Here is a 144,179-nt window from a genome sequence, read left to right on the forward strand (position 1 = left end):
CACAAAAGCGATAGCAACCGCTGCGATCGGAGAAACATATGGATGATAGCGGAAGCTGAGGAAACGCACGTCCGAAGGCTTCGCTTCGTCTTAATTAGAGAGCTTTATCGGAGCCGTTTGTTCCCGAACCAAACGACCGACTCTGCCTATTCGAAAAGCGAATGGGAAGCGAACTACACAGACTAGAGATACAATCGAGACTAGAGAGAAACAATCGTTCATCTGCAAATGTATTTGAAATGGATTTGAGTAACAGCTGGATTTTTCGCATCTTTTCTTGTAGTAAATATGACATAAACACTTTCAGGCTTTCTCTTTGCGGAAGGCTGCCGTTGAGGAGAACTACGTCGGCAACCGTGTTGTCAGCGCGCCGTTAAGCAGACCCTGGCACAGTTGGGAGACTCGATCCCACGTTCATGCATCACGATGATCTTGGAGGCAGTTTTGCTTTGAAAAGGATTAATCACCCGTGTTCGAGCCTTTCTCGATAGTTAGACCAAACAGGAGCGACACGGGACGAGCACATTGCATAGCTTTAATGCGCCTTGCATGTCTCAAGCAGACTACATGTTCTGACACCGCAACCGGTTGCTGATGCGTGTGAAAGGTTACATCCAACAATTTACCGCCGAGGATATACGCTCGTACATCGTCGGCTACAGTAAACATCACGCAGTCGCCCCGCAGCTCCGCTACTGTAAACAACATCCACCATCGTGCTTGCGATGCCAATCGGTCGTGCTCGCCGAATACAACGAAACGACTCAGCGCGATTGGGTTGTTCGTACGAAACCGCGCTCCCTAGGACTCGTTTACGGATTCGTAAAGCGCTTGCGCGACACTCGAATCGGTCGTTTCGTTCATGCGAAAACGACTCGCTAAGACTCCCTATTATTCTTGCTTCTATCCAAATTATCATTTTTAGGCATCGGCAGTTTACCTGGAGTACTTATCTTGAGTTACGTAAGCTGTTTCTGTTTTGTATCTTCTTCCTCTCTTCTCTCCCGGTGAGACATTTAGGTATTATATACACCGAGGGGTAGCATACCCCTGTCTCTTTGGGGGTATACAGGGTGTCTCAGTTAAATCCCCGGGCTAAATATTTCGCGAACGGGTGCACCAATCGAAGAACGTTCTTTTTTACAAGTATCTGTTGGATACCACCTACAGGCTGCGCACCGTGTGAATGAGCGGGAGGCGCTCATTATTTAAATAAAAATTCAAATGAGTTTTGTGAAAAACATAACTTATAAAGCAGGGTGCCGTCGGCATTAAAGCGCGTACTACCCCTTTTGGGACTTTTAGTGGACACCTTTTAGAGAAAAATCTGCCACCGAAGCGGGTCATTGGTTGCGGTAATTAATTGGTTTAGGTTTACATTTTTTTGTCGCGGCTGGTCGCGCTGAAGCGCAAAAGCACGCTCTTCCACTCCCTTATCCATCAATGAATTACGTGGTCTACACTCTTAAAAATGAACTTCGCCTCATAGCACGCTCCTAGCCAACCATAATCTCAAATGATATCGCTATCTGCCCTGATTTGTTGAAAACGGGGGGCGTACGCCTTTTTTGTGACAATTGTCACAAAATTGTCACATAATTGCCACAAAAAAGGCGTACGCCCCTCGTTTTCAACAAATCAGGGCAGATAACGATATCATTTGAGATGATGGTTGACTAGGAGCGTGCTATGTGGTGAAGTTCATTTTTAAGAGTGTAGAGCTTACTTCGCAATGGGGAGTGCTGAAGAAAAAATGGAAAGCATGTGATACCAAGATACTATGTGACTAACTGTGTTTCGTCCGTGCGATCATAACAGAGAAAGGGCGCATATCAGTCAGATAAGCGGGACGGGGACTGGCGGAGCCTGTTTGACGCTGTTATTTTTTCTCCAGCACTCCCCGTTGCGAAGTATGCTCACGAACAGGTAATTCATTGGTGGATAAGGGAGTGGAAGAACGTCTTTTTTCGCTTCACCGCTACCAGCCGCGCCAAAAATATGTAAACCGAAACCAATTAATTACTGCAACAAATGACCCGCTTCGGTAGCAGATTTTTCTGGAAATGGTGTCCACTGAAGGTCCCAAAAGGCGCAGTACCCATTTTAATGCCGACCACGCCCTGCTTTACAAGTTACGTTTTTCAAGCAACTCATTTGATTTTTTTATTTAAATAATGAGCGCCTCCCACTCATTCACGCGGTTCGCAGCCTGTAGGTGGTATCGGACAGATACTTGTAAAAAAAGAAAGTTCTTCGATTGGTGCACCCGTTCACGAATTATTTAGCACGGGGATTTAACTGAGACACCCTGTATAAACCTTATGTAGTTCATATATGCATATGAATGTATGAAAAAACGGTTGTTTTACATGAAGCAATAGACATATCTGGTGTAATGCTACTTTGTGAAAGATATAAAAAAAATGTACTCGGTAGACGTCGCGTAGATTGTCTGTAGTCGTCCACGTTCCAGTGGTTTCTAAAGAGAACTTTCTGGGAGGTCATTATACCGTATCCCTGCGTACAGTGGCGCCAGCGGCCATCCGAGCCAACCGTTGTGATGAACGGTATGCCCGCCCCTGGAATTTCAATTTCTCAGTCTTGTAAGACTATCTGCGCAGAAGTGATGTCTTACAACACTACTGCGTCACGGTTTATGCTGGCACGGTTTATGCTGCCCTCTGGGCCCTTGAGGTGTATGGAAATAAATAAATAAATAAATAGTCCGTTGAAGGATATTTGTGATTTCAAAACGACATTTCTGGTTTTCGTGGATGCTGTTCACATTTGTGGCGATGTATAAATTGTTTTCGACGTGTGTAAAAACTAAGTCATCTCTGGCGTATAGGGTGCATCGAACGTAGTGAAGCATTGTGTCCAGGATACAACGTTTTTCTTTCGATCCTTGTCAGTGGCAATTCTCGCATGACAGGATACCATGTCAGGGAATGAACGATAATGTTTATGTTAACTTTCTCACGCAGAAACTGTGGCAGATGTTTGAGAAGGGCAGCCTGATGCGGGTGTCCATCAAAGATCTGCAAGAGGCTCTTCCACAGGTGGGTTTCTTTCGGTAACTCTTTTGCGTGTTGCAAATTGTACCACATTATACCCGCAAAACAAACTGGGGCGGTTAGCTTTTGTATAGGCTACTAGCACTAAACAAAGAGGAATGCTTTACGGCTTTGCTGCTACAAACCCATTCGTTGATTCATTGATATTAGAGCACAATTACTCACCGGAATAAGCTGTACAACTAGCTGTTGATCATTATTATATTCGTATTATTCAAATAATTCGTGATATTCATAATATTTTTTTTTTCGTTTTCACGTTTCCTGCTATTTTTTACATCGTTCCTTTGTATTGACTTCATTGGCTTTACGTCGTACGTTGCACTTCCAACTGGTGCCAGTTTAGTTCTGTTACTGACTTTTCATTTTGGCGAAACTCCTTCCCGTAGTTTGCCTTGCAAAAAGCGCGATGTTACGGCGACTGCAGGGGCAGGGAAGCAGGGTGCAGGTTGCTAATAATGATGACTGTAGAGCCTATGGTTTCCAGTATTTATCGCCCTCCCCCGCCAACTTTCATGCGACTTTTTCATGTCCTCACCGGAAACATGTAGTCGTCGATAATTGAAGTTCTGTATGCAATAAGGGGATAAGTCGAAAAATCCCAAAATGAGAAAAGGGGCCTGATAGGATTGTCCGTCCCATTGACACACATGCATTTCCCGCTTTTTACCATGCTGTAGCGGGCCAACAAATCGCAATAAGGTCCTAGGTTGTCATTGGCAGGTGCACACTGGTATGTAGATGTCATTGCAAAAAAATAGCAGAAAAAGGAGAAGTCGACTTATCCCCTTATTGCATACAGAGGTTCAATTGCCGCGAGTATAGGGTACAGATTCCACATCTGCGCCGTCCCTATAACATCCAGCGACCCGCGTGACCTTGCGACCAGCGACCAGGACCCTTGAGGCATTGTCCCATCCGTCCCGCTCGATTCCCAAACTATAATGCCGTTTTGCTCCTCGTTCATCCAGTGGCGGAACCGGGGAGAGTGGGGGGCACAAATCACTCCCTCCTTGGCTACGCACTTCGGCGAAGCAACCGCCCCCAAAAGTGAGGGTCTGGATCCGCCCCTGCGTTCATCACGCCAATGTATCAATAACGCCGAATATACAGGGTGTCCGGTGAGAAAGTGTCATTAAATTTCTAAAAATAAGTTTAACTTCAGAAAATTATGAAACTACTTGGAATACACAGACAGGGACTTCTGCCACAGATTCAGGCAGTTTGCATTCGCGTCACACATTAATTAAGCTAATTTTGCTCATTGAACTCGAAAATTAGCCAAGCAAAGGTAACGTTTTTCTTGATGAATTCGGAAGCCAATGGCCATAGCACACTATTCCAACCGAAATCACAGTTTTTTTCAGAAGATTTGTACAAAAATTTGACAGCCGCAAAACCGTAACTTGGCAAGCCGTACTCCATGAAATTTGCGTTTGCGTAAATGGTGGCTCTGCCTTAATCGAGAGAAAGTGGAAACAGCCACACCCATTACAGCGGTAACCGACGTTATCAGTGGCTGGAAACTGACGGTATTCACGTTGATAAGGGCGGAAGGCGTGATTATGTCCTTGTTCGCATAGGAGGGAAGGTATTTGGATGGAACGAAAAGTTCCGCGAACGTAAATATCAGCAAGCGCACCTCGCAAGGGGACGGTTTTGCGGCTGTCAAATTTTTGTACAAATCTTCTGAAAAAACCTGTGATTTCGGTTGGAATAGTGTGCTATGGCCATTGGCTTCTGAATTCATCAAGAAAAACGTTACCTTTGCTTGGCTAATTTTCAAGTTGAATTCATTCGAATTCAGTTCAAAATTAGCTTAATTAATGTGTGATGCGAATGCAAACGGCCTGAATCTGTGTCTGTGTGTGTGTATTCCAAGTAGTTTCATAATTTTCTGAAGTTAAACCTATTTTTAGAAATGTAATGACACTTTCTCACCGGACACCCTGTATATCCGACGCGCGTTAGTGGAACAGTTTTTGTGCAATTTGATGCAATGCGTGGCAAGAACACACACCACGTGATGTGTCGAGTATTTCTCTCTTGAAATCGGAGAAGACATAAGGAGGTCGCGTGGAGTCTGTGGAATGTCAATTCTGGGTTAGCGTCGTATGTGTTCGTACAGCAAGGAACGTGATGCTACATCATTGAAAGCCGCGAACGCGTGTAACTCCTTCACCACTTTTACGGTTTTCGCGACCGTCTCGTCCACACTGTGCTCCGAACGGCGGGAATGCCGGAACGGCCGGTTTCAAACCGTCCTCTGCTTCAAAAACTGATCTGTTTCATTCTTCGAACTGGACTCAAGCTCCGCACGTGTAATACGTACGAGGGGTGTTCAAGTCAAACCAGGACTTTTAATTTTTCGCAAAAGTAAAATCAACTTACAGGCGAGAAATTAGTTCTATTTTTCAACGTAATCTCCAGCTGCACTAATGCACTTGTCCCAGCGTTTCATGAGGGCTTGGATGCCAGCAGCGTAGAAATCCTTATCGGCGCGCAGCAGATATGATCGGACCGCATTCTTGACCTCGTCGTCGCAGCTGAAGTGGCGGCCCCCAAGCAAAGCCCCTATGCTTCGGAAAAGTAGTATAGGGGCATACACTCTAAATCCGGCACCCGATATGTACCGCATGAAAGAGGGCTAGCACCTGGGCCAAGCGGTACACATGAGGTACAGTCCTCAACCAGCAGGTAGAGTTCGCGACCACTGCGAAATTCAAACGATACAAGGGCTCCGAGACCCATCCGTACCGGCTAGGTACCTTTTAAGCGCGATGTGTAGCAACTGTACCTCATGTGTACCTCATGTTTCTGGCGGATTAGTACGAACGCCTTCTCACGATCTCCATGCGCTGCAAAAATATTTCGCGTGGTTTCGAATACCAGTTTATAAATTCCCTTATGCAGCAGTGCCGTACTGGATCAGCACTATCATTCTATCAAAGAAGTGCAATAAATTGAGAATCTGTGACCGTGAGGGATCGCACGTTTGGGAAGAATGCGTTTCTTGCTGGCAAATCAGTTTGTTTTGAAACGTCGGGGAGCGAGGACGAGTCTGCTCGGTCTTTGAAGAAACTCGTTCGACGATTTCAAGATTGGAGTCATTTAAGGTGCGTATTATATCTATGAAGTAATTATTCGTCCGCACGACGCATTTTCGTTCATCTTCGCTCTGATTCCCAGTGGTCCTGATCACCGGCAGGCTGGACACAACGACTGAGGGACGGAGACAACGAACTTTGCGCTTCATGCACGAACGTTGATGCGTGTATTAGAGAAGCCTACATTGCACTTTACACCTGGATTACACAAGCAAGTAGGGACGTTTTTCAGGCAAGCTATTTCGGTTGTTGGATTTTCTCCTAGGTTACGTCCAGGTGATATCGCAAATGGGTGAGTCAATCATCTTCTGTGGTTTGTGTTACGTTCTGCGGAAGAAACGAAAGTTGGGGAAGAACAGCAATCCAAAGGTGTGGAAGAGATAAAGAAGCGTGACCACAGAGCAGCTGCCACGATGAAAGAGAGATGCAGTGGTCAGCGTCCACCCATATACGTTGTGCAGTGTGTTCGGCGTTTGTGGATCATGACATGCACGCTCGCGATGGACAAGCATCGCCCCTGAAATGAATGTAATTTTCGAATAAAGGTATTTGTTTGTGATATTTATCGTACAGCGTAGCTTACTGGGGCTGTTAATATATCGTAGAGGAGGGGAACCACCCCAACGGGTAAGCCTAAATCGCTGCGCGCTATCCGTTACATGTACCGCATGTGAGGGCGCGTGTACCTCTTAAATTTAAGAGGTACATTTTTTAAAAAATGTGCCTCTTGGCCAAGCGGTACTTACCCGTTACATATGCGTTACCTGGTTTAGAGTGTACATCTGAGGTTCGTCGCTCTCCTCCTCTCTCATGCGGTATACTGTGTCTCGCCTCTTTCATTGGGGTTTCGCTATAACGTGGAGCGGAGCCTCTTTCGGGGCCGCTATTCCTGCTGCAGAAAGCAGAAAGGCTTAGGTAGTACCAATGGCAAACCATGCGACTTGCTTTTTTGTGAGTCTTCCTGCCATTGTTTTATGCAAACATTAGTTGCTGTGCCTTCGGGTGCCATACCAGATATGGCGATGGCAATAACTTTTTGTGTTGCCTTTCATTGCAAGAGTATTTATAAGGGAACGCCGCCATCTTAGCTGTGCAAGAGAAAGGCTTTGCAGTCCTTTCAGTTTTGTCAAGCACTTATTGCTTTTATCTTACCTTACCCTTGCTGTTGCCGTGCAAAGCTTTCATCATGACCGCGTAGCCACATTTTGCGTCTGATTGCCCCACTGTAGTGATTTTTTGTTTGTGTTCAGGACCATTTCACGGATGCGTAACGCTTATGCGGTCAGTGAACATAGCAAGCATACTTGAAAACGTACGGAAGAGAACGAACTTACGAAGAGTGCGGAGTACTTACCGTACAGTATACCGTTATCCTGTTTCGAACTCAACGTACCTCGCAGAACAGTGTCGTTTGTTGAAATTCTTGTTGACGTGTGATGCCATTTTGACAGTTAATTTTTTGTCCCGAACCACTTCGCCTTATTGAAGCAAGTTAAACCAACTCGTTTTTAGCCAAGCCAGGGTGCTGTGTGGATCGAGCGCCTTTTCAATACATTAAAAACACGGCAGGCCGTGCAAAACCTCGAGATAGTTCGAATTAACGCAAGGTATGGCTTATCGGTGCTTTAACATAGCACACCTTAACTTACTTAAGCAATATCCTACGACAGCTACTCCTACATCTGTTCTTATGCCATCGGTAGGTCCCTACTTTGGGAAAGAGACGTATTATTTTTCAGAGTATATACTTTCTGAACCGACAAACTGAGAAGCAAAATAGAACAAGCAAAGGGGTAAAGGGCGTCCTATCAACCATATTTTTCAATGAGGAGTTTGTAAAAATCGATAAATAATCCGTCAAGCGGTCATCACCTATACAACGCGTTTGATGCCTCACTAAAATCTATCTGCTCATTGCCACAAACAAGTCAGCGCTTCATTTTATGCGTTTAATTATTTTTAGAGCTCTCTATTAAACGCATAAACGTCGAAACGTTTAAACGTTTTCTTAAGAAACGCATTTTGTAACAATTTACACAGATTAAACGTTTTCTTAAAACACGTTTAAACGTGTTCTGCAAGATATACGTTCAACGGCACGTATACTTGTGTAAACGTTTCCCCAGGATACGTTTAAACGTTTTCGTTTGCATAAACGTACAGTGGCACGTATACGTATATAAACGTTTTCCTAGGAAAGGTTTAAAGGAACTGTAAAGTGAATTCCAACCCAGGGAAACCTTATGATCTTTTGAAAGTTTAGGAACTGCACATCTCAGTTCCGAAATATTTCTTTTGGAATCGCTGTTTTCTTTGAGTAATCGAATTTCAAAGACTGCATTCGAACGAAAGGCTGAGTACTCCCTCGCAACAACACTGGGTCGGCTCGTGTCGGCTAGCTAGCTTGTGGCTACTTTCGGCTTAGTCATTCGCGTCCGGGTTTGCGGCAAAACCGAAAGTGTTTTGGGAGACGCGCCCTGCGATGTCCAGCTTACCAAACCTGAGTGCCCTCGACCTTCGGATACTTGAACGGTCACGCCGACAAAACTTCTGTTCATATGACAGCACGCCGGAGAGTCAACATGAGACTATGCCATCCGCGGAGTCGTCGACAGAGGACGAATTGCTTCCATCGCCGTCGCCTGACCGCGTTGGGAAACGTCTTTGGTTAGTGACATGTGCAACGAAACCGTTGAGAGGGTCACAGTGGAAATTCGGTATTGCTTATTCATGTTCAGGTGTACTTGCGGCAAATGTGTACCGATGCCGACAGCAGAGAAATGCCTTGGTTGCCGCGAAGTGAACGGGGCGGTATAGAAGCAACGCAGCGGTTCCATAACAAGAAATTAGTATTTTGAAATACTGTGCCTGGACACTGAGGTGCTCCAGGTGTCCTACTGCTCTGTGAGAGAAAGCGACGACTACACAGTTATCCGGAACAGCGAAGTCAACAAGTGAGTTCATTCACGTGCGCGTTCAGTTTCTGTTATCAGAAACTTACATGTCATAATTTATACCTGCCTATGGTACATGCAGAAAGTTTAGGCACGTAGCCTACAAGCAGCTGACCACGTGGCTCTGGGGACCGTTAGGAAAACACTGCAGGAAGGTCCTCCCAGCATGTGCTGTACATGCCATAAGGGACACTTTTCCTTCCGAACTGTACAAAGGCTTTCGCCTTCCTGATGTGTGATGCAGTAGGTGTTCTCTTACAATGTGGGTGTTCATTCCCTTTCACTGAGGTGAAACTTTCATTTTTCTTTAATGTGTTTGTGGACAGTATTCAATGCGTGCCACGTAGACAGGTACACAGAATGGTTTGGTCGAGAAAACTGCAAGATAACAACACTATCCCTTTGGCACAGAATACCGGGTCAGGCACATGCCCTACTGTAGTAACCCAACAACCACTACACAGTAAAATGCAGTCTACAAACAACGAAGAATGTAAACATTTTACGCTTTATTGGAAGAACGCTTTTCAAACGCTTCATTGAAAGAACACATGAACGATAACAGGAAACAGACACAGGATGTATATCAATTTGCTATAGTTTCACTTCCCACCGATCAGACACAAATGAATGCATGATGTTTTCCTTTTCAGTACATACATGTGTGCTACAAACGTGTCCATAAGCTCTACTGGAGTATACACGAAAGTCCATGACTTCTTTATGAGTATAAAAAGAGCCTCAAGTTGGGACATGCCAGTGACATCAATATAGGCTTTTCTTCAGACGCATCCCTGTCATCATGAGCTCCACAAGCATGTAAGAAAAAATTGTACACCTTCTTTGTGCACATTCATCTTTGTAACCCTTTCTCTATTTCTAATTATATTTTTTTTTCATTTTTAATAGGTGTCCAATTCCTATGTAGATTTGTACAGCTACAAAGGCAGAATAAATATGACTTTCAACAGCTTCATCTGTATATTACTTCTGCACTCATGAATTCCCTGCAAAAAAGAAAGAGAAGTATGTTAGGAAATGCACGTTTGGCATGTGACACACCTGTTCGCAGCCGTATGGCCATGCCATACGCCACGGACTTCATATAGGCTACTTATCCTTCGCTTTTGTCATCCTATCCCGTTGCATACAGTGTATGGCGTGGTTGTTGGCACACCATGCTGGAACCTGGCCACCAGAAAAATTGCCAAGGCAAATTTATCTCAGCTGTTCCAAGGACAGCAGCATCTTCAATCAGAGGGGTAGATATTGAGCAGTGCAAAGTAACCACGATACCTCAAATGAAGAGCCTACAAGGATGGCCAAACGCTCCCTAATGGCCAGTGTCATATCCCATCCTGTAGAATTTCCGCGATGGAGACTAGGTCTGCATGCAGGCTGAAATGACACGGGGCTTCATTACTGGTTCACATTCTATGGAGCTTTTGGGGCTATGAATACAGCGTAAAGCTTTCGGGATTTTTTTTTCTAGGTTTGTGGAGCAAAAAGAGAACAAATAAACCTGTGCTCTGAATTTATGCAAATTTGAGTGGAAGGACTTCCAGTACGGTAAATTCAGGGAGATATCAGGCTCAGTCACTCAAACTAACAGGTACAAACTAAACTAACAGGTTGTACCTGTTCGGTACGAACGACTGCATCTACATGTGACTGCGTCTGCCGCCAAACAGTTACTCAACAAAGCATGTTAGAATGTACACATCCATACACAGTATGAGCCTACTGCACTTTGTGTGTAGTTATTGGTACTTCCCTCTTATATTTGAAAGGAAGGCAGGTCATTGTGGGCAATCAAGTATTTGCAAGTAGGCTTCATTTCACTGCTAAAGCTTGCGTCATGGGTCAGCTGAAAGATCACACAAATGATAATGCTAGAGAACACGTACATGAAGTGATGAATGAACATTACCTCATTGTCATGGATGGAGGGGCTTTTTCTCTCAATCAGGCTAAGTTCCAGTTAGAGGCACATGTCACGGCAGCAGTCAGCTAAAAATCAGAAAATTATACTGCTACGAGAACCCATGACGTGATGAAAGAACAGTACCTCATTCTCATGGATGGAGTGGCTTTTTCTCTCAATCAGGCTAAGTTCCAGTTAGAGGCACATGTCACGGCAGCAGCCCGCTAAAAATCAGAAAATTATACTGCTACAAGAACTCATGAGGTGGTGAAAGAACAGTACCTCATTCTCATGGATGGAGGGGCTTTTTCTCTAAATCAGGCTAAGTTCCAGTTAGAGGCACGTGTCACGGCAGCAGTCAGCTAAAAAATCACAAAATTATACTGCTACGGGAACCCATGAAGTGATGAATGAACATTACCTCACTCTGTTAGGAACCGCAGCATTCTTCTAGCAATCAAGACCTTCTTTGGTTGTCGTTGGTACTGTGCAGTCATTGGTGCAGGCTCGGGGCTTTTGCATTTACCATTTCACTGTAGCTCACATCTTGGCAAGTTGTCAGTGCTTCCCTCAAAAGATGGTCTACATACTCTGCCAAGAAAAGGAAATATGGTCATGCCTAAATCTCTTCCCTACACTATGTATACTAAAACGAAACCCGCTATGAGTTGCTTTTGTCTTCATGGTAGCAACTACCTCCGTGCCCTTTTTCGTCTTAACTAGCTTTCTCCTGTACATCAGGCCACCATCCTTTCGACGTGCAAGTGGGCGGTCAGCATTTTCATTAAAATGCAGGATAGCGATTTGCGTCCTAGGTTCATGCACATTCACAGGGAAAAAATGGCACTATCAGTAAGAGTAAAACAAGTATCCTATGTGATAAAGTTTGCGGTACCTGTCTGAATCGTGATAATAACATTAATAATTGTATAATACAGTTCAAGTGATGATTGAAATCAATAAAAAACAAAAATCATGTACACTGAGTGTTAGATTATACACCTTGCACGCATAACGTTTGGAGTGTATGCCGTTGATTTGGGAGCAAAATTCAGAAGCACTTTGCACGCCGCACCGCAAGTCCTGCATTTCTCGAACAGTTCTAACAATGGAGCTTCAAATACGACGTACTTCTTCTGATCAATTGGTCAAGTAGAGGGCCCACCACTGCAAAGTGGAAGAGCTTTTAGTATCTGCAAACTTGTATGAGCAGGCTATGTACCATTCAAAACTGTCGTCTTCAGATATGCGGAATGACTCATCGGCTGACTCTATCACTGGTGAAGACGTACATAGTCATATCATGCTCCTATAAGGAATGCGGAAGTTCAAAATTTCTGTGTAGTCACGTCTGCGTAGTGTCAGAGACCACTCCTGCTCGGACTCCAACGGAGTCTGCAGTATTTCATAAATAAAATAAAAATAAATAATTAAATAAATTTTAACCAAAACAAATGCATGCCCTACCTCTGGGCATGATGGTGTACGGACAATAGGTGTCGAAACCATCACTGGAAGCATGTTGACAGGTGTTGACGGTGAATGATCCGTTTGCGTGCTTCCACCTTCTTGTCCGTTATGATGGAAACCTGTGTCGCTCATATAAATGAAGTATACAGTCAGTGTTTACCACACATTTTATTTCATACTTACATTGTGAAAACACTGTAGGTCTACATTATGTGTGATCGCACTCTGGGAGACTAGCTTCATTTGCATTAACACGCTGTGAAATTGAGATAACTATACTTCCCTTTATTCTTCACCAACCACTGTTCTCTACTCATAGACACCTACGTTAGAATTGCTACCAGCCGATGTAGTAGCCAATGTGCAGTCATCTGCCGTGGGTCATCTGCCTACAATCATGCACAGATTGCTAAAATCACTGCTATCAGCCTGCAATCACAGGAACACAGCAACGTCAAACTTTCACTGGTCAGACAAGAGTCAAAGCTCCAGCTCTACAGCAAAACCTACCAGAAACCACTCCTGCGGCGGGTCCGGGCCACTGCTCGCCTGTTCAAGGAGGAATTTTTTGAATACAACTGTAGTCAATGATCCCGTTTGGTACATGACGCCAGCGTACACATCACAAAGGTCAATTTCAATTTAGTCAACCAATTATTCCTATGTATCGGTAAATACATACCTCGTGTGCACTGATCTTCGCGTCGTCACACGTCCGCGCAAGGAGAGACACTGGTGTTGGGACTGCGTTCGGTTTGAGACGTCTTCGACCGTCCACTGTTACCACTTCGTACGCCTCGTCAGAGAAATGCGTTGAACAGATACGGCCTGAATCACGAATGTCCTGGCCAAGCGCTTCGAACCAGTTTCGTTTTTTCACATTATCCCTTGGAATCTTGTGGTACACAACATCCCTTGTCGAAAGAGCACGGTTGGTGCATCCCCGAACATTACAGTAGATACCCGGCATTGCTGTCAGGTGAAGTTCTGCTCAATTTAGGCTGGAAAAGAACCTTCGCAAATAGGAGCGCCGACGGTATTTTGGATACTGGTTCTTCGATATTTTGAAGAATTGTCCCGGTAATTCTTGTGATTCTCAAAGTAGTGCTCACTAGTAATTAATAACCAGTCATAGGTTCATCGTATAATAATTAAGTACCACGTGACTGGAGTACTCCCATCATGATTTTTTTAGCTGTCGTGGTGCGCGAACTACCGTCCGATTTAACTTTTCTAACTTATTTTGTGTAATAATTAACGCGCTTTGAACGCTTATGCTCTGTGTGCAGCATCAGACGTGCAAACACTACCAGGTCGCACACAGAATCAGGGGGGTCAAATTTCACTTTACAGTTCCTTTAATCGTTTTTGTTTTACACAAAAGCTCTCACGGTGCGAATACGCACGTAAACATTTCTTCAGGAAACGTTCCCTATTTTTTCCTTTTTTTTACTACTACTATAGATCACATGTGCGTTAAACACACGTTATTTGTATATGTTACGATGACCACGAGGGTGATATTATTATACTAGGAAGAAGTGAACTGCAAATTTTCTTTTTTTTTTCTTTCCTCCTCTAAACACTACCGCTTACTCTCCTTGAAAGACAGTGCAAGGTATCGTTATAATGGCATGTTACTTTGTCCCGCTCATTTGTGATCGTCTTATATATAATAAAGAACAGTCTCAGCGCAGGGGCATTTTATTCCGTTTCTTGGTGGTTTCTTGGTGGTTGCCACGACCCTGTTCGCAGCGTGTCGAACTCCGCTCCGCGTGCACTCATGGCATTGGGATCGCTGACACTTCAAAAACGGAGTATCTCATCGCCATCGTCCGGCAGAATTACAATTCTGGGTGTTATCCTTTTCCCAATTTTTTTCATAATGGGATGTGTACGCCTCTTTGTGGGAATTCGCGTGAGTGCATGATGCCACAAAATTCCTGCTCATCCCTTTATTCCCACTCTGGCGCAAGAATGATATCATTGGGGACAGTGATTGGTTCGTACGCATAATTGGGAAATATTCTTGTTTTAGAGTGCAAAAGTGGGAACCAGTAGGAAAGAGCAGGTTACATGCTTCAGGCTAAAGTAGTCGCTCAATGTCACAATCTTCCGCGTTGGTCATTTCACCAAAATGCTGCTCACGTAAAGAAGATAAATGCGGAATTCTTAGTATAAACTACCCAAAAGATTCAAACGTCATCACCGCCATTACGAGCTCGACATGTTTCAAACTGTAGTGAAACACGTCGGTTCATAATGAAATGTACGACAAAAATGGACACAAATAGGTTTGCTTAAAGGCGAAATATGAACTGAAGTAATAAGCTACTTATAAGACACTGAGAAACTGGCGTAGTTGGCAATTGCTGATGGGAACCATGGACGCGCAAGACATAACGGGGACAACTTCTGTCTCTGTCCCCGTAAGAATGGCGCGTCAATGTTTCCCATTAATAAAGACAAGAAGTTGCTTAAATAGCTATCCGTTTCGAAAGGCCTTGCGTTTCGTATTAACAAGACGTTTAAACGCTTCTCCTTGACACAACGTTCAACCGCTTCATTTTAACAAAACGCTTAAACGTTTCGCAATCACAAAAAGTTTAAACGTTTCGCATTAAACAAAACGTTTAAACGTTTCATACGGAAACATTTTCCAGGCTATACGTGAATCTAAACGGCGTATAAAACGTTTAAACGGAAACGTTTTAAACGGAAATCGCAAAAACGTTTTAGATCCCGAGCCCTATTATTTTCCCCTGTGACACTTCAGTTTTCATAGCGGGACTAAATTTCACGAGGTCATCAGATGAAGACATATCCAGAACGCGTAAACCAAGCAAACAGTAATGCTCTGCTTGCCTGAAAACGGCGATAACACGGCTGTCGTCTACTACGGTGCAGCAATCCAGGCGGCGCCACTGTCGAGGCGAAGGTAGAGAAGCATGTGTGGGGGAGAGGCAAGGAGGAGTTGTCCCTACTTTTAGTATTCAGGGACTTAACCCCCAAGAAACGCTTTTAGTGGCCCGAAGAGATGGAAATCGCTGGGGGTGAGGTCTGGACTGTAGGGGGATGTGGCAGACACTCCCAGCCAAATTCTCGTAAGGTGCGTGTCGTGAGATGCGCGGTATGCGGGTGTGCATTCTCCTGTAGGAGGAGGACTCGTTTACTGATGAGGCCCGGCCGCTTTTGCTTCAGCGCCTTATGCACATCCTTGAGAACCTGGCAGTAACATGCACTATTGATGGTGGTACTGGGCAGAAAGTCAACAAGAACAACGCCAGCCTTGTCCTAGGAGGCGTGGCCATGCCCTTACGCGCAGACGGGGTGCTTCGGAACTTCTTGGAGGCCGGCGATCCCGGATACTTCCACTGTTTTGATGCGCGTTTACACTCAGGAGTGAAATGATGCACCCACGTTTCATCGCACGTGGTGATCCGATCAAGGAACGGCTGTCCTTCAGAGTCGAAACGATACCTTAGCTCTTGGGAGATTTCCAGTCTTCTCTACCGGTCAAACACGGAGAACTCCCTCGGGACCGAACGGACACTATCTTTCCGAAACTGGAGGTGTTCATGAATGATAGTGTTCAACGTTCTCACAGAAAGGTCCGTCTTTCGAGCCAGTTCGAGACACGTTATCCGTCGGCCCTTGAGGATCATGCTCACCACAAGTTGGATGTCCTCAGTAACTCTCACACTAGGCTCTGAGTCGCCCCGGCCGGGATCGTCCTGCACTGATGTACGGCCGTCTCGGAGCCGTTTGCGCCACTCAAACGCTTTGCCGTGGCTAACTGTATCGTGGCTAAGTGTATCGTGGCCATACTGAGCCTGAAGTCACCTGTGAATTTCAGACGACTTTACGCCTTCATTCATGAGAAACTTCATGACAATTTGCTGCTCGATGTGCGCGCTCACCTCGTTGTCGGCCATCTTGTCCAGCACGTGTCTTCTGTTCTGCAGAAACGCGGAGGCCTGTCGCGTGTGAAAATGACGAAAAAAAAAAAAAAAGTCGCGTTAGTCATTTGTACACTCAGGAGACAGAAAGTCTCGATTTGACTTGAACACCCCTAGTGTTATGTCGTTGTGATAAATCAACATAACAATTGCAAATCACGTGTTTATTGTATGAAGCGAATTGTCTCAGCACGAGAGCCGCCGATATTTCGACGCTTCTTCCAGACACTGTTTTCATCATTGGCACGGTATTTAAAGGGTTAGGTATGACGTGTTAAAGGTTCATGCGAGTTGTGGGTCAAGAGGTGTTCAAGTCTGTTCAAAAAAGTCTGTTCAAGCTTCTACGGCCTAAGTGAACGGCCGCTTCGTTATAGTGTAGAGGGGATTATGTGAATGAAGTCCCCCCCTCCACACTTTAACAAAGCAGTCATTCACGTCGGCCGTAAAAGCCTATACGGACCCTTTCTTCCCCAGGGGCTCTTGACCCACAACCCGCATGAACATTTAACGAGTCATACCTAACTCTTTTTAAAAACCATGCCAATGATGAGGACGGTGCCCAGAAGAAGAACAGTCTCCGTTCGAAATAAAGGCGCTCTCGTCCTGAGGAATTCTCTTCATATTGCCCTACCGGTTCACTCAATTTTTCCCCGTCTACGTATTTATTGTGTTTACATTCAGCCATTCGAAAAGCAATGCACGCTGCGAGCAGCAGGCGGCGATCCTCGACACATGCCTCCACACTTACTTCCTCGTCTTTTCGCAGCAGCTGCAGTGATGCGGTCTTCCTATCTAAGTTTCTGGGGTCGGATTCACAAAAAGCTCGTGCGACGGAATCTGTGGTAACTCCGTGGTACGGGAAAGTCACGACGAAGTGTAGATTCACGAAGGGCGCGCGTCGCAAAATCTTCGCAGCTTACGGCGGAATCCTGCGAGAGATCCCGAGCGGTCTACGAAGAAAGATGAAGGCGTATTTGGCAGCGGTGGATTTGAAGACGGCAAACAAAGACTCCGTAATACGCGCCCACACATTGAACTTTCCCAGAGAACCTTCAGACCACACCCAAAGCGTCAATGACGCACTTTTTTGCCTGATAACCTTCGACAAATGCTTCAATTTTGTGCTTCGTAAAATCGGGTCGCAGGGATTTTTCAAGCATCCCGTACACCCCCCTAAGACATCCCCAAAAATATTGTAACACCCCTCCAAATTGTCTGCAGGAAAGGCTAAAAAAGCCATAAAAGCTGCAAATATGGGTTCCGCACACCCCCTGCAAAACACCCTCCCCTCCTCCGAGACGAACATACTGGTAATATCCCTGCTGGGTCGTCGTCGAACGCGTTTTGCCTGTGATTACATGGCATCCATTATGGCTACAGAAAGACCGAGAGCACGTGCGGTAACAACACAACTGGGGACGGGCGACTTCTTCTTCTAACGGGACGATTATTATTGGTACGATTGCAGATTTTCGTCATCGTTACTATAGTGAAAACATAGTCTTGCACCCGTTGCCTGTTTCTCTCCTGGTTGCGTGTGACAGGAAATGAGCAACTTCCTCTTCCTCGTCAAAGGGGGTACCCTCTCCACTACGATAGCTTTGTGAATCGCGCTTACGACGCCGTCGTACGCGCGTCGCAGGCTACGACGTCTTAGCGCATCTTAGCGTTACTTACGATCGCGTTTGTGAATCCGACCCCTGCTCCTCTTGCGTTTGCTGTCTAACAATATTTAGCGCTGCATTGGAGCCTTGATTATTGCCTTGGTTATTGGAGCCTTGATTGGATTATAATTTCGTGGACAACCATGGCCATTTCGAAGGCATCCGTCATGTTTGCTGTCCACTGCGCTGCTCTTCCTTCCCGACATTCTCGCTCGTGGAGAGCGCCGATTGGCCCACACTCGCGACTTGTCCGGTGCTCACGAAAGTAAAGCAATTTCAACTGTCGCGTCGAGGTGTTCGGCGCCTTCGCGGCTTTCCCGGCGCTCGCGGATTGCTGTGAAAGTGACAAGTTGTCCGGCATTTCCGTTGCTCGCGGCTTTTGGTGCGTTCAGTGCTGTAGTGTGAACGTAGTATAACACTCTGTTCCACGGCACAGGCATCGTAACTTCAGAACTCACGCTCAAAGGCACTTCGCAGAGTTCCATGTTTTGCATGTTTCTTGATGGGTATTCCCGATTTCCAACAGAGGATACGAACGGATGCAATAGTACCGGCTCTAAAATGCACGAAAACTGAATATTCTGTAGGTTCGTGCATGTTTGGATCATGTATTTTTTTACATAAATACATGCTTCAACCGCCAAGATGTGGGAAAACTTTAACAAAAACATTGCCTGTGCGAACGGCAGTGCATCTGATGCTCAGAATCATGATTCTACAAGATACTCAGAAAAAGTATTTAAATTCAGTTACTGATCAACGCGCAATTGCAGTAATTGTGTACAGTACTAAATATCCATTCTTGAACAACATTTAAGATATAGTATTAAATGCTCTTAAAGTAACTCGCTACTTTCAAGAGTATTTAAGAAATAAGTAGACGTGACAGTTGGAATTCGCAATCAAAGAAATACGAAGAGCGTGAAGTCGAAAATGGCATTAGTAAAAAAACTGTATTACCTCGCAGGAACAATTGCTTTTCAAGATTACTGTTTGACAGCCGGCCCCGTCTTTTTAAGACTACAACGATGAAGATGAAACAAAGAGCAGCAGCGGTCAGGTTGCAGACCGTGCGAGGCAATAGAGAGCGATGTGCTTTGTGCAGCACGAAAACAAAGCGAATACGAACAGACTGGATATGCACAGCTTGTCAGGTGCCGTTGTGCATTGCAAAGAACAGAAACTGTTTCCAAAAGTGTCTTTTATAATATGGGGCCCTCATGCATAGTGGTCCCAGCAACGTACCACCAAGGCAGTGCCTAGCCGGCGGATGTATAACAAATGTCCGCTCTGTTGATGCTGCGGAAAGATTCTACCAGCAGCTGTTTGAAGTGAAGTTTTGGCCGAATATACCCATCGCGCAGTCAGTGCTTCATGTTGCATAAAAATGTCGTGCTTCAAAGAGTTAAGACTCTAACCGGACGTAGCTCTGGACGGACGACCTTCCTGTAGCGGTAGGCGGGAAACCTAGTCAAGTGACTTGGCTGTTCAGTTCTTACTGATTTTGGAGCACAACTGCCGAGGAAACTTCGCTCATTACAAATTGCCGTGATTAGAAAAATCAAGTTCAATTACTCTATGAGAAACAAACCACGTTGTATGATGCGGAATTTCATAATGTAAAAGCGCCAAAAAGAGGACGGACACAAGACACGTACAACATCGAATCTTGTGTCCGTCCTGTTTTTAGCGCTTTTACGTTATGAAAGTCTGTCACCAAGAAGGCCCAAGAGATGTTTTAATGATGCGGCATCTTTATCAGTGAGATATCGGCAGACTGCACTTCAAGGGATATCACTGAATAATGATTTACGGCTCTTAAAATCACCAGGCAGCATTTTTCGATACAACTATAGCATACGTTTATTTGCAATGAAGCTTTATGGTCAGCACTTTCTGTGCACTTGTGCCACCACATGTAGCTTTCCTGCGTTGTTGAGGGAAGGATAAATTAATCATTAAAACTTACCAAAAGTTCAGAACCTAAAGTTTACCTAGCAGCAAAGCCTAAAGCCGATATGTTTACGTGATTTGCCACGCATGTGCATATTGGAAACAGCAGACCCTGCGCAACATAATTTTGTTTATTCATGATCACGTGCCCTGCTGTGCGGCAAGATTTTGCATCTCCTACCTTGTGATGGGTACCATAGCTTGCCTTTAAGCTAGAGGTCTCACACGATAATGAATGGTTTGCATACCGCGCCCTTTTGTCTTTATTCTGCGTATACTTTGGTTGGTTTATCTAGGCATTGCAACTTCGCAGTTCCAGGAAAACCAGAAAACAATTCCAGGTGCATTATAGTGCGATATTCCGAGTGGCTTTATACTACATGCATGTACCACATTTGGAGCGTTGCACGAATGTCCCTACTGACTTTCTTTTTCTGTTTTTGCAGGTTCATTGGTCTCATTTCCTGAACAGCATGTTCAATAAGGCAGATATCACTATAGCTGATGACGAACACATATTTTATGTTGCTGTTCATAAATTCAAACGGCTTCTGGAGTATCTTGCATCTTATAAAAGGTAGGATGTAGTCGCTACTCTGGTTGCAACCTGGTCAAATGAAGAATTTGAAAACGCGGAAAATATTGAAATGGCTACCTAATGGGATGAAAATTTCATTTAAAGAAACATTTTTGGGAATAATATTGAATTGACATTAGATCATGAATGGACATGGACTCAGTATAGTATTCCTGAAGTCTAGCAGGAATTGCACTAAGAGCAGAAAAGGTTACTTATTGCAAATACTTCATGTTATTAGAGTATATCCTTATTCGGGCCCCACGATGCCGAGCGGTTTAATGGCTTCTCCGTTACGTCCCTGCCAACTGTGTATACTGCGCTTCTGTAGTGGTAGCAAGCGGTAGCAGTTCAACAAGAATGCAGTCATGAGTCCTCTCACTCGTTGACCCGTCGATGACGCACGTTCTGCGTGGACGAACATCGCCTAGGCCAGAAAGTAATCAATGCCCCATCTACTGCGCTTGAATGTTGAACTGCGCTCGAACTCCACTGTGTATTTGTCGAAGGTACAGATGGATACATCAATGTGCCCTGCTTTCAACTTAGAAACGGATACGCTTGCCGTCACCACAAACTGTCAGTGCTATGAGAGGCACCGTACCACACTCTGGCACCGCCTTGTTCGTCCTAGCGATATTATACTTGGCAGCGCCCAATACAGTGACGTCCTTGTGGCGCTACACAAGTTCCTCAAGGAAACTTCTTAAAGGAGCAGTCTAGAGGCACACAACTTTGTTTCTGTTTTTGGTCGGTATGGAATGTTAGGCAGCCGAAAACAGTTTTCCCACAGTTGTGCAACCGTAGCGAAATTGGGATGCCTGCAATAGCCCCCGAATTTCCCGTGCGCGAAACACCCTCCTGCGCCTTCACGATAGAAACGTGATGAGCGCCGCGACGCGCGTCACTATGCGACGTGGTTGGCAGGGAGGCTCCTCATCGGACCTGGGATCACATGATCGAGGTGAGCAACAGCGCGCAGGCCGGAGCGTCTGCTACCGCTTTGGAGACGCAAGGCGTTCTACGGCAGCGTGATATCCGAAATGGAGGATTTCAAGGCTATCAACGACACGACCTCGATTTTTTGGGACCGCTGACACCACGGCAAGAACGAGTGGTACAGCACGAATCTAACTGTGTGTTGTACAGTGATACCCCAATGCTTCCCAACAGTGCGCAGCCTGTCTGATCGTTTTCACCACACAGTTGGTTCAATGGCTAACAGGTGGGGCCACAGTAGCACCGTCATTCCTTGCTTTCTGCTACTGTGAGTTTTGAGATTGCACAGAAGCCACGCATATATTACTCTTCTGATCGGAATCTTATTTTGTCGGGCTGCCTGTATGCCTTGTCTTCTTTTAAACGCGATATAAATCATATAAAGAACAGAAGTCAACAAGAAACATCTCGCAATGTTCGTAGCAGACGGTTTTTCCTACCAATGAATGAGGGGGCTCCTTAGCGCAAACGTCACAGTAGACTGGGTGTGGTGTGCAGTTGGAGCGCTCCGACCTGTCACTGCGGCACCGATTTTGCAAATTAATTGCGCTACTTTGGACATAAATATCTTGTCTTGTGGGGCTCCTTTTCACATACTGCTTTACAAGATGACAGCGGTTTTTGCCCATGTTAAATACCGTAGAAATTGTCCTTTCACTGCTTGACAAACTATGATGGGTAGACCACCAGTGTACAATAAACGAAGAGTGGGCCAGGCCATTTTCTCTATGTTTCGTTTTTTTTTCTTTTTTTTTATTAGGAAGGGTGAATGACAACCCAACTCTTTTGTAGCTAACATCTCGCTTCGTCGTTCTTTGCAGTAAACATAAGAGGGGGTTAGGGTGACAGTGTAGTTAGGGGGAGTCAAACCCTGCCACATATAGAGGGTGCCCCAGCTAAAAGCGATCATATTTAAAAAAATATATATACATCACTTATTCCGAGATTAAATGAATTGCAATATAGCATATGCTGAAGGGCACTCCTTAGGACGCCAGTAGCAAACTCCTAAGGCAATATCTTCAGGGTCATTCCACAAAAAGCGACCCAATCGCGTGGCTCGACCATCACGAATTTCGACACTATTTTTTTCTCAGATTGGTATCATGAAGATAGAGATTCCCAAAGAATATTTTTGCCGGATTCGGTATGGTTGAAGCGCAAGGCGGTGCTGAATGTCAACTCTCGCCCTAAAAGTGGGGTGCCTATGCGTAAGTCTCCAGAAAAAAACGGCTGAAGATATTAGGGTCCGGTCAGCGTCAGCGAGTAGAGGAACCATGTTTCTTACATTTTTGATGAAAAACATCCAAGGCGTAAGCGTGTTTCGTATCGGGCTGTGGGCTTAAAAGTATACATTTTTACCAGAACTTCAGCATTTTTTTTTTTTTTTTTTGCTGCTCACTAGGTCGAGGTAGGAAGATGAAACTCGGTGAGCTGGTAGTTAGGGAAATGGCAAACATGTGAAAAAAAGTAATTAAATTTGCTAAGTGCAAGGAAAGGCTGTGAAATATTTACCCGAATATGGCAATTTTACCAAAATTCGCAATATTGGTAAGGGGAAAAACGTGATGTGGGCATCGTGATTCGGACGTTCCGTCAACGGCAAAACGAAGTTTTATCTGCCTACATGAAGCCTGGTAAAAACTAAAAGGCTTATATTTTTTGTCTTTTAGTAATCATATTTTTAAGTGAGCATGTGAGCCAAGGCTACCTGTTAGCGCACCAGGCTCACTTTCGGACATTACTGCTCCGTATGTCGCCGAAATTTCGGTTCAGATGCGTGTCTCACATTTGGAGCCTCCCGGCCGCAGGGCGTTCTTGTTGAAAGACGCGTTTGGTGGTGGGCAGAAAAAATATAGATGTTGTAAAGATATAAACACCATAATCCAGCTGTCGTCGAAAGCGAGCACTCTTACGCTCTCTGTGTCGGCAATTATTGCTGGTTATTACTGCAAGAAGATTATTCTGCAATACACTGGAGGTTGAGGTGTAACATACTGTTGTAGAGGAAGCATGTTGCTTCCGATCGGACTTTAGCCCTGAGACAGGGTGCCACGGGCAATACACTGCAACAACAGAACGCAGCACCCAGGTTGCACTGCCTCACTCGCAAGCGAAGTCATGTCGATCCCTCATTGCTTACAGCAGAAGGATAGGCATTCAAAGCGTTTTGCGATACCAAACCACGTTCTTACTGGCGCTCCTTCTGGGAGCAGCATTTCTTCAGGCGTGGCTATAGATGTGGCATCGACTTCAGCGCAGGCTAGCGATGACCCAGTCTGCTCCTTTGGTGCGAAGGGGTGCAACACCTACGCACGTACACCTTCCTGAGCAAGTTCAGCTATCTTAGTGAACATGACCAGTATTTGATATCCGCACTTGCCAAGCGCGCGCCTTCTTCAATCAGTGCTGTGTGCAGAGGTCATTATGCGCTGGACATCCGAAAGTACTGCTAGAAGGTGGCATCAAAGTCCTGTGCCAACCCGTTCGGTAAACACAAGAACATGCGTGGGACAAACATAATACCTTCAACATTGGCTAAGCGCACAGTGTCGCTTCAACAGGTCCCTGGAGACAAGCTGTGTCGAAATTGTTACATGGAATGTTAGAAGCATGAAGAGGACACCACATCAGGTGAAACTGAACTGGCGTTGAGCCCTGGAACACCATCGGGGAGCCTACAGCAAGACTCACTCCATTCACTGAACAAATCAATGGGAACCCTTGGTGAAACTCCTGTAACACGAAAAAGGGCCATAGCACAACGACAGAGATAGGCAGAAGCGAAGCGTAAAATATAGTCCAGGGCAAGAAGAGCTCTAGAGACGTCTCTACGCATCGGCATAGCAACGCCGTCGACATCAGAAGAGCCGTGCCCCATCCTCGACGCTGATTATAAGACCTTGCTGCGAGAGTTGAAGGAGAAATCTCAACAGAACAGAGCGCAAGGAAAACGCAACCCAAGAGCGCATCACGAAGAGCGATGATATTAAATCTGGCACCAGCGTGGTGGTCCAGACAGCAAACCACGGATTACTTCGGAGCGTCTGACCGCTTGGTGCGTAAACCATCATGAAGAAAGGCATCAAGAAAAAGACTTGCGTCCTCAGTGAACCAACATCCGCAAGTGGAGCTTCATCATCAACATCAACCACTGGATAATGAAACCAAACAATCAGTGAGCGCGACGACGACGAAGACGACGAAGACGATTTCATAGCATACTGCTTGTCAGGAAAGAAGGATGTCTGGACGGAACATCAGAAGCGCTTGATGATGGCTGGATTAAAGGAAACTTTCGAGCTGTGGAAGGCCAGCAATCCTGCACAGAAAATTGAATTTTCAAAGTTCGCTTCTTTGAGACCTTCCTGGTATGTGCTTGCTGGGAGCCCCGGAACGCATTCTGTGTGGGTTTGCAGTTATCACCAGAACGTGAAACTGATGCTCAACGCAGCAGGGATACAAGAATCCTACAAAGAGCTTCTGAAGTTTGTGGGAAAACTACCGCCCTTGCCCAACTGGGCACAGGGCTCCCACTCCCTTCCACATCCGTTCGCCTCGCCGGAGGTAGTACGAAACAACCATTCACATAGCAGAGAAACAACCATTTATTACCATACTTGCATACCCTGCGATGCCAACGATCCGTGACTAGCTCGAGGATCCCCCGGGAAGTCCCACAATACAAACACGCCCGCCTTTTTAAGGGTATCGATGACAGACTTCAGCGCCCCCTACTACTACACGTGTACGGTATCAACGGACGATAAGCGGCTGCACCGGCCGCGAGATAAGTCACTATCTCCAAACCCAACAAGTTGATGGTATGTAGTATCTGTGAAGAAACATGCATGCTGGGCGATTCCCATGACTGCCCTGGGCCCGGAGCGCTTCATGACAAGATTGATGAACATGCACTCCGAGTGTCCGAGTTCTGCGACCAGATCATGTACGAGCAGTGGGTAGCTGGGAACCGCAACACTGGAAACCTTCGTTGCAACACCTGATTTTTCACACCGCATTTTCCCTCTGTGGGTCTCCGGCTCTGAAGTTCTGGAAGAACAGACCAGGCTGAAAGGACGTTACGAGAGTGTCAAAGCAATCCGCCACGCGTGATTTTCATTACTTTCAACCACTCTCCACACACGAGGTCCAGGTGCGCGTGACGTCACCCTCTAGTGAAGCAAAAATGCTGCTGCAGAATGTATGCTGTTAGGCCCCCAGCTCGATACGAAACACGCTTACGTCTTGGATGTTTTTAATCTGAAATGAAAGAAAGATACTTCCTGTACTCGCTGACGGTGACCGGACCCTAATATCTTCAGCCGTTTTTCCGGGAGGCGTACTCATATGCACCCCACTGTGGATACCTAGCAGATAATAAGGAACATAGGTCCGTGCTGTGCACCTGCCAGGTAACAACTGGCCGGCGCGTTTATTGCGTCGTCGTCATCATGATTCCGTCCACAGAGGGCGCTACAGGGCTCCCCCCTCTAGAGCGTCGTCCGGCTGGAGACGGTCGGAAGAGAGAGACCATGTCACAGTCCTTCGGCCTGTGTGGGCTACGGGCTTCAGTGTGGCTGAATAGGCGGGAAGGTCCAAGTAGGTGTTAAAGCGGATGACGGAGGAGACGTACGCTGGCTTCACGCGATCCAGGGCTACCGTGTCGTGTTTGCCACCGAGGTCGACGACGACGGTCTTTGAGGTGCGGGAGAGCACAGGGTACGGTCCGGAGTAGTGTGGCGTAAGGGGTGGCTTGGCGCGGTCGGTTCTGATGAACACGTGCGAAGCGTTCTTGGGGTCCTGGCTGACGAAGACGGTTCTCCGCGTCGGCATGCGCGGCGCAACCGGGGTGATGGAGCGGAACAAGTCATGGAGCTTGTCGATGTACGCGGTCTGGGATGGATGGGGCTCGGCGGGGCTGGGGGTGAGAAAATCACCTGGGAGCCGGATCGGGGAACCGTACACCAACTCGGCTGAACTGCAGCTAAGGTCTTCCTTGACGGAGGATCTGATGCCCAGCAGCGCGAAGGGAAGGTGTTGGCTCCAGTGCGCAGGGTTATCGTGAGCAGTGAGTGCGACCTTCAGCTGACGGTGTAGTCGCTCGACTAGCCCATTCGCCGCGGGGTGATAGGCAGTCGTGTGGATATGGCGAGTTCCGAGTAGCTGCGTAAGGGCAGTGAACAGTGAGCACTGAAACTGCCGTCCGCGGTCGGTGGTCACGATGGAGGGGCATCCGAACCGCGCGATCCATGATGCGACAAAAGCTTCAGCGACTGATTGAGCGGTGATGTCGGTCAGCGGGACTGCTTCGGGCCACCTCGTAAATCGATCGATACAGGTTAGAATGTACCGGTAACCTTGAGATGGTGGCAGGGGACCGACGATGTCCACATGCACATGGTCAAATCGGGCGCGAGGTGGCAGGAACGGTTGAAGTGGAGTTCGAGTGTGGCGGCCGACCTTCGCGCGCTGACAAGGGATGCAGGTCTTGACCCAGCGTTGGACATCCTTGTTCATGCGCGGCCAGGCGTAGCGTTGTGTCAGGAGCTTTTGGGTCGCGCGCACTCCAGGATGGGAAAGGCCGTGGGTCGAGTCGAAGATAGGCCGGCGCAACGTGACGAGAATGAACGGTCGATTAACGCCTGTGCTGGTATCGCAAATGACAGTCGTCGGTGTGGCCGGGATAGGGACTTCGCGTAGCACCAGTGACGTGTCTTGCGTGGCTAGCAGTTGTTGGAGTTCGGAGTCGTCAGCTTGCGCCGCTGCGATGTCCTCGAGACCGACGGTGCATGGCGTAGAAATGGAATCAATGCGAGAGAGGGCGTCCGCGGCACTGTTGTCCACACCGTGCACATGACGAATGTCCGTCGTGAATTCCGAAATGTACGCCAGATGCCGGACTTCGCGGGCGAGGTAGTCGGTGCGGTTGGTACGAAAGACGAATGCGAGGGGCTTATGATCGGTTAAAACATGAAATGTGCGGCCTTCCAGGAAGTACCGGAAATGACGGACTGCTGCGTAGATGGCCAAAAGCTCGCGACCAAAGACACTGTAGCGAGTTTGCGTGTCGTTTAGTCGGTGCGAAAAGAACGCCACAGGGTACCAGGCGTCGTCGATATGCTGCTGCAAAACTGCGCCCACAGCGGTGCTAGACGCATCTACCATGAGACGGCTTGGGACGTCGTGCCGGGGGTGGACTAGCATAGCAGCGTCCGCTAGGGCCTGCTTGATATTCGCAAAGGCGGCGTCAGCGGACTGCGACCAAGGGACGCTTGACGATGGCTTCGGGTTGTTGCGGAGCATGTCCGTGAGTGGCTGAATGATGGCGGCACATTTAGCAATGAACCGACGGTGAAAGTTCACCAAGCCAAGAAAGCGACGTAGTTGACGGATCGTCGTTGGCTTGGGGAAATCGGTGATGGCGTTCACTTTATGCGCAAGAGGATGGATTCCGTCGGAGGACACGTGATGCCCGAGGAACTCGAGCTCGGAGACTCCAAAAGTGCACTTCTTGGCATTAACCACTAAGCCGTATGTCTGGAGACGGCTGAAAAGCTGCTGGAGGTGCTTCTCATGTTGTTCTTCGGTAGGACTGAAAACGAGAAGATCGTCTATATAGGCAATTACGAAGTCGAGGCCTCGGACAACTTCGCTGATAAAACGTTGAAACGTTTGAGCGGCGTTTCTTAGTCCGAAAGGCATTCGCACATACTCAAACAATCCAAAAGGCGTTGTAATTGCTGTCTTGGGTATGTCTTCAGGCTCGACTGGGATTTGGTGATACGCCTTTACTAGATCTATCTTTGAAAAAGTAGTGGCACCGGCAAGGCGTTCCGCGAAGTCGTGGAGGTGTGGCAGCGGGTATCTGTCGGGGATTGTTCTTGCATTAAGAGCGCGGTAATCCCCGCAGGGCCGCCAGTCGTTGGGCTCCTTTTTGGGCACCATATGCAGCGGCGAAGCCCAGCTGCTAGATGACGGACGGATGATGCCCAGGTCCAACATATGTTCGAACTCACGACGAGCAATGGAAAGGCGTTCGCCAGATAGTCGTCGAAAGGTCGCCGTGATGGGAGGGCCTGTGGTGTCAATGCGGTGCGTAACATGATGCGCGGCTGGCGCTGAAAGATTGCAGGGCTTGAGCAGCTCGGGAAAGGAAGCCAAGACGTTTTCGTAGTGCGAACCGGGAATAAATGCACATATGCCGGTTGAGTTGATCGTCGAGATGCCAGCTTCAGTGGTTAATTTGGTGATGTTGTCTTTCAACTTTCGTTGCCTAATGCTGACATCAAGATGAAAATTATGTAAAAAGTCGGCTCCAATGATGGCCCGGTCGACTTCTGCCACAACGAAAAGCCAACGAAACGTCCTGCGCAAGCCGATGTCCAAAGTTAGTGAACGCAGTCCATATGTGCGGATCGTAGATTTGTTCGCAGCTTGAAGAGGGGGTGTGAGGCATTGACGAATTTTCCGATCGGAAGGCGTCGCCGGTGTAACGCTCACCTGGGCCCCTGTATCAATAAGGAAACGCTGCTTCGCGATACGATCCTGTACATACAGAAGGCGGGCAGGACGTAGGCCGTGGTCGGTTGCCGCCATTATCGACCGGCCTGAGGGTTTTCCTGCCAGTCGCAAGGCGACTCGCAGCGCGTTGATCGGTGGCGAAAACGACGGTGGTACCAGCAGTACCGAGGGCTTCCTGGAGCATGCTGTGACGCTTGCGTTGGGCTCGAGGCGCGTCGACGACTCGCAGACCGGTTTCTTGATTGCCCTCGATCTCGGGATCGGCGGTGCAACGCTGTGCGCAAGTCGGCCATCTGCGATGACATCCTACACATCTCGTCCGTCAGGCGGGCCACTGCCGCTTGCAAGTCCGGCGTCGAGGGGCTGTCTGGAACCGCGGGCGAACGGACGGGGGCAAGGCTTGCGGAAGCATAATCTGTAATTCGATCCGCAAGTTCGGCGAGTCGATCCAACGACACGTCGTCATTGCCAGCAAGGATCATCCTGACCTCGTGCGGAAGCCTATTCAGGAATAATTCCCGTAATATCGGTGCATGGTCGTCTGCGGAGTGTCCAAGCAGCTGCTTCATCCGGTGGAGAAGCTGCGACGGGCGACGGTCTCCTAGCTCCTCGGATGTTAGGAGCTGCTGGATCCTGGCGCGCTCCGATATCTCAGTACGAGAGAGGATGGCGGATTTCAGGGTATCGTAAGCTCTATCTGCCTGCACCGTGGAGAGTACGTCGTCGATGTCGTCCACCAGGTCAGGAGGAATCAAGGGGAGTACCTCACAGTATTTAGTCATTTGACTTTGGATCCGGCGGGCGTGGAAGAGTGCCTCAACTTGACGGAACCAAGTTTTTGGGTTTTTTGGTCCAAAAAGGCGGGAGGCGGACTTGCTGGACGGTTTGTAGGACAGCTGGGCCTGACGATACGTCGGAGGCTTCACCCTGACCGCTTAGGCCGCTCTGTGTCCCGGCGGTGTCCATGAGTCGGGTCACCAAGTTTGTGGATACCTAGCAGATAATAAGGAACATAGGTCCGTGCTGTGCACCTGCCAGGTAACAACTGGCCGGCGCGTTTATTGCGTCGTCGTCATCATGATTGCGTCCACAGAGGGCGCTACACCACTTTTAGGATAGGAGTTGACTTTCAGCGCCACCTTGCGCTTCAACCATACCAAATCCTGCAAAAATATTTTTTGGGTATCTCTATCTCCATGATACCAATCTCAGAAAAAAATTGCATCAAAATTCGTGATGGTCGAGCCACGCGATTGGATCGCTTCTTGTGGAATGACCCTTCATTAACGTTCAATAATTAACTTTTTAATTATAAAAGGTACGAAGTTGTCCCAATGAGAACATCTGTTCCTTTCGGTCACCTGATATCATAGCCGTTTCCAGAACAAAGATCCGTTCGATAGATCGTCCTCAAAAAACTCGCGAAGAAACACAGTCTCTTTTTCTTTATTTTGTTCATTGCGCATCTTCGGAGACGCGACTTTTCTTCACCCACAATGTGAGAGCGTGAAAGACTACACTATCGCCTCCTCCGTCCTGCAAACAGATTAAAAGAAAACAGAAAATGCAACCCAAGATAAGGGCAGTTCCGATAGAGTCACCCGATACATTTCTTTTTGTTTTGTTTCCGCAAGTTAAAGCTCATGTTCGACGAATGAGGGGGCACAGAGCTCCTTCACCCTCTCACACTCTTAAAAATGAGTTTCACCACATAGCACGCTCCTACCCAACCATCATCCCGAATGACAACGTTCTCACCCCTGATTTGTTGAAAACGGGAGGCGGAGCCTATTTTGTGACACTTATGCAGTTCATAATTGTCACAAAAATGGCGAACGCCTACCGTTTCCAGCAAATCAAGGGACAGAACGATGTCATTCGAGATAATGGTTGGGTAGGAGCGTGCTACGTAGTGAAACTCATTTTTAAGAGTGCACGTTAGGGGTGTAGGAAAGCCGCGTCTCCGAAGATGCGCAATGAACAAAATAAAGAAAGAAATGTGTTCGTTCACGAATTTTTGGTGGACCATCTATTGAACGGATTTTTGTTCTGAAAACGGCTCCGGTATCAGGTGACCGAAGCGACCAGATGTTCTTATTGGTACAACTTCGTAGCTTTTATAATTAAAAGTTAATTATTGAAAGTTAAGACATTGCTTTAGGACTTTGTTAATGCCCGCCTAAGGGGTGTCCTTCAGCATATGCTATATTGATTTCATCTCGAAAAAAAGTTATACATATATATATATATATAAAGTCAACCCTCGATTTATGAACACCCTCGGTTCCCGGAAAAATGGTTCATAAATCGAGGGATTCATAAATCGAAAATTCCGTTAAGTCAGTACCATCGAGCTGACGAAACAGTATTTGCGAGTTGGGATTGTGTTTATAATGCAATATATATTGTAATTTTGCTTTCGACCATGCCTTCTGGTTTACACTTGGTCGTCCTGAATGTGTCCCCAGAAAACCCGTTTGTTGTTCGGATTTCGAAGGGTTAAAAGTCTAGGGTGCAATTCCAGGAAAAAGTTCGTCCATCCCGGCATCATTCATAAGACCACGGAATAATTCATTTGAAGATTTTTGTTGACCTCGGAACGATCAGTTCATAAATTGAGGGCAAAAAACGCAGGGCAAGTCCTAGTTGGTTCCCAGAAATTCCATTCATTATTCGAATATCAAGGTTCATAAAACGAGGGAAAAATGTAAGTAAAAATTTTGGTTCCTCGTGCTCCTGTTCATAAAACGAGGGAATTCATAAATTGAAGGTTAATAAATCGAGGGTTGACTGTATATATATATATATATATATATATATATGTCTGTAACTCAAACATCGCCCTGCCAGTACTGGACAGCTGTTTCGGCCTTCTTGGACCTCATCAGCAGTACGCAGGCAGGCAACGTTTGACTGGATGGCGTCAGAAGGTCAGAAGGTCACGTAACACGTGATTCCTCCCGTCAGGGTGAGATAACTCACTCACTGAAAGCCCAGTGCAAAGCCAGTGAAGTATAATAGGAAAAAAATAGCCGGAGCTCTTTGGCTGCACGTATAGCATATGTCTGTAACTCAAACATCGCCCTGCCAGTACTGGACAGCTGTTTCGGCCTTCTTGGACCTCATCAGCAGTACGCAGGCAGGCAACGTTTGAGTGGATGGCGTCAGAAGGTCACGTAACACGTGATTCCTCCCGTCAGGGTGAGATAACTCACTCACTGAAAGCCCAGTGCAAAGCCAGTGAAGTATAATAGGAAAAAAATAGCCGGAGCTCTTTGGCTGCACGTATAGCATATGTCTGTAACTCAAACATCGCCCTGCCAGTACTGGACAGCTGTTTCGGCCTTCTTGGACCTCATCAGCAGTACGCAGGCAGGCAACGTTTGAGTGGATGGCGTCAGAAGGTCACGTAACACGTGATTCCTCCCGTCAGGGTGAGATAACTCACTCACTGAAAGCCCAGTGCAAAGCCAGTGAAGTATAATAGGAAAAAAATAGCCGGAGCTCTTTGGCTGCACGTATAGCATATGTCTGTAACTCAAACATCGCCCTGCCAGTACTGGACAGCTGTTTCGGCCTTCTTGGACCTCATCAGCAGTACGCAGGCAGGCAACGTTTGAGTGGATGGCGTCAGAAGGTCACGTAACACGTGATTCCTCCCGTCAGGGTGAGATAACTCACTCACTGAAAGCCCAGTGCAAAGCCAGTGAAGTATAATAGGAAAAAAATAGCCGGAGCTCTTTGGCTGCACGTATAGCATATGTCTGTAACTCAAACATCGCCCTGCCAGTACTGGACAGCTGTTTCGGCCTTCTTGGACCTCATCAGCAGTACGCAGGCAGGCAACGTTTGAGTGGATGGCGTCAGAAGGTCACGTAACACGTGATTCCTCCCGTCAGGGTGAGATAACTCACTCACTGAAAGCCCAGTGCAAAGCCAGTGAAGTATAATAGGAAAAAAATAGCCGGAGCTCTTTGGCTGCACGTATAGCATATGTCTGTAACTCAAACATCGCCCTGCCAGTACTGGACAGCTGTTTCGGCCTTCTTGGACCTCATCAGCAGTACGCAGGCAGGCAACGTTTGAGTGGATGGCGTCAGAAGGTCACGTAACACGTGATTCCTCCCGTCAGGGTGAGATAACTCACTCACTGAAAGCCCAGTGCAAAGCCAGTGAATAACTTATAAACTTATGTTCAACGTGCAGCCAAAGAGCGTATGCTATTTTTCTTCATTTAATACTTTACTGGCTTCGCACTGAGCTTTCAGAGGTGAGTCATTCACCCTGACGGGAGGACATCACGTTCCACGTGACCTTCCGACGCCACTCGCTCAAACGTCGCCCACCTACGCATTGCTGATGAAGACCCAATAAGGCCGAAACAGCTGTCCAATGCTGGTGTGGCAACGTTTGGGACTTGGGACCTTCAGTGGACGCCATTTACAGAAAAGACTGCTACCGAAGCTGGTCATTTGTTGCAGTAATTAATAGGTTTCGGTTTACATATTTTTATCGCGGCTGGTAGCAGTGAAGCGAAAAAGGACGTTCTTCCACTCCCTTATCCACCAATGAATTACGTGTTCGTGGGCTTACTTCGCAACGGGGAGTGCTGGAGAAAGAACATACTGCAGAAAGACAGAAGTTATCGCAAATTGTATTTTCTATTTTTTTTACAAGTTAGGGGATGGTTCCAGACCGTAGGCTTAAAATCACAGTGTTGTATTGTTTTCACTATTAGCACTCCTTTGAGGTCAGATAGCAGCAACAGGCTGCAGCGACTACGTAACAAACGCTTTGCTCTTTAAATTGAAACACCTGAACCACTCGCTCAACTGTGTCGTTGTTCACAACCCTGCACAAACCTGATTATCCACATCGGTTAAGAATTAGCAGTCACTGCGCATGGTGACTATTGATTATCCTATACCTCTTAAAACAAGTTTCATACAGTCCGACTGAACAGCTGACTTTATTGAATTTTTGACCGGGATGAATGTTTTTTTTTTCTTGTTTATATTAATTTTCTTTTGAGGTCGGATGAATTGTCATGTGCAAGGTGGTGTCTTCAAGAACCCACCCGTCTGATATTTCATGTACCGCGGATAGGAATGGGTTCGTGTGAATTTCCGAACTGAGAGAGAACGAATTCTCATTACCGGGGAGAGAAATTGGAATGTGATTCGATACCAGAAAAGCTTCCTGAAAATCGTGCAAAAAGCAATTAAAAAGGTATCTGACAACAGCAAAGACGTGTTGCTGATGTGCTGGCTGCTGATACTGCTGCAGAATTTAAGCAGAATTTAATCTCTATCGCTTTAATATGTCCTGGCCGCAACAGGCAGGAGACAGACTCCTAAGCAGTTTCACGCTTTGAAAAAAACATGTCAGGAAAGGGTTTCCTATCAGCAAGATACCGGACTAACGCCTGCAAAGCAGAGGCAAACCTGTACGTATAGGATACGCGGCTACTGGCCCGCGATGACTTCGCTGCGCTCTGACTACACACCTGCTAAACGAGCAGAAGGTCTCAGCTGGAGGCTTGCTTGAGGGCGCGTTTTTTTATTCAACCCGAGTAACCCGCGAGTTTGGTATGACGTAGCATCACGTGGACCCTGGAGTAGGCACCCTTCGCCGGGAATTTTCCAACGGTCTGAGTCATTCTGCGCTCAAGATGGCGGACATTGAAGTATCGATCTCCGCCAAATTGTAATCTGTATTCAGAAACAGGAATGGGGACAACAATATGTTTCTGTTTTCTCTGGAATCCGGAATGAAATCGGGTGCTATTAACACTTAGGTGTTTTCGTTTGTTATGTCTGAGTTGTTTGTTTGGCACTTACTGTGCGGCAGTCCTCAGTAAAAGCTTCATGTTCCTGGTTGTCAAGCCTGAATTCCTCGAGAATTCTTCGACGGTGCAGGTGGTTGTCGGGCTCATCTGACCCACAGGGTCTCAAAAATTAATGAAAGCGTTTGAAAGATATACTGCATATGCGAGTAAAAGAAGGTCATATACAGAAATTAAAAATAGAAGACCAATAAAATAGTGTACTCTAGAAAATGTTTTATTTTTTTTTTTATGCGTATGAATAATACAACCTGAACCACTTTTACTGCAGGAGAACCCGGCTCGAATTTGAAGGGATCTCGTTAAATGTAAAGCGTCAGGTTAGGTTAGGTTAGGTTAGCGCGACCCGATTAGGTTAGTCCAGTGTAGGTCAGGGCACTTGCGTGTGTGTGTGGGGGGGGTGGAGATGGTCTCGCTACAGTCACTAAATAAGCTACGCTTTAGAGTATCGACACTGAGTTCTAAGAGCGAGCATGCGCCATGTTGTTTCCGCGCCAACGCTACCTACGCGCACGCGCACTGCGCACTTTAGCACACGACGCCATCTATTGTGCGCGGGTGAAATTTTCCTTTCGTTTGCTAGCAGCAGTTGACGGCCTTGAGCTCGCCTTGACATCCTCGGGACGCTCTGGTTGACAATACATGGATTATCGCACAACAGTCAAAAACCCTTCTCTATCCTACAGGGAGCATTATATTAGCCGTCTTTGATCCTCAACTTGCGACGATACCGGTATGGTGCTCTCGCTTGGACCTCAGTGTTGATACTCTGAAACGAAGATAATTTAGTGACTCTCGGTCTCGCCAGCACCGCGGACTGAGACGTCGACGTGCCTTTCCCTCCTGGGCCAACATGGCAGATCACATTGAAGAAATCGACGTAAAAACACTATTTTATGTGTGTTACACAAAACATGACGCCCATTCTGTGACCAACTGTGACAATTCTCTAACAATTCTGTGACTGTTTACCTGTTTAACCCCCCCCCCCCCAAAAAAAAAAAGAAGAAATAGATGTCCGGTGAGTCCAGAATGTCATCGTCGGGAGAAACCCTGCGAGCATCGGCCAGTAGTTGAGGTTGATATCTGCGCCGAAGAGCGACTGCAGCAGCAACGTCTTCTGGGCCCAAGGCTGTCGGTGCCAGGTTTTCATGCAAGAGTCTACTCTGGTGCAGAGCTCCTGCTCGATGGGATACTGGGTAGATTTCGGCGAACCAGCATAGTTGGCAGAGTCTAGCAAGCTCCTCAGAGGTATGGGAGGCAGGGGCTCAGTAGGATATCTTTTCTGCAAGGTGTAACCCCGAAATGACTCTGGAGTCGAATACAAGGGATCTCCTCGAGGGGGCGGAACTGGTCCCTCCATCGTCTTCTGGAGACGTAAGAGACTGTGAGGAGGCCTACCAGCACCGTGCAAGTGGCGACATGGTGTCGCTCTATCCTTCCGCTCTGGGAACTGGTCTTCGAACGAGGTGGCGGCCGTTCCGTGCCGGGTGTACGTCCCCGACCTTTGAGCGAGAGATACGGATGAAGGGGCCGTCCGGCCTGTCTCCCTCGCGTCCTGCAAAGAGAAAAGAGGGAGGGTCACAATGAAGCCTGATGCCAGGCTGCCCTCCACGCGGCTTAGACTTCTGACATATCGGACAGCTGCGTGTATACCGCAAAGTATCCTATCTCATGTTTGGCCAAGTCGCGGTACGACACAACTTAAAATAAGTCTTGCTGCCGCTACCGTGACCCGACAATGCAGAATCATAGAAGTATTTGAGGAACGACTTACGTAGCTTCCTTGCAACTACGATCCGAAAGGGGCTATCACCAACCTCCTCGTCGTCGGCCTGGGGAATGTACCGGACCAGGAGACCATCCTCGCTCAGATGATAGGAGTCGTACCTTTCCTCAGCGTCTTCAGTATTTACCGGGTTTGCGCTTTCCAGCCACGTTGACACACGCTGACAAAGGCCGTTGGTCCTCCGAGCTTCCAGGATGTCTTCCCTGCTTACAGCCTGTCCCCACGGGAGCTTCTCCGCCTAGATGGTCTGGTTAACCGCGGCCACAAGCTCCTGTCGCTGTTAGGTGTTCTGGGCCGGAAAATAGCTCAACGGGCGTTGATTGTTTAGCTCCGGAATCCTGGGTCTCCTCAGCAGTACGTTTCTACTGGGTTCCCGGCGTCGTCCACTTCGTGAAGGTGTAGAAGGTGAAACCGCAAGCGTGCTGGTAGCCTGATGCGAGCCTTAGGCAGGCCCTGATTGTTCGGACGAAAATGTTCCGCTCTAAAAACACACACGATCAGAAACACCCGAATACTCTAAAAACTTTCACCGTAGAACATTTCCCCTGTTATAATGACACTCTCCCCCAGTCCTTGAAATTGCCATTTCCCATAGTGATTTACGGCATGCCACAGTATTTCTAATTCTTTATTGTAGTTTCCCGGTTGTAGCAGAAAAATACACGATTGTTTCCTGTCACAAGGCGCAAGACATAAATGCTGTACGGCAACCGTGCATCCTGACATACAACAAAGATGAGCAACTGTTAGACTACATGATGTATAGAATGCTGTATCGCATGTATATCCCGTGTCCTGTGATAGACAACAATAATATGCGCTTTTGCTCATGCTACCCAGCACAGGCGAAATGAGCTGCATGTGAGTACAACAATATGAAGCCCGAGGCTCGGAGGAAAAGGCATGACTATACCATATTGTTTCATTTTGTAATTGCGTACCAGCTTGCCTGCACCTGAGAATAAGTTTGATGCACTGTGCATGCACCTTATAGACATGCGGTGTGTGGTGTGTTGCGATAGTAATGCCACTTCTAGTTGAAAAATAATGCTCCAGGTGTATTATTTCGGTACAATCTTGAGCTAAGCAAACCAAGGAGTAGGGCATTTGCGTGACAGGCTTATCCGAAAGTAGCAAGGTAAATGTAAGCCCAAGTCATTGAATAATTAACATGATCAATATACTGCTGCACATCATACCAGTAATAGCACACAAGGTGTTCTGCAGGAATGTGTATGTAGTCACAATATTAGTACAGCAGCTAGAGAAAGGTATAAAAGATGTTTTTGTATACATGACACCACTTGAATGCAACACAAGCTTCGGTTGCATTGTCAGATTACAACAACTCACAGATTTACCTTACTTAAACCTGAGAAGAAGAATCTACTGCTGCACACATGATGCTGCTCGAATGTAATACTGAAACGTCTCGAAGGGCACACAATTTCAGACCGAAGCACATCAGCGGGAAAATTTAGATTTACATTACTCAACACTGAGAAAAGATATGTGATGTTGCACACATGAAACTGCAAATGTAACCGTTGATAAATCTGAAAGAGTACCTTATATGTGACCATAATGCAACAACTGAACCAATATTCAAAATTCATACCATGCTCAAAATACACAAGATGTGCTGCCATGCATATGATACTGTTTAAGTGTACACTCTGAAATAACACAAACATTTCTGGCATGGTTGCCTGAAATGCTCGTAACGCTTCCAACGGTTCTCATTTATGTGATGAGCCATGGACGGTGAGCCCTGAGTTTGCATCTCGTTTACTTGGTCGGCTGTTGTCTTGGCGGCGAGTGCCTTTTCATGGCACCGTCGAAGTTTAATTCCGGTTCGGCGAGCAATCGTCGTTCTGGCACTTCATCGCGTATTTCGTGCACAAGTTGGTCACGTAGTATTTCGCTCAGTTTGGATCCGAATCTCCTGTCTCCTGCTAGTCGGGGTAAGCCAATGTGTAGTGATTCCTTCGTTGGAACGTTGCACGCTTTTGTGGAACTGGAAGCGGATGTATATTACCGATGGCTTCAGAGTGAAAAGACATTTCAGCAGTACGATCAGTTCATCGTAGGATTTGTCGGATGGAGTCGCTGGTGAAACGAGGGATAGGAAAATTCGAAGCCTTTTGATACCAGAAGCAGCGTAGCAGTTTTGTTGGAGCATCCGTGATAGCGGTATCTTCGTAATAGAAACGAGGTTGATCCGCGTAGACATCCCACGAGAAGAATTTGAAACATCGAAATCGCGGATTATTGCTATAGCTGCCATCTGAAGTCCCGTGAATTTGTGAATGGGGCGCGATTACGAACGAAAGTCAATCTTCCCAGGAGATCGAGTCTCAGTAGCTCGCTTCCTCATCGCCAGTGTTGAGTTTGGGGAGATTGGGGTCGTTTGGATTACAATTAACTCGAACTTTTATTGGGTACCGGAATACATGACGCTTCGTGATAGTATTTACCTAACCAGAGATCAGGAGCTCCGCTCCCGATACATGATCTTCAAAGGTTTGCGCAAAAGCGGCGCCACAGTACCTGGTCGAACCACACCCCCGGAATTCAACACAACATTATTGCACTTGCATTGAACAAAAGTCGGATCACTGCACGCTGGCATTGGTAGATTTTGTTGGGTGAGATACAAGTTACACGCTGTAGTAATAGTATCCTCATTATTTTCATTTGTTCCAAGTTTTCGAAAAAAGCGAAGCATGAAAAACTCTTTTATTTTATTTTATTTTTTGGGGGGAGGGAGGAGGCTGAAGCTTTTCTGGAATTGTACATCCCTAACTGCACCCGTCAAGTACGTGAGATCGAAATTGTTGGTTTAGCTTGAACTAATTGATATTACAATTGCCATTCCCATAAAGGAGTTTTTACGACTTTTTCGTGACGCTTTTGAGCTTCCATGAACGTCGACAATTGACGAAACTATCCCATTTGATTCAGGAGCACCATCCAAAACTACTTCGGGTGGAGGATAGTTCAAAGATTCAAGGATTTCGCACCGCAATCGCTCAGACACTACAAAGCACGAACCTCGTTGCAATGCACCGAGGACCTTTCGGAGGAGGCTTCTACGATCTTGGGAAGGCTCTACGTAGATCACTTCTTCACACTTCAAAGCAGGGAACAGGTAGGTACTAATTCTTCTCTACATTATGCTAACGTCCTGCCCGCTACAAAAATTTCGCTGCCGACAAACTTTACTATGTTGAAACGCCATTTTGCTAGCTCTCTGGAAAGGCTTTTTCGTTAGACGCAATGGTTATATCAATGTTTGAATGCTCTGAAATTAAATAGCACGTAGTACAAATGTGCGTTTCGTCTCAAAATTGTGTGGCGAATATGCGACTTAACGATTTAATTTAACGAATACACTCTAAGAAAAAAATGTGTAAATTTCAACCTTTTGGGGTAGAAGTGCGTTGTCCCCAATTCTCAACCCTTTTGGGGTAGAAAGAAGTGGGGTAGAAACAGTTCTACCCCTCCACTTCTACCCCAGGGGTTGAACTCTTCAACCCGAAGTGAGGGTCGGCGGTTCTCCCCCATTCGTGCCAAAGTTCTCCTCGTCCGTGGTGGAATGTCCTCCCTCTGTGGGTATATGTTTTCTGCCTTTTATGGCACGCAAATCTACCTCCTTAAAGAGAAAGTTGGCACCGTCTTGGTGATAAATGCTGCTCCCCTCATGAGGGAACATTCTACCGTGGCGGCAGGAATGTTTTGCCCTAGAGGGGTATAGTCCTCTACTTTCTTGAAACAGTAGCTTTACCCGAGAGGGTCAACCCTTACACCCCGTGATGAGACATTTCTACCTTATAGGCAGCACATTTCTGCCTGTAGAGAGGAGCGATTTACATCCTTCGGTGAGGCGTTTGCCACCAAATTCATGCTGCTTTTCTACGGCTATAACGAGAACTGTTCCCCAATGTCGGGTTGTCCCTGATGCCAATATTAATGACGACTTTGTTACGGTGATTTGTGTGTGTGGATAAGAAGAGAGCACATCATGAAGACTGTTTCACACTCAATATTTTTATTTTAAAAACCTACTTGAGCGATGAAATCGCTGCTTTAGCACACGGGTTGATGCGAGCAAGGGGTACATCAATTAAAGTGCAGAGCATTTGCAGTGTCGAAGCGCACTTCGGCAGGAACTCAATGTCCATCACCAAGTAACGGGCGATGAGCGTCACAACTGCTTCCTTCAAGCTTGATACAGCTATAGACTCCGCCTCCAGGCATACCAGCACTCGTTCTGGAGAGGGCAGCTCACCGGAGTAGCACACCACAGGGTAGATGTGCTCGTCGTTCGCCTGGAATGTTATAATAGGGTAAAATCTTAGAAGTGTTTCTAAAACAATATCGCCTTCAAGGTTCGCACCAGCCGCAATAACGGAAAGGCACGCACAGTGCCATGGTAGGATAGCCGAAAGTCACAAAAGAAAACCTTTCACTATGTGATGTCTAAAGCAGAACTCAGTAATGCAATCCAAATTGATGAAGCATGAGCCAGAACACTCACCTGCGGTTTAATGAAAGACTCGCATCTTTCGCGTAGAAGACTGGGAGCCACCAGGAGTGTCGCAGTTATTGCTGCATATATTGAAAACGTGAATGTTCAATAAATATACACAGGGAATATTCCACATACCTCTTTTAACAGAAACTACGGATATTATATAGAAGCCATTTTCGCAAGGTCATTTAGCGTTTATGTCGGAGGGCCGATTCTCATAGCAAAATCGCAATCGGAAATTTCAGACGTGGACCCTTCTGACAGACTGGTAAACTGCCAAAATACTAACCTGACCTAAGAAAAATAGTGGTACCTAACAAAATTCCAAGTATTTGTTCTTCTTTGACGCCGGCTTCCCTGCTAACCCTAACGGTCAGCTATAAGACCTCGCTTTTATTCGCGGCGATGACCTCGACTGATACCAAACACGCGCAATATGCGAATTCATCGTGTGAGGAATTCAACCTCTCCCTTTTATTTTGTTAACATCAACAATCAACGACAATCAACGCGCAATACTGAGAGAATTATCAGGGATTCTGGGTATTTCAGCACGATACATAGATTGATACGTCGTCTTGATACTCAGAAAAAATACGCATGCACTACATATATTATAAAATGGATAAAGAATTCGATATTCATAATATGAATTATCTTACCGTCATTTCCTCCCGAGCTGTCCAAAAGCGCAAAGAGACCTCTCAAATGACGCCTGTTCCTGCCATACTTCAAAACTGCCCCTGAGATGTCCTGGAGCGCTTGGTCGAAGGCAGTTTCAATATTGATGCCTGTCATCGCGTTAAATACCTGCCGAACCTGAAGGACCAGAAAATAATTGTTTTCCAGACATAAACTATGCGATCCGTGCAATGAGCAAAAGCTGACATTAATTAGAGCTAAATACAAGTCATAAGGCAATGATAAGTACCTGCTTGGGATCTTGAAACGCCGGGTACGTTTCCAGCACCTCCTTGAAGGATGGACATTTGCTCACCATCCATGCACGGCGGTGATCCAATGTGAAGCCCATGCTGCTTTCAATTAACAGAGCGCTTGGGTGCTCCCTCAGCATTTCTTCTTTCATTAATTCCATGTGCTGCTGTACAGTCTCGGGGGTGTCACTGGGTGGCGCATCTGTGACGGGAACCTAGAAAAGTAGCAGTAAGCTTTAATAAGGATAGCTTTACCAAATAGTCTCACAGAGAATATAAACGCGTGTAAAATTCAATCATACAGAGCACATAGCTCAAGCAGATGACACATAGGCTATCATAACTTCCATAAGTAAAACATTTTGTCTTGCTCGACCTTCTTACTCTGCACGTCCGCTTCGCGGTGCCTTCGAGAGCGTTACCCGCCGGCCTTTTGGCCCCAGGACTGGACGGCCTCGTAGCTTCCGCGATGAGAACGGCGTCCCCGGATCGTGTCATTTTGAGACGCTCAAATTTGGCTTTGGAGCGCAGTGCAGCTTTCCATGATCCCTGGAGAATGTATGAACGGGCAAGATGAAATAACAGCGTACCAAGCTGGGACTGATTAGATGACTGATACTACAAGGTTACGACAGTGCAAATTCATTGATTCCCACCGTCCATTGCTCCCAGTCTAATGAGCAACACCGTCAAAATGCTGCACATAAACTTACATTCCCTGAGCCAATTGTGTCTGAGAGACATGGGAACCGGCGCACGAGCTCCCGGGTCGCCGTCTCATACAGCTTGTCTGGGAACCTGTGTGGATAAGAGAAATAAGAAAAAAAAATTAGTTCGAAGTGAGAGTTTTCTGCTCCTATCATTGCTGACAATGCATTTTTGTTTCAGTGGGTGCCCGTCACACAACCAACTAGTATACCCGTTGAGGATGGTGAAAGGCATCACAATTAAAACATTAATTAATTCAAACATACTAAGTGCATAATCGTTCGTTGGGCAGTAAATAAGTTGCGAAATAAAATTAGGTCTACCGTCTTGCATGTCGCCATAAAACACTCCGCAGGAAAACTTCCTACCGACATCAAAACGAGCTCTAATTGCGCTATATATTTGCGTAACAGCCTGACAAGTTCAGTAAATTTCTTGTTACTGAATACTAACCTCATATAGTTGCAAAGATCAAAGTAGATCCAGGACACAACCCTTGAGCGGGCTTCAAATATGCTTCCCTGCTGATGATTCGAAATCGCTTTTTGAATATCAATCAGAACAGGCGGGAACACGTAGTCCTCCGTACGGGGCTTTGACGCACTCGGCACGGCCGCAGTGTTCACAACGTCTTGTATCCTGCGAAGATATTTGTATTATGTACGAAAAAGTCAGCAGTGATATTAACGTACAGTTGGTAATACTCTGCAGCAGTCACTTATTGGCACTTGCAATCTCGCTACAGTAAAACGGCAAAGAGGTAGGCAGTCTTGTGATTGTGGTAATCTGAACAACGCGATGAGACTGGGGAAACAAATAATGACACGAACAAAAACTGTTCGTGTTGTTCTAGCAAAGGATCTTAATGGCGTTACCTGAGAACTTACTTGTGTCACCTGGCCTTGCCTCAACAAATAAATTGCATTTCTGAGAATTACTTCGTATCACATCATTCAAACGATATCAGACGAAGAAGGAAAGAAATGCTCTCAGCTACAAGGTCTCTGTTTCCAACAAAGGGCCAACTCACATTAGGCTTTCAGACTCGTTATCTTCGAAAAGGATTCTGTCCATTAGCTTGAACTCTGGCCGATAGCGATGTTTCTACGTATGTTTCAAAGTCACCATCGTAAATCTGAAAGAAAGGACAAAGCAATGGACCTTTTTCGCAATGGCCTATGCGCATGCGTATGACCTTGAGGCGCCGGTGAGGATTATCTCCGTCTTCACTAGATGGCACACTATGGGGACGACAGAAGTGGGGACCAGTGGGGAGAGCGCACGAATGGCGCGACCTTGTCGGCCCCACTCCGGACCGGTTTTGGTCCTTTGTGCTACCCACGTTGATTTGTTTTGACGCGCGCCGAGCATGGTTCGTTGAAGAGCCGTTAGGATACGACGCGTATGTGAAAAAGGTCCATACATCGTAATATCGGCAGCTTCTGTCCCGCAATGTTGTTCCAAGAAAAATGTACATTTACTACTCACCATAAGGCGCCGGAGCCTCAATTCCTCTTCTGTCATGCTTAATACAGCAGCAGCCGGACCAATTGCGTCATCAACGGTCGCGATTTCGTCTCCAGACACTACCGCTTTTCGTACTCCGTAACTTACAAGAAGTTTCACAGCGAACTTGGCTGCGTGCACGACTGTCTGAAATCGACGTGGGCCGGAAACTGACGCGAATCTACTGGTCCTCTTCCGAACATAGATTTGCCTGCACACGGGCCTTAGGACTCCTGCCTTTCGAACCGTGACCTCAAAAGCGGGCGAAGCACATTCCTTCCGGATTAGCGCTTTTGTGGTAGCATGGTTACCCTTGTTCCTGGAATCCCTCCGAATGGACAGCACAGATATGGCGAATGAAACCAGACTGCCCAAAGACCTATGGCGTGAAGAACGGACAGGCAGCCACCTCCAGGGACTTCAAGTATATTCGACTGCCCTTAGTACCTTCTCGAGCGGCCACGTGTTCTAGTGTAAAATATACGGGGATGCCACGATATTCCACCGTTTAAAATCCTAGATGTCAAAATCCCAGATTTCTACATTTAAGCTTCAATATAAAGAATGGCGGAATGATAGTGTTGAATAATGCATATTACTGAGAAACCTCGCGGCATAGCGTGATTTTGACGTCGGTTGAAGTCATTGTCGTGAATAAAAACACGGCATTTGGAGTCCGTGAGGCTTAGCATGGCGGTCACATCAGAGCAGCAAAAGTTATTAGAATTTGGATAGGTTAGGTCAGTTTTCAGAGGTTATGTTAGTTTATGTATTTTTGACAGTTCACCGCGCCGTTGGGGGGCTCCTCACAGTTGGGCACGCACGCAACGCTACGCTAGCGCCGTTTGGAATTTTGAGGATATGGGATTCTAAACGGTAGATTCTTAACGGTTGCATTTCGGGATACCCCCAAATATACATAGCGGTATCATTTTGAAGCGGAACTTTATTTCAACGGGCTTGAAATTCACGAGGGATGTATTGGTCGCCCGGTCGCGACAGGAGGACGCCCTGCTTGGTATTTCGTAGACAATGATTTGTGGAGCCATTTAGAGCGGTCATAAGCTTTCGATAAAATTGCGCTGGATAAGTCGGACTCCACGAAACGGCGTTAGGTGGAATGGCCTGACACAACCCTCATACAAAAACCTCACATTAAAACTGCCGCCCAATCGACCATGTAATGAAAGATGTCCTTTCTAAATTTCAGTGTTTTTTAGTATCGTCTTTATATTGTTTGCATACACACACACACACACTTTTTTTTTGTCTTGTGCGGCCGTTTTATCGCAAATCCTGTCCGCTTACATGAATTTTAAGTGAAGTGTACATACATAAACGGGAACGGCTAAAGAAGGTAGGGTTGCTGTTTATGAAAAAATAAAAATACAAGAAGCTATGGCATCGATGCTGTTTCTTATTGAACAGCCTCTCGGTAAGTTCATCTTTACCGCAAGGTGGGTTAGGCTGGACCAGCAAGCCGTCATCCACTGACTGACCTTTCCTTGTTTGCCAAGCTAATAAATACGTATATCAAAGTTTATAAACAACTCGGAGGCAAACATTATTGTGCGTAACGGCTGAATCTCTTGAGCACGATTACAAAAAGGAACCCCCCTAATCTCAACGACCCTAATCTCTATACTCGTCTTAACCATGTTTCTCAGGTTCCTCTATCTCCTGAAATAAAACATATAATCAGTAGTAATCGAAGCACCACGGTAAGCACTTATACCTCTTAACATCGGAAGAAGCATTCTGTGCAGTCCGTTTGGCGTTTCATCGTCCGGTTCTTCTCCGGAAGCCGTGTCTTCCTAGCGTCGAAACTTCTCCGAGATATCGCCAATATGTTTCACATGACTCATTGTCATCACGTTGTCTTGGAAAACGCACTAAAACCACGTAAATAGTGCACAGGAGATGCCCGATCTTTGCCACGGCAACCGAAGAGAAAAAACGACCTCGCAACGACGCGTCAAAGTTCAAACTGACGCCTGCGCCCTGCGCTCTCTCTGCTCCCTCTCGCCTGTCGCGGCCCGCCGTTAGAATTTGAATTGAAAGCCTCCCACCGCACCGGAGCGCCCTCGTAATTATTGCATCTGCTTTGGGTCAGCCCGTGCAATTACCTGTTTGTTTTTAGTTCTTCTAATTGTTTGGCGGAGTGTGTCATCTTTTGATTGTGCCTTTTGGCATTTTGCTGGTACATTTTATGACATTTGCCTTTAGATGAGAATATGAGCACGAATTGAAGTTACAGCATATATTTTATCGAAGACGTAAACGGATAAAAAACAAGAAATATAGATCATACGTGTGCTAAAATACATCAAAATAATGACTTAAAAAAGCAAAAAAAAAAAAAAAACAAGGGTATATGGCAAGAGTGGCCTCTTCTTCCCCTAACGGATCTCAAAGGGGGAAGCTGCCCAGCTTGGAATCTCAAGTGGTTCAATTGACCATTGTGGGAACAAAATGGTACCTGTGAGGCTCCCACTGTAAGTTCTGGAACCATTTGAGGCCAGAGTGGTACCACTGATTTCACCAATGTGGAACCAACCACCCCACTTGCGAATCCAGCTGGGACCATCAAGATTCAACTGGAACCATTCCGCGACCATCCACATTCAAATGGGACCAGTCCAGATTCAAATGGAACCATTCTGGAACCAGTCCAGATTTTTGCCTGGGAATACTTTCCCTTATGTTGGTCCTCAAGAATGCAAGTTTTCGGATCAGAAAGCAAGCTTTCAGCATGTTCCCCTTGGACCGCTGCTAAAATGTCCATGTGAAGTGCCACAGTTCTCCTCTAACTTTGTTGAGCGACAGGACACAAATGGACATGACAGTGAAACGCTGCTCAAGAACTTCATGGATGGCGCACTCTACCAAAGAACTTTTGGAGACTTGATGTCAGAACCCGAGCAGTATACTCTCTTCCTGCTCATGAACACTGATGAACTGGAGATTTCTAATCCTTTGGGTGCAGCACGTGGTAAATACAAACTTGTATGTGTTTACTTTTCGCTGCTAAGCCTTCACCTGAAATACCGATCACAGCTGCAATCCATTCATCTTCTTTTGTTAGCACGCAATGTGCACGTTAATAAGTTTGGCATGGACGAGTTTCTGAAGCCTTTGCTCGAAGACATCAGAGAGCTCGAGCAGCACGGGATATCGATTTTCCTTGGAAACACCCAACGAAATATAAAAGCTACATTTTTTGCTTTTGTGGAGACAACCTCTCTCTGAACCGCCTTGGAGGTTTCACTTGCTGTTTTAACGCAAGCCGGTTCTGCCGGTTCTGTCTTGCATCATCCAAATCCATTCCAAGAATTTCTACAGAACAAGTCTGTGTTATCAGGAGCCTAGATGCCCACAAGAGGCATCTGTCTTGCGTACCAGTGAACAGCAATGCCAGCAAGAGAATATATGGCGCGACAGGGCCTTCTCCATTGCTACAATTGCCACGGTTTGATGTCACAGTGCAGTTACCACCGGATATCATGCACGACATCATTGAGGGCTCGTTTGAGCATGTTTTGCGACAGGTTCTTGCTGCACTTATTAGTGAAGGTGTTCTCAAGTTTGATGGCTTAAGCAAGATAAATACATTCCCAAACAGCTTCCATGACAGGAAGAATAAGCCCAAGCCTGTTCCAAAATCTTTCATCAATGGCAACGCTAACCTGAAAGGGACTGCATCACAGAAATCGTGTCTCCTGCGGCTCGTGCCTATCATTTTCGGCGAGAGTGTTCCAGTTGGAAACCCGGACTGGGAAATACTCCTACTTTATCGTGAAGTGGCTAACCTCAGTTTTGCTCCCGAGATACCACATGACTTTGTAGCATATCTTCAAGTTAGAATTCAAGAAGTTTTGTGTCACTTTTTAACCAGATACCCTGACGTATCCATCAAGCCAAAACTGCACTTTCTTGTGCATTACCCTCGCTTCATCGAGCAACTTGGGCCACTCAGCCAGTAGTGGTCAATGAGATTTGAGTCAATACACCAGAATCTCAAGCAGTGGCATCAAAGATCAAGAACTTTAGAAATATCTGCAGTACACTGGCATCAAGACACCAGCTGCAGCAGTGTTATGAGCTAGAGTCTTTCTCCTATGGGGATGAGTTGGTTACGTCAGCTGCAGAAGAGCATGTCCTCCTCTCCGCGCACCTTTCGGACTGGTTTGGTGCGCCGTTGAACACCCGAAACTTTGAAGCCTCAATTTCGGAACTTTTTTTGGGCAGTTCTATTTGCAATATCGAGCAAATTTCTTGGTGGACCTGACTAAGTTCGCTACGGGCTCTCTAATTCTGTAAAGAAAACGTTAGGCTGACTTGGGAAATTTTGAAGTTCAATTAAAGAAATTCAATTTCTTTTAATTAAAATCAAATGAAAATATTTTTGCAAGATGGCAAATTCGGTTGCCACACAAGTGCCCTTTACCTCGTATTTTTCCGCCGCCCCGTTTTTTTATAAAGTCCGAATGACACGTTTTTTGAAACACCCTGTATATATATATATATATATATATATATATATATATATATATACAAGGAAAAAAATAGCCGGAGCTCTTTGGCTCCACGTATAGCATATGTTTGTAACTCAAACGTCGCCATGCCAGTACTGGACAGCTGTTCCGGCCTTGTTGGGCCACATTTTTCCTTGTATACTTCACTGGCTTTGCACTGGGCTTTCAGTGAGTGAGTTATCTCACCCGGACGGAAGGAATCACGTGTTACGTGACCTTCTGACGCCATCCACTCACACGTTGCCTGCCTGCGTACTGTTGATGAGGCCCAACAAGGCCGAAACAGCTGTCCAGTACTGGCATGGCGACGTTTGAGTTACAAACATACAGGGTGTCCCAGAAAACGTGTCATTGAATTATAATAAAAAAAACTACACCACCTGGAGTCATGCGGTCAACGGCATTTGTTCTTACTGGGTTTTTGCCACCTCCTCATGCGAATGTCGTGTAACTTAAGTATAATTATGTATATTTTTGCGAGCTTAAGTCGGAAATTTGCCTAGCAAAGGTCACTTTTTTACCCCACCAATCTAAAGAGCGTGTCTAATTTAGTCAAATTAATGATAATTGACAGGAATATTCAAAAGCTGTCCCATCGGAAAAAATAGCCGAACATCATGCACTACGGAGGTCGCACAGAATAGCGCACGGTGAATTTTTCAGCGCAATCTTTGTCAGTCCGACGAAAGGAGGTTGGAAACCCAGCCCTCCCCGACATCGCAGAAAGAGATAAAACATGCACGGCTTATCACGTCCGACTTTCGCTGGGATAAATGCTTTCCCTCTCCCAATTTTAGGAACTGTTGCTTTTTCTACTATCACTCTGTGGGCTGGCTTCGGATCCTCCTTTCGTCTCACTCAGAGCGATTGCGCTCAAAAAGTCATCGCACGCTATGGTCCGGTGCTCCGAAAAGCATGATATTCGGCTATTTTTTCCGATGGGATAGCTCGTGAATATCCCTGTGAATTAGCATGAATTTGAGTGAATTCGGTACGCTGTTCGTATTAGTGGGGTAAAAAAGTGACCTTTACTTGGCAAATTTCCGAGTTCAGTTCGCAAATATTTACATAATTAAGCTTGGAGTACATGATATTCACATTAGGAGGTGGCAAAAACCTAATAAGAACAAATGCTGTTGACCGCATGATTCTAGGTGGCGTAGTTCTTTTATTATAATTGAATGATACGTTTTCTGGGACAACCTGTATATATATATACAGGGTGTCCCATAAAACGTGTCATTGAATTATAGAGACAGTGCTTCTACAGGACACGGTATAAATTTGGAACTTTATAAAAAAGTAAGAGGGGGTATTCGACGTTTCGACAGCAGCGCTGTCTTCAACAGGAATGAGATATGGTGACGCAAGACAATTCCAAAGAATGAGAGGGGAATATGTACAAGGGGGAGAGGGCAGCACACGTGCTTTGTCACACAAATGGAAAAGGATACAATGAATCACCGGCTGTCATGTTCTTCGCCGGAGGGCAATGATTTCCTGGGGTAACCAACCGGGGAGTCTGAAAGCGATACCAAAGAGTGCATGTATTCTGAGAGAATTAGAAATTTAGGTTGCGAGCAGTTGAGAGGACGCCGGGGTACTCGTTAATCTGGCTTTTAAATTTGTAAATCAGGAACGATTCTCTTTGTTTTCTAAGACGTTGGGATGGAAAACCCGATTGCAGAACGAAAATAGCTATGTCGTTAACTGAGTGGCCGGGTTTACTAAAATGTCGAGACACTGGTAAGATTAGGTTTCTTTGAGACGTCAGACCTGTGGTTGTTAAGCCTGATCTCCACATCATGCGCTCGAACCACTGATGAAGCAGAAAAGGAATCAAAGCGCGCGCTGCAGACCGAAGTATTTTACTTCCGTCGTCTGTGTGAACAGCAAATAATCGGCAAAGGAGCTACAGTTACGTAGATATATCCGCCCTCACTTAATATCACAGGAAAACGTCATACGCAACGCTCCTCAAGCAGCACAATGTACTGAAAGTCGAGTGCAATAGGGGTGGACGGTATGTGTCTAATATATTTCTTTAGTTTCACGAGCCTGTTCAAGGTCGTCCACCAACCCGTCCACCCCTGTTGCACTGGACTTTCAGTACATTGTGCTGCTTGAGCCATTTCGCGGTATTTTTCACGATCTTTGTTTGCCTGCTTTAATTTTTGCTTGCAAGGAGCTTTGTGCAGCACCGCTACATATCAGCGCTTATCGCACCGAGGAAGGGTGAGACCCGTGCCCAGCAGAATGAAAGGAGTCATAAAGCGAGCGACTCCGAACACATGAAGTAACCCAAGCAGCACAATGTACTGAAAGTAGAGTGCAATAGGGGTGGACGGTATGTGTCTTATCAATGTTCTTTAGTTTCATCAGTCTGTTCAAGGCCTTCCACCTACTCGTCCACACCTATTGCACTCGACTTTCAGTACATTTTGCTGCTTGGGAAGAAAAGAAAGCTTAAAAGAAATACAAACCAAAGATCGTGAAACATACCGCGATAAGCCGAGATAAGTTACATCGCGTCCCAGGCAGCACAATGTACTGAAAGTCGAGTGCAATAGGGGTGGACGAGTAGGTGGAAGGCCTTGAACAGACTGATGAAACTAAAGAACATTGATAAGACACATACCGTCCACCCCTATTGCACTCTACTTTCAGTACATTTTGCTGCTTGGGAAGAAAAGAAAGCTTACAAGAAATACAAACCAAAGATCGTGAAACATACCGCGATAAGCCGAGATAAGTTACATCGCGTCCCAGGCAGCACAATGTACTGAAAGTCGAGTGCAATAGGGGAGGACGGGTAGGTGGAAGGACTTGAACACACTCCTGAAACTAAAGAACATTGATAAGACACATACCGTCCACCCCTATTGCGCTCGACGTTCAGTACATTGTGCTGCTTGGGGCATGACGTTTTTCTGTGCGGTTAAGTGAGGGCGGGGATATCAACGTCGCCGACGTTCTTTTTGCCGATCACTTGCTGTTTCCAGTAAACGACACTGCTCAAATACTTCGGTTCGTAGCGCGCGTTGTGATTACTTTTGTGCTTCATCAGTTGTTCGAGCGCATCATGTGAATGTGTGTTCTTAATGTGAATGTGTGCATGCGCATGTGTGTTTTTAATATGTGGAAATCAAGCTTTAATATCGCAATTGCAATGTGCTCCTTCAAGTCAATAAATAAAAAGTTGATTAAAATATATCTGGTAACTACTCCCCTAATTGAGAAAAAATACGGTTTCCTAGTAGCACCCCGGTCGAGTAATCGAATGACAAAAGTAAAAGCGTCCCAAGGCAACTCCCCTTTTCATGAAAATTCGTTGCAGATAAAAGGAAACACCCTGCATATATAATGGAAAATGCGATTTTACTGAGCGTACAGCGGCCACTACCTCACCCAGCTCCTCGCATACGAGTGTTATAGCATACCTATATTATACCTCATTCCATACGAATGTTGCCAACAGTTTACCGTGAAGTTGGCCCAGGATGCATGCCTACCCCCTGTCTGCCCCTCTGTCCTGCTGTCCATTACCACCTCTCCAGTTCTGACATCTCTAGTCACAGGTGCTTCGCGAGGCTAACACGCAATGAAAGTAACCACCTCAGTCGTACACCCTTGTGATGCTCGCCGTGGAACCGACACAAGATGTGAATATCGTACAGAGGGATGGGCCAACCGAATCCGCGGATCCTCGAATCCTAGGCAGGGATTCGAGATTCGGGAATCCGAATCCCGATGCCGAAAACGGCGAATCGAATCTGTCGAATCCACCAACCAGGTTTGCTTGTTCCTTTCTGAAATTAGCGCTTCCGGAGTTCACTGAAAGCCTGATGGGTATAAGCCGCGGCACGCGGCATACAGCATACAGCTCCGACATTACAAGTTCAAAAGTAACATAAGTAAGTAGCCCCCCCCCCCCCCTACCCCAGCCGCCATGTTCCTACACAAACTCACCGACGAACGAAAAACAAATGAACGAAAAGTAACATCGTCTATTTCCTAGTTAAAAAAGTCAGACACGAGAGTTTATGTACATATTTCCTGTAGTCGATGAACAACATGTTAAATAAATTGCATTCAAGAAGTAGTATATAGGTACGTTTAATAACTGCTCTTTCATTTGTGTTTCATAAACAAAGATATCAAATTCTGCTTCAAATCACTTTTCAGTGCAAGCGTTTTTCCGCTTGGCTTTTTAAACTTTTAATAAATAATTCGAAACATTCGCGATTCGTAGTATTCGTGGATTCGCCGAACCTTCCTTGGATTCGGATTGGAAAAATTCTCGATTCGTCCCATGGATAATCTAAACAACGGGAATTAGCCGGGGCACAAACTCGTAAGCCTCAAGCGCCAAGAAATTAACGTAGTTGCTTAAGTCGTTAATCTGTGAATATATCGTTCGGTTTTCTTGCATATCCTACGACGCTGAGTAGCGCGAAATGTACTCTGCATCTACTTGTAACTTATACTGTACATGTAAGTCGCACTTAGCACTATACCTGCAACTCTAATATCAAAGTCAGTCTACAGCTCGAGACTTTCCATTCAAGGTGTCTGTGATTTTGTACACTCTCATAAACATTCGCAGCCATGCTTCGGCGCCAACGTCACCGCGTCGAGAACACGGTGTCGTCAGATTGGGGTCCGTCGATTTCCTTTGGGTTTTGAAATAAACAAAATGACACATCGGAGGTCGCCGTTTCCATCCTTTAGCGAGATCTGATTCTGCTACCTCCTATGCAACATACTGATACGAACATTACGGCACCGGATTATTACAACCCGGATCACCGGATTATTATAAACGAATACGTTATGGAAAAGGTCATCCTCCAAAACCGTATCAGGAAGAAACCAGTAGTGCGGGCAAAGGGCGCCTGGTGACGTGAGCCCAGTGTTACTTTCAGAAGCCACCCACTCTGTACTAAATTTAATCGAGGATTTTGTGTTTAGTTTTGGAGGGATGTAATTGGTACGCATGTTCCTGTCAGCCAAAAGGCGACATATATACCGTCACTTGTATTAATTTTGTGGCGGAGACCGAATAACTTGGTAGACAAGGTGCCTTAGCAAAAAGGGGGAGTTTTGGTTTGCGAGTAGCAGTCAGGTACCTTAGGAACAGGTGCGCCTCGCACACTCCGAGAGAGGCTCGCGCGTCATGGTCTTGTAATGACTCCTGGAGAAGATCTTAGATTTGCGAGAACCTTCGCACGCGTAGGCGTTGGCCTTGCACAGTCACAGATATCCCCAGTAATTCCTGCACAAGTGGAGGAGACGGATCATGCACCCCCCCCCCCCCCCCCCACTATCCCGCCTCTCTGCAGACGGCGGCAGTGTAGCACCCCATTAAGGACAAAATGTCATACGACAAACGTGGTCAGCGTGGAAACAACCGGTGGCTGTGGAGGACGAAGCAATTCTTGAGTAGGGTTGCGGTAATGTCCGGACGGTTCCGTATTAAGTTGATCCACGCACGATGCTCCTTCCGAGCAGCGTACCGCTGTTTGGGGGAGGCAGAAAGCACGACATACAAACGGTACTATACCACCAATGACATGTACGCATCGGCGTAACGGGTTTGGTATAGAGGCCCTTACAAGACAGCTGGGATCAGATGTAAATATTTCCAAAAACTCAATGACTAACACAGTTCAAGGTACCGAACTTTGCAAGAAGGCGATAGTCGTGGCGTGGGAATTAAAATCGCGCAAACTACTCTGCTCTCCAACTACTGTTCTATACTATAACTACTATAACTACTGTTCTATACACATACACCACCCAATATACATTTCTACCCCGTTGACATGTCCGTTTGGCTCTTGGAGGTTCTATATGTTATGTTTGTCCGTGTATGAATCTTGCCTTGTACCATTTGCCTTTCCACACGATTTTCACACCTGTGTACGTTTCACCTTTGTTATCCTCAAATGTTGAAATGATGTCTGATGCATTTCCTTCCAGCTCAGAACAATCGTAGAAGACATAAGAAGCGCAATACGAAAACTTGTCGAAGGCGCGTCTTGGCTCGACGACAGCACCAGAAAGAAGGCATTGGAAAAGGTGTGTCTCCTATCTCAAATATGCTACTAATGCTTACGTGATGTTGACGCACATAACTTTATCTGTTCGTTATCTCGTACATTCACCGTCAGATATGTTTTTGAGTACTCCTCCGCGTGCCATTGTCATATTCGTAGTCTTCTCTCTTAACTCGAATTTGACTGCTACGAAATGCTAAAGAGCGAGCAAATTCGTGCCACGGTTCGGTGAGGAAAAATACCTGAGACTGCGGGCAAAGAGAAGAAACTTCGTGCGCGTATACTTGTCTGCTCCTTGTCTCCAGTGTTTTCGTTATGAACCGAATTTGACGATGGTTACATTTCAGGTACGAGGTAGCCACATTCCATGTTGAACATAAGCTAAATTATAAGGAGTTTTGGCGAGTAATACAGGCCTGCATATTTCTAAAAACTGAATGATTCGCAAATAACATATGCCATTTCTCATTGGTTTGGACGTGCTGAATTCAAGCATGACAACATAACCATTCAACTAGATCCGCGGTCTTTATGGCATTGCAGATTTTCCTTACTACACTACGTAAATCGCGTAGATAATGGACATAATTTGAAGCATTACTGGAGCATTATTATTTCTGGAAACATGACGTAGCACATTGTGTGCTATATAACTTTTTTCCAAAATTTATCGCTGTAATTAAATTTATCTAAATTGTCTCGACACTACTGAAAATGACTTCACAAAACTTTGTTCACATTCGCTGGCTGAACGGCTTTACGCGTACACTGCGTAATCACTTGTTGCTGCAGCAAAGTAGTATGAAAGCATTTACCATTACGCTTTTTTTTTTTTTTGAAGACGCAATATTCTCGTCCCCCATGCTCGTGACTACTCGAATCTGGTATACGTTCAAATGTTTACAACGTTGGAGAGTCTGCATCGGTTTCATTTTTAGCGGTAGTGGTCTTTCGCTGACGAGGCTGTGTCGTGATCTTCAAAATCTCGAAGATTTGGCATCGAATTTCCACGATGCACCTTTGTTCAAGATTGCACCTCTATGTCGCGAAGATTAGTGCCAGTGAGTAATTTGAAGCATAATTTTCGTTTTTAGCATGCAATATTTAGTTCGGTTTAGCAGTTAATCCGAACAATTATTACACTGACTGGATGTTATGAGGTATTTGGAATTCTGCTCTTCAAACATGGCAGGTATATTAGACAACCCTTGATCTTCACGTATCTTCTCAACTATGCTATTAGCACTTCAGAAAAAAAAAAAGAAAAGAAGAAGAAAAAAAAGAAGTGGTATGGGAGTTTAACCAATGTGTACTTAACTTTTTCTTTCATTGTTCATTCGTTATTGGCCTGTAATCAACTGCAGCGCTTTAAGTAGGCAGCCTGAAGTTTGTCTTGACGACTATCGCTGTAATTTGTTTTGCGAAATCGTCAACAGTATCATATACATTTTTTTTTTCGAAGCAGTAGATACGTTTTTGTTCGTGCAGTGGCTTCTGAAGTGGGAACGAGGGGACGTTATACACCTGGTCACAACGAGCAAGAGGGTTTATTATTTTCTTGAACAGGTTGACAAGATGGTGATGAAGGTCGGCTACCCTGACTGGCTGAAAAACGACACGCACTTAGAGGAGCTGTACAAAGACGTAAGTGCTTAGAGACGAACCATTCACAATGCATGCGCCTTGCGCTTGTAGCGCCATGAAAAGATTGTTGCGGAATTCATTCCGTTCACGCGGGAAATTCGTTTAATCTGAAAAATCCAAGTCTTCATAACGCACACCGGTTGTGAGTTTCTCACACTAAACCATAGGTGTGCTTCTTTCTGTTCTGTTACTCAGATCTAGCTCTCTCGTATAATGCCGCGCCGTGCGAGGGTTACGTGAGTTTACTTTGGGTATTTTCCAAGATTTAACTTATGGGCACATCTCCAATGTGAGGTCGTTGATAAGCGGAATTACATCGTAAGTGCATAGTAAAAGGTCGAAATCCAATTTTCATGTGTATCAGACATATTTGTGATACATAAAGAACGGTCAAAAAGCAACCGAGCTCTTAACATCGCAACAGAGCCCGACTGCGGGGACGAGAAGAAAAACGCACAGCAACAATGTACGAAACACAGTTGAGAAGTAATACGTGCTACAAACAAAATATTTACAAAAGCATGCCGAGGACGCGAGGCATCCCAGTGACTTCCTTGCATCAATAAAGACATAGTCATTTGTCTGAGACGGGTAAACGTATTTCTGTGTGAGCAACAACCTGCGTGATCGTACCTCAATTTAACTCTATCGCCTCTTGCTGACCTTATCTATATAGATTGGATGGGTGGACCCGAATACGCCGTACTCCATGATCCGTGCCAGATACCTGAACAACAAAGCAGTACATCACCTGAAGAATATACGTAGGGCTTTCAACAGGACAGAAGGGTATGTCCATAGTTGTTCTTTGTTTATAAAGATTAATTACAACGTACGTCCATTTTTCATTAAAACGCAACATGCTTTCAAAATCTGAACATTTTCAGACGATTGACACAACAGCGATGACTAAAGCTCACTTGTAGTACGCGCGACAGCCCTACGACCTTCACATAGTCCAGTATGCCCCGGTGCCGTTCTTCTTCTTCTTCTACTTCTTTTTTTATCATGCGCACCAACATTACTAGATTACTGACACTTATCAAAACTGCGCCCCATGTCCCCTTTCCACGGCGGGCCGCTTGCCCGGTGTCCCTGGTACAGGAGCGCTAGATTCATCGCGTTTTCGTCTGTTTTCTCTTGTGCGCTGCTTTAAGGTAGGGCTCTGGCGCCATTGTTTCATTGTTTCGAGTACTGGCTGGAAAAGATTCGGACTCATCTAGGGCTGCGAAAATTCGGTGGGAAAGTCAATGGCTCGATGATGTGTTTTCAAGCTGTTTTCTGTGGTGTGCTCTTTCATCAAAATGACATACCAAAAGAATGTGTACAAAACATTCATAGCGTTTTGGCTGTCATACCGCCCGACGAACCGGCCGTCGAGGCCGATGCAGCTCCTGTCTTTCTGAATTGCCTCCTTTGAAGGTAGGTAATGAAACACGTGTGCTCTGCATTATGAACAGGAACTGGAGCTACGATTCACAGACCAATATAGACAACGCTCCGCTAACAAGAGGATTTACTTGCACTCTACATATACTTAACGTAGAGAAAAACACGAAAGGCGCGCCTGAAAAACACTTCAACAACTTTTAGTGAATAGCAGATAGCCCCCTATTGTGTGATACCAGTCCAGGGGCGATATTTCTTTCTGAGCAAGCGAGAACGACGACTGACTAACGCCTTTAAGCGTGGCCTGTATATGAATTAGATATGTCCTCGGATATTTCTCTTTCCGTTCTACCAGCAAAATAGCCCCTGATAATGGTGTGATCGGACACGGGAGCACATCCGCAACGTAGCGAGTGCAACTGTTAGACGACGGGATAGAGTTCCTCTTGGTGTTCACGTCGTGCCCCCTAAGCCTGTCGTTTACGCACCTTCACGTTTGACCCACTTATCTCCTACCGCAAGAGAGCTTTATCTTGTAGAGCACGCGTTTAGTGCACGGCAGGAAGAGTTCGTATGAGCTGTAGCACAGATCACCTGGTTAGGTCTACTGTTACGGGAAGGAAGGACGGCGACATTAAAAGTACTTTTAGAAGCAACTAGAACTCAATGTCTTACGGCAAACTCCTTAGACCGATGGGAGAGCCGATGTACACACGGGATAACTAGTGGGTCCTTCGTTTGATGCTTCCATGGACCATTAAAAGTACTTTTAGAAGTAACTGGAACTCAATGTCTTGCGGCAAACTCCTTAGACCGATGGGAGAGCCGATGTACACATGGGATAACTAGTGGATCCTTCGTTTGATGCTTCCATGGACCTGCTGCCGTTTCTTTAGTTCCCTTAATTCCCTTCTTAAAAGGGGGCTAATACGGGTCCTTGTAACGCCCGCTGCTTGTAGTCTCTCCAATTGTAGACGTGCGCCGAAGTGTATTCTGTGGTAACAGGACTTGCCCAGTGCGTCCTTAAGAGACTATACCAGTCGGTGAGCAACTGCGATTCACGATTTTCCAGATTCTAGATGGCGCCACGCTCGCCGTCCTTATCACGCCGTTCGCCTCCGACTCCGAAATAATCCGCATTGTGCATGGTTGACGTGGCTAGTTTAAGCGGCCCGCACCCTCTGCGCTGTTTTCCAAGATTTAAAGTGTCGGACTTCGACACGAAAGGTCCGCAGTTCGATTAGAAACATTCACGTTTTTTGGCTTGTCTCCTATTGTTATATGAATACTTTGTTATTTTTATTTTGTTGTAATATATGTATGCTATAGTTATTGTTTTCACAAGTCATCTGCGTCTGTACTGAGTGATTATAGAAGTTTTAGTTGTTCTTCGTATTGGTTTACTAGTGCATACTTAGTGTATGCCGACCGTACAAGTGTGATCGGATAGTACGGATGGCAATATGGGCAGTACACACACAGACGGTATTATAAACGAATGTTGCCAGCAGTGAGTCTGAGCACAAGGAGATTGCCAATTAAGAAATCAGGAAATGACCAAGGAAAGGTAACTTCATATGCTATCAAAGGTCGCCCGAGATGTCGGTATCTCGAGGCTCAACTGGGTGTACCAGCGGCTGTAAATTAGGCTATAAACACACAGCGCTCACAATGCCAGTCAGGAAAATCTAGTGCTCGAAACAGTATTCCCCAATTTTCTCTTTGCTTTTTTTTCTGCACTCGCTTACATGCAATTCAGCTTGATAATAACACTGTTATTCATGCAAATATGACATTTCTGGTAAGTAAGCATTATCAAATATTTGAATTGATCTACAAGGCGTTGGTGCAAAATACTTTTCAAAATTTTTGTCGCAGAATTGACTTCCTATTATTGCCCGGAAATACTCCTTCCATCCATGTTTCCTCTTCTTTTCCTTTCACATAACAACGGCTTAGAAAAATGATGTCAGTCGAAGACCCCCAGTGACAGGGGACTCCCTTTCTTGTCGCCTTGGTGTGCTAGATTGCAAAACCGTACGAAGAAGGTGAAGGGCGATAAAGGCTTCTGATCGACACACAGGAAACAGTACAATGTAGCAAGCCATCGACTCTGGCTGACTTCACTCAACCCATATGAAGAAGAAGAACCAACCAAGGAAAATATGGAAAGGTCGAGCGGCGAGGCCTCGCAGCGGGAGTCGCGATATTCCCAACATAGACTTTATTTTCTTTCTGGACGCCAAGAGGAACGATTCGACAAGAAATAAAAGGGCACAGAGTAGATGTTTCTTACTCATGTTTGTATTGTTATCAATTACTTTTCTTCAAATAACAGCTTAGGATTTCGGAATATCCAGTTATAATGTGATGAGGATGACGCGACGGACTCAGGACGGTGGGCTGTCAAAAACAAGCCTAAACTAACCTAACCTCTGAAAACTAACCTAGGACCCGGTTCTAACCTAGGTTCCCACAGGTGACGATTTCTCTGGAGACGGTTTTTCCGTATCCCGGGAATTACAGGAGCGCCGTTGTGAACAGCTCAGGAAACGGATCATAGCCGATCAAGTGCTATCACTTTATTTGTTTAAATTGGGAGACGGTATTTTTTAAATTAACATTCGTGCTAATGCATAGTAAAACCATTGAACAACAAACATAAATGCGGTTACACCCGCTGCACCGCTTGGATTGTGCCGATCACATCATTTCTTTCTTTACCTCTCTCGCAAAGCTGAACACAGACAACGCGGCAAGATTAGGAAGCGGTTCTCCAACGACAAATCAATCTTGACTATGATACGAGGTAATTTATCACTGGGGATTTTCCAAGGTCCTGCTACCTTCTACGTATTTCTGGCAGATATGTTGGAAAAATGGTAGCCGCGTTCTTTTATAAAGGGGAGTACTCCAGAATACTGAGCGCAATGGAGACACATTACCTTCTGTATTCGTAACAATGAAATGAAACGCATATGACAACTACCCTGAGGCTCTGACTTCACGCTCGCTGAACGTGGGTATTGTCGGATGTAGTTCCCAACTCAACTGGAATACTAGTTCATACATGGTTCTTTTTTGTTGTTGGTGGTGGTCAGACAATGATGTTGTAGTGGTTCTCTGATACTTTCTATGTTGATGAACCGTATTTTCAGCAGAAGCGGAGTTGTAAGGGCAATGAAATAACTGAATTAGTGGGTGTAGACCTTTTATAACCCGTAAATATCGGCACAGAAAAAGATGTAAGGACAACTGTAACACCTGTGTCTGACCGACAGTGGAGAAATACTAGCATATCCAGCGAACGATATCGCTAGCGAACTAATGCAGCAAACTATATTCATTTTGTGTTTCTCTTTGAATGGAATGTAGATTTCATTATTCATTAACACATGAAAAAAAAAAAAGAACCCTATGTCTCCCAATTTCAACAAATCCGCAAAGCGAACGATAACACTCTGTCGGCTGTGATGTGCTTCATCGGCTATCTAGATTTCAATTCTTGCTTGCACCTATATTTCAGGCGCTTTTAGTGCACAATTATCGGCACTTTACCCACAACACACTTTCTTTTCGTAGTAAACTTGTTGTAGATTATTGTTTTTCATCTTCGCTGGCTAGTCCATTAGCGCGCACCGAATGTTATGCATTCCAGTTATTTGATTTCTAATACAATAGCCACAAAACTTTTTTCACAATCTAGACCATCCCATTCAGTGGTCATTCACTGGAGTGCTCACCCTGTGTCTCTTTGCCCTTTCCATATTCAGCCTTCTTATTTTCGGCCTACTGACAGTTCGGCGTTATGATTTTTCGGTCTTTTGGCTTTTGGCCTTTTGATAGGCTCAATACTTACACTAAATCAGCCTAAATAAATGTATTGCATTTAGCAATAGCTATTCAGAAAAAAGGGAATAAAAAGGAGAAGAAGGAAGCTCCTGAAAGACCTTGCACTCCGTCTTTATGTATAAATGAACAAGATAAAATGAAAGGAACTTGACGCGGGAGGAGGTCCCGGAGCACAAATTCCGTCTCATAATGCGCTGATTATTACCCGGAAACTTCAGTACTATATTTTTACACACTCCTTGGCTTTCACAGGGTACTTCACATTACACCAGACCTTTCGTTCAGCGTTGAGTCACTAGTTCAACAGAGAATCCCCAGTGACCTCAAGCTTTTCCCTATCTTCGTCATAAGGCCTCCCTTTATTTGCGGTTCAAAGACAGACGGGTACAGGTTTTGGGTCATCCAACGGGCAACCGGCATGGAGTGTCAAATGATTGAAAATACAGGGAACCGGTATCGAAAAATTAGGCGTATGGAAAAATTGGGCGTATCTCAAAATAAAGTGCTCGACGTCCCCGTTGAAAAATAAACTACTGTAAATAAATGTTATCTGGAAACACCGAACTTTTACTAACCTAATAATCAACGAACTAACGTGCTGTTTAGGGGTGCGAATATTCGAAATATTCGATATTCGCACCGAATAACGGTACCGCGCTATTCGTATTCGAACCGAATAACATTTAATCGAATACTCGAATATATTCGAAATTCCGCAAGCTGGCTTCAACTCATGCCTCTGAGCGTTTGGTGAAGCCTACTTTACAATTCTGCGCCTCAAATATATTTTGCAAGGTGGCTTCACCTCATGCTTCTGAGTGTTAGGTGAAGCTTACTTTACAATTTTGTGCGTGCGAACTTGACGATATCCTGCAAGTTGGCTTCGCCTCATGTCTCCGAGCATCAGGGGAAGCCTAGTTTACACTTCTGCCAGTGCCGCGGGGTTGCAGGCATGGTTTAAAAGTGCGATTTGAAGGATCACTGAACATTGCCACTTTTGAGAAATATCTTAGCAAATGTTGGCAGGGATGTTTAAGCTAGTTTAATAATTAAACTTTAATTATTTTGAGCCTTGGGTGGACCAGCTATGACGCCATAGAAAGAGGGATTTAGTCACACAGCCAGCTACTTTATGTCTGGAATTACAGTTTTCAGGACAATTCTAGCATAAACGTATTCATCAATGAAATATGTGTCTATATAGTTCGCAGTCAGTCTCACAAACCACAACTGAGCACCACGTTTCAATGCAAGCTTTTGCTTACTACTCAGCAATAAGCACACATTTTTGTGTGGTATTCGACATTACTCGATTCGCTACTATTCGAAGATTCTACTATTCGATTCGTATTCGATTCGAACCCAAAAATCACTATTCGCACAGCCCTAGTGCTGTTCCGTCGCGTCCGCCTCGCTAAGCCCAAGCCTACAAATATGTGGATTTCGTTCGCTAAAATGACTTGGACAGACATCGAAATTTGTTGAGTTTGTGTGGTAAATAGTGATGTCGGACTTTTAACCACGGCAGTTCATCTTACGAAGCAATCGAACGCTGTCCTTGGTTTTCCTTGTTTCGCGAACGTGAATTTGGGTTCCGGAAAAGACGGTTCCTCATTGCGTGGGCGGCAATAATTGTGCAGCGGTCGCTTGATCGATTTTTCTTATTGGTTCACGTGGAGCGTTGATGAAAGAAAACGAAAAAAAAAAAAAAGCAAAAATAAATCAATCACTAAAAGAAAGAAAGAGAAAAACAAAGAAGGCTGAAGTTCTAAATGCCGTTATCCTGAGGAACATTTGTCTGTGTGCAATCCGCTCGTACGCTGTTTCAACATTACGAACATTACACAGGGCAGTCCTGTTGAACGTTACTGGAATGTTGGCCTTCCACTAACCATATACAAGAGATTCTCGTTAGCCTTTAGCCTTATGAGACAGTTGACTGAGTCAGCACAAACCCGAAACGGCAAAATCGGGCAAATTGACGTTTCACGTGAAGCTAATACACCCATCTCACTTCTCTATGCGCGCACCAAAAAAAGAAGACTGTTGTTGGTCTCTGTTGGTCGCTTTATATTACGCGGGCCGCGACAATGCTGTTTCAGACGATAATTCCTTTACGAGCAGCTAAGTAAGCTTTTGTTCTGGTCTCCAAGGCAATGCCCTAAATCAGCGGTCCATGCAAGTAAAGAGGAGACAGGAACAAGCCGTACGGTGCGCACGCGCAAGCCTAATCGGCGGAAGGATACGGTCAGTTTTGCTTTCGTGTCACCAGATGGCAACACAGAATGACGTGTTTCAGACGTGTTTCGCTGGGCTTCGGTCGGTGTTTACGCGTACTCACATTTCATGCTTTTTTATAAAAAGTAAAAGTGGTAGACATATAAATTTGGTGTCTATCGATTACTGAAATATTTCGAGAGAAAGTAAAGGGAAAGTTTTTTTCGAAATGGCTATAGAAGTTTAATAAAAACCTGTTCAAAGAGGGAGGAGAAAACGTGTATTATTTTTTTCAGATTCCTGACGTCGCCGTAAAATACGACATGTATCAGAAATCTAATGACGTTATACCCTTCATCTCGTCTTCCTCTTTATGGCGAAACCATCCGCGTCAAAATCTGCGTGGTGGTTACAGAGAAAAAGCATAAAATTTGTTCCATAGGAAATACATTGGGACGGAGAGCTGGTATGCCCTCTTAATGCACGATAAAGCCAGTCCGCAGTACGAGGTTGAAGTGCTTGGTGCTGAACGGAAGGAGAGGCTTCTGGGTTTGTTGTCTGAACTCCTAAAATATGCATATGTGACGGGGTGCAGACTTAATCTTAAGTTAAGGAACTGGATTTCACCCTCCGCGGGAAGCTCAGCTGTGAAATACAAGCCCTGGAAACGGTCGCTAAAGGTTCCTGTTGTAACGGACCCTCATACTGTATTAAGTATAATCGTCCACACATGTGAACTCTTTTTTCAGCTCCAATGTGGGGGAGGCTTCCACTAAAAGTACTGTTCGTTTGGGATAGGAAATTGTGCGATAAAACCGGCGCACGCAGCAACCTATGCAGACTGATTCTCTCTGGATAAACACTCCCCTATCGTTAAAGCAGAGAACAGTATACCCTAAGTACAGACGAAGAAGACCAACGGACTCCTCACTGCACAAACCACAATTACTCTCAAATTGCACCAACCCGAACAATTGTGGTGTATGCAGTGAGCACGTCGTGAACCTTGTTCGTCTGTACCTGCGGTCTTCTGTATACAATTGGTTGCAAACTTCATTGGCGTAGCGTGTGTCTCGGAAGATTCATGTTGTCATGCATTTCTCAGAATATATTGTGAATAATTTGCTGCGAATTTGTTCTTTGTCACTCTAGTAAGTGGGCGGATATAGAGGTTCATTTACAAGTGGTCACTGTAGCTGTGACCCCTAAGTGCAAAGTGTAATGACAATAATTTACATGCCTCAGTGTTTAGCGCCGCTCTGCACACCTAGGCACACTTTCAGGCTTTCAGCTAATTCTATTGATTTTACAGACATTGAACGTGAATGCCTTTTGTTCAAATCTTTTCGCAGGTACCTTGTTTCCCTGCTGGAATTTAATGCTGTCAATGTGCCCTTCGAAAATTCAATAGGTAAGAATCATTTCGCTTTCTGCTGCACTCTTTTGAAGCTGGTATGGCTTCGATGTGCGTTCTACTTCCGTTATTTAGCAGCTGTTTATGTTCTGCTGCCACCGAAGTCTGCGTTTCTAACAGAATATTCAGATACAGTGAAAGAAACGCTAGGTTCACTTGGGTTCATATATCGGTCGTGCATTATCAAAAGGCCCCACTCTTCACCTATTTTCGTTCCTTCGCGACAATGAATCGTATGCGAATGACATGTTACGTCGTTGCGTTTCAGACTTGGGTGACAAGCTGTGCGGCGGTTGGGTACAATCTGTCAAGAAGAAGTACATTGACCTTAGCACATCGTACACAGCCATACATAATATGTGCGACGAAGGCATACCTTGAGCTTGAGGGAACGATAACACACGAAGAAGTAGACAAGACGTTATAGACGATAAGTGTGTTATCGTTCCCTCAAGCTCAAGGTATGCCTTCGTCGAACCTTCACCAGCTCGCTTGCCTACTCACCCTTATTTCACATAATATCTCCCAACAAAACATGTGGACATGTCAACATAAGTGCCCGTATTCACCAGCCGACATGAACCGTTGGTTTAGTGACGGCGGGTTTAAAATCGATCACTTGATCTCTGGACGTGAGAGCGGCCCAGAAGGGTTGACCACAACGCGTGCGCATTATTCGCATTGTCACGAGACGGTTGAGGGGAGGGAGAAAGTAGCATACGGCTGAACAACTGTGAAAAGGAAGGCTCCCGTTTGGTTTTGTGATTATGAGGTTGTTATCGGAAGAAGAGTTCGGGCGGCCTGGCGCTGTTGTGTGCTGCCCAATGTCGGTAATCGGCGGTAAGGCCTTCCTCTGTATTTGTTAATGAAGAGCTCAGCGACATGTGGATGATATGGTCGCTAACACAGTGTACAAAGAGAACGTTTGCCATGGTACTTGAAACGCAGCAGTACGTATCCTCGTGATCATTGGGCTTTTGCCAGTGTTTGGTCGTCTATTGTGTGTCTGCATTGACCATCGCTTTTTTATCATCTGTTGTGCGACCTGTGTGGTGAACTGCGACGATCAAAATGGCCTCTAGATTGCTGGGGCATTCCAGCGGCGTGTTTTATACGCTTTCGAACCTGATGTCATGTTTGTAACGTGTGTGCAAGCCCCTGATCACGGTTGGCTATGCAAACAGAAGGAACATTGACGCAAGGGTGGCCTTATCCTGCATTGGACTGCCGCATGCATAACTTTTACGGTGTTATATTTTTAAGAATTCGACGTGGTACTTTGCAATGTGTCACAAATCCGCAGCGCATTAAAGCATCGCTTGGTTGGCTGCGTTCCTTTGGGAGCACGACTCATGCGGACGACCTAGACACTCAAGGTGCTGTCTTGTTTACATCCACATCACGTTTGTGTGCGTGTGCGTGTTTTTAGCACTGCTTTTGCCATGCTACCTCCGTGCGAGCTTGTGAGCGTGGAAGTGGCCAGTGTCATGACCAGCATGTCAGTGCGGTGCTGTCCTTATTTCTTACCTCTTTTATGTGTGCCTCTCCGCAAATAAGATTAGTGTGCAAATCATCAAGTAGTGAATCAATTATTCTGTTCAGCCAATAAGATTCATTATTGCGTTGTGACTGTTTCTTGCTGGGATGAAACTTCAGAAAATGGGAACATAATTGCAACCTAATGTACGTACTTGTCATTGCAGTTATTGAACATAATTGTCATCTGATATGACGAACTTGACATCACAGACGTCATCACTGCAAAAATAATACATATCACTTTAATGCCATTGCAACAGATCCGAGCCATTCAGAATTTGTTGTTTATTGAAACCATGTAAACAAAATACAAACAATCTTCTCCTTAATGTCCAAATTAACCAATTGTCTCGTGAAGAAGGCATTCAATAATGTTTTTTCAAGGATGGAGCAAACAGGAATGTTCCAAGGCAAACTCATGCAACAGCTGCAACATCAGCTACAAACAAGCGTGTGCTGCTATTTTATTCATCAATTGCATTTTGCTTATTTGTTCGAAGCCATATATTATTCGGGAAACACTTTAATGGACCTGACACGTGATTTATCTATTCTTCCATGCTCATTCTTTACAAGCGCCTCTCTCGAGCTCGTACTGGCATTGTAAGCAATTTCACTTCCATTATCATCGCGCCATTACATGCCGAACCATCAACACCACGAATGCCAAAAATCCTCACAGCTCATGCCATGCTATAGATAGATAGATAAGTGCTTTATTTAGACATTTAATTCATTACAAGTTATAATACTATAATACTCCGGCTGCCAACAGCACATCATACACTATGCTGTTTGAAATCACTATTTACTCAGGTTTCTAATGGAGGCTTCTTCTTCAGAAAAATTGCATGGTGATGCAGTTGCAGTAATCACTCCACCTTGACACAGATCACTCAGCTTTGACTGTGGTGTAACATGAGAAGCCTGTGTGACCTCCATGACAAACATAACTGCTTCCATTAAAAAAGATAATTGCCACTGTACACTTGTATAAATTCGTTTAGCGAATCTTTACATTTCGATGCATTCGGCGCCAACCGAATGTATCACGCCGTTGTGGCATACCTCCTGGAGCAGGACGTTGAGGGATCAGCAACATTTTTAACAACGTCTCGATGTCCCAGTGTTAATTTGGAGGGTTTTATTCACGATAGAGTTTTACCCTCTTTGCTTGTATAACCCCATTTGCGTACACTGGTTGTTTATGAGATGAAACATTCAGTTATTTCCCACTGTGTCCTACATACATCAAATCCGGTGGATGTCAACAGGTAAACTAACTAGATTCTTCTATGATAACCAGAAAACGTCGATTTACTGAACAAAGGTTGAACAACGATAAGCATGCGGCGAAGTCACCTGCGTATTTACATAGCACGGTGATAATAATCACTGAAAACACTGAACACTATTACCAGTGGTTTTACGGTAGGATGACATGTATTATATAGGTGATACCTTGAGCGCACTTAAAGGAGCAGGAATGGGCGCTGACTACATTAGGACTTGAGCCACCAGCAACTTTACCAGGGGGGGGGGGGGGCAGGCTCATAAGAAGATTACCCAGTTGACACCCTAGATGAACGTTTAGGAAAGCCAACGAGATGCCAGCATCCGGCAAGTGCTGTGGCGTTTTCCAGAACGGAATTCAATGAATGCTGTCCTGGAATTCACTGAGCCCGGACCTTATTCTCTATTCAGCCGGTTCACTACAAAAGCTTCGAGGTATAACCAAACAATCCATGAACCCGAGGCAGTGACCATTAAAACAAGGGATAAGGTCTGTCGCAAGACACGGAATCTCAGACATCCTGCACGGCATCTATCCATAAAGAGGGCTGCGCCGGCAGAGGCACCGCCGTGTATACCCCACCACCCCCACCACCCCGTTAGTCCAATTGAAAACTCCCCGCCCATGCTAGTAGAAACAGCTCAACTGATACAAATTATGTTAGCAATTGCCAACTGTGGTATGTCAGGTCGCATGTATTGGAATATGCTCTCTCCGATACACGTTTTCTGATCATCGGACGCTCTGCATTTAACTCAGCCGATTTCAGCTCGGAGCCGCTCTGCCTTTTATTTTACTAATGGCAATAACAGGTAGCGGAATGTTTATTGTTGTATAAATATTTATAACGAACACTACAGCTAAAATGTGCTAGTCATATCACTTGCCTGCTTATACAACGTGTTTCACTTTAGAGTGACCCCTAATTATTTAAAAAAAAGTACTTGAGACAAAATTTAGAAACCTTCTGCACCATATTTCTGAAGCTTTTTGCCGCCCAAACAGGTGGGTTCTATCAGTGTACCTCATTAATTTGTCTAATTAGCTTAATTGAACTATAAAAAATCCCAAGAAAAGGTAGCGTTTTTTTTTGCGTTTTTTTTTTTTTGCTAGTTAGAAAGCCCATGGCGACAATGCCCCATTTCAGTCACAATTACGGGATCTTTCACGATCTTTCCACACAAATTTGACACCCGAAAACGCGTAAGGACAGCCCGGAAAACCCTCGCTCATCAAGGCGCGCTCGTTCAAGTTTCCCCGCCTAATGTATGGGGAGGAGGAAAGGACAACACAGGAAACTGCACAGAACATCCGATATCGGTGATCATCAGTAGCTGGTGGCTGCGAACAGAAGCTTGCGCAGACAAAATGCGTGGTTGGGACGGTTCCAGCCCACACTTTTTCTTTCTTTCTGTTTTGCCATGCTGTTCTCACAAGCAGTGGGAGTGTCTTCGGGCCTTGCCGATAGCGCCGCCACTGATGAAATCCGAAAACGGACTTGCAGATATGGCAAGTTTTCAGGTGTCGAATTTTAGTGGAAAGATCCTCTAATTGTGACTGAAATGGGGTGTTGTGGCCATGAGCTTTCTAATTAGCGCTAAAAAAGAAAAAAAGACCGTTACCTTTCGTTAGGAATTTTAGTTCAATTAAGCTGATTAGGCAAATTAATGAAGTACACTGATGGAAACCACCTGTCTGGGCGGCAAAAACTTTCACAAGTATGACCCAGAAGGTTTATAATTTTTATCCCAAGTACTTTTTTTAATAATTAGGGGTCACTCTTCAGTTTAACACCAAGTATTGGCGATAAAACACCCCAAGTATTATCACTAAAATGAAGTTTTTGTTGATCTTCTTTTCTTATCTGGTGTGCACTTCTATCAGGCTGTTTCAAGGCGGACATTCAAGTGAATTGTCTTTACGCTTCCGCAATAATGTAGTATTTGCAGTTACCTCTTGGTACAGATATATTGGGAATACGATTTTCTTCAAATGCACTACGAGGTACTTATAATATTACACCTCATTGCCGAGCTTAGACTACATAGGTAGTGTAGCTACCATCCTGGCTAAAGCTACTCAGCAAAAGCAGTCGTCACCCTCCCATTGTCGATGTCCGTGTGGTCAGTCGGAAACCGTTACCACCAGATGGCTTTCCTTCGGATTGAATGAACAGGCGACTGAGGAGATAGCGACTGAACACCATGAGGATGATTCCCGGTTTCAAGTAGACCACAAATCTGCGGTGCTACTCTGATCAGAACGCTACACCTTTATTACATAGTTCATTGCATTTGTCCGTCTGTTCTTGCACATTGCGATTTGAGAGAAACGATGTGCCACCACACTGTTTGAATGCCACTAAGCTGACATAAATTACTTGTCCAGGAGTTGACATGTACCTCTCGATTTCTCCGCAGAAGTGACACCGGCGATTGCCAGTGGTTTGCTGTTCGAAGAAGGGCTGCCCCCGTAAGTGACGTCAATTCCATTGATATTATCACTTAAAATGACCCATAATAAAGAAACAAAGAAGATATTCTCGTAAATTGGATGACTTGATTTTAATAGATCCACATAACACTTCCCCCCTAAGTCTCTACGCACACGTGTAGAGGAAGTGTGGGTTCGCGTGTAACGCACTGTCAGCATAACGCAGTACAACAGCTTACTTATGGCATCTACGAGTAGCAGCCACCGACCCTTCGAAAGTGGGCGCGTGCAGCGCGTGCTCTGTCTTCAACTGGTCAAAATGGAGTGCTCTGACAACAGCTTCGGTTTCTTTCATCCATCTTCTTTCTTCCTCCAACTTGTTCCGTCTGTGAATCGGTACCGCGAGTCCGAGATACCATTGGTCTCCTTGGATACCTTGGTGCCTTTACGTAGGAAAAGGAAAGCGGAGAAAAAGTTTGAGTTAGCTGAGATGGCGCACGCGGAACAGATTTTGTTTGAGATTGTGTTAGACTTCATGTTGAGTGTATGGCACCAAGAGTAGGCCCTTACAGTGAATTCTCGGTTTCGGCGATCCCCAATGTACTAAGTGTCTTCTAACTGTAACCTATTTAAAGCTGCTTCTTTGATTAACGAAATTATACTGTGATTTATCTCGAGACGTTGCAGCCTTTGTACGTGCACCTATAACTTCTACTCGTACATGCGAAATAAACGAGCATCAGCATTTGTCGCACACCTTGTGATGTCGACAAGTGGATTTTGGAATATGGGGAAGGATTGGATGTTTACCAGGGTTGCCAGGTTGTCACGCCGAAGTTGAAATGATTCCGGAATCACTCTAGATGTACCAGAGCCTGGAATGGAATTGGCATGGAATGGCGGAAACTGTCCGCGGAATTGAATTGGAATTGAATTAGGCCTTTTTTTTTACCAGGCATGGAATTGGAAAGGGATGGCTTCGGTGCTCAGGCGGTAGTTTTAATTTCAACCAACTGGTTTTTGCCCTCGCTCCCTGTGCGCACACGCACTGCACCTTGAGACGGTAGAGAGCGAAATAACATTGTTGAATATTTCGCCTGCTCCCTTTCTCCTTCATTTTGTCAAAAACAATACAAGGGAAGATCTCTACGGTCACCCAGAACTCCTATACCACCTTCTGCAAACGTAGTACGAATATTTTCCACAGCTTCGAATATTATGACAGCACAGCGAATTTGGTTATCAGGCACCCCTATCCAGGACGTCATGCTTGTCAAACGGAACACACGATATCCCTCATCAACAAGATTCCTCGCATGTCCGAATTAAAAGAATGTTTATTATCACAGTTACTAGTGTATCGATGTTATTGTGATGTTAGGAACCCGTCTGCACCTTGTCTTGGTGCTTTTTCACTGCTCGGTAATTCCAATCTCCTGTAATAGTGCTGGGTGACCGACACCTAGCTGTTACCGGTCCTTCTTTCTTTTTTGTTTACTGGTGGGGTTAAACGAATCGAATGGGGTTTCCGAGCAATTCCAGAAGTGAGAATGCACCACACCTTTCCATCGCCAGTAATTGATAACAGTGGAATTACGACCTCCATTCCTCGTCCAAACCTCCATTCCTCGGAATGGAATTGAAATAGAATGGGTGACAGTATTCCGCAAGCCTGATGTTTACGAGAATGTGTGTCAGGAATCTGGTGTCAGGACGATTTCTTGTCGTGGTGACGAATGAGAATGCGTGCCGTGAAACTAGACTTGACGGGTGTTTTTTTTTCTTTTTGCAGATCTGTGAATTTTGGTTCCATTGGATTTACTACTGGTCATGAAATCACTCACGGCTTTGACGCTGAAGGTATGCAGGAATGGCTGGTCCATCCAAATATTGTTCATAGAAGACGAAAAAACGGCTATAATTCCAGGCTCCCCTCCCCTCTCCTTGTGATTCATGAGCCCATGTGTGTGTGACTCGACATGAAATATGTAATTCAACTAGCATGAGCACACGACCATGGCTTCTTCTGCGATGATGTAGTCTTTACCTGACTGATAACGCGCGATATCGTCTGTTGTGGACTTGGCTAGTTTCTAGTTGGCACGACAGAACGCTCCGGTGCTCTCCTTACTCAATCGCTATTTTAAAAGCAATTTTTGCTCTCGTTCCAAAGGGAGGATGTACGACGCCATAGGAAGACATGTAAACTGGTGGAGCACCGAAGCGGATGCTGTGTACAAGAAGAAAGCTCAATGCTTTGTTGACATGTATGACAACATAACTGACAAAGCAACAGGTGTCAAGGTCAGTGTATGCAGTGCACGTGTTCTATTCCAAATACACCTTGTTTTCGCATATGTCAATTGTTTACTCTCCATGCACCATCATACACTCCATCCGTCTGTTTAGTGTTTACTAGGTAAACGCCTGGTTCAAAAAGTTCTGCTTTCTTATGTTATAACTTTTGGCACGAAAGAGATTATCACGTCATTGTAGGTTCACTACAACCCCGAGCACTTGCAGATGGTAGTGTCTCGAAGCATGTTTTGTAACGTTTGCTTTGTTTCAGTGGCTTTGCATAGTTTCGTGTAACATAGAAAGAGGCACCGCGTATGACACGTTATATTTAAAGAGCTAACCATAAAGGGTTTGCGACAGGCCATACCATGGTATTCCTGATAAACGTAAACATATCGTACTTTGCAAAGCCATGAGGGTAATCGAGACGGAGAAAATGCGCACCGCGGATACCGAAACTAATGCGGGTGCGACATCAGAGACCTCACGGCCGCCAGTGAGGCAGCGCACGAGAAGTTGCGTGCTTACGACTTCCAATGGGAGTGGACGCAACTCTGAGGTCTGGGACGTCAGCGCTTTGCACGGGAGGGCTTGTATCCCGCTAAGCATGACACATAGAATATTTCTTTCCTCTGTGTTCTGTCTTGCAATACGTTGCGTCCATGATGTAGTGAACAACATGTATGAAAGGGTCTTAACCTCTTTATCTCAAAATCTTGTCTGCAAAGAAAGTATTTAAGACGTTTATGTTTGTAGAAAAGAAGGACAAAAATTGGAAGGGACGTAGAGGAGATTGCGTTCCCCTACATGTGTCCTGATAGGCGGCCACGGAATGTCGCTTTGGGCCGAATATGCTGGACAGCCACTCAATCCGTAACTTTACTCGAGGTCGTTACCGGTAAAACTGACGGGCAGGTGAGATGGCCCGCAGTAGTAGTCGCGCCGTCGTCGTTGGCGCCCCCCCCCCCCCTCGAGAAGCGAGGCGCGGTGGTTGTGAGGTGCTCTTTGAAACCACGAAGACTAGGACGGCATGCGAGCGATCAACGGCTGGGCACACAACTTGTAATTGTGGCAGTGGATGCAAGGGGATGGCGTGGACAAGCGTGCTGTGAGCCGGTGCTGTATTCTTAGGCTTCGTTCACACGGACCAATTTTGTTCAACTCGAGTTGCTTCGAATCGGACGACGAGCGAAAATTCCAGAAGGCTCGTGGTATTCCTGCCAATCACAACGAGAAGTACTGTCACGTGACCTATACGTGACATACTTACGGCACGCACGTCTCCCAGAGCGTTGTCCGGAGTGTTTAGCAGGGTATCCAACATGTCTTATGAACTAATTATCCATTGTGAACAGCTTGGTATAGATCGAAGCTTGCACAAATTAATTTCGCAGCAAGGTACTAGCAAGTATCCATGCAAATATTTAATAATGGCGAATTCCCTCAGCCAAGATGTGCCAACATGGCATAGAGCTCAGAAATCGATTACCTCGCGCTCCGTCAGGTCACGTGGCAGTCGTCACCCGAACATGAGCGCCCATAAGGTTGATATTTTAGTCGCTTTGATCACGATAGTGGTCGCTCGTGTACCGGTAACGTCGTCTGCTCACGCAGGCCGAAAGTTCACCCGCCAAAGTTCCCATGGGTTAGCAGCTAACCCATGCCATCTTCGACGTGTGAACCCATCTACACGAATGCGTGCCCTCATGGTGCGGATGCGACGATACCGGATATAGCTGGGTAACCTGCTGCCCGACTGTCGACGCCTGACGAAAAAGAGTGCTAGCTTGCAAACTTCTAGGCCAGGGTAAACATCACGAAAGCATGCGCGATTGTAAGGTTTCACCAAGAGAATACAATTGCTCAGAACCTTGTACATACAACTGCCAGGAAATGAGCAAGCGAATTCACCATTATTAACAGGATATATACCTGCTGTCGATTGAGCAAGTTTGGTCGGTGGTGCATGAAAAATATCGCATGAAACGAAAAAAGAAAGAGATTCAAATCATGGTGTCTGCAGAAAACAACGAAAGAGAAATGCAAGGGGACGTAGAAGAGACGGTGTTCCTCCACGTCAGCTCTAATCGGCCATAATGGAATGTTCAGGAGGGCCGGATGTGATGGGGTACGTCTCAGCCCATGACTTCACTCCTGGACGTTGCCGATAGAACTGGATGGTTGATCTTGCATGACGAGCCATGGGCCGAGCCATGCATTGAGCCATGGTGCGCTGTGGTAGTGCGGCGGCGTCGTCGACCACGGGCATCCAGAAGGGCGTTCAGTATTCCGCCGGGTTTTGAGCCCGATCCGACCACGACTTTTTAAGGTCTGGGAACGTGGCCCACATCAGGAAACCGGAGCCTGCAGTTCAGATTCTGACTCTGCAGTTCATGTGCCTTTGGGTGTGGACCGGGCTTCGGCCTGGACTCATGACACTTATACTCAACTTTCGCCTCAACTCTATGCATATTTGCATATTTTTGATCCGCAATCTGGTACAGAAAGGTTACGCGTGAATGAAGTTTTGTCAATTTTCTCTGGTACTTTACTCACATACATTAATTAAGCAACTCAAAGGCAATACGGAGATTTCACTTTTGTATCCTGACGGCACACGCATATGATGGCACCTCGGAGAACTGTATGCAGTTCCTCATTGGTGGCATGTATAAAAAGTGGGAGGCGCTCGAAAAAGTCGCACATTACGGTTAGTTGGCAGTACGCTGACATCAATGTCGTAACTGTATTCCTCCGTCGTAAGTGGAAATCACACGACTCGATCGGGGTTAAGGCAAGTAGCCCTATTTTTCCTCGCTGCTGGAGCACAGAAAACCGCTTACGGTCTTCCTCGGGCTTGTGATGACAGAATGAGAGTGCACGATGCGGCTTCTTGGGGCTCCACAATCTTCATATTGGAACCAAAATAGCATTCCATGTCTATCGTGGATACGAAGAGGGGGAGGTATTGGTGATGGTGAAAGGGCTCGCCGTTGTCGGCCTCACATATGTGGGCACGAAGAGAACATGCTCACGCGGCTACGCTCATGCCAGCCATTCTGCTTTGCGGGTTGGCAGCATGACGGCACCAAACTTTCTCCTTTTCTTTTCTTTTTCTTTTTAGTTAGCGCCGCACAGCAACTGTGGCTATGAGCGGCGTACAGTTGTGGAAAGATGGAGAGTGGACAGTAGGACTGAGTTGGGGACAGGGGGCCAATCTTTTCCGAAATAGCCTATTGTGCTACTGAGTTGGTGACTTTGACAAGTTCCACAAGAGCAGACTGCTCTGAATAAGCTAAAAAAAACTCAACTGAACGCAAATAAAGGTAGACGACGTCGACGGACGTTGCTTGGTGACCGAGCTTATTCTGATAGCCTCGGGACAAAACTGGTGAAGGAGTCGTAGACGTAGAAGGCGACTGCGCAGATATTAGGGAGTTTTAGTTCCCACTACGATAACACGCCGATCGATACGATCTCCGAAAAACACATACGACTCTCGAGTCGGTGAGAATGATTCGTATAGCGCTTGTCCGCAGTTTTAGTTTGCAGACGAAGAGACCCCACCGATACGGAAAATCAAGTGGGACGCCATCTGTCCGCACAAATCTTAACTTCGTTTACTCGTATCATAAGTTAGGTTCCAGGTACATTATGTGCATGCAACGCGTGTTCCAAGCATCTATATCAATGGTTGTGGAAGACGTAACGTTCCTAAATGTTTCGCTGCGCACTTATGCAGCGGCAACAGTTCTTCGTCGAAAAATTGTCTGCGAAACAATGCACATCTTCACTTAGGCTTAGGCGTCCAGACGGAGGAAGTGACACAAGGTGTGAAGTACGCACGCTACGCTTCGTCAACAGTCCGCTGTCATTTCTTCAGAACAACCGCTACTGTACCCGTGGTTGTCGCCGAGCCATGCTTTGGGGAAGTTGCAGACCAAAATCGTTCGCAGTGCACGCCGCGAGCGAACGATATTGTTCAGCCATCTTGTATGTAAGTGAACGCTCTGCGCATGTTCCAGCTGAGTGGGAGCACAAATGCTCGCACGAAAGAAGTCCGATAAATTCGGAATGAGTGGGATTCCGATATTTTTCGTAGACGATAGAGATCTCCGACTCAGTTTACGCATGCGCGCTTTGCGGAACGCTGAGTCGGAAAGTTATCCGAGGAGCAGACGTGGCCAACTAAAACTCCCTATTGCTTGCTTCTTAAGAGTTCAGAGAGGTCAGTCAACACATGACTTCTCATTGTGTTATCTCGGACACGTCACGATTCAAAACGTTACACAGAGTCCTAAGTGTCAGCCGCCTAAACAATTGCAAATAAGTAAATTCTACGCCCGACAATACACAAAGTTACGAAACCTTCTGTGCAGTAGTCTCAGTGTTCAGTTTCTGGCCCCGTCACTATAGTGTGCTGTGGTGCTTAGCTTATCTGCATACTATGGGGAAGAGAATAATAAGTCTACTTTTAGTAAGGACGGAAGCATGAAAGGAACTTGTTTATTTTTACATTGTTTTACATAACACATTGCCAACTCCGCATGCTGAATAATAAAATCTAAAAATGGTGACAAACGTGAAGGAATCAAACAAATTAAGTGAAGAGCCCTGGGAAGATATACGCTGATATTTGGAACAGTGTCTGTGAGCATCCCTCTGTTCAAAATATCGGCGGTCATCGTCCCGATCCTCGTTCCTTAACGTTTCCTTTCGGTTTGGCTTGTCTTTCTCCCTTTCTACTTTTAGTAATTTAACATATCTCTTCACGCATATTACTAGAAGAGATATGTTTTAGTGCGCGACCTTATCGGACACATCCCTTGTGCCGGCTCGGTCTCCTCTATTCTATTTCTTGCCCACACTAAGGCGTTATCTTTTCGAGACAAATGATTTAACGTGCGTCTTACCCACAAACATTGGGTTATTTCTTCTATGTTGACGCACTTTGCGAAGCAACTCTTGTTGATTTTTTTAAGCTCTAGATATCAAATTACAGAGCCGTCCTAGTGCACTTTCTGGATGCCAGCCTCTGTATAGAACCTAATATCTCGTTGAGGTGGAGAACAAAAATAACCCGTTCGCATGGAACCTGCTTTGTTTATCTCCGCAATGCTGGACGCCTAGGCCCAAGTGGGGCTGTATACATTGAGATTCCACAAAGCGTACATACCGGGTGTTTCACGATGGTCCCCGGGCTGAATAATTCGTAAATAGGGGGCACAATCGACGAACTTTGGTAAAGGCCCTTGGAGCATTGGCCATGAACTGAGTAGTGAACGCCTCATTTCCGTACGCTCACTAATTAAATAAACATCCTAACTTTTAAATTTAACTTTGCACGCTTACGGAACCTCTGTTTAACGTTTCGAGACCTTCAGTGAAAAATAGTACTAGAAAAAAAGTGCGTTGACACTTAGTGATTTTGTCGACTAATTAATCGGTTTCGATTTACATATTCCTTTTGTGGAGCTGTCGATTTGTGCTGTCTTGCGTTGAGCTGTCGAGCAGCCGCGCGAGACGCTTTGGTATCCCGTCTCCCCAGGCAGCACAATGTACTGAAAGTCGAGTGCAATAGGGGTGGACGGGTAGGTGGAAGGCCTTGAACACACTCGTGAAACTAAAGAACATTGATAAGACACATACCGTCCACCCCTATTGCACTCGACTTTCAGTACATTGTGCTGCTTGGGTCAACGCGACTGGAAAACAGCACTGTTGGTTCTGCCGTTCCGTATAGGTGAGATAGCGCGCTGTTATCATGGACAATGACAACTGTACCACGGCGCGTTGTGTTAACACGGAGTAGTAGTCTGTGGGTATGTGCTACATCGTGGTTGTGTACTGGTCGGGTAGAGAAGGACAGGGAACACCAAAGCGTCTTTTGCGGTCTCGCTGCTGTTTCTTATCCTCCGTCACCACCGTGTGCAAACCAGACGGGTGAACACAGGATAGCTGATCCAAAGACCGCAGTGGTGCATTGCAACGAGCAAGAAATATCTGAACCGAGAACAATCAATTACTCGAAAAAATCAAGTGTCGACGCGGTTTTTTCTTGGAATATTTTTCGGGGAATGAGCCGATATGTAAAACAGAGGTTCCGTAAGTGTCCGAAGTAAAATTTCAATATGGTATTTATTTACACTTGGGCGATGAAGGAAAAAATACACAGTCCAGTCTGGTAGTAGTAGGAACACAATAAGTCCAGGGAATGAAGCACTCTTTGAAATAAAACTTTAATATACACAAGCTTTCGTGCAGAACTTGCGCTTCATCAGGCGAAGATACGATGAAGATAATAGAGATTATTTAATTAGTGAGCATATGCAAATGAGCCGCTCACTACTCAGTTCATAGCCGTTGTCCCAATGATATTAAAGGAAGTCATTCGATGGTGCCACCTGTTTACGCATTACACAGGCCGTGGGACCTTCGTAAAACACCAGATACAAATGTAACCAGAAGGTTACTGCCTATATTAGCCATGAACAGGAAGTCCTGAATGTCTTCATCTAGCGAGAGATAGCTTTGGCTATCATCAATAAATCAAAGAAGGTATCGTGTAAGTGATTGTGCACTGAGGTAAAACGGGTTAAAATAGGGGCTGATAGAAGATAAGGGCATAACATGGTGAAAAAATTTGGAAACCGAGAAAGGGACAGAGGAGGGACGACACGACACGTTCTCGAACAGTTGTTGGGAAGTTGCTGGAAGTTGTTGGGTACGTAGGTGTTGCTGTTATTAAAGGGTTTGCTGTGTTCGAGAACGTGTCGTGTCGTCCCTCCTCTGTCCCTTTCTCGGTTTCCAAATTTTTTCACCATGTACCAGCTGGCCTGCACCCTTGCCCTTTTGCCAAGGGCATAACATGTTCGCCGTCTACGTTTTCTTTCTTTTTGTTTCTTACAAGCACAGTGACTCTGATGATATTCGATATCCCCGTGGATGCGGTTGCCAGTGCATGCGGATGCCATGCGGATACCGTTATTCTTATCGCGCTCACCTCCATTTACAGTCGTGGCTTGTTTTTGATATCGGCTTCGTCACTGCAGATCATTTAGTATGGGTGTTCTCGTTGTTTTCAGTACATGGAATTCGGTATTGGTGCGTATATATTCCTAGTTTTTATGGTTCCCGCATCCGTGTTGAAAATGTGCAAGCTCTTTCTTAGTATTGAGAACATGTCTTAGTGTGTTAACTTCAGTGCTTAGCCCAAATTTCTCAACATTCTGAAGTGCATAGGTGGAGCAGGCGAAAATACATCGGAACTTTTCAATTTTTCACAAATCTGGTGTTTGTAAAGACCGATTTCTTTTTCTAACCCCTGCGAACTTAAACAGCGGCTGGTTCGTGACATACTTAAATCAACATACATCTGTGTACCACTCCCGTAGTTGTTGTTTATGACATCATGGAGATGTTCCATCGAAGTGAAGCCTGAATTCCGTGTTTTCCGTTTCATTGTTACTGCAAACAGGTTTGGGCCAAGTCGTGAAACACACCTAAAGGCCAACCGCCATGGAGCGAATTTTTGCAACGAAGTTCGCGCGGTAGACTGCCACACGCGTTTCGCCGCCAGTTGTTCACCGACACCAGCTCCATAGGAAGAAAAACTAGCAAGCGGCGCCGGAGAGTCTTGCTATGATGTCACTGTTGTCAGAGGACAAGGTGACAGCTTAGTGAAATAAATTACTGGAAAATGGACTTAATGTCACAAATTTTGCAACTAAATCCAGCAGCTATTTGCAACAACATGTTTGCCCAGTAATGTACTGAAAAGCATATTCAGTATTGCGAAAGGAAAACATGTTTCTTCACAGAGGATGCCTGGCGTTCTATCGGTGCAGTAGGCGAGACAGCGAGCAGACGACAGTACCTCATAGCAAGAGGACGATGGCGACGACGACTTTACGAGGGCAGACTATGGCGGGCAAGGAGGCAGACCATAGGCATACGACCCCGTGCAAACGACAAGGCAGCGTGGTGGGGGCAGATTCGTAGCGGAAGAGCGCTTTGATTGTTGTGCCTAGTGATCATCCGTAGTTGACGCTTCCGGAACCGCTGACGCTGGGCGAAAATATCTGGCATGGGCAGATCGTTGCGGGGCGTCCGACGCTGAGCGAAGTTCGCAGATTTTTCGCTCTACATTCGCTCCGTGGATGTTGGTCTTAACATCATAAGTATGATAGTGTAGTTTGCCAAAACAGATACCACTTGTATTCTGCGTGCTATATGCTTGTACACTGCAATTTTCCTATTGCTGTGACACATTCTCCAAGTCTTTTATGTACGTGCTCAATATCAGAATAGTGCACGATGCCTTTTGTGGTGGATGCCATTGTGCTCCGTGTAGCGTGCAAATTTGGTGGAATCGGCTTAACCTAGCGTTCATATAAGTATTCTAAGACCAAACCTCTTTTCTCTATAGTTAAGAGGAGAGCAGACGCTTTCGGAGAATATTGCTGACAACGAAGGACTGCACGGTGCATTTAAGGTAGGAAAAAATGGTTTATTCTTCGGTTATAATGGCAACGGTAACCGTTGTAGCGTGACAGAAGAATACTCTGCACATAAAGGAGCAGTTTCAGCACTCATAATAAAATTTCGAACTTTTGGCTGTTTCATATAGTGCAATAAATGACCCACATTCTGCACGTTGGGCTTTGTTGGTATTTGGACACTTGAAGTACAGGAACTAACATGACAGCAATGGCGCGGTAACGCCACGCAGACACACTGAGTGCAGTAACAATATGAATTAATCCCATTGTGTCCGTTCATATCTTGATTGATCCCTTTTCCACCTTGAAACTACAGTTCCTGGTTTTCTGAGTTCATTAGTAAAAATATTCAGAGGGTGCTTTTCGATGTTTATTATTGTCCGAGAATTGGGGGTTTTTCGTCGTTCCTTTGTGTGTGTGTGTGTGTGTTTTTTTACAATTGTAGAGAAAGTGGTGGTTAGCGACGTACGCACAAAAAGTATCAAAAGTGTCCCTGCAGAGACGTTCATTACTACGCGGCAGGACTTGCAGACAACAACGTCGGTATTACGGCCACCTGGCGAAGTGAATCGCGATATTCGATAATACAGTTACAAGTTAGCATTCAGTAGCGTCCCATCTTACTGTCTGCATTGCAGCAAGTAGCTTCTCTTCCCGGAACACAGTCCAGTCATCCGTGACACCTCGTCCACTCTGAGGAGGAGGGGAAGAATAATTTGCAGAAAAGGGGGGAAGGAATGCTTCTCAATTAGCTTGCCCAAGAATTGAGGAGAAAACGTAAAGCAGGCTTCATCTGTTCATTTAACTATAGCTCCCATGTTTTATTAATATAAAAGCGTGTGCAAGGCATATACTAACTGCGCTTTCCATTCGTTCGCCAGTGACACGCGTCCTGTGGCAAGGCGAAGCTTTTAATGCACTTTGTTTCGGTGAATATTGGGGTCGTTGAGGTTCCATTTAGCTTCTATATTTTAAGGATGTAAAGAAGGCTTCAATAAACCTCTACTCGACAAACGTCATCATGACGTTGGTAGACAGACCGAAACTAAAACAGATCGGAAGGGGAGAGCTGGGTTCCACGAATGGGCAACCTTGCCGACCTTGTTCGCCACTAGCTTTGAACGTAGTTCAACTCTACCAAACTCGTGGCGCTGTCGAACGTTATGACGTCATTTGTTTACAAACAGCTAGAGGTCTATTGCTGCGCTGAAGCGTTGGGGTGAAGCCCACCAGCATCATATGCGCCATACATTCCAAATAGCTCATTCGTGAGGAGTTTCAGTCTATACGAGCAATCACAATGTAGTGTAGTATTTGCGAAATACTCTATAAAAAAAGGAAAATATATAAAAAAGGACGAAAGACGGAAAAGAGTGCAAAATAATGAAAGTGTACTCAGGTAACTGATAATTGCATTATACCCCTGTCAGACGGGCGCACTTACCGCCTGAAAGGTTACGGTCAGTAATTCCAGCAAGACGGTCAGTCATAGGCCTTTGCGATAAAACTGAGATGTAAGTGCAACGGAGATCCCGCAAGACCGTTTACAGCGTTCCCCCGAAACTGTAAAAGTCTCGTTACTACGTAAATGCCATGAACAAGATGGCGCAGGTTTCCTTCAATTCGAAATAAAATGTTTTTATGACACGTAATGTTCTGCTAACTTTTTTCAGGCTGAACCACTTGAAATAATCTTGTGTATATTTGCACTTTGCTTCTCATTATATCTCGTCAGTTTGTAGTGCTACCCTCGAAAAAATGCAGTGTGTCTCCTTCATCGAAAACTGTACGCACACAACAAGGCATCGAAATAGCTTCAAAACAAACATCGTTTGTTTGTTTTTAATTGGCTATGTGCAAACCAAACGTTGTTTTTGCGTACTCACAGTGAAAACAAATGTGATTTCACTTCATTTCATTCAGCGTTCGCATACGTGTTTATCGGTGTAGACATCATCGGCAAAACGCCTTCTCGGATACCGTCTTGCAGCCTCCCAAGGTGCCCATGTTTCAAGTGCCCAGTGCCCATGTGCCAAGGCCATGTTTCAGATAGGCCTTTTATTAATACCGTTGTGCTCGCCATTGGGGGTAAAGGCCGACCTGCATGGTACATATTTCACCGAAGGATGAGCTGCTCGAAGAGTTGCCGGGTCACCCACCGTGCCAAAACACCTGCGCAAAAACGCATGAGGTGCAGATCCTACAGCTGCGTGCACAGTGGTCTTACCAGAATAATCCACCGCTGCTGTAGCCACCTGTTACCGCAGCAAGGCCTTCAAACGTACATTTGGCATAACCAGCCATGGGGTCTTTGGTGAGGCTGAATGCACGGTTGTTAAGGGATGTGTAGGAAAAGTTCATAAGGCAATATATTGTTTGGAGCTTATTGTTTGTAAAACCTCAGACGCCGGATGGGCATTGCATGATCTAAAATGTCTAAAATGTATTTCAGACATATGGTCATGACTGTGTTCCGTTATGTTCTCCTTATTGTGAAGGGGCTCATTCTTTCGTTCACCACATCACCAACAGCAATAGGGTACAGAGTGTCTCCCCTTAAGATGAAACTCCCCATTCATCATCTCACAATAAAGTTGTTGTTCTAGTCTTCAGTTTTGCACGCCTTGCTTGGCGCTCACACAATGTCATGATGTTCAGAAAACGACTTTTGGCTGTTTCTTCAAGCACTTCTTGATTTGCGCCGTTCTAGAATAGACATAGGTTCAATTATTTGCACTTCAACGCCACAGCGGACACTGCCACAGAGGAAATAGGAATTCCGAATAAATGACGCTCTATAATTGGGTGCCACGTGTTATGATAACAAAAAATGTGTCTCTCACAATGCAGGCATATCGACAGAGGCTCGAAGACGAAGGAAAAGCGCAGGATGACGCTCTCCCTGGTCTCGACCACATCTCTGGTGACCAGATGTTCTTCATTTCACAAGCACTCGTAAGCAAACTTTATGACTCCGTTGAGTTGCAGCATTTCAACAATCATTTCTGGGATGAAGAACCCCCGCCCCCTCCTAATCGTCAGCATTTCTAGAACCACTTGAGATGATCGCGATAATCTGCGCTAACGCTACGAATAAACTGAAGAATCTGAAGCTGCACAGCTCCGATTGTTTAGTCGAACATCCAAGTCTAAAAAAATATGCGTACATCCTCACAAATACATATGCACACATTTAGCATACAAGTCGGTCATCTGGACTAAAAATACTACTGGAGACAACTTTATCTGATATGCAAACGGTACATATTAAAGTATATATGAGTATGCAAACACTCAAGTAGTTCCAGAATCAGCTTCGATATTAGGTGATAGCAATTGCAACCTAATTACTTTTTAAATCAATTTTTTTAAATACACCTCGTGCTTTGTTCAAATTACTTTGTGTGCTATCGGAGATTGAACTTCACATCAGACATTCAATTATTTTCACGATGTCCTAAATTTTTCCTCTTTTGCTTAAGACAAGATAACCGCGACTTCAATACCAGTAGGCTTTACTGTAAGCGAATAGTGATGCATTCAAATAGTAAAGAAGGCGGTATTTGTATCCACCATAGTGGAAGTGTCGTCATCTTACAGGGGTTGGGACAGGTCACTCAGGTTATCCCAGATAAGCGCAAGGGACGGTTATCTGCACCGATGTGAACCTCAATTGAAAGTTTCACAGCGGATAAGGTCTAGAAGCGGAGAAAATGGTCACTGCGAATACCGAAACTCATTGCGGCTCTGACATCACAGCCCCCGCCGCCGCCAGTAAGGCAGCGCATGAGAAGTCACGTGCTTACGAGTTCCAATGGGAATGGACACAGCGCTCACCTCTTTGACGTCTGCGCTTTCGTCAGGAGTGTGTTCGGTTACATCCCATTTCGCCTATTCCCATTTTGCCTAATCCGGATTATCGGATTAAAGAGGCGAGAGGGGTGACTGACGTTAGGCGAAATGGGACTGCTGCGCAATCTCATAAGGCGAAAAGAGGACTGTCGACAAGTAGGCGTTACTTACATGTGCCGTCCCGATAGTGACGTCTGCAAGAAATGAATGCGCTAGCCCGACGACAACATTACGTCGTCCGAAACAAGGACCCTTTACATTTGCAAACGAAGGTGTGTGCGATACTACAATAATAAAATGAATATATTATTATTGAGTAAAACTTTTTTGTTGATTCATGAATGGATGGATGGATGGATGGATGGATGAATGTTTAACGTAAAAAAATATATAAGTTTTCATATAGACTGGACACGGAAATGAACCTGCTGCACTCTAAAAACTGAACTTCACCGCATGGCACCCTCTGCGCCAACCATTGCCCCGTATGATACACTCTAAAAACAGAACTTCACCGCATAGCACGTAGTGCGACAATCATTGTCGCGAACGATAGGGTTATCGCTTTTGATTCGAGGAGAGGGGGAGGCGTACGCCTTTTTGCGGCAATTATACAATATATCCAAATTGTCACAAAAATGCGTACGCCACCTCTCTCCTCGAATCCGAAGCGATAACCCTTTCATTCATGGCAAAGGTTGGCGCACTACGTGCTATGCGCGGTGAAGTTCTGTTTTTAGAGTGAATAGGGTTTTCGGTCGTGATCCGAAGACAGAGGGGGACGTACGCCTTTTTGTGTCAATTTGGATATATGATAGTTGACGCAAAAAGGCGTACGCCTTCCTCTCTCCTCGAATCAGAGGCGAGAATCCTATCATTCGTCGCAGTGGTTGGCACAGGACGTGCTATGCGGTGAAGTTCAGTTTTTAGAGTGTACCACTTTGCAAAATCACTAGCACGGACACAGGTTTTTCGTGCGGTTCAGGAAATTCGACTTGGAGTGAAAAAAAATAAGAGGCAGATTTTTGGATTTCTGTTCGCTTCAAAAAATAAATAAATAAATAACATAAAGAGAAAGAAAGAAAACTCCACTCGTGAATCGAGCGACGGGAACACGAAGGCAAGGCGAAGGGTACGCCATGACCAACCAGATTGTCGTGACGTGGTCCCTGTGCACGTAACCTGTGACAGACCTTATTAGTTTAGCCCACAGATACGAAATATAACAGGTAAAATGACTTTTGGCAGCACGCTGGAATAGAACTAGTGGAGGTATAAAGGTGCTACGTGTAGATGCGTAAGTAACTTTGACTTCCCGACAAAGAATAACAAATTTCTCGCATTTCGTTTTAAGGAATAACTAAAAAATGCATTTAAACGCAATGCTATGCTTGAATAAAACCCACGAGGTTGTAAAGTTCTCTGAAGATGCGAAAGTGACTTTCGGCAGCACGCTAGTGGACCGCCTACTTTCATTACGTGACACTGATCAGTAGGCGAAGTGGGACTGTCTCCAGCATACATTAGGCCAAATGGGACCCCCTTGAGTTGGAAATTGGTGAACGCCCTAAGGGACTGAGAGATAATCCGCTAAAAAGCGTTAGGCGAAATGGGAATAGGCGAAGTGGGAAGACACGGTGTGTTCGAGGACTTTTATCTCGCTAAGTACGACACGTGGAAGAATAATTCTTTTTTCCTCAGCATTCAGGCATGTGGTAAAATGTGTCCATGATTCCATGAACTGCATCTATGAAACTGTGCCAACGTCTTTTAGTTCAACCTGAATAGTCTGGAAGACGCCAAAAAGTGCAGAACGCAAACTCTGGTTCACAAGCTTTGTGGTGTGCGCTGTGCGCTGCTACACACAGTGTGAGAGTATTATGTCAACCTTCAATTCTGATTCCGTAAAATCCGGCATTATATCTGTTTTCTACCAGAAGCCTTTAAGAAATATAACGCTCGGTTACCCAATAGCCTTCCAGTACACCATTTGTCTGTGTACTTACACATATGTGCAAGCGTGCGTGTGTTTTTTCCCGCATCGTGTACCCACATTTCTGCATGTCACGTCCCACCCTGTTGTACTCGAAGTGTTACTTGAAGCAGGACTTGGCTCACGGTACTGCGTTGCATTGTGTGCGACCGCGGGCGAACATTGGTTGCTATGGCAACAGACGTTTGTGGGTTCTTCCGCAGCAGGCTGCAAGGCGTTCGCACGTGCTGAGCTTTTTCTGACGAACGCACCGTGCTGCAAGCGGACAACCGATTCCCTCCATCACGCATACCTGTAGAGCGGCTTGTCAGCGACTGTATGAGATAAATTAATTTCAACGCGGCCATTGTAAACATGAAGCGCATGGATAGCAGCAAAAACAGAGAAACAAAAACACAAGAAGAAGACGCAGGATTCTTACACCTTCATTCACGCAAAGAGCAGCTTCTGCCACACCGAACTTCAAGCCATCTCCCATACCGACGAGGACATCACAAAGGACGTGCGCTGTGCGGCGTCCGCATGTAATCGACTATCCCAACTGATTGCATATCTAGCAAATATTGGGGCAGTTTCCTGCAGTAGAAACAGAAGTGTGAACCACGCCTAAGAATCCTACCTTGGTCGTGTGTATTCTATGGCAACCAGTGGCCGTGAGGATTGAAAAGCTCCTAAGCTGACCATTGCATCAAACTAGAGCAAAGTACTTGGTTGGTTTGCCTCACAGCACGAGCGGCAAAGCCGTATAAACCGCGAGCACAATTTGGGCGGACATGGCGTATCTGGCTTGAAGGCTGTATGCACATTATCACAACCCAAAGCAGGAGGCATTGCAACGTACTCCGGAAAATAAAGTGACTGATTGCAATGTTACGCTTCGTTGATCTGCTTAAGTGAGCATTTCGTTCCAAACAGCATCCCCATAATATGTACCAGCCACAGTCATGTAGTCATATGTAAAACGGTCGTAATATGTACAACGTAATCTATATAACTCGCTGGACTAGTTCGCTAGTGATATCGTCCTCTGGATGCTGCAGTCTAAAAAATATAACTCCTTTTTGGGTGTAATTTGACGATACCCTACCTGACTCCATTTTTGGTGTATATGCACACCCTCTGGTGAAACTACACCCCTCAGAAAGGGTGTCCTCTGAACCAGAGTTGTACGTTACTAGTAATTGCGTTACTAGTAATCAATTACTTTTTCAGTAATTTGTAACGTAATCAATTAGTTTTCTGAGCAAGTAATTTTCCAAGTAATCTGATTACAATTCTCGGTAATCAATTACTAAGTAATCGATTACTTTTTAACCTTCTGTCAACAATGGAAATCCTTTTCAGCAACCCAATCTGTTCTTCTGTTCCACCACGAGTTCGACTGAGGCAATGACGCAGGGGTCACTGTGACGTCACTGAGGTCACTGTCACTGTGAGGTCACTGTGACGGCCGTCTCTAGTCCACACGTGTTCCATGCACACCACATTAATATGATAATCCCTTACAACCGCGACCTACTGCAGCAACAGTAAAGTAGGTGACTGTGTTTATAAATTGTGCGGGCTGAACATAACAATAGTAACAAAACGAAGCGGATGTTTCGATGTTGTTTTAAATCTGTATATAAATCTGTAATAAACGCGTGTATGTGCTTTGTATGTTGCTTTCAAATGTATTTCTGAATTTCACTTATCACGTATGTTGGTGTCTCATATTAGAATTTGCAACAAGAGCTGCATGGTTGCATTCATTGCACGCTTGTTGGCTTTGCTATGGCCCACATTTAAAAGTAACGGGAAAAGTAACGCGTTACATTTTTAATCGGTAAGGTATTACATTTTTGATGAAGTAATTTGTAACGGTAAAGAATTACTTTTTGCGCAGTAATAACAGTAATTGTAATCAATTACTTTTTTCGAGTAACGTGTACAACTCTGCTCTGAACACATCTTTTGGTGTAATCCAGCGGTACGCTAATTGACTCCCTTTTTGATGTATGTCAACACCCTCAGTAAGGGTGTTATGCCGAGGGCAACAGAAACACAACAGGCAAAATAACAGGCATATTATTTATTTGCATTACCTAGAATACACTGCATGCACTGCAATAAGAATTGCATAATCACCGCACAATACAAAATATAAAAATGTCGACCAACATTATTACGGTACAGCCAACGGTATTACGGTGAGGGCAAGAGAAGTTCTGCCTGTGTAGTTAAGAAAATGAACTGTGAAATACCTTCATCAAATTAAGGGCGAACCACACATTACATGATATAGTTACGCAGATGGATGAGGCTAGAGAAGAATCAAGAGTACACAAACACAGCCCTCGTGAACACGCAAGCAGCCCAAGATAGAAAGTAAGGCAATCGGTAAAGAGTCAGCGAAGTGTCGGTAACGAGACTCGAACCCATACCTCTCTGATTTCAAGTCAAGTGTACTACCAATTACACCATGTCGACATCGCTAACATACCAACTCGCCAGGGCCTTATTCAGAAGACACGCACAGCCATTGACTCAGCAACTCTAAAGCGGAGATCGGAGGGCTGTGGGCTTGTCGTTTAGTTCCTTTCTACCTCTTGCCTCTTGAGTGTTGGCTCTTGCCAGCTGCTTTACTTTCTACCACAAATTGCACCAACTGCGTTTGTTACGTATACCTCTTGACTTTGCCTAACGGCCACATGAGACCGTTACAACGCGAGGCGCACTCTTCTCGGATCTAATACATGCATTCCACTTCAGGTTCAAACATAATCTGAAAATACCCGCTTCAGAGGCACCTCACTCAACAAGACAAGACAAAATACAGCGACAACACTTACCAAACAACACGATGCAGCTAGCCGCTCGGACAAGTTACTCGATCCGATAGGCACGGCGCAGCCGTTGCTTGCCTCCGTTCGAGACCCACTATATAAAAACTATAAAACTATATATAAAATACAGTCGACCCGCGTTTATCCGGACGGCTTCGTTTCCTGTGAAAATGTCCGGATAGCGGGTGAACCGGATAAGTGAAACACGACAATCCAGAGTGATCCTAAAAGGGCATATTCATTGACCATTACACAGAAAACTATCCATTATCATCTGTTTCATTCTAATACACGCATCCAGTTCTTGCAAACCTTTGCGAATGGCATTGAGTTGCGAAATATTGTTATGTTGCTCAAAAAATAATAGCGCTGTTCTCAGTGCCGCCGGCGCATTTTCTACCGTGACAGCTGGTGCATCCATGCTTTCATCATCAGATTCTTCTTGAACACTATCGGAGGCGACGACACTGACGGTGTCGTCATCTACGATTGCAGAGGGGTCCTCGTTGCGGACCTTCTCAGTCTGAAATCACCAGACTGCTCAGTGGATTACTTTTGTGTAACGTGAAAAGTCGGAAAGGGAGAAAATTCTTCCCACCAACACAGTCTTTGTGTCAGTAAAAGGAAGGCAACGACCAGGGTTCTCGACCTCGCTTGACTAGGTGTGGGCCAAGTGTCATTCCTGGACAATGACCGGATAACTGAAGCCGATTGTTGGGTATTACTCACCCGCGCTTATCCGGACTTCATTTATCCGGATCCTGCGTTATCCAGACAAAAAAGCGTGGGGACGGATTTCTCCCCATGTATTTCGCCCTCGTTTATCCGGACTTCAGCTTCCGAACTCGGACGAGAATTCCAGGGAACAGAAATGTGTAATACCGAACAATCGGCTTCAGTTATACGGCTACCAGCTCCGGTGGCGCAGCGGTAACGCGTGCGCTTGGAGACTGGGAGGTCCGCGGTTCGAATCCGCGGGCCGGCTGTGCCGTCTGGGGTTTTTCCTGGGTTTCCCTCAGATGTGTAATAGGCGTATGCCGGCACAGTTCCCCTGAAGTCGGCCCATGGACGCAGCTATCCTCCCCCCGAGCGGATTCCGCTCGGTCTTCCACTTCACCCTTTCCTCTCCTCCTCTCCATCACCTTTCCCTTCCCGAGAAACAGGCCGCCTAATCAGGCAGGCAGACCTCTCGGGTTCCTCCCAACGACACTCCTCCTCCTCCTCCTCCTCGTTAAACGGCTATTGTCCAGGAATGACACTTGGCCCACACCTAGTCAAGCGAGGTTGAGAACCCTGGTCGTGGCCTTCTTTTTACTGACACAAAGACTGTGTTGCTGGGAAGAATTTTCTCCCTTTCCGACTTTTCATGTTACACAAAAGTAATCCACTGAGCAGTTTGGTGATTTCAGATTGAGAAGGTCCACAACGAGGACCCCTGCGCTGCAATCATAGATGACGACATCGTCAGTGTCGTCGCTACCGATAGTGTTCAAGAAGAATCTGATGATGAAAGCGGGGATGCACTAGCTTTGACGGTAGAATATGAGCGGGCGGCACTGAGAATAGCGATATTATTTTTCGAGCAACAGAACAATGTTTTGCAAGTCAATGCCATTCGCAAAGGTTTGCAAGAACTAGGTGCGTGTATTAGAAAGGAACAGATGACAATGGACAGTTTTCTGTGTAATGGTCAATAAAGATGTCCTTTTAGAATCACTCTGGAATTTCGCGTTTCACTTATCCGGTTGCCCCGCTATCAGGACATTTTCGCAGGAAACGAAGCCGTCCGGATAAACGCGGGTCGACTGTACTAGTATTCCGGTGGAGTTGAGAACTACGCCCGACGATACTCACGTTCAGCGAGCGTGAAGTCAGAGCCTCAGGACAGCGAGCATATGCGTTTCATTTCATTGGTATGGATACAGAAGCAATGTGTCATTGTGCTCGGAACACCAGAGCGACGCATTTCTTGACATCAGCGACACCCTAGCGGCGAACGGAAGTGGACGCACTTATTGACAGACAGGTGCGTCGCGTACCCGGTAACCTGCTTGTAAGTCTACCAGCTCCAGTTTGCAGCAACTGTGTCGCTCAGATGAATATGTACACCACTCCTGTGCTCCATAGACGTTTGCCGGGACCTGTACTTCCCTTTATAAAAGAACGTGGCTACCATTTTTTCAACATATCTGCCAGAAATACGTAGAAGGTAGCGGGACCTTGGAAAATCACGTCGTGTGATAGTCAAGATCTATTTGTTGTTGGAGAATCGCTTCCCAACCTTGCCGCGTTGTCTGTAAGAGATGAAATCCGCACAACGCAAGCGATGCAGCGGGTGTAACCGCATTTATATTCATCGTTCAATAGTTTTGCTATTCATTAACATGAATGTTAATTTTAAAAATCCGGACACCCAATTTACAGAAATAATGTGGGCGAATGATAGCACTTGATCGGCTATTATCCGTTTCCTCAACTGTTCGCAACGGCGCTCCTGTAATTTTCGGCGCACGATACCCCGCGGGTCAATTATTTCCGCCCAAGCAATCGGGGACCATTTTTTGCGGGACCATATTTTGTGGAACCAAAATTCATGTTCTCGAAACAAGGAAAATCAATTAGAATACTCGATTGCTTCGTAAGATTATATAGGCCGTGTTTAAAATTACAACTTCACTATTTACAACACAAATTCACGTAATTTCGATGTCTGTTCAAGCCTATACGTAGGACAGTCGTCGTTTGTCGCGTGAAGGAAGGTGGTACTCCAAAGCGTAACTCTGGATCGACCTTGATCGATTATATGAAATAACTTCTCCGTGATCATTCATTCAGTTGGCAATTTACTAGCGCTCAGATCCATCCTGCATCCCCTTTTTTTAAAACTTCATTTGTGTATGTGTTGCCCACTTGCCCTAAAACAATAGTGATTTGCCTAAAACGCATAAACTTGGCTCACAAGATGTCCCATTCTTCAGCTTTTTGCACGACCCAATTACACGTTTTAAAGTTTGGATTGAATTAACTGAGATATCAGCGTCCAACGCGACGAAATCTCAAGGAAAAAATTACGCTTCAGAGTTCTCTAAAAAAAGAAAAAAGCGCAAATTGATTTTTTCACATGAAATATAAGGAGGTCGAACTACACTGTTTCCTACACTGACACAACATTTGATGTTGTGAAGTGATCGTTATTACTATTTTTTTTTAACTCTATGTCCTTATATTATTTGTCGCATCTCTTGGTGCCAAGGGGAAAAAAAGAAACAGTCTCTGTTGGAAATATCGCGACTCCCGTTGCCGGGCCCCGCCGTTCGACCTTGGCTGGTTACGTGTGTGTCGACCCAAAGCTTTTATCCCCCCCCCCCCAATCCGTCTTTCTTTGTACGGCTTGGTACAGGGGGACGATGAGAGTCACTAAATAGGGGGATCAGTCAAAACAAAAAAGGAAGGTACCTGTCACTGGGGGTTCCCCGCTGACGTTAGTTTTCGGGACTCGTGTAATGAAGAAGAAGAAGAAGTCTTTATTTGCAACAGTAGAATTGCGTACAATGTCATAGTGTCATTAACAGGACTTCCAGGTCAAGCCTGTGATGCAATCCGCAGTCAGCAAGTCAGTAGACCATAACAACAAAATAAAGTTACATCAACTGCTCTGAACACCAAATGAAGTTACAAGTACAATTCCAACACATAGGTATAATCATTAAGAAAAGTACGACTTGCAGCTTGGGGTCAGAGACCATTTAAACGATTCGTTACTGCATTTTGTGCATAAGATATTATGGCTTAAGTTTTGTTTTGATGACAGTATAATTGGGTTCTTGGCTTATCGTTATAGGTAAAATACTCCATTCCTTTCCACCGCAGTAAGGGTAAATATGCCGTAGTTTGTACGCGGGACAGGCAGTGTGATCATCCATTCACCCCTTCGTAAGTTGCAGGTGTAGGAATAACGTGTAAATGAGACGATATGAGTAACGTTATTGCCATGAATTATTTTCTGTACCAGTGAGCAAACTTTGTACTTTATTAACGTGAAAATGTCCATGACGGATAGCAAGTTAAGTGGAAACGGGATTGAGTTTCTCGGCGACGTTTGCAGTAATATACGTAGCGCCCTTTTTTGCAATCGATATAGCGGGCGAAGTGTTGTTTTGTAGGTAAGACCATACACCTCCAATGCGTAGTTGAGGTGAGAGTGTACTAATGCATAATAAATGTTAAGTAGAGTGTGTATGGGAAAATATGGTTGTGTTTTCGATAATGCGTACAACCGAGGGCACATCTTGTTACGAATTGTAAGGATGTGGTTGTTCCAGTTTAACTGTTCCTCTAGGATTACGCGTAAAAACTTCGTTAGCTGTATACTCTTGGTAGATGGTGCGAAGAGAAGTAGAGCTGTTAGTTATCAAGCTGTAGCTTGCTTTGAGAGGGGCGAAACACAACGTAATTTGATTTCGCGGAGTTCGGAACAAGTTTGTTGCTCGAAAGCCATTTTGTTAACGTATGTGCTTAAACAGCTCTTCAGGTATTTTGCACTCTCGAAGATGTTCGTATCATCCGCGTAGAGCACACAGCTTTCGTGCAGGTAGTTATGCAAGTCATTAATAAAGGCCAGGAATAAAAAGGGGCCCAAAATCCCTGCTGGAAACAGTCTCATTGAAAATCCTATGAAAATCTCATTGAACCTAGTAGACACCATGTACACAAATCTCATTCAGTGACCAGGAAAATTCTCATTCCCAATAGATGATTTGGGACAAAAATAATATTGAAAATGGTGCAATATTCAATGAGTCTCAATGAGAAGTCACAGTAAGTGTGAATGAGATGCAATGAGAAGTTGTGGTTGAAAGATCATTAAATATCCCCCTCACGTCTCATTGAACCAATGAGTCACAGCGGCAGATTTCTCATTGGAGCAGGCCTCCATTTCTATTTGCCAGCGAACTTTTTGGGGTATATTCACATTAGATGTGCACAGCTTTCCAATGACTCTAAATGATTTCCTGCAACAACGAATTAGACTCAATGTGACTTCAACTTTATTTGCTTTATTTGATCAAGGCATTACACATGGTATGGTACACAGGGTGTCCCAGAAAACGTGTCATTGAATTATAATAAAAAAACTACGCCACCTGGAATCATGCGGTCAACAGCATTTGTTCTTATTAGGTTTTTGCCACCTCCTAATGTGAATGTCATGTACTCCAAGTTTAATTATGTAAATATTTGCGAACTGAACTCGGAAATTTGCCAAGTAAAGGTCACTTTTTTACCCCACCAATATGAAGAGCGTGCCGAATTCACTCAAATTCACGATAATTGACAGTGATATTCACGAGCTATCCCATCGGAAAAAATAGCCGAATATCATGCTTTTCGGGGCACTGGACCATAACGCGCGATGACTTTTTGAGCGCAATCGCTCTCAGGGAGACGAAAGGAGGTTCCGAAGCCAGCCCACAGAGTGATAGTAGAAAAAGTAACAGTTCCTAAAATTGGAAAAGGGAAAGCATTATCCCAGCGAAAGTCGAACGTGATAAGCCGTGCCTGTTTTATCTCTCTCTGCGATGTCGGGAAGGGCTGGGTTTCCAACCTCCTTTCGTCGGACTGACAAAGATTGCGCTGAAAAATTCATCGTGCGCTATTCTGTGCGACCTCCGTAGAGCATGATGTTCGGCTATTTTTTCCGACGGGATAGGTCCTGAATATCTCTGTCAATTATCATTAATTTGACTAAATTAGACACGCTCTTCACGTTAGTGGGGTAAAAGAGTGACCTTTACTAGGCAAATTTCCGACTTAAGCTCGCAAAAATTTACGTAATTAAACTTACGTTACACGACATTCACACGAGGAGGTGGCAAAAACCCAGTAAGAACAAATGCCATTGACCGCATGACCCTAGGTGGTGTAGTTTTTTTTATTATAATTCAATGACACGTTTTCTGGGACACCCTGTATATTACAGCACATATATCTCAGCTTGGGTGTCATAATCTGAATTGTCCTGTACCTTTACAGATGCGCAATGTTTGACTAGAAATAGTGACTATGGTGAATTATTTAGTGATCGATACAATTGCATAGCGAAATTCCGCGACAGATATTTCAACGCACATGCGCGTTTGTGTGTTTTCTCAACACGGAATTACTTTCGACGCTGAATAGATCCCGTTCTGTTATTTCGCCTTTGCGAGAAGTCCCCTAATTAAAAAGCTAATGAACTTTAGGTAATTCATGATCATATTGTTGCATGATTTTCTTCGAGCGAGTGTTCGCCTGGCCATATAACTCTACTGAAAAATGGCATCTATTTTGCTCCACTAGTTTTTAATAAAAATGTTGTAGCGAATAAAAACAAACACTCTGTGTTTGCAAGAAACAACCAATAATCATCATTGATCATTGATCATCAGGTATGAAAACAGATATACTACAAATATCCAGTGTACATACAGCAACAGTGACAACACTATAAGGAGATAATGCGTGACACAATTTGAAGCAGGCAAAATCTGATACATTCATATGAGAAATCACGAACGTCACTTATCCAGTAGCACCTTCTCATCTAATTGTCCGACAAAGAAAGTCCGTCTAGTGCAAGCGGGATGATGGCACATCGTGAAGGCACTTCAGAGAACTATGGATAAATATCGGGTCACTAGAACACCTCTTGGTTCGCTTGGAAGTTGAGGATTAAGCGTCCGAAACACGCCGCTTACCTTTGTGCTAACAGAGCTCGTGCACGGGTTCAGGAACAAAATGCGTGACGGAGGACCTCACTACACAAATGCATGGACGTCGGTCGACGACGGTCGACGTCGGTCGGACGACGGTCAGCGGAGCTGAAGGGCAGGAAGCACCATCTAATTTACCAGACTGCATCTTAGATCCTACACGCCAACAGACGTTTCCAAGTTCAAAACATATTCTGAATTGATGCCGATGGCACTCGGTAGCATACGACGACGAGAGCATTATGGCTGTAAACGATGAAAGATGAAAGTCACTGAAAAGGTTAGCCAGCTGTAGGGATCGAACCCACATCTTCTGGTTTGCCGGTCCAGGGCTCTACCAATTGAGCTAAGCTAACACGCCTCTCCAGCGACTTTCGGGGTGCGTCATCTGAAGGGACGACAAACCAGCCACTCACTCTCACTCACCCTCCTTTCACTCTTACATTTTTGCTCACTCATACACACATTCATACGACGGAAATCGACGCAAGCGGCACCTGTTGAACAAGAGATAACTGATGTTCTGAGGCTGGAACAACATAGAAGGGACAGATACAATCAGTTACAATCAGTTACAATACAACAGATACAATCAGACAGGTCAGTGACTTTCGTCTTTCATCGTTGATTTCTTAGGCAATTTGAGGCTTTGTTTGTATCTGTCCCTTCTATGTTGTTCCAGCCTCAGAACATCAGTTATCTCTTGTTCAGCAGGTGCCGCTTGCGTCGATTTCCGTCGTATGAATGTGTGTATGAGTGAGCAAAAATGTAAGAGTGAAAGGAGGGTGAGTGAGAGTGAGTGGCTGGTTTGTCGTCCCTTCAGATGACGCACCCCGAAAGTCGCTGGAGAGGCGTGTTAGCTTAGCTCAATTGGTAGATCCCTGGACCGGCAAACCAGAAGATGTGGGTTCGATCCCTACAGCTGGCTAACCTTTTCAGTGACTTTCATCGTTGATTTCTTAGGCAATTTGAGGCTTTGTTTGTATCTGTCCCTTCTATGTTGTTCCAGCCTCAGAACATCAGTTATCTCTTGTTCATTATGGCTGTAGTTTCGTTTTGACAGACTGGAATAGCTGTCGCAGTGCACAATCAGTTTCCTGCAACCTACGCAGGAACGCGGAGTTGTGTGCATAACTTTGTACACGTTTCGGTCTTTATTTATTTATTTTATTTTCTTATTTATTTATTATTAGAATTATTATTCTTATTTCGTTTATTTTATTATTTCATCAATGTGTTTTATTGTATTTGAGCATAATTTAATATGTACACCTTATTCAATTAATCTAGACAGTTATTTTCTTTTTCCTTTTTTTTTTTTCGCTTTATATAAGCCCAGCTGATCTTCACAGCCAGGAATCTAACACTATCTGGCGTAGTCGCTGGAACATCCCACAAGGATCCCACAAGGATGCATCCCATTTCCAGCTCGAATCCAGCATTGAACTATTCTTGTTTTCGAATGGCAGTTGGATGGTTTCACAACGCAAATTCAACCTGCACTGACCCAGCATAGGAACTGCCTCGGCAGTCTTTTTTTTCTAGGCTCATTCTTATGTTTGCGTGCGAAATAGAGCTCCTCTATTGCAAGTCGTCAGTGTCCTTCAGTTTTCATTGTTTGACTCACATTGCAAAAACAAGTGTTTTCAGTTTTGGACCTATCGGTGCCCTATTTCAATGGCCGCTTTAATTATGCTGCGCAACTGTTTCAGAACCATTTGCTGCAACATCATTTGAAAGTTTTTCGTCTGCACTGGCACTTGGGAAAGGTGTAGGGCTCGAGGTCGTTAACATATCTAAAAAATGCAAGGGCAGTATCGCCTTCATCATCCACCGCTTACGAGCGAATGATCGCCAAAGGGGTCGTGTACAATGCCACTACATATCATATTAAATGTCAGAGGACAAACAATAGATTTTGTCTTACAGGATGTCATGTACTGTGTTTTTGAGATTTTCTTGTTTGAAGTGTATACATACAGCTGTCACATACAAGCGTATATTATTTGTATATGTTTTGGTATATATTGCTTACACAAGTTTGTTTACCACTTGCAAACACAATGTGTAAAACTATGCATGGGTAGAGAGCATACTTCACTTGAGGCACTCCTGCGTAATTCTATATGCATGCTCCTGGGGAAAAGAATATTCCCTTTCACTCTCGTGCAGTGCAAAAAAAAATATATGGATTTAAATGTAAGCAATTTAAAACTCGTCAGTTGCGTAGTTTGTGCCAATTGAAGTGTGTAGGAATTCAAACACGTTTCGAATAGAAGATATTTTAAATTATAATGATTGACTTCTGTATTCAGTGTACACCAATTTGCTCTATCCCTCGAATGTGTCCGTCATGATATTCATCCTTTCATCTACGCATGGAGCAGTCCTATCCGCACAGCATGTTTGCTCACATTAATTCAATTGACACAGTGATCATGATGGTTCGATGCTAAACAAATTCCCCAATTCGTTCTTCTTCTGTGATGGGGATCTTCATTGCACAACACGTCGGTTCAGATTGCTCCAATTGGAAATCATTGTTTCTCATTGGCACCCAGTGAACTAATTACTTGATTTGGTTATTGATTTCCTATTAATCTTCTTCATCACAACACCTGTTAGAGCGCTAAAACATGAAGCTATCTTTCCCTCAACATTTCTCATTACTTGAATGAGAAATACCTGCGTTATTCACATTAAATGAATTGGGTGTCCCAGTTCTCGTTGAAAGTCATTGGTTCTCATTAAACAAATTAGATCCTGGTTCCCTGGAAAACTCCTTCTCCACAACATCCGTTAGAGTGTTCAAACATAAAGTCAGCTTTCCCGCAACACTTCTCATTACTTCAATGAGAAATACCTGCGTTATTCACATTAAATGAATTGGGTGTCCCAGTTCTCGTTGAAAGTCATTGGTTCTCATTAAACAAATTAGATCCTGGTTCCCTGGAAAACTCCTTCTCCACAACATCCGTTAGAGTGTTCAAACATAAAGTCAGCTTTCCCGCAACACTTCTCATTACTTCAATGAGAAATACCTGCGTTATTCACATTAAATGAATTGGGTGTCCTTGTTCTCATTGAAAGTCATTGATTCTCATTAAACAAATTTGATTCTGGTTCCCTGGAAGACTCCTTCTCCACAACATCTGTTCAAGCGCTCAAACATAAAGTCAGCTTTCCCGCAACACTTCTCATTACTTCAATGAGAAATACCTGCTATATTCACATTAAATGAATTGGATGCATAAATTCTCATTGAAACTCATTGAAATTGATGCGGGCGCTTAATGAGATCGGGTCTACTTCTTCCAGCAGGGATCGAGCCCTGTGGCACGCCGGTTCCGCAGACGCTGCGTTGTGACACGTGCTTTCCAATTGCTACGAACTGCTCCCTGTCAGTGAGATAGCTCTTAATTAGTTCTAAGGTAACCCCACGTATTCCGTACTTTTGCATTTTTAGCAGTAAGAGGTTATGATCGATCAGGTCGAATGCCTTGGACAAGTCAACAAAGATGCCCATAGTGAGCAGCTTCGAATCTATGTTGCGGTTGATTCTTTCGGTGACATTACTGAGAGCCAACATCGTGGGCTTATCTTTTCTAAAGCGAAACTGGGATGTACTTAATATATTGCAGCTTTAAAGAAAACTTTCAAGCCTCCTCAACACAAGTCTTTCAATCACCTTACTCAGAGAAGACAACTTAGCAATCGACCGGTAGTTCGCAAGATGGAGTTTGCTACCCTTTATGAAAGAAAATGTGAAAGAAAAAGAAGGGCAAACACGGGGGAAATAAGTCTGTAAAATATACACTCTAAGAAACAAGTCTTCATACCATGCACTCTAAGAAAAAAATGTAGAATTTCCTACACAGAGTTGCAGCGGGACAGTACTTCTACCATTTCGTGCCAATCCACACGCGACTTCTCCCCTGCGGGTATAAGCGTCGTCGTCCCTTTCCCTTGCTCCTCTCTCTCACGTTTGCTCTAAGAGAAAATGGTAGAATTTCCTACCCAAGCTGGTAGAACGACAGATTCTACTCTGTAGTTTGTTTCTACTCTGCAGTTATACCCAAAAGGTAAAACTGGTTGGAGTGGAAATGCGGTTGCAATGCAGCTCTACCGAAATGGGTAGAAAATATCATACTTTTTTTTTTCTTAGAGTGTATTACTGAAGTTTGCGGGTAATAATAAGCAGTGTAGCTTGCGACAGAAATTTTGTAAAGTAGTTCGCACCTACGCCTGGAAAATGAATTAAGATACCTGGTAATACCTACCTACGGGAAATATGTATCCCAAAATGTCATTTATGCAAGAATAATAAAGTATTATCAAGGTAAATTGCGTGTACGCGAGTGCAGGAATAAAATACTGTTCGAGCACTAGATTTTCCAGATCGGCATTGTAAGCGCGGTGTGCAGGCAATGTTTATAGTCTAATATACCGCCGCTAGTACATTCAGTTGAGAGCCTCCGAGATACCGACATCGCCGGAGAGCTTTGATAACATATGAAGTAACTTTTCCGTGGTCACCTCCTGATTTCTTTAATTTGCAATCGACTAGCGCACTCAGTGCTGGCAGTCTTCAGTTATAATGCCATCTGTGTATGTATTGCCCATATTACCATTCATACTATCCGGTCACATTTGTACGTCGGCATATCGCCAGTATCCACAAGCACAACGGCACGAAGAAGAACTAAAAAAATTCATAATCAGTCAGTAGAGACGCCAGTAACTTGTGAAAACAATAAATACAGCGTAAATATATAGCAACAAAATAAAAGTAACAAAGTAGTCATACAGCAATAGGAGACAAGCAAAAAGAGCTGAGTGCCCCGAATCGAACTGCAGATCTGTCGTCTCAAAGTCCGACACTTTACCTCCCGACAAACAGCGCAGGGGTGCGTGTTGCCTTAAGGTGCGTTCCCACTACCGGGCGGGAGTGCGGAACGGCGCCCACAACGGCAGAAACGGCACTTGAGTGCCACCGGACAGCCGCCTTCCGGCGTCGTGCAAGCAGTCGGTCCCTGCGCGACTGACACCGTCCGCCGGGAGGTCACTGACCAATCACAGTAAAGGCGAGGAGGACGGCGTTTCCCCTTCCGCTCGAAACCGTGTTTCCGTGTTGTCTGATGTTGTCGCGGCGCACGTGGTTTTTCCACGCTTGCTGTATAGCTATGGACCGCGAAATGGAGCTTCTTTTGGAACGCATAAAAGACTTCAGGTACCTGTACGACAAAAGTGAACCGAACTTCAAGGATACACAGATGAAAGAAGCCAGGTGGGAAATGATCGGCAAGGAATTCGGAATGTCGGGTAGGTCGTGGTTTCCGTGTTTTTGTTCACATTCGGTGATGTCAGGGGAACGCGTGGAGCAGCTGGAGACTCAAGCCATTAAACTTGATACTCCGATGTGATATACGTTCTTTTCAGGAACAACGTGTGAAAAGAAGTGGCGCAACGCGCGAGATCACTGTGTGAAGATACGGAACAAGCTAGCATCTGCATCCCGTAGTGGAATGGCGGCGGCTGCGCTGCCGGCAGTGAAATGGCCTTATTTTGAGGTTGTTTCAAGTACGTTGGGGCCATTACCATCGGGGTCGTAAGTACATGGAAACAGTCAATTTTTCAGACAAATCTGTTCTGCTGAAATTATCGTTTGCCGCAGGTATATTACGAATGTTCGCCCCGAAATGGTGCCACCCAGGTATGTACTATTATTAGCAATGTTAGGCACATTTACGTATAAAACAGCACGGCCTTGGCCAGCTTAATGTGAGTCAGCAAGACACATTGTCTGCATTATTGTTCCTGCACTGTTAATACCTTGGTATCATTATGTTCACTTGCAGAAACACTGGGGTTTCCTGTAGCCAGCCTTCCCGGCCATCTTCTCCTCCAAGTGCAAATGCACAGGAAACAGCTAGGGACCTGCTAGAGTCGATGTAAGCTATGTGTTGCATTTTTATCAGCACTAGCTATGGTTTCCCTTTGCCATGCCGTGTTCAAGCGATAAGACGACAAACTTTTAGTTTACTACATGTATATATGTGTTCACGAAATGAAATTAGTGATGTCTTCCATGTGTGTTTAACAGGTACAATGGGGGTTCAAGCATTAGCACCTCTGCTGATGATTATGAACCGTAAGTTGACACACAACAAAGACATTGATGGTTTTCTTGAAGCTTTTTATATTTTAGCATAATATTCAGTTCTAGTCATGCACACGAGGAGCACTGCAATCAGGGGATGCACGCCAGTGGTCAGTCCGTATCACCAAGCGGACAAAAGCGACGAAGAACTGCTGCACATGCACAAAGGTAACACACTGAGAATGATGTGATGCAGAGAAAGTGGTGTCGTGTACTCCACGAAATGTGAAACACTTGTCAGGAAAGAGAAGGCTACTGGTGACATGGACATGGATGACACAATTCAGAAGACGCTGGATGTCTGTGCAACGAAGTTGGATAGTCTGCACCAGAAAGGGGACAACATTTGCATGAGCCACGGGATAGTCATTGGTTGGAGGCTCAAGGAGCTGCCTCGGCACCTGCGAACTGACGTGCTGCACAAAATAGACACAGCATTCTAGGAAGCAGAAATGTCGTTGTACTCAACAAATGTACGTGAATAAAGACATTATGACTGGTGATATTACTCAGTATCCCCTATGCCCTCAAGATGTACTTGTCTTGCCACGGTACTCTGCCATCTGTAGTGAAGTAGTTTGCAAGCTGTTCTCGCATTGCTGCTGCCGTCCTATTAAGATAATGTAGAGATAGTACAATTTCTCAGCTGTGTTTCGTGCCTACCTTGTTGGGTTACATCCGACACCCATTCTGTCTTCCATTCCTGGGAGTGATCCAGCTTCTGCTCGCCAAGCTCCTTCGATGACATTTCCTTCAAGGTCCTTCATGTCCGTGTACCCTGGCGGGTTGTATGCAGCAGCAGATATTGGCGATTCTTTCAGCAAAAAGTTATGCAACGCAACACATGCTTGTACGATTCTGTTTGTATTTTTCACTGAGGCCTGGAATGGACGCCTGAGAATACGCCAGCGTGCTGCTAGGATACCAAAAGAATTTTCGATTAAACGTCGTGCACGACTTAGGCGGTAATTGAAGGCCTTATGGCGGTACTGCAGCATTCCTGCATGCAAAAATGAGGGGAATCAATGCATGTTCAAATGTTTAAAACTGTTGAACATAAGGGTAGGAATTTTCAACTCTGCACCTCTTTTTGGATATGGACGCATCATGTATGGCTTCAAGGGAAATGCCTCGTCTCCCACGATGAAGTATGACATGGTGCCAGCAGAACCAACTGGCCGTGCAGATGGAATGCCATGTGTGCTGTTCTCCAATATTTCCTTCAGTTGCGACCTTGCAAATATACCGCCATCACTTTCACTTCCCATGTGGCCTATGTAAACATATGTGAATCTAAAAGGAAAAATGTATGCAGCTTTTCAAATCTGACAATGTTGTGCTAGATACAAAAAACAGAAAATCAGGATGGGGACTCACCTATAGCCACCATCACAAGTAACACAATGCTGAAACTTTTCTTGTAGTTGAAATAAGTGGAGCCTGATTCAGGGGGGCACTGGATCGTCACGTGTTTCCCATCAATGCTGCCGAGGCAGTTTGGGAAATTCCATTTCGCCTCCATATCTCTAGCAATCTGAAACAACCACCACAACACGCGAAAATTATACCATCCAGCCACAACTAAGCTTTATGACTGTGCAGATTACCTCTTTCCACTCCTCGGACGTAGACGGCAACCACAGATACTGTTGTGCTAAGCACTTCCATATAGCCTCGCATGTGTCGGAGATGATTTTGCTGGAGGTGGATCTGCCTACCAAAAAGTTGAAGGACGTGCCTCGCACGGAACTGCCTTCCGCTAGGAACCTGAGGATTAATGTGCCATATGAGGAATTACGCATAATTATCATTTGTAACCTTGTACAAACCTAAGTGTCAGCGCCAAGCGGCCACTCGCGGGGATAGCTTTTCGAAACGATGTGTCGGCCCTCGTGATTGTCGTTTGCACCAGCCCAAGAAGAGTATCGAATGTCCGTGGCGGCATTCGAATGAAACTGAAGTAAAAATGCTATATGCAGTTGGCGTTTGATAGCTACAACGTCAGTTTGTTACATACTCCCTGAACCAAGACACGTCTCTTGAGCGAAGTCTCGGCAACAACGCTGACGCCTATCCTTCCACATCGCGATAGCGTAAGACGGGTCGTACCCAGTAGCGTCGCGAACTCTGATTCGTTTACGATCGCCTTTTCCTGAAGATGAGAGACACGTGTCAACAAAAGCACCTCAATTGTAGCGAGCACATCGTTGTCGTCCATGTTTACGAAACAAACAGGAGAGACGCCGTCGCGAAGTTGGAGTATCGCGGGTCTCGTTCTCTTCGATACGACACGAGAAACGGCGCCCGCAAGTGTGGACACACTCCTGCAATCCTCGGAGATTCCGTCGGCCGTTCTCCATTGTACGGACGCAAGCCCGGTAGTGGGAACTAGCCTTTATACGCGCGACCTTAATCGTGCACAATAAGGATTATTTCGGAGTGGGAGGCGAACTGCGTGGTAAGGCACGGCGAGTGTGGAGCCATCTAGGATCGCGAAAATTGTGAATCGGAGTTGCTCTCCGACTGGTATGGCCTCTTAACGTGACCTCGCTACGATAAGCGACCGACTGGTGGCGAACTCCGCAATGAGAACCGGGTCTGACCAGTGTTTCGTTTTTCTGTTTTTGTTTTTTTCAGGAATGCCAGGATGCTGATACGCTGTCGTCTATTGTCAACACGTGCGGAAACGGACTTCAGAAGAAAAAAAAAATAAGCAGAAAAGAAAAAAAAAACATTCGGGAGGGCCTTGCCCACCCAAGCAGCAAAATGTACTGAAAGTCGAGTGCAATTGGGGTGGATGGGTAGGTGGAAGGCCTTGAACAAACTCCTGAAACTAAAGAACATTGATAAGACACATCCGCCCACCCCTATTGCACTCGACTTTCAGTACATTGTGCTGCTTGGGCAGTCTGTCTTCCGGGTCTGCTTCCACACGTGTTGACAAAAAGCGACAGCACTGTCAACATCGTGCCACCCTCGAACGACAGATGGGTCAGACCCGGTAATGATTGCGATGTTGGCTGCCAGCCGAGCGCTTATCGGAGCGAAGTCACGTTAAAGGGAGATTGCTTGGAACTTGCGACCAGTGTATAGATAGTCACAGTCGTGTAACCATATGTGTATAGAAGCAGGGTGTCGAACCGAACCTGAACCGAAATTTTTATGACACTGGTCAACCCGAACAGGAGCAGAACCGAAAAAAATAATAATAGTAACCGGTTCGCAACGAAATGGTTCGGACGTAAAATAAGTCAGCATAAGAGTTCAAGTGCCTTTCAATTCCCGAACGAGGACACATTAGTCTCCATATCATGGATTTCGCAAGTTTTCTCCTAGCAGACAAACGAGGATATAGTATAATAGGTATGCTTTCAGCGGCTTTTTTAACGCGTCGAGGTGCAGTTGTTCTTGTGTCCGCCGCGGCTTGCGTCTCACGCCCGCGCTGGAGCGTGGAGGTAAGAAAGTAAGGAGATGCCCTAAGCGCCTCTCCCAATGCAAGCGAGCGTGCTGTGACCCGCGCATGGCATTGTGGTTAGTTGCCCACACACGTGACCCATAAACGTCACGACAAGACGTCATAAAGCATGGCGTCCTCCATGTCCGCGGCGTATCTTACCTGAATACAGAGACGAGCTGCGGCCGGATAACTTGTTTCCGCTTTCATAACATATTTGGAGTTAGAAGTTATCACACCCGTTGAAACACAAGATAGATCATCACAGTGTGGAAGCAATGGATCACTAAATCGCTAGAAGACGTACGTACGTCATCGTGACATTGCCTGGCTTCTCTTCTGTTTTGCTCAACTTTTGCTGTGATTTATCACGTGGCAAATGTTGAAACATCCAATAACCTTCAAAGTATTGTGCGAATGGACTCCTTGAATGTAAGACGTTTGCTGAAGATGAGGTTTGCTAAACTTCCAAGCCTCCGCGCAGACTGCCATAACCTCGAAACATGTGGGGATCACGTGACCTGGCAACTAGATGGGCATGGTATTGCCAGGAGCGACCGCTAGAGGGGTCCCATGGCCCTCCGATCTTATAGCTCTTTCCTTAGTTTCTTACCTCCATGGCTGGAGCGTCTGCTCTTCAGAGAGGAGGCGCCAAGCGGACGCTTGTCAAACGCTGGGTTTCCTAGCAAATGTGGCGGCCTTCCTCTGCTAGCAACTACTGTATTTTCTGGAACGCGACTGGCCATCGTCCACCGAATGAAGCAGGAATCGAGTAGGCCAGTTATGTAGCTGTATAGGAAGAATATGTGATTAAGCAAGCGAACCACATTTCCATTTATACGTGAGCTGTAAATATTAAACTAGTCACGAACACGAGAAGTGGAGGAGGGAGATACGCAGAACGGTGACCGTATGATTGATAGTGGTTTGAAAAATAAATGCAGTCCTGCTTACTGGTAGTGCCTTTGTGTTGTGGATTAGCTGGTACGATGCTGAAACTTCGGACAGAGCAAGGCTGGCAACCTGAGTTTCGACATACTTCAGTACGGTTTCAGATTGATTCACATTGGGAATGCAGAGTGTCGGCTCAGTAAGTACCGTCGTCTATGTAAAATGCTGCCCACCTTATTTGGCTTTCATTAAATGTATCTTCCTGGCACTGTCGGTGTGAAAAGAGAGATTTTGGGAATAGAAGAAAGCAGGACTACACAGCTTCATAAGCGTGGACGCTATTTGCATCCATATCTCATTTCTTTCGCTGCAGGGAATACCTGTCCACTATAAACGTCAATGGAGACTCCAGCAGTAAGCTATTAGCTACGTCTTTCCTGGTAAAAGCAGCTTTATGGGAGATATAAAACGGAAGCGTTGAACCGGTTCGCGAAACCGTTTGGGAGCTCCGAACCGGTTTGCGAATCGCTTCGATTTTTGGCGCAGCAGAACCGGAACTGAATCAGAACAAAATCCAAGCAACGCGAACCTGAACGGAACCCATATTTTTTTGCGGTTAGACACCCTGCACAGTAGCTTGTGCATTTCTCATCGCAATGAATTGTAAATAGTGTAATAATTACTAGTGTTGACGTTCTAAAAATGTCCTCAAACAACACTTGAATACGACATCATTAGCTTGGACAACAAAAGAGGAACAAATGATCAATGTTCTTTCTATCTACCAGGCTTGGTGCGGAAATACCAACCGGGAGGCACTCGCTTTGATGGTTGCCATAGACGAACATAGTCCTGACAAGTACAGGTGCGTACCTTTATGCAGTCTGTGCCTAATATGTTCGCTAAACTGACTCAGGCGCTGCTGAGACGGCAGCAATTTTTTTTCCCTCATATCCTAGATCTGCATAGCGCGTAAATGACTTTGAGCATTTTACACCGTTAAACGGGTTGTGACAGGTCATTCTCGGTTATCCCAGATAAACGTAACAAACGAAGGTTTGCACAGAACCTGCTTTGAAAGTTTCATAGCGAAGAGGGCAATAGAAACAAAGAAAATGGGCACCGCGGTTACGGAAACCCATTCGGCTCTGACATCGCAGACCTCACAGCCGCCAGTGAGACAGCGCACGACAAGTCTGGTGCCTTCGGCTGTCAATGGGAATGGACGCATCTCGGTCTGTGACCTCTGCGCTTTGTTCGGGAGTGCATTCGAGGGCTTGTATTTCGCTAACTACATGTAGAACAATAATTCTTTTTTGTGTGTGCATATGTGTTCTGGCATGCAATACAATGCGTCCATGATGTCATGAAACACATTTATGACAGTGCCTCAATCCCTATAAGTGCGGGAACTCTATTTTCTGGAACTGTCTGGTGTATTGGCATTCTTTTGAAAGTTTCGCTTACACTACCAATGGCACATGGCAATGATTTTGGATATCGCAACTAACGTTACGAAGGTTATAGGTAAAAAACGCACAACGGGCACTTCAGCACTAAAAACAAGTAAAAGCTTGAAGTTTCGGGAACAGTACTGCTCGCATAATCACATACAAGTGTCCTGGCTGAGTTGCTCATTTATTTATTAATGGTAGGTAGCAATCCGGAAGAGGGCCTGGGTGTTACGGTGGTGTCACCAAAAACTTACGTGCGCGGTGTTTGGGAGATGTGGGAAGGTATGAGGAATGTAGATAGCTCGCAAATCAATCACTGTCGGCTGCTGTTCTACGTGTCCAACATGCCGTGCATGCACTCTCGTTTCCAGACACAAATAATGAATCCTGGTGGAAAGCGTGGCGTAGTGGACTGCCGTGTATTCTTTTGTGGGGACTTTGTTCGGGCTATATCTAGGGCTGAAACCTAGGGGTAAACCCTTCTGGTTTCCATTCGCTTTCGGACCAATGTGGGCACAGTCGACTTTAACTGCTTTCGTTTTGCAGACAGCCCAATACCGATTTGCATTAAATCTACTTCCAGACACGTTTCGTGGGCAAAATACGGGGTACGAAGTTGCCGAACGCGCAATTCTTCAGCCTTGACAGAAAGCCTGCGGGCGATTCACGCTTCCCGTTTTCGCTGGTGTTCCTGTGCTCGCGTCCAGGAAATGTCAATCTCGAGTAGCCCCCGGACGATTTTTGCAGTCACGAACACAAGTCCGCGTTCCCACGTCCCGTCTCATGTCGCAATTTCACTATTGAGCGAAACTCATAGCAATTTCGAGGAAATAGATTCTTGCCCACACGAATCCATACACGACGACATGCACGAAGCAAGCGATATCTCCATTTCTCGGGGCGTTGCTCGGAGACAAAATGGGGGAGCGCCGCGCCGCCCTTCCATTGGTCGAACTATCTCATGCGCCACGATAATGTCATCGTTTGTTTTCCCAGAGGTTGCGCTAATCGAAAAAACTCGCTTAATCGATACCCGGGCACTTCTGAATATAAAAAATTGGCGAAATGGAATCACCAATGGTGCCATGCGGTCTCGTAATTGTTTCTTACCCATGTGTCGGGATGGCATAGTCCCTTTAAGCGCTCATTTGCGAAATACCTTATATATCGCTTTCGAAAGGGAAAACATAGCAGTAGATGCAGACTGTGACTTCCTTTTAAGTAGCCGACCAATGTGCAAGGCAACGCAGGTCGTGAAATGAGGGTGACTTTGTCAGTGTATCAACCACTGATCTCTATGTATAAAGGCTGGATCGCGTATGGGAGAGGGGCTCGTGGGAGAGAGGTACGCATTCGGGCCGCCATGTTGGTGGGCCCTAAAACTCTGTGTGTGCCCATTGGAAACAATGGGAGGCAACAGAGATTGTGAGTATTTATTGCGCTACAGGCGTTGATCATTGTTTGTCGTCACGCGATTTTGTAAGGTGCCAGTATACTGATGTATCCTAACGGTGTTTCGCAGGTGCCCTGCTTTTCGATTCTTAATAACGTTATGTTTTGCATTCCGAAACTAGACTGTCACTGCAGTGCAGCGCTGGAAATTGTACTACAGCACGTTTCCCAGCCAATATTTCAATAAGAAACGATGTGAGGTTAACAACAACCATGTATATAATATCCTGTGCTGCGTTCTGGACAAAAATTTTCCGTCACGAACGGTCCGGGAAAAGATATACTCGCATGACAGAAAGATATCGTTCTGTAGACTCTCAGCCGTTGTTTTAGCCGTGTATGCGTTTAGTATGATTTATATCAAGCATCGCCGCAGAAAGAGTCTTTTAGTGAACGACATGGGTGCCATGCCTCGCACATATGGACACACCGCCAAGCAGCTCAAATAATTACTTCACGCAATTCGTTCGCGCTCGTTAGAACAGTTAGTCAGGTGGTGATGTAAGCTTAATGAATTAACTTACTTAGGAAGTGGTGACACCTGCTTTAGACGCAGGACTTATCTCTTTTTGAAGTACAGCCCTTCTATGTTTGTTTGTTGCTTCCTTCATTTGTTCTGCGTATTTGCAGGCGCTGTTGTGCCAAACTGAATGTCCATCCAGCACTGACTTTGTCGTGCTTGTTATGTGGAGCACGTTACAAAAAATGCAGCTCCACATCTGAAACACCAATCAGTATCATCGTCATCTAAAAGCGGCACCGTTGTGAGACCAGACACGCTTTCTGGAGATCTTCTATGGCACTTTCCGCAGTTTGCACAATTTTCTTCAGCATCGAAGTCTCTCATAGGAACCACTTTCATTAATGACTCCCATCTTACACTTTGATGTGCAGGGGCCCTCTTGCACTACACACGTATGGTCTGCAAATTGCAACAGAACGACTTGGAGCTTGAAACAGTTGTGCTTTTGTCATTTTGGACCTCGTGTATCCTGTCTGTGAAGCGTAAACAAAAAAGTCTAACACGATATGCTTTTGTAAAGAAGATCACTGATGATGAGTAAAGAGAGTATACATTTTTCAAGTTCAACATTTATTTCTTGCACTTATGCATTTCAGGATACAATGAACGTGCAGGGAGGTCGCAAAAGACTACATTTATTGTTTTGTGACCTTCCTACAATGACAATATATATTTTAAGGATGACAATGGACAGGTACACTCTCTAAATTTGGAGCACTCAATTTTAGGTTGGAATGAGCAAAGAATAGCAACTTCCCTCCTGATATTTTCTCATATATGCTGAATTTTAAATTTAATGTGATCAACGGTAGATGTAAACAACATCAGTACCAGAGAAATGCATCCTCAATAAATAAATTTCTTCTTATAGCATATATGTGCATGCCTATTAACTGAAACGATTATCACAGTTGCCTGACATGTTTTAATATCTGAGAGTGTACTGTAGAGGCTGCTTAGATCTACAACAGTTCACACAAGGTATTATATACTGTGAATGCCTTTAAAAATCCCAAGTGACACATATGCTTTTACTTTCTGGAGGTGCTGTGGTAGTCAAAGTTTGTTGGCATTACGCAGGTTCTGCACCCATTTCTTGAGTATGTTGAGGCAGCTGTGAAGTAACCTGTATTGATGATTATTCCAATTTTTATGGTGCATCGACAACAAAGGCAATAATACATCAGAACATTGGTTTGGGTGCAACCAGTTAAAAATGAATGTTGTTTAATAAATGCATTGGACAAATGTTAAAACATCAGTTTAAAACATGGCTTACAATCCCGGTATCTTCTAAAAATTGAAAATATTAAAACCTATTCTAAAAAGAATATGGGGAACTCTTCTAAAAAGAATTATAATTATTATATTGCTGGGTGAAGGAGCCTAAGGTGTGTTTCTGATGTCAACATGTATGAAAATGTGCAAATTTGAGAGAGGCTAACCACAGTGCGTGCACTGAGGTGGTTCCTTCCTGTAAAGTAGAAACCAGTGGATGAGGAACGTGATACTTATCTGTACACCCAGTCGTATCACACTGCACAGATTATTCACTGGGTAGTCCACATGACGAAACCTGTATTGACGAGACACCACTTTTGCCTTAAAAACTGCTACAAATAGCACGGCACGCTACAAATTATTATTATCGTAACAAGCTGACGATACAGGTGAGACACAAGGCGTTATCCAAGTCGCGCCACACCACAGTCACGTAGCATTCTGTGTCACAAATCAAACCAAGGCACAAAACAATACCAATACATGAAAAAAGGTGACAATCTTGGTCTAATTACGACGTAATACCGAACTTGTGCGCGAAGGTAATTCAAAGAAATGAATGTGCACTCGCTTCCGTAGAGAACACCGTGTACCATGCTAGCAATGCATGCAAAAACGCGCTCGAGTGCTCGCACATATATTGATGACAACACTACCAGTGTACTATAACATGTTCTTTCAAGCACATTATGCACTCAAACTGTATTTGCCACCGGGTAACATGCAAGTGTGCTCGATTGAACCTCGGAAGAGCGATCAAACAACCTGCATCCAGTGCTCGTTTTGAACAAAAAACACTTCATAATGGTCAACTAAATATACAGAATAGACGCCTATTTATTCCTTGATAAAGAATTACTCACCTGTAGAAATTTAGGCCCTGTATCCTTGCCAGTACGGTTGGTACGACCGTAATTGCAAGAAGTTGCCATGATCGCTGCGGCGACTGTTGTGGGTACAGTAAGATGGCGGCCGGTTTCCTCACGCTCGCGCTCCCCATCTGCGATCCAGCCTTTTACAATCGAGATCAGTGGTATCAACGGAATATTTCCATCAAGCAGATCACTGGGCAATCAACCAAGCAATCGATGGGTCACTCTAGCGATAGGTGAACGATGGCTGCACGTTCCTGATTTATAGTATTTTTTGTTTATTGTTTCTTACGGTTGAAATACCTTTCAGGGCGTCACTGCTGCTGTACTCACACTGATATGACTCGTTCTTTTCCAGGGTGAATCCTCCACTGGCGAACATGAAAGAGTTTGCGGACGCATTTCATTGCGATAACAACTCGCCTATGGTTCAGAAGCGCAAGTGTGGACTTTGGTAACGGTATGTTCATCCAATAAATATGGTCAGACACATTTGGACTGTTTGTGCGTTGTCTCTAAAAAACAAAAGGTTATTGCACACTGAAGGAAGGGATCACCCCATCGTTCGGAAGGGTATGAACATACCCTTCCGAACTGTCTGAACATTGACAAAGGGTCTGAATTATACCACTCTTGTAGGCGCTTGGACCTTGTTAAAATTTCTATGCTAAGAAGTCAGGAGCATGCTTACCTGTCCACGGATGGAATACGGCACAGAACAATCCCAAATTTCGCGGTCACTCGACCCCCCCCCCCCCCCGCCCGCCGGCACTCTCCGCTACTATGCTGAGCCGCTATGCGGGCAGCGGCCTTACAGGATGTGAATACATTGGGAGACAGCGTTTATGCCAATTAACAGCAAAACCGAATAAATATTTGAAGATGTCATCGTCTAATACAGAAGGACACCATGTAAAGAACCCCCTAGGGACACGAAAGGCGCTAGCACAATAGAGATCTAGTACAATCTGGCCAAATGAATTTTAATGCATTGCACCTATGGGGATTTCATCGATTTTTGCACAGGGTCCATGTTTAGACTACGATTTTTCGACAGTCACTCAAATTCTGGAAATGTCATCGCCTATTTTTAGTCTGTACGTCCTCCAGGCCACATACCAACCATGGCACGATGTGTGAGTGTTAACCTTGACGCACCCAGGGCCTTCAAAGTTGCGATTCAAACAGGGTTCCCCTCCTAGGCGCTCGGCGGACGAAGTCCCAGTATTATCGTAATACGCGTGCGCTGAGACTGCACGGCCGGTCTGAAGGAGTTCGAAAGGCGGACGGCCGTTCTTTCCGGAACTCCACAGCACTGACAGAAGAGACAACTTTGCGTCGAATGAGTAAGATACAGATGATACCGTTTTGTATTTTATATCTCTTCTATATTAAACTATAATACTCGATAAAATTTTGCCGTAAAAATACCGTTTTGGAAGTGATTTTGTCAAGCGCGACTACTCAGGGTGCAACAGGGGAACAAGGCACGGGGGTTCAAACCCTGTGATCTTACTTTCACATCTAGATATTAGAAAATCAGCTTAGGACGTCATTAATATTATTTTTATGTCAGATTATATTAATCCCTGAAGTTGATGAAATTGGACATTTGACGATTTCGAGTGCCGTTTTCGAAGCGATTTTGTCAAACGCGACCTCTCGGGGTGCAACAGGGGAACAAGGTACGGGGGTTCAAACTCTGTGATGTTACTTTGACATATGCCTATTAGAAAATCAGCCAAGGACATCTGTAATATTATTTTTATATCAAATGATATTAAGCGTCTCAGTTGATGAGATTGGTCATTTGGCCCTGACGAGTGCCGTTTCGGAAACGATTTTGTCGTACGCGACCTCTCAGGGCGCAAAAGGGTGAAATTATAGGGGCCCCAACTCTGAAATCCGGATTCCACGTATACATTAATACAGATTAATACTTTTTTATATTGATTTTATATCATATCATATTATGCCCCAAATTTGATAGCATTTCACTTTATTTTGTTTTGTTTTTTCCTTCGCAAGTGGCGTTTTGAAAGCTGTTTCCTCAAACGCGACCTCTCCATGTACAGGGCAAACAGGCGCGCCCTGACACTACGATTAAGGCTATGGTCTCACTCCCCTCTGAAAAAGAGGCAACTTTGTACCAGACCTGTAGCTCTCATTTTCGTCTGTTGGTGGTGAAACTGGTGCCATTCGGAAGCTATGATTCTTGACTCGGGGGGACCGTCTTCCGATTTTCGGCCAGGCATGCGGTTGCGGCGCCATAAGGCCTGGAACATGCCAATATCTCCGATTATGGGTGATCTTTGTACGAAACTGTCGCAAAAGGGAGAGCAGATAGCGGCGCACAATTTGTTGCGTTGTGTTGTTCTGTGATACGTGCAGGGTGGACCGTCTCGCTCTTATTGATATATGACGCCGATAATCCGGAAGCGCCTACAGAAAAACATGAAAAAAGCCTTTCTTTGGCTTCCTGTTTCGAGGTGTTCTAATGTCACCACACCAGCCTAGAAGTGGCAGTGGATGGGCAATTATGCGCAAAACAATTGCTGAAAATTTCAGCATGATTGGAAGAGCACAGCGCAGGTTATTACGTTCCCAAGCCATTCCAAAACATTCCGACCAAACCGAAACTATACAGAATTTTCGGTGGCCACATCGTGGCGGAGCATGTAACTACCGTGTGATCAACTCCAGTATTCTGCAAAAGGTGGCGCTTGCGTCACTTGTGTTCGTTACGTCACGTTGGTTGCGTACTGCTCTGGCTGTGCCACCGCTGTGCTGCGGGACGCATTCATTCACGCCGTGTTGACAGGTGCTGACTGTCGTGTTCTGATTTGAACTGTTGATACTGCAGTAGGCTGCACGTTCATAGTATCGTTGCTGCTGCCGCACAAACTGGAAACGCGCGGTAACAACACGGCCGTGCAAGAACCCTCGGAAACCGCGGAGTTGCGGTAGGAAATCAGTCCGCAAGCTGCGTCGGCGGCTGGCGAGAGAGAAACGGTAAGTTGTAACCAAGTGACTGTAACTTTGTACTGGTGCAGTGCGCTTGCTCTTATTTATTTGTTATTCCCCGTAGGCAATTCAAACTGTAGCCTTTGCCCCCCTTGTATGGTCTTAGGCATCAGTGGTCTTAGTCTAGTGTCATTGCCTTGACTCTGAGAAGCACCTGTATTACGACTCTCCCCCGATGATTTTTTTTTATAGTCTGAGGTACAGCACAGGAGTAAAAGGGTGAGGATGGACAGCGTTCTCTAAGTTTGGAACTGTCTCCCGCTGTGTATCTCACTTCGATATTTCATTTCTGCCCATGAGAGCACGGCCAAGTTTTTGTGCATTTTGGCTTTTTCAGATTACCACAGTGGTGCCAACTCTCACTTGCGGCTATGCAAAAGCGTACGATGTGATGCGGTTCAGGTCGACCCGGATGTTATCACAAACAATATATGCATTTTCCAATTTCTAATGGCTGTGTTCCATCTCCTCTTTTTCTATGTTTGCTACAGTTGCCTGACTGCCTCATCCCGTTTTTTTACCCTCGCCAAGCGAATGGCCGCTTCCGCAGTACGATGAACTCAGCATGGGCATGTTCATAGCAATATCACAATGGCCGTACTAACATGCCTGAAATTTGACCCGTACATTCCTTTAGTCTCACCATATGTTCTCGTCTTTTTTTTTTTTATCTTCTCCAACGTCCTGCGGTCTCGTGAAAAGTTATCGTATAGATTCTTCTCCCACAAAAGTCTTCTAATACTTACGTTATGCAAGAGTACGTTATGCAAGAGCAGGAAATAGACCAACATGCGCGAGATTTCCGACCACTGACCTGCTGCAATCGGGTTAGCATGGCACACGGCCAGAGGAGGACAGATGACCGAGACAAATAATGGGAAAGCGCGCCCGTTCACATTCCTTCGGTTGGTGTAGCACCTGTCTAATTGTAAAAGAAAATCGTGGGGGAACGCATAAGGCTGTTATTCGAAACGTGTCTCTTGTGTGCTTCCTTGTTTGTCTTTCTCGCATTCTCGCAATGTGTCCTCGGCCTAACATACTGGCCCTGGCTCGTAATCGTTGTTGTGAACGAACTAAACATCGTAGAACCCTATGTTTGCGCCTAGAGACAAATACGTGCGTGTAGTGTGCCTGTGGACCAAGTCTAGCGGTACAATGAACGACTGTAGCATTTTGTGCAGCACTATCTTCGGTGCGCAAGCAGCCATGGTCTCAAGGGAATATAAAACTGTTATCGGTATCATCAACATAATTATCTTAATGAACCTAATTATCGCAATACTAATAATAATTTGAACAGTTGCACACCTCGCCGCGCATGCTGAATAATATTCGGTTACTGCAAGTGTCACTGACATCCTGCGTGTTAGATAAAGCTGTTAGGGGCAACGAGCAGGCTCCTACAAAAGAATTGTCACTGCTAGGCAATGAATGTGAACACAGAAAAGGCTACGAGCTAATTCTCTGCCGTCTCCCAAACACACGCTTCTTCGTGTTGTTCCTTTATTTCTTTTTTTAATTTTTGCTTCATTGTTTCTAGTCGAACGGAAGGAACGGGGTTGCACCAGCTTGCTTGCGTCCTGTCCCTTCGGTTGGCAGTTAGGTAGCGGAGTACCGCTATTCGCTACTCCTCTGAAACGCCGCTACTCATTCCGAAACGTAGCGCGGTACCGCTACCGGAAGGAAATATGTACCGGCGCTACTGCCAAGCTGCCTCGTAAGATATTTTTTTTATGACGAACATGTAACCATGATGACTAGAGCCCACACAACGCTTAGGCAATAAAATATTGTTTTATGCAGGAACAATAAGCCTGAAAAATGTCGATACCAGCTCTGAACTTTATTCTAGGCAGAATAAGAGCGTACAGAAATTAGAAAATATCACTTTGGTCATGCCGGATTGTGACACGGATACTGCCTTGTCGAAGTGAAATGGCGTGGAATACGAGTTACTTCTTTTGTCTTGCCCACTAACGTAGCGGTAGCACCATCGGACACGTTACCAAAATTTGGGCGGGAATTATTTTTCCGCTATTGGTTAGAAATTTAGCGTGAGCGCTCCTCCGCTACTGAAAAAGTAGTGAAAAGAGCTGCTCTGTTAGAAGCGCCGCTATGCACAGCACTGTCTGTCGACAAGGAAACGTGTCCAGCCACACACGCAAACACACAAAAGAAAAAACCGTCCCCGAATCACGCAGGTGTGTGCCGTAATGTAACGCGCATAACTGAGTTCAGGTACCGTCTGCACCATGATAAACATTCGTCATGTAGGCAAGGGGATTTGGTCGGTCAAATCCTTTTTTATGGCAAACAGAAAAACAAAAGAAAGAGAGAGAACAAGAAACAGGAAATCATGATAAAATTTACCCTTTGTTTTTTTTTGGGGGGGGGATTCATAAAATTAGATTTGGCATATGCTGTGGGACTACTTCTGTGTTATGTATTCTTGTCTTGTCAAAAACGTGGTAGTTAGTAGTTCGTCAGTTAAATAACTCAGTAAAATAAAAAAATAAAAACATGGTATTTCTGTAACCATGTCAACTGTTTTACATGGCATATCGTATCACCAAAAATGCAACAATGCACTTCACCTTCCTGAAGTTGTACAAGTTGATGCATAACTTTCCCATCAAGGCAAGAAGAAAAAAAAAAGTGGTGCCGCGGAAGATGTGTGATCAGCGGCATTTAGACAAGACGGAGCTACGGCAGACGAGGACAGTACGGAAAGGACGGAAAGACACCACACCGCCCTTTTCCGTATTGTCCTCGTCTGCCGTAGCTCCGTCGCGTCTGAAATGTCATACGAACCCCACACTGCGTTGTTAGTCAGCGACATTTGTTTGTGTGATATACACCAACATAACTACGTGGGGGCTTGAGTATCTGCCCCACTGCCCCTCGGAACTTTATCATGCTGGGGCAAGGTCCCCTCCAAGCAGTATATCCCGTTGACACTCAGGACGAACGTTTCGCGGGATATCCTAATGGTCGCGTGCTCAATGTGTAGACAACTTCTCGCTCGTCTGGATGCTCAAAACACACGACTGCTCTGGAGCATCTTTACGACTGCTGCTCCTCCTTCGAGGATGTACAAGATATTGGATATACATAGAGTCACTAAATAAGCTATTTAGCTTATTTAGGGACTCTAGATGTACATACATATGTTCGGGTGCCTCTTCTGAGTCACGCAGCGAACTGGCTTTTCCTCTTCGGGCTAAAGCGCGCGGGTACAACGTTATGAGTACTTGGGTGTCATAATTAAAAGCTATCTAAAATTGGCTAGCAAACCTGTTCTAAAGCTATATTCGATGACCTTGGGTGTGGAAAGAGAATTTTCGATTTTGGGAGTGAACATGAAAAGGAAATAGCAGTAGCGTGTCATATGCGTCGCATGTTTCTCTCAGGGAAGTCACAGTGACAGCCTGCTTTCCGCCCCTAACAGGCTTCGCTGTCATAGAAGTGGTCAGTGGCACTGGGAGACCGAAGTTCATTCGTCATGCGCAGCGAAGGGCGCAATTGTTATGATTCGAGCCTATTGTGATAATCGCAGTTTCATTATCACAGGCTGTCTACGGCTGTCTATCACAGGCTGGGCAGGCTGTCTACGTGTCTGTGAGAAACTTGCTTTTATTTCGTTGCATTTCTTCATATCGTGCTCATAGCATTTGCCATTACCTTCACGTTATTGTCATAATATCAGTATAGGCTCAGTATATAGTAAAGGGGATAAGCCCATGAACGTATAGAACCTGTTTCATGACAGTACCTATCGGCGTTGCCTTCGCAAACAGCGAAAAATGGTTGTAGGAAACAATATCCCCGAAAAAAAAAAAGTCCATACACCGAAACTTCCACACCGAAATGTCCTGTTCCCGCCCCAAAAATGTCCCCGACTGACAGCGTTATTCAGGCTACCAGCGGTATTCCTGCGGCTAATTTCAGAGTTAACTAATTCCTAAAGTGCGAATGTCACGTGGAACTCCTCGTGTAGTGGCTCACGTATAATTATTGTGGGACAGGGAAGAAAACATTTCCGGGCCTCTGTTCTAACGAAACAAAATACAAGATTACAACAACACACGCACACGAAGACATGATGATGGCGTGGGGCTGATGCCGGCCAACAGGCTGACAAGATCACAGACCTTTTTATCAGATGTACGTTTTCTTGTATTTGCGTTCACGCTTTTCTGCTTTTCATAACCGATTGTGCACCCCGATGCTTTGGAGAATTGTCTTTGCGTGACAGTAAAATCCCGAGACGAGAGACGACGAAAGGCAAGGGATGATAAATCGGCGTTCGATTAAACGGCGTTTGGTAAAATGTCCCAGTCGAAATGAAAACCGCGTGACATTTCCCTGTGCCGTTTCCCTAATGTATCAATTTCGCGTGTGACGTGTGACGCTCCTCAGTACGCTGTATTCCAAAGAGAAAAATATTATAACTACTAAAATGCTACTGTATTCTCGTACTGTAGTGTCGACTGTATTTGCTTGGCTGGTTGGTTATGTGTATCAAGCGTAAAGCAACATCCTAGAAACAAAACACAGCGAACCATTGCGCATCATTTGCCGCCGTGCTTCTCACCGAGTCTGAGTTCCCGATTTTTCTATTAGCGAAAAAAATAAAAAAGACAGGAAATGGGGGAAATATATTTTTCCCTTTTTTTACACGCGCCTTTCTACGTTCACAACTGCAGATTCGCGGAAACCCACCCAGGAACGTTTCCTAAGCGTTTTCGACGAGCGGTCGTTGCTCAAAACAAATGAGAGCAGCATGAAAAGTCTACTCAGCAGCGATAATACCGAAACCAGTTGAACCCTGGGGATATCGTCTGCGCCATGGTCTGCAAACGAAGTGCGGAAGTGGCGACGGCGCTCTGCGGGCGATTTCAGCTGAATTCGTGCTTTCTCGGCGACGCATCGTGGTGGACGAACACAAACAGGACAGACACGGACGGCGTTCAACTAGCAACCCAGGTTTATTTGACACAAATCCTCCTACCGCTAACCGGGGGCGTGTTTCTCAACAAAGGTGACGTCTTCCTTTGATGAGTTCCAACCAACATGCTCTTTACCTTCTACGTAGTGCTCCACGGCGCAGCGGATAGATCTGAAATGACCAGTGTGTAACCAGTGTAACAGTCCGTTACGCGAGACCTGGAAATAGACCACCTCACGGGAGATTGGCATCCACTGTGCTGCTGCAACCGGGTCAACGTGACACATGGTCATAGGACGAACGACCGAGGAAAAACAACGAGAATGCGCACGCGTTGCCATTACTTCGGTTGTTGTATCTCATTTCTCATTGTAAGAGAGAATCACAGGGGAACACAACAAAGGGCTTGGCTCTTGAGTGTCTCTTCGCTTGTATTTCTGACATTCTTGCAAGGTTTCCACAGAGTAACATATTGGCTTTGGATGGAAACAACTGTTGTGGACAGAACTAAAAATCGTAGCATCCTATTTTTGCCCCTAGTAAGAAAATGCGTGCGTGTACAATGAAGGCTTGCGGCATTTCGTACAACAGCTGTTTCGTTGCAATCTTTTCGCTACGCGACGGACAAGCAGCCCTGCTGTGAAATGGCATATAGAACTGTATTCGTTATTATTATAATACTTATCACAATGAAACTGCGATTATCACAATAGGCTCGAATCATAACAATTGCGCCCTTCGCTGCGCATGACGAATCAACTTCGGTCTCCCAGTGTCACTGACCACTTCTATGACAGCGAAGCCTGTTAGGGGCGGAAAGCAGGCTGTTACAAAACAATTGTCAGTGCTAGGCGTGAATGCTATTGCCCAGAGAGAAAAGAATATAAGCCAACACCCTTCCCCAGAGCACGCGCGTCTTTGTCTCGTTCCCTTTTTCTTTCCAACAAGTTTCTTTGTTTTCTACATGTGGGGAAACTCAACGAAGAACCGGAGCATGAGAAGGAGGGGGCACCACGGTAAATGTTTATTATGTAGGCAAGGGGAAGGAGTGCTGTCGCATCCATTTTGCTACGAGGAATTTTTGTCGCACGATAACTATCTTGCAATGCAAATGCAATTTCTTGGATTGAACTCTGAAGTCTGTAGACGGATCCTCCGTTTACTCGCAAGTATAACGATCGTCTCACGACAAACTGTGGGCAATCAGCGCCGCGTAATGCGATGGAGATGACTGAAATAAACTACACTGTTAAAAAAGACCGTAAATTTACGGAACGTCGCCCACGGAACCAGAGCTTCTCTTTTTCATTGCTGCTCCGATTCCGTAGCGGTACATGAAGCGTTGCTATCCCGTCATCTTTTCCAGGAATGAGTAGAGCAATATCGCTGAAAATGAAATATTTTGTTCAGACTACGTCACGATTATGCTAGCAGAAATATGGAAGACGATTCATGTCTTCAGCGAAGCACATATTTACCGTTTTTGAACGATCCAACAGTGATATCGCAATATTCGGGCCTAACTTTTTGCTCGGATGAATGTGGCAGGCTCAAGGACGCCGGCGTCTCGCCGACAGCGAGTGCGCAGCGCGGAGCAATACAGCATTGTCACCTGAGCCGCTAACTGGAAGCCCGCGAAATTCTTTCCTCGTAGACGCATGAGACGCTCCGTGAAGTTTTAAGTGTTTGGAAGTGCATCTAGTGTTTGGTCTTTGGCCGACTGTACCCCCGCAAAGCAAAGGTGAGTTTACAACCTGTTTCGTTGTTCCACCACTATACCAAGTCAAATACGAGCACCACTTGTAAGCATGGTTGCAAAAATTGTTTCGTTGCATACGCGTCTCAGCAACGGTGTGCAACAGCAGGAAAGCAGTGTCTGTGTGTGGCACTGTGTGTAGATCATGAGTAGAAACGTAAAGAGTTGCCTAACGTTCACTCGTGCAGGGGGAGGCTACTGAAATAATTTGTGTTTTGCTGTGATCTCGCACAAAAAATTGATAAATGTTGTGACTCTATTTCCCGCCTTGGAGCTGGAGTAAACGGAATTCCTCTGTTGTGGAATGTTCACCTGAAAGTGTCCCAATCTCCAAAGTGGATATCATTCCGATATGGCCGTTATACTTTCCATTGAAATCTGTTGCATTTGCACTATAGGAAGGCCTCCTGTTTGCAAAATTCCGATCCTCTACAGTTTGCAATTGATCAAAGAGGTCACATTTCACAGTCTTTCCAAACAAATGTACCTTTCACTAGTCTTAGCGGCGTCAAAATTTTCACCAGTAAAGGTTTGATGCTTGCACAGCTGAAGGCTGTTTATAAATGGATCCCTTTTTTGCACTCTCTTGGTAGGTGATATACGGGTGCACTTTGTTGCTGCAGAATTTTTCTTCTTAATAACTTCGTTTTCTGACACAGAAAGTTCCATATGAGAGGTACATATCTTTCCCTGTGCATGCTACAGTTGTTGCTATATGTGTGTGGTTTTCAGAGCTTGCTCAATGCTGCTTCTTTTTCTCTTTCTTTCTCGTTTACTAGACGTTTCTGAAGATCAGGAGTAGAGATCACAAAACGAAAACCTTTGTGTCAGTAACATGTCTTGAGGAGCTAATCAGAGTTGCTGTGGGTCATGGAATTTGTCAGGAGGGCAACATACAGGTATGCCACTTTTGTTATAACGTTTATAACGCTCGTATGAGCTTCAATTGCATTGTTGTTCTAAAAATCTTTATAACACCAGTTATTTCTTTCTAGGTGTATTTAATGGATGAGTTATCACTTCGCTCTATGGTTGCAGGTGCTGAGAAATGCCTCGATGACATTTTCATTGTTAAAAATGGACTATGGAAACAAGGTATAGTGCATACATCTCCAGATGCCACTTTGCCCTCTTGCTTGGGGCTTTAAGTGCCATTTTTTGTTTTGCTTTCCTGTTTAGATCAGTCAACATGTGTGAGTACACCTTCACCAATCCCACAAATGCCTCTGCTCTCACGAATTTATTACCCTTGGGAGAGCCTCAGCAAGACAGTACTTGATTCATTGGAAGCAGACAATGTTCTGCTTCCCTCTCAACGACAGGAAGTGGCACACATGGCAGCGTCATGGCCCTGCATATCCATTGAAGGTGGGAAGCACTCCTGATATTTATTCACAGGTATATTTGCTGTTTGCATGGCTTACCTGGATAGAGTACAGCAGATATAAAAAAAATGTTGTGACATGCATTGAAATGTTGTAGGAGAGCACATCATATACTGGTAAAATATAGCATTTTGAAAGTCACGTGGTGTAGTAGAGTAACAAAAAACTGGTTTGGAAGTTCAGATGGTGCTCTAGCTTAGATTATCTGCGGGCCTGTCTTGCAAGAACCCTCCATATATTATACTACATATTTACTCGGCTGGTACGATACATACTGCAGTAAATACAGCAGGCGATGTAACACATACGTATAGCAGAGGCCATATCAACTGCTAACCTTTCAGAGACATTCATATGCTTCACATATGGTGGTGTCTCTGGCATGCTGAACTATGCTTATAAGCATGTTTCACGGATGAAAAAAAAAATCCTATCTATGTGCTCAGAAATTTGTTGTGCCACTTGCAGTGTTGGACGTGTAGTGTTCTTCATAAACTTATTTGGAATAGTTGGTAGAGAAATGGAGTGATTATCCTGATCATTACACCATGTGAAACTAAGAATATTTCATGCAATTATTTTGAATACTCATAAGGAAATTTTATTAATTGGTCGTGATTTTAGGCACCTGGTTGGTATCATTGAGAACGAAGGGAGCCAGCAGGCATAAAAAAATCAAGAGGGCTACATACATAAATGCGTGAGGCGATGAGGGCCGCAGATGAATATAGCAAGAAGTGGGAACATGTAAGTTGTAAATGCTTCCTACGAGCGTATTACATTTCTTTATTCATCAAATAATTTAATTTGTTGTGGAAGTATTATGACTAAAGAGGCTCAGTAATACTTTCTTTTCTTTTCAGCTCATGTGATACAAAGTGGTCAAATGTTCCGCCACCAAAGTCATGCACAAGTTATTTGTAGTCTTTTCAGTAATTTCCGAAATAAAGTGTTATTATTGAAAAGCTATCCTCTCTGGACACACAAAACATGAGAATTGAACAATTAACAATGAAACAAAATCTCTCGACACCTTGCATTGATCATAAGGACTGTAAAGGAAAACAACAGGAAAGCAGCTAGCATCATGGTCGACAGCATTTATCCCTGTTTTAAAGCGGAATCATCGTTTCATTACTGCACAGGGCCCCGTCATTATAATTAGTGAATTGCTGCCGTAATGAAAAGGCACATCACGAGTACAGTTTCCTATACTTACTGATATATAGCAGTACCTTGCCCAAACGGCACTTCAGCCGTGATGATGTACTATTTACTGAGTGGTAGCCGTTGGCAGTTCACAACAGATTCAACACCGTTTTTCTCAGTTACGGGTGCATTCCTGTACATTCGCCGTCTACCATCAGAGCCGTAACGGAGGACTACGGGGAATTGGCTGGCATCAACGGATAGCAGCATTCGGTCCTGTTTTGAAACGGAATATTTTCTTACAGTGTAGTGAAATGACCACATTTCGTGGCGAAAGGTCACACCTCTCGTCATCTCACAAAGCGATAACACGAATCGCAGCCAAATAGAAAAAAAAAAGTTATCTTCATCTACTAGCAGTGGCGTAGGCACGGGGGGCTCGAGCCCCCCCTACCTGCCACGGACCGACCCACACAAATCGTGCAAATCCGAGAACACGATCCGTGTGACGATCGCGAAAGTTCTTGCAGTTCATGGCGTCTATCTAAGAAGCACTCTTGATGCACTTTTCTTTTTTAATTCCGTGTTAGCGCTGCGAAGCAACTGTGGCCATGAGCGGCGTATAGACGTGGACAGATGAAGAGAGGACAGCAGGAAGGAGTGGGGGGCAGGGGTGTTAGTATGCGTCCTGGGCCGACTTCAAGGGGAACTGTGCCGACATTCGTCTAGAAAGTCTTTGGAAAACCCAGGGAAAACCTCAGACAGCACAGCCGGTGACAGGATTCGAACCCGTGTCACCTCGCAGTCTCGACGTGGAAAGCGATCACTCTAACCACTATGCCACGGGAGCTGGTATGAGCTTTTCAAAATACTTCCAATCTCGTGACACCACCTTATTGTTCATGACAGCCTATACATGTAATCGTACTGTGAACGTCTAAATTAACTATTTTCGTTCCTTTTTTAATCCTCAGTTTGCAGTGTGCACAAGTATGTGTGTGTGTGTGTGTTGCCGACACAGGATCAGCGGGGGGGGGGGGGGGGCAGTTTATCGAGACCCCACTACGGACAGGTTACATAGCGTATAATTGTCGACTTCCCTATTTTACTTCGGTTATGCCATTCCTTTGATTCTTATCATTTTGTGCACTGTGAGTTGAACCTCTAGTTTCAGCAGAACTGGTAATTTCATAATTCATTTCAAGAAATCCTGTTTCTGTAAGCTGTATTCAGATAAAACTGCTACCGATCGGCACCTGAACAGAATCTCCACAGCTGACTGCAATTATTTAGTATTTGCGTCCATTTTTTATGACGTTTGTTTGACCATTTTGCATTTGAGATATATATTTTTATATATCTCAAATATATTATATTTTGCACAGTCTTCGTCACACGCTACGCGGGCGACAGCTACCCCCGTGCTACTCAAAACACGAAAGCACGAAAATCAACTCGCCGTCTTGGACGGCAGTTTCAGAAGACTTTTACGAGACAATCGTCCCTTCTACACACGTATAAACACCGGGTACAATAGCGGTCGCCTGCGTTATAGCCCCAGCAGAATAACATTGCCCAAGCCACTGATAAGACGTGTCGCCCGATTGAAAAGGCCTTGCTGCCGCCCTACCCGAATTTTGCGGTGGCCTCTTTCGCACGTGCGTAGAAAGGCATAGCATAAGCTGTTATGAATATGTCTGTGGTACCATGATACGGGGGTGTCGCCCATTTTAAAGAACTATGCTGCTGCGTTTTCCAAACTTTGTGGTCGGCTCTGTTGCAATCCCAATAGAAGACCGTAGTATAAGCTGTTGATAATGATGTAAGATGAAAGTCACTGAAAAGGTTAGCCAGCTGTAGGACTCGAACCCACATCTTCTGGATTGCCGGTCCAGGGCTCTACCAATTTAGCTAAGCTAACACGACTTCCAGGGTGCAAATTTGAGGCTTTGTATGTATTTGTCCCTTCTATGTTGTTCCAGCCTCAGAACATCAGTTCTTTCATGTTCAATAATGATGTGTTTGGAACCATGATTGAGGTTTCGCCCGTTTTAAACGGCTCTGCTGCAGACTTTTACGGATTGTGCGGTCGCTTCCGTTACAATCCCAGTGGGAAGGGCATTAGAATAAGCAGTCGCCAATGTACCTTTGGCACCAAAGGGATCCACCCGTTACAAAGGGATACAAAGGGATCCGCCCGTTTTAAAGTGTTCTGCTGGCGCCTTTTCCAAATTTTGCGGTCACTACTGTTAAAATCTCAGTACAAGGACCCAGTGTTGCGGATTAAAGGAGGTCGAGATGGGTCTCGTGGTCACGAGCCTATATTCGCCATTTTGCTTTTCGGTTTTTAGTTCATTAAAGCTTTTCCTCTCGGAAGCAGAGCGGGCGCCTCGTTCTTCCCTCACACATTTCTGGTGCCGAAACCCGGGAACGTAGGCCGCCTGTTCCTTCGCTTTCCGTTCGAAGGTCGTCTCGTCGTGACCTGCCATGGAACGCTTGAAGCGTACAAGAGGTGGACTACGTGCACACTTGACGCGCACCATGACACGGCTCTCCGACCTGCTGGGGCAGCAGGACTCGTCCGTCGAAGAGGTTGAAGCTGCGTTGGACTATTTGGTGGCAAAACGGCAATCGCTCTACGACCTCGATAGCAGCATCGCCCAGGAAACCCCCGAAGATCAGCTGGGAGCGGAACTTGACAGTGCGCTCCAGTACGAGGAAGGTCTCGAGGGAATGATCACAAGGGCACGTCGTAGGCTTCGCCAGCAGCATAATGTTGCACCTTTGGATGAACAGCGTCCTGCGGGACAAAAATCCGTCGCTCCCCCTAAGCTTCAGATACCCAAGTTTTCGGGAAAATTACAGGAATGGCAACAATTCTGGCAGCATTTTGATGCCACCATCCACTCCAACCAAGCACTGGCTCCGGTCGAGAAGTTTAAGTACTTGGTCTCCTACATCATTGACGACGCGAAGCGATCCATCGAAAGCATCAGGATCAGCGGCGACAACTACGACTCTGCGGTCACTCTGCGTACACACAGGTACGGTAGACCGGAACTCCTTACGGCGGAGCACATCGACCATTTGCTTGCTCTTCGTCCCATCTCGAATTCCCAGAACATTCCCCAGCTCCGACGTCTTCATGACGATGTGACCATTCGAATGGCAGCTTTGGATTCTTTGGGGGTAACAAAGGACAAATATGCGGTTATCTTGTACCGCGTCATCACACGATGCTTGCCCGAAAACCTGTGTGTCCTTTTTCATCAGCGGAGAAGGGATACAGCCGCAGTACCTCAACCCCAAGGCAACAATGAAAGCACTGGGATAGACAAGGCCGCCGAGGATCTTCAGGCGCTGCTATCATTTCTTCAGGTGCAGGTGGAGACTCGGGAAGAGGTGTTGCTCACTCGGGCAGTTTCGCCAGCGTCGGCTGCTCGAAGCAAGAGTCCTAACGAGCCGGTTCGGCTTCCTACTGCCGCTGCCCTAGCCGCTGCAAACGCCGCACCTCCGAAGCGGACTGCTGACGCACGTTCAACACCCTGTCCCTTGTGTCACTCTCCGGACCATCCGCTGCAGTCCTGCACGGCGGTTTTACCGGCAGCCGATATGCGCCATCGTTTGTCTAGAGCGGGAAGATGTTTCAGGTGCGGCAAATCCGGACATTTTTCACGGGTCTGCCGATCTGCGGCTGGATTGTCTTGTGCGAAGTGCCACGGACATCACCTTTCCATATTGTGTGACATTCAAAGACGTCCGGAGGCTCAGCATTGTTCGACCACTCTCCCCGCGACTCCAGACATGGGGGCACCGCGCGAAGCGCTGGACGACGTCGTCTCACAGACTGTCATGTCTTCATCACCCTCGAACGTGCATGCAAAATCTGGAATGGCACGCCTTCAGACAGTCTCGGTTTGGGCAGAAGGACCTGCAGGCAAGAAGCGAATTCGGCTGCTTCTTGACACAGGTAGTCAACAAACGTTTATACGTCGCGATCTGTTGAAGGAGCTAGGGTGCCAAATCTCTGGTGAGGAGGACCTCTCCGTGTTCTCCTTCGCACGTACGCGCCACCCCAGAAGATTTCACTGCGAACGGGTGCAAGTCCGCCTCGAAGCCATCTCGGATTCGCGGTCGTTCATCGAGCTTGAAGCCCTCGGCATTTCTGAACTATGCCTCGTGTCTACTCCAGCCTTGGACGACGTAACCATGAGCCTTCTCTCGCTGCGAGGCCTCGAAGTGGCCGATACGAGCTGCACCACGGACATCGCTCTGCTGGTGGGTTCCGATTACTATTGGAAGCTGGTCACCGGCCGAGTGGAACTTCTCCCTGGCGATCTTGTCGCGGTGGAGACCATTTTCGGATCGGTCGTTCAGGGAGTCCAGCGGTCACCCAGTCGAACGCTGTCCACCGTGGTATCAGTCCTCTCCCTTTGCTGCGAGCAACAAGAATTCTTCGACCACATGGACCCTTCGGAAGCGTGGCGCTTGGATGCCTTGGCATAAGCGATCCGGTTCCTGATCCCGACGATGACTTTGCGGCCGCCTACTTTACAAGCCATGTACGCCAATGTGACGGTCGCTACGTCGTCCCGCTAATGGTTAAACCAGAACTAGGGCTCCCTGCTTGCGCCAATAACAGGAATACGGCTCTACAGCGCCTCCTCTCGCAATTACGTCGGTTTCGTTTCGACCCAGAATTGCTGTCTCAGTATGACAAGGTCATACGTGAGTATTTTGACGAAGGTCATGCTGAAAAGGTAATGGGGATCACCAGCCGCCAAATAAACGTTTATTACATGCCCCATCACGCGGTTGTGCGACAAGAGGCGGTCACCACGAAACTCCGCGTTGTATTTGATGCGTCGTCCCACTTGCCAGGTCAGCAATCGTTGAACACTCTCCTGATGAAAGGGCCGAAGCTAAACGCAGATCTGCTACATCTTCTGTTGCAGTTCCGCTGCATCTCCACGGTTTTAACCGCCGACATCAGGAAGGCATACCTGCAAATCACCATTCGCCCCGAAGACAGAGATTTCCTTCGCTTTCTGTGGGTAAAGGATGTACGGCAGGCATCCAACGACAGCAATCTCGAACTTATCTAGTGGCGGATGACTAGAGTCCCTTTCGGAGCTACTTCGAGTCCATTTCTGCTAGCAGCAACGCTGCAACACCACTTTGAGGCAGTTTGCTCAGATTATCCCAACACCGTATCCCGCCTCCGGACGGGGTTTTATGTCGACGATCTGGTCGTCGTCTGCACGTCATACATTGATGCGTTGCAGGTATACCAAGAAACGGTAGAAATACTGAAATCCGCTGGAATGGATATTCGAAAGTGGACCTCAAACTCTCCGGTTCTGCGGGAGAGATTTCTCATGGACGGCACGTCCTATGACAACGCCTCCGACGGCGACCCCATCGTCAAGATTCTCGGCCTACATTGGGATCGCAGCACGGACGGTCTTCTTCTCAAAACGACTCGAGCAGCAGACTTCGCCGTCGCACACCCTGCCACGAAGCGCACTGTCCTGAAAGCATTTTCACTTGTGTATGACCCCTTGGGGTACATCGCACCTGTCATTATATCTGCGAGAATTCTGTTTCAAGACCTGTGGCGCAATGGCCTATCGTGGGACCAACCAGTTAGCGAATCAGACAACGCAATCTGGGAGAAGTGGAAGGTCAACCTGGGAGAATTGAACCTGCTCAGACTCCCGCGCTGCGCTCTCCCTGAAGATAACTCACCCGTCGATGTGCACTGTTTCGCAGATGCCAGTCCGAAAGCCTATGGCACTGCCATACACTTGCGGAGTCTTTCTCCCAACGGCTCTCTTCTGGTCCATTTGCTCATAGCACGGGCTCGTCTGGCACCGTTAAAACAGGTGTCGTTGCCTCGTCTCGAGCTCCTCGCCTGCCTCTTAGCTACACGTCTCTACCGTCACGTTTCCGCGCTGAAGACTCTCAGTCAAGTGCCAGTACATTTTTGGACAGATTCCACCATCGCTCTTCAGTGGATTCATGGATCTGGCAGCAAAACCCAGCAATTTGTTCAGTCTCGAATAACCGAAATCTTGTCTTCATCGCGCGCTGATCAATAGTTCCACTGCAGCGGTAGTGACAACCCCGCGGATTTGCTCACTCGGGGCGTATCCGCTACCACTCTGAAGTGCTGCAGATTGTGGTGGACAGGTCCCGGCTGGCTGTCATCGTCGTTTGGCACCTTCGTGAGTACAGAAAACCAGCTTTGCCAACAAGGGATTCGATTAACCGATGACAGAGCCTCTCCAGCAAGTGAATGTCCAGCTGCGCTCAAACATGCCTCAGTTTCGGCAGTCGTCGCAATTGAAGAATGGATGGAAATCACGGACTACGGGACGTTATCCAGGCTCCTTCAGGTCACCGCCTGGATGCTGAGATTTGCGAACAACGCTAGACCTGCGAGACCATCCGTGTCTGGCCCACTCACGCTTGAGGAAATCACGCATGTTGAGAACTTTCGGATCCGTCGCGTGCAGGCTGAGGCTTTCCCCCATGAGGTTGCCGCTCTCAGCAAAGGAAACGTCGTCAAACCATCATCGTCCCTACATGTGTTCCAACCGTTTTTGGACGCCAACGGCATCATGCGCGTCGGCGGCCGTCTTCATCAACTGAACGTGGTCGACGCCATAAAGCACCCCATTCTTCTGCCATCGAAGCATCACTTTACGCATCTCGTAATACTCGACGCTCACCGACAAGCCCTGCACGCCGGAGTACAAGATACTTCATCCGCTGTTCATCACGAACGCCGTATCAGGAAAAGCATACATCGTCCTTTTCTCGTGTGGCGTCACCAGAGCCATCCACCTAGAGCTCGCATCTTCTATGAACGCTGTAGACTTTCTAATGGCCTTCCGTCGCTTCGTTTCAAGACGTGGTGTGCCCACCCTGGTCTATTCAGACAACGCCCGAACGTTTCACAAGTGCGCAGCCATCTTGTCTGCGCCCACCACAGCTGATGTACAAGATTTTGCAACTCAACACCGTATACAGTGGCGGTTCATCGTCGAGCGAGCACCTTGGTGGGGCGGATGGTGGGAACGCCTCATCGGCACCGTGAAGGCTGCTCTAAGGCGATGTCTCGGTAGAAGCCGCTTTACTTTCGAGCAACTAACTACAGCCCTATGCCAGGTGGAAGCTCTCGTAAATTCCCGCCCGTTAACCCACGTCGCATCTGATGTCGAGGAACTCGTACCCCTCACGCCAAGCCACTTCCTGATAGGCAAACGAGCCATCTCTCTACCGGGCGAACACGCTGCCATCTCACAGCCTGACGCGGAGGACCTCCGGCACAACTTCCGAGAAATGCTGAAGGCGAAGGAACTCTTCTGGAAGCGCTGGAGATACGAGTACCTTCTGCAGCTGAGGTCTGCCCACGTGACTGCGTCTCCTACCCAAAGTCGTTTCAAGGAAGGGGATGTGGTGGTGCTTCAGGAAGATAATGTTTGTCCCCCTTTTTGGAAGCTCGGACGCATAGCGAAGTTGATACGAGGGAGAGATGCGTTAGTGCGGGCATGCTCAGTACGTCTCGCAAGCGGCACTACCATAACCTGTCCAGTTCAAAGGCTTTGCCGTTTGGAAGCAGACGTCTCGTCACCCGCGGCCGGGGATGATGTTGCGGATTAAAGGAGGTCGAGGTGGGTCTCGTGGTCACGGGCCTATATTCGCCATTTTGCTTTTCGGAATATATTCGCTATATTCCCCATTTAGAATAGCTGACTGCAGGCTATGCCCATGCGGCCCGCGTGTGTGACACCCCTGATTACCTTGATCTAAGCATTGCTTCATCTTAATCGATAACTCAATGATGTACTCGGGAACGTGTAGCACTTGTTTAGCGGTATCTCCAAATCTACTCAGAACTACTTTATTTTTGGCGTTGGGGCGTCTAATCGCCACCAGCGATATTCTACCCTGTTCCAGCCTCTACAACCTTATAATCAATCGCACGCAAGTCTTCATACCATGCACTCTAAGAAAAAAATGTAGAATTTCCTTCCCAAAGTTGCAGCAGGACGGCACTTCTACCATTCCGTGCCAATCCACACGAGACATCTCCCAGCGGGTATAAGCGTCGTCGTCCCTTTCCCTTGCTCCTCTCTCTCTCACGTTTGCTCTAAGAGAAAATGGTAGAATTTCTTACCAAAGCTGGTAGAACGACAGATTCTACTGTGTAGTTTGTTTCTACTCTGCAGTTATACCCAAAAGGTAAAACTGGTTGGAGTAGACATGTGGTTGCAATGCAGCTCTACCGAAATGGGTAGAAAATCATATCTTTTTTTCTTAGATTGTGGATCCATCCAAACGGTTATTGGAAATATACAATAAACATTGGAGATCAAGGTGGAAGGTATAGGCTGCGAGTGAAAGAAGGGATCGCACTATCAAACTGCGTTATTGTTGTGTTGTTTCAGGCATATCCAGACTCGCTGATTGCTATTTGTGCTATATATTGCTATTTTATTTATGCAATTTAGTTTTGAGCACCTTACATTTTCCACGCATAACTGTACTACTGAATACAACGGGCATCTGTCGACGTGAGTACGCCGCTCATAGCCACAGTTACTTCGCGGCGCTAACACGCAATAAAATAAACTGAATACAACAGGCCCCGCACGACGCATCCGATGCCCACTCTACATTTGTAGTTGATCCATTCCACGCCAAGTGATCCAGAGGTGCCGCTCGACCCGCTCTAGAATTTTATGTGTACTTTTTTTGGTGGTTCCTTATGACTCCGAAAGCAACAGAACATTGGTCTTTTCTAACGAAATTGAAATTTATGGGGCGCAGAGCCCCTAAGAGATGCAGAGCTTGGCGAAATCCTGTCGTTTTAAGCAGGCATTACGACCCACGTAAGGCACAGAGCATGTTGAAAAGCATCTTATTTGATAGGAGAGAGTTTATTTTACCGTACATAAGCAATTTTCATCATTGCACTCGCCGGGATCGACGCTTGTGGAGTGCACGAAATTTGCAGAGTTTGTGCAAGTTTACGAATTTTTTGCAATATAAAATTCTGGACTTTCTTCAACATTTTTTGTCATATAGCCCCGATGTTATACTTTAAGCATAAAAAAAATCCAACCGCGCCGATGCAATGTAAGCCAATGAAAAAAAAAATCGGGAAGTTTTGAAAATTCGACAAAATGCACATTTTTTACCGAAAAATTCGGTATCGAAGGGGGTATGAGGAGGTCGGCACCGTCTTCCTAGCAAGATGTCTCAGCTAGGAAGCTAGCAAGAAAATCTCAGAGGTACTTTTTGTTAAACTCAAATAATATCTTTTTTTTTCTTTCATTGAAGGTAACTTCGTAAACGTGTATGCGCGCTGTGGCGCATCGTGCCGAATGAACAACTATGCGGGTCACTCACAAAACACTGGACGGAAGGAAAACACTAGGCAGTCGCATTATTGAAGAGCAAATAACGGTTATAAACACTAGTGTGCCTCCTTCGAGACCCGACGGTTGTGCAGTGAGCGCTCATCACACTGCTCATCTTGCTCTCTAACGAAACGTTTTGCCAGCTCACGGTTGTGGTAAGAGAGATCAGTAAAGACGTGGAGATAGGGGTCCATTCAGGCTTCATGGTACCATATGGGTGACTTTTGGTCGTGCGGCATCCTGCATCCGTCAGTGGAGTTGTTGACGTCAGTAGAGTAATCTCGTCATGAACAGTGATCATGTACTGCCTGCACCGAACCCAAGCGCAGAATGCTTTAACCAGTAAGTTCCTGGTATGTGCCATTGTTCCTTTCATTTCTTGCTTTCTTTTTTTTTTGCTTTTTTTTCATGTACATGCTAACTCATTCCAGTATTGGAAACAGATTCCTTTAGCTGTCCACTCTTCTTGCAGCATATAGAACTTAGTAGCTGTGATGTACAATCTTTTCCCTTTGTGCGCAAAGGATTGAGATGTATGTATAAGAGAAAATTTTTGTCAGACACGGCTGCTATCACTTTCGATACCGGATAAACTATTTCCGAACATTTCTGTTGTGTACGAAGCATTGATACATGTATTGCGTTATTCTGTTAATTTCTAACGTTTCTTTCATAGTCATCTTGCATACCGGGGATAGTTATTTCGGAGAAGCATATATGGGCGAGCGTACGAGGACAGGCACATTTATACAGCTTGCCATGTGAAGACACTTTAATGCATAAGCAAGACCTTAAAAATGACTTCAGGGATATCTGGCAGTTTTTGCCTTGTTCTTTGGATTAGATCTTGACTTTCGCAGCTTAACTCACAAAAAACCGCTAACTTTACCGCTTGTTACCGTCGTTTCGTCGCAATGATCAGCCTCCAAGGAACAAGGCGAACATTCCAGATATCCCTTAAATCATTTTTTTTAAGGTCAGGCTTAGACACTGGACTTCACACGGAAAGCAGTATAAATGTGCCTGTTCTCGTACGTTCGCCCATGTTTCTCTGAAATATGTCATCTAGCACAGCATTAAGACACAGACAGACAGAAATGTGTTCAATGACAAACTTGTCATCTTGTGGATAATATAGATCAACAGAAGACTATGTAGTAGTTCAATACAGAAAGTGTTGTCTGCCTAACAATATAACTCAACAATACATTTCTATGATGTACGGTGTACAGTACAACTCTTGTAATTCAAAATGTTGGACAACGTAGGATATTAAGAACTGAAGCAGCTACATTAATAGTCGCACATCGTAGGAGTACGACAATAACCAGGAGCTACGAAAATGACAGCATTCTGTGCAAGTGGGAAAAACTGAACTACATCATGTAATCTAACAGCAGTTGATGTTCAGACATTTTTACTACGAAATTTATCCTGCATGGTTAGTGAATGCATGATAGTAGTTAAAGTGTCAGAACAGTAAAGCATTCTGAACATTCCACAGGAAAAATGTCCGAACATAAAGAGCTGTTACACAACGGGATGCAGTATGGCTGTCTAGGATTTACCGCACATACCCCTATAGTGAAAAGACCCCTCAGGTCTAATATGTTATGGGACTGAGCGATCTTCTCAGAAGCTAATGCCCAGATCTGACATCGGAACATCAATGTTCAATTTCGCCGTCTACGCTCCACCTGTCGTCGGAGCTGTACAATCATACAGTGCTATGATACACCAGAGATAGATACAGACAAGTACATGTTACAAAACTCCACATACATTGAGTTCCTTCGATTGTACAGATACACTCAAGTCATGCACACTGCTATCATATTATCTAACAGTTATTTCAGATGTCTTGCAGAATTGTGAATATCTAATATTGGTTGAAGGATCGCTCGCAAGAAACTACACGAAACGGTAAATAGCAGCAACAGAAACTAGATTTAGCACTTACTTGTCTATGAAAGCATACAAGTCATCATCAATACATACTGTCGTATTCCACAACGCGTGAACTCATGGGACACATATTCGCAATGTCCGTGCAGTGGCGATGAAAAATATTCTTGAGAAACTCTGCTTCTCGGTGATCAAGTTCGTCTCATTTACGTATACTTAGGGGCTCCACGATGCACGGTCTAGTTTCCCTTGCTTGCGTAAGACGCCAACTAACTGGCGAGATTGGGTTCTCACCACATTGGGTTCTCACCACATTGGGTTCTCACCACCAAACGCTTCCACTTACGTGCAGTGCAATAATGCACGGATTGCAAGAACAATAGCTTCAAAGGGGAACGGCAATACAAGGTTATCACGGCACGTATTCCTTGGAGGAATAATGCACAAACATGTGAAATCTTGCGAAGTATTTTCCAAAGCGGACAAAGGTAGCATGTCCTGCGGCGCGGAAAACATGTAGCAACTTGCTCTGGGAGGTGTTGCACGACGCACTGTCGCAAAGCTGTCTGAGAGGTCCCCCCAAACCCCTCAGGGCTGCATGTATGATTCTATAACGTCTTCCAGATTTTCTGTAAAAGGTCCTCTCAGACCCCTCTGTGCTGAATGAAACGTCTTACCAAACATTTCAAGATTTCTTGAAAGGTCCTCTCACACCTCTCAGGAAATTTTGAAAGGTCTCTTAGACACATTTTCGATAGGGACCCACATCTATTTCATGCAGCGGGCGACAACAGTATTTGTCTCTGTTCCTCCTGGATCTCCATTGTCATGCATCCACCATGCATCGACGAGAGGATTCAGCATGGCCAAAATACATTGCATAAGACTATGAGTTTGGTCCACATAGAAAGTGGATACACTGAAAAAAACTACCGTAAAATTTACGTATATTTTAATGGCAGTTATGTTGCCGGACTTTTCCCATTAAAATTGTGGCCACTTCGGGAGAAGTACAGCTGTTAAATTTACTGTAATTTGGTGTAACCAGAATGCTGGTTTTTCCCCGTGCAAATTACAGTGTCTTACAAAAATGCAGCCATAAAATTTACAGGGATTTTAATGGCAGCTATGTTGCCGGCTCTTTCCCGTAATTTTCACGGCCACCTGAGAGAGTCAGCTTTTGGTTGAAGTGTGGAGAGCATTGATTCCCACAAATGTGGGAACAGCACCGTAGGATGTGTAACTGTGTGTGTCTTCCTTTAATAGAATTGCAAGTCATAAAGTAATGTGTGACACACGTCATAGAGTACAGGATCGAGCATTTATTTTACATACAGAGAAAGGGTGGAAAAGTCTGTGAAGTCTGTTGAAGCCGCAGCGATCAAAACAACATCTTAGAGTTGCAAAGTACGTTAAGTGTATTTGGTTACCAAGTAAAACGTTCCCTTACAGTTCTGCTGTTTTCGAAACAAGCCCCATAACTTCGTAGGTCGTGGCTCTGTTCTTCAGCTTGCTGCCCCTGCAGGGCTGATACACGGTATACTACTATAAGAAAGAAAATGAAGGATATGTAGTACGACAGTTGCTGCCATTTGAATGCAGCTCCACATGCACACTTGTACATGGTGGCACTAGTACAGACACCTTTATGGTGCTGGCTGAGTACTTATCCAATACAGGCGAAGATATATCTTAAGGTCTTATACTAGTCATAAAGACCTTAAATCACTCATATTTAGATAGTACATATATTGATTTAAATCTTGTTAGATATTGATGATTTTGTATGGAGTGCTTGTGTGAAGACGCAATGCTGTTAGATTGTTTGTCATTACAGGTGTGGTCTAAAATTGTTGTAAAGAATATGTTTGGTTACAAAATAACCACTCTTCAGTCATACAATCACAAATGTCACTGAGATTATTCCAGGAAATACATGCAAAGCAATTCAACAGGTAGTTCCAATCACAAGATAAGTGTTAAATGAAAGGATCAGCAACACCGTCGGTGGAGTAAGTATATACTTTTACTTTTGATGACTAGTGCCATGGGTGATGTATGCAGGAATGAGAGGGTTAGTTTATAGCAAATCACTGCAATAACCTCACCGTGCACCAGAGAATTGCGCGCCTGTGTTTTTTTCCATAAAATATGTACCTCACAAATTCGCTGCACCCTAATGTCCTTCATTATGCCACATGCACGACCCGCGCCTGTACTACACATCACCGAAAAAAAAGGGAGAGAAAGCACACAATTTCTTTGTTCCGTGCACAAATCATGATTTTGAACCACCTCCCCATTTGCCTCGCATCCATTTCACGAACTAATCATATAAATAATTTAATAGATAATCATTTTAATTTTCAATAAATAATCATTTTAAAACAGCATACTGCAATTACGTCGCACCAGTATAACATTTTGTGACCAAAGTGGACTTTCTTTACTACTCGGTTTTTAGACTATAAACATAACAAAGAAACAACTCTGTAATGCTTGTTGCATTCTCGGTGAATAAATACTTTGGAGAGCAGAGCACAGCATCGCGGTGCACCAGCCTTACAGAGGGTACCACACTTTCTTACTGCTAGGGAGAAACAGAAGCTCTCAATATAATACGATAGGCAGCTACATGTACTAGCCAGCGACCAGTAGCTTTACTCAACTACTTTGACAAAAAATAAGGACAAGGACATCGAACATTATGTGCCATGCTATGCACTTATTGCCGCAAATTGTAAGTGAGTAAAAAGGCGCGATTTCAATCGCAAAGGAATGCTAATGTTCAAGGATGGACAAGCAGCATGGCAACCCAACAAAATACTCGAATTTCATGTGAAGTTACAAGGGACACCAGCTCCCTAGGTTCTACCTTTCTAGAAATAGGTGTGTAGAGCGAGAAATGAGGCGACCAGGCTCTACTGAGGTTGATGGGTTTAATGACGGTTAATGGCGATGAACCGAAAACGAAAGCTCGGGTCACGCGCAGTGCTGCGCGTAACCGATGGCGGTGCTGGTGATGATTATGACGCTGCTGCTACAGGTGTGACATTTAAGTTATGAACACTACAAGCATGTGTCACAGTCACTAAAGAACGTCGGTAAGTACGGCTAAAGCAAATAAACCGGAATAATATCAGTTTTAGGTTGAAAGGTACTGCTCCAGAGTGAAGGAGTGGAACGATACGGTGATGCAAGACTGATTGATGATAAAAATTGAAATACTCACTCAGTGTCACGAGAAACCATACAAAAGAGATGCTCCCTCCTGGGTCTTCTTTGAGCAAGTGATCCAAGGTCAAGCGTGTCTCGGATGCCTTTCCACGCGATTTGGCCAGGAAGGATGGTGTGCCCAGAAGTGACCATCTCTGCTGGAGCAGAAGGGAACTGAACAAATTAGGCAGGGGTCAAGAACACGTAAAACATGTTCAACAATCACGACATCGTACAAGTAACACAACATCGACAAGTACATACGCATATCAAGCACATGATATGTCCTATACGCATGTTCTTAGATCTTTTCACCTAGAATACAAAATATACAGCAGAACGGTTTAGCATTCAGTATCTTGAAGCACTGAAGTGGGACCAAGAAGTAAATCTAACACATCAGCAAGATAATTTACCTCCAGGTTACATCAGTGGGCATAAGCGCAAGGAGCTTGCTCAGTTTCTTATAGCCGGTAGCAGCTTCATGTAACGGTACCTGGAAATAATACACGGGATCATTTTCCTTTTCGCGTGCAATAAGGCGAAAGTACGCCTCTTCTGGGAAAGTACGCTTCAATGATGTGATTGTCAATGATAGTCAATTCAATGATGTGATGTGATGTTGAGTTCGATGTTGAATGATGGGGAATGATGTGATGTGATGTTGAGTTTGGTGTTGAATGATGGGTAATGATGTGATGTGAATTTGAATTTTATGTTGAATTATGAGCAATGATTTGATGCTGAGTTTGATGTTGACTTGTGTGCGAAGATGAGATATTTAATTTGAAGACCCTGCAATGGGTTTTTCAAGTTGAAATCTGCGGTTTAGAGTGTGGGGTTGACATTAGTCATGGGTGGTTGGATGGGTGCATACAACTGCCCATAGAAGTAAGCATTGCAAGTATGCATGACTAGACATGAATATGGTAGCGGACCTGTGCTCGTGCCCTGTCATAATCTGAGCTTAACGGTAGTGGCGGGAAGGTTTCAGTTGTATGTGTGACCTTGCTGTTGGTGGGTGGGAGGTAGGGGGAGTTTGTAGTTCACCGTTATGTTCAGGCTTTGGAGTCGGGGTCCCGGTCGTTTGGGCGGAGCTGCACTTGGATGAATAACAAGGAGCAGGGGAGGTGGGCTGACCTTGGCGCGCTCGCGCTCTTGTTTTGCGTCGCCTCAGAGCAGGTGTGGTGTTGTGGGGATGGCTCCAGCATTAGGAGCTGCGGGCTATTATATCTGATGTGTCATGTGTGGGAAGGGAAGGGCTTGCCGTTCAGCGTTGTATTTAGAGTTGGGGACTCTGTGGTGCTGCACTTGGATGTCATTCGTAAGGACAGAAAATGAGGCCCCCTCCACGAAGCTTGTCAACAATATAACCACCAAGGTATTCCAAAATAGCACCATTGGTGGTCACACTGGTTGCCTGGTGAAGTTGGGTGTCACATGTAGTAGCTGGGTCGAGCAGGATACTGTCCAGCTTCTCGATAAGGCGTTCGACCTGTGACAGTAACGTCGTCCTCCATCACCAGGAATATGCCTGACGATGCCGAAGAATTTCTGGAAGATGGGATTAGGTGACTCCTTGTAAGAAAACTTTATCTGTCGCAGCGGGTACATTGGTAGATATTTACCTCCAGTGGATCCTCACCGATCTTTCCGTTGAGAACATACTTGTATCCCAAAGCTCTCAAGTCTTCAACGAGTACAACAGTGCTGCGTAGAGTCACCCTTCAGGCAGAACAAGTCTGTTTGCTTAGAAAGCATGCCTGCTGCTGCTGCTGAGTCAGTGTCTTCCTAAATGCACACCATTCCTCCAGCCATGCAATGCTCTCTTTTATGACCTGAAAGATCTTAAGTTTTAGAAACATATGAACGATTAATAGGATGTGAAGACATACATTTAGTTGTCCTGGCCCAGCCTTTGCCACGTCATCTGGCCGCTGAAGGTTCAGACTGTCGAGGAGTGCATTCAGCCTTCGATTGAAAGAAACTGTTCCTTCACCGCCATGCAGCTTTTTGCATTCTTCTCGTGTGGTATAAACCTCCATGGATGTCGCCACGGATTCACTGAACAGCTGAAAAATTTTGAGATGATCATCATGCTGCTGCATCAACACTAGCACAAGAATAGCAAAATATGGACGGAGGCTCACCTGCACTGCGAGCTTCACGTTCATCTTTTGAAATGCATTTGGGTAGATGTGTGCCTTTGTGAGCTTCGCCACAACAACAACTTTATTTATGACCTTAGAGAGTGGGGAGTTTCATCGCCACAGGCGATACTCTACCCCATTGCTGGTTGGAATGGGGGGAATAAAATAACGAGCCCCTTCACAATAACGATCGAAGTCCGATGGTGTCCAGAAATGTCAGAAGAGCTTTGAGCTTTTGCGAGCTGTGGCTTCGCCACAGCTCGCAAGCCACCCTGTTGTTCTTCGTACTCAAGAAGAGCTTGATAATGGTGATGGTAGAGTTCTTTACCACCAGGAAGCTACAGCATTAAACGTAATGCTTTTGAACATGTTACACACACTAAGCGATCAACCAACTTACAATGAATTTTCCTACTTTCAGGAGGTTGTTCCGGATGCATTTAAAAATGTGTGGAACATCTATGATGCAGTAGACTTTCATGTCTGGAACTGTAGGGTGCTCAAAGGACGTGACTGGGTCTCCTTCAGCTGATATGCCTGGAAATATATGGTTCTCGATGAATGTGTCAAGCTACGCTATAGTCTCCTCTGCTGCAAATACTAACTCTAAGGGAGGTGGAGATGCATACAAAGAGCTAGTGCATACTTAGAGCCCTCAGTGCAGCCTGGTTTTTTGTGGAGTTGTCGCATGTGATGGCTTGCACAAGAACTGTTGCGTTGGCCAGGTGTACGATGCACTGAAGGATGAGCTTTGCCAGGACAGAGCCGGGTGCTGCTCCTGCTGTACAGAACGTTCCTATTGTTTGCGACCACTCTCCAAAGAATGGCCGGAACAGGAAAACGAGCACATGGTCTCCGTCTTTTACTTCGTCCTGTGGCCGTGTGTGATCACCATGGTCCACCTTGCGGCTTCGCCGTCTTCTTCTTCCACGTCTAGGAAAGGATCCGCGTTTTCCTTGGAATGGAGCCTCAGTATTTTACGCGGTGGTCCACATACTGGGTGCCCGCCCTCCACGGGGGACGCACACGGGGCTTGCTTGCGTTTCGTCGCGGTCTTGCTAGGTCAGGACTGGGTACTTGGCACACGAGTCTTGCGCACACGGCTTTCTGGCTTCTGTGTCGTCAATTACGACGGGCAGTTCGGGAAGATGCGCGGCACCGCGCCGGCACGAAGCTTCTGCGCAATCGTGTCGTACGACACAACCTCCTGGTTGATGACGAAGTTGTCAGTCCTCACGATGTCGCATGGGTCGAAGTGCAGGGCACAGACTCTGGTTCTTGGAGAGTCAAACCTGAACCTTTCCGTTTCCACACGCGGAATGGCTCGTTTCCACCGCTCTCTTTCGACTGGGTCCGACGGCAAACGAAAGAGAGACGTCTTAATCGTGCACGTCGGTTTTCCAACGTCACAAGCAGTTACACAGCACGTCTTGGGCATGCTGGTACCGCGTCAAGCGAACAAATTGCAAAAAGCGGACTGTCGATGCAAGCGGATTGATATCCAGGGCCCGGACTGAAAGCATGTGACATTACAGGAGTGTCGTCTGCTAAAGGAGAACGGTTCCTTTCGAGCGATGCGACCGCCCCCGCGCGGCGCCTTTTGACCCTAAGAAGTCTGCTCGATTGTTTACGGGAGGAGTTTCTTGACCAGAAAGAGTATCAAGGGACCGTGCTAGTATGGTTCGGTAAGGAAAAGGGGAAGGGTATACAATACAAACGAAGTACGCGGATGCAAACGTGCCATGGCTAATTATGCACTACTTATTATTCATGCTGCTGACGTCATATGTGACGTCATTTATTTACAAAAGTAGTAATCCGCGCAACGGATGGATGGCGCTGACAGTCTCTATCATGGCGCCATCTGAAGACGCATGGCGCTATGGGAGTTTCGCTACCTGTTTATATATACCTTGCGTACTGTGCCAGACGATAACCGGCTTGCATGGCACCTACACCGCGCGAGGACACTTGGAACTTACTGCTCCTCTCTGAATCGGAGACGTGAA

The 144,179-nt window shown here is 45.5% G+C and overlaps 4 protein-coding genes across 4 annotated transcripts; all 4 read left to right on the forward strand.

Annotated features, from left to right (window-relative positions):
* Positions 1–2,981: 2,981 nt before the first annotated feature.
* LOC135368970 (membrane metallo-endopeptidase-like 1) lies at positions 2,982–113,698 on the forward strand. Its single transcript, XM_064602551.1, has 14 exons — positions 2,982–3,059; positions 20,552–20,682; positions 39,804–39,990; positions 55,040–55,138; positions 56,683–56,760; positions 57,437–57,549; positions 65,571–65,629; positions 70,886–70,937; positions 72,691–72,758; positions 73,072–73,202; positions 81,625–81,690; positions 84,548–84,652; positions 108,413–108,489; positions 113,565–113,698. The coding sequence occupies exons 1-14, from the start codon at positions 2,997–2,999 to the stop codon at positions 113,662–113,664; spliced, it is 1,329 nt and encodes a 442-aa protein (XP_064458621.1). The 5' UTR covers positions 2,982–2,996; the 3' UTR covers positions 113,665–113,698.
* A 14,311-nt stretch (positions 113,699–128,009) lies between these two features.
* LOC135385357 (uncharacterized) lies at positions 128,010–129,974 on the forward strand. The gene has a single exon (XM_064614642.1). The coding sequence runs from the start codon at positions 128,010–128,012 to the stop codon at positions 129,972–129,974; it is 1,965 nt and encodes a 654-aa protein (XP_064470712.1).
* Positions 129,975–130,066: 92 nt separating this feature from the next.
* LOC135385361 (uncharacterized) lies at positions 130,067–130,573 on the forward strand. Its single transcript, XM_064614655.1, has one exon. The coding sequence runs from the start codon at positions 130,067–130,069 to the stop codon at positions 130,571–130,573; it is 507 nt and encodes a 168-aa protein (XP_064470725.1).
* Positions 130,574–130,579: 6 nt separating this feature from the next.
* Positions 130,580–131,569, forward strand: LOC135385373 (uncharacterized). Its single transcript, XM_064614662.1, has one exon. The coding sequence runs from the start codon at positions 130,580–130,582 to the stop codon at positions 131,567–131,569; it is 990 nt and encodes a 329-aa protein (XP_064470732.1).
* Positions 131,570–144,179: the final 12,610 nt, after the last annotated feature.

This window comes from Ornithodoros turicata, chromosome 1, assembly GCF_037126465.1.
Source record: "Ornithodoros turicata isolate Travis chromosome 1, ASM3712646v1, whole genome shotgun sequence".
Taxonomy (NCBI): domain Eukaryota; kingdom Metazoa; phylum Arthropoda; class Arachnida; order Ixodida; family Argasidae; genus Ornithodoros; species Ornithodoros turicata.

Coding starts and splice junctions, on each gene's coding strand:
- LOC135368970 (XM_064602551.1), top strand. CDS start 2,997: ATGTTTGAGAAGGGCAGCCTGATGCGGGTGTCCATCAAAGATCTGCAA. Junction 20,683..39,803: donor TATCTTGCATCTTATAAAAG/GTAGGATGTAGT, acceptor CATTTGATTCAG/GAGCACCATCCAAAACTACT. Junction 70,938..72,690: donor TTCGAAGAAGGGCTGCCCCC/GTAAGTGACGTC, acceptor TTCTTTTTGCAG/ATCTGTGAATTTTGGTTCCA.
- LOC135385357 (XM_064614642.1), top strand. CDS start 128,010: ATGACACGGCTCTCCGACCTGCTGGGGCAGCAGGACTCGTCCGTCGAA.
- LOC135385361 (XM_064614655.1), top strand. CDS start 130,067: ATGGTTAAACCAGAACTAGGGCTCCCTGCTTGCGCCAATAACAGGAAT.
- LOC135385373 (XM_064614662.1), top strand. CDS start 130,580: ATGACTAGAGTCCCTTTCGGAGCTACTTCGAGTCCATTTCTGCTAGCA.